At 41.4% G+C, this 121896-nt stretch overlaps 1 long non-coding RNA gene across 1 annotated transcript; it reads right to left on the bottom strand.

The window, feature by feature from the left end:
• Window positions 1-10938: 10938 nt before the first annotated feature.
• Window positions 10939-91244, bottom strand: LOC142140448 (uncharacterized). The gene is made up of 3 exons (XR_012688487.1): window positions 91201-91244; window positions 12222-12928; window positions 10939-11067 (listed from the first exon to the last, which is right to left on the bottom strand). It is a non-coding gene; the product is annotated as an uncharacterized LOC142140448 (long non-coding RNA).
• Between the last annotated feature and the right edge of the window lie 30652 nt (window positions 91245-121896).

Genomic DNA, 121896 nt, shown 5'->3' with positions numbered 1-121896 from the left:
TATTACAGTGTGATGACATATGAACAGCCAGCTTCTACACTATTTCCCCAAAATATTACTTTAGTGTGTGATGAAAATGGCAAAAAGGTGGCAGGGATTGGAGGACTGTGACGAGATGAGTGTCACAAACTTACCTGCTCCCACACCTGTGCTCCTGACTCCCTCTGTCTCTGTGTTAGATCAGCACTTCCTGGTTTGGGCAGTCACATAATTGTGGCTGGGAGGCGGCGTATTCTTCAGTGTATATTAAGCTCACTCTCACACTCTGACAGTGTCAGAGCAACAGGTTTCCGTACCCAGACTGACTCCCTGTTATACTGTATTGCTGCTGACCTTTGTTTTCCTTGTGAATCCTTCATGGAAAGTGCTTCTGACTGTGAACCCCTTGTGTACCAGTCCTTGCTTGTTTTGACCTCTCTTTCTCGGATCCTGATTTTGTACTGCACTACTGCCCATCTACCAAATTCCAGCCTGTTGTCAGACTTCCCTTCTGCACACTGATTTTGTACCTCGGTACCGCCAGTGTACCAGTCCTCGGCTAGCTGACTTGCTTTTGGAATTTAATTTCTCTCCATTGTGTTACGCCTAGTGACTGTTCAGGGCCACGACCTGCGTGTTCCCAGCAGCTAAAGTCCACCCGGATTTGCAGCGGGTCTTGGTGAAGCCCAGGGACCCATTAGATTCCGCGCCTCTGTTCGTCCAGCCCTAAACCAGGCTAACATGTGTATCCATCACTCCAGGGCTCTCTGCATTCAGACAATGAGACAATCGTTACAATGAGAAACTTGAAGAAGGATTGTTTAGCAAGGGAGAGGGCTGAACTGTAGGACAAGAGGATGATCTTGAAATGAAGGAAGTCTGCCAAGGAATGAAATTTACTCCAGTGGTGTTTGACAGTACTTGTGCATTTTTGAAGGAACCGGGTAAATTTGGAATGCCAAGTTTAGGGTTTAGAGCAGCGAAGGAGGACAGAAGAGATGGCAACTGCAGAGTCAAGAGCGGTGGTGAGGGTATGGTTGTAAATGGAGGCCACTGGTTGGGGCAGGCCAGAGAGGAAAGAGGGGAGTGAAGAGTTTCAAACGAAGAGGCACAAATAGCAGGATCAAGATTGCGTCTAGTAAGGATAGATTGGGTTTTGGGTGTGGGGAGGGGAGGGGTGCAGGAAATCAGGAGAGAGTGAAGGAGAGGATTTGGTGGTCAGAGAATGGGAAGACCCTTATTAGAGGCCTTTCAGCTTGATATGATCTTCAACTGCTTTCTAGTAAGCTTAAGATTACAATTAATGATTGTCATTTATCAGAAAGTTAAACATCAGATAAGTATATTGCAGTCAGCATGAACTGTTTCATTGTTTCTGAGCAAAATTCAGAGGCAGCCACATCTGTGGACAATTTATTGCAAACAGAGATTTTAAAATAGTAAGGCAATTTAATAATTTAAGAGTGCATGGAAAATGAATTGTTAAAATGAACATAATAATAATTACATTATTATAATAAGTTTATTAATGCCCCTTTTATGCTAAGGCTAGTTATATCTAGAGATGTTCACTGACCCCCGTGTTCTGGTTTTTCATTTTGGATCTGGATTAACTTCGTGTTTTGGTTTTGGTTTTGGCAAAACCGCCCTTGTGTGTTTTGGTTTTGGATCTGTATTTTTTTTAAAAATAGCTAAACTATGCTAAAATCACATAATTTTGCTAGTTTTCTGTTCCTACATTAATATTAACCGCAATAACATTAATTTCAAATCATTTGCAGTCAATTTTGACCACCTCACAGGTCACAATATCATTTTCATACACTTTCAAACAAAGACTGCAGCAGTTCTTGCCAGTGATAAGAAGGCCATTGTCATGCCTGGGCATAAGACCAAAAAATCCACCTCTTATGTGTGGAATTATTTTTACCCAAATTCTGACAACAGTTGTCAAGCCATTTGTAGCATTGTAAAGCCACAGTCAGTAGAGGTAGGGACCTTAACCATCTAGGATCCTCATCTATGTTACGCCATTTGAAGCGAGTTCATGGAAAGCTCTTGGGAAAATCAGAAACTTATGCTAAAAAAATAACAACAAGCAGTCCAGCATCAGCTACCTCCCTTCTCTCATCTAGATCGCAGCACCTACAATCTACACCCACAACACCTTCATCAATATCCTCACAAGTGATCGTAGTTAGTCCTGCATCCAAGTTGCTAATGTGAGATGACTCCTCCCCTATCCAGGACTCCTCAGAAGAATCCTTGAGTGTTAGGCCCACTCCTGCTGCTCCGGGTGGATCTTCAACCCAGAAGCAGACCAAGAAGAAGACTACTAGTAGTATACAACAATTGACTGTTAAACAACCCTTAGCAAGTATGAAATCTGTCACCCAGTCGCAAAGCGGATCACAGACGCCATGGCGTCTATGCTAGTATTAGATCTGAGTCCAATATCCACTATTAATGCAGCTGGTTTTAGACAATTACTTGAGGTCTTGTGTCCCCGTTACCAAATTCCATCACAACACCATTTTACTACAAAAGCTATTCCTCACCTCTACCAGAAGGTTCGTAAAAATGTAAATATTGGGCTACAAAATGCCATTCTACCCACTGTGCACTTAACCACAGATATGTGGACAAGCGGAACTGGGCAAACTAAAGATAATATGACTGTGACAGCCCACTGGGTTGGTGATTCACCTTCACCAGCAGGAACAGCAGCAGCATGTACCCAAGTACATCAGATTTTTCAGAGGCAGGCTACTCTGTGTATCATCTGCTTCACTAAGAGGCTTATTATTATTATTAGTAGTAGTAGTAGTAGTATTAGTATTATTATTGTTATTATCATAGATTTGTAAGACACCACAGTGCTCCACAGTGCCGTACAGTAGGGAAGACAAGGACATACATAAAACAAGACATACGTAAAACAAGTACAGACAAGGCAGACAAAATGAATGGAGACATGAAAACAAAGGGTATGGAGGACCCTGCTCATTAGAGAGCTTACATTCTAAAGGGAAGAGGGCACAGCTGAAACAAGAGGAGCGAGTGTGGCTCATAGTGGAGATTGGGATAGTTGTGAGGGTGCATTAGTGTGAATAGAGTTATCGAGGATAAGGTCACCTCTAAAAAAGAGATGGGTTTTCAAAGAGCATCTAAAGATTTGAAGGCTGTGGGAAAGTCTGATTGAGGGAATCCCATAAGTGGGGAGCAGCACGGGAGTAGTCTTGAAGGCGGGAGTGAGAGGTGGGTATCAGAGACGAGACAAGGCGCAGGTCAGAGGTAATACCGCTGACAACCTGTTTGAAAAACAAAGGGATGTCATTGGAACATGGCTTATCCTGCTTGGACTCTCCTGGGGATATGTTATTTTCTATAACGCCACCAATATTGTTAGAGCATTACAGTGGGGGGAATTCCATCACTTTTCCTGTTTTGCTCACACAATCAACTTGGTGGTACAGAACTTTTGAAAAAATGACAATGACATGCAGGTGATGCTGTCTGTGTCCCGAAATATTTAGAGTCATTTTCGGGATTCTGCAACAGCATGTAGGAGAATGCAGCAGCTGCAAGAAGAATAGAATTTAGGGGGAATGTACTTTAGTCCAGCGCAGTGAAGAATTCTTTCCGTGTTGTGCAAGGTGCTGAAACCACTCGAAGTAGTCACCTGTGAAGAGAGTGCAGACACTGTTAGCTTGAGTCAAGTGATTCCCCTAATTAGACTTTTTGAAAAGCAGCAAGAGAAATTAAAGGAGGAAATGAAACAAAGCTATTCTGCTAATTATGTTGGACTTGTTGAATAAGTACTTTATTCGCTTCGCCAGGATCCAAGAGTTATCAACATCATTACATTTTGGCAACTGTGCTTGATCCTCGGTTTAAGAGCTATGTCTTTTCTTTCTTTCCAACTGAACCAGATCACAAGAGATGCAATGAGCTCCTGGTCAGCAAGCTGAAGCTCAAGTGGTACATGACACAATGACGTCTCCTCCTTCATTTTCTCTGGAAATTGCTGCTAGGAAAAAGCTTAGCTTACCAAGACACCGAGGGGGGGGGGATGCAGATGAGTCTGCACAACATTCTGACATTTGGTCTGGTCTTAAAGAATTGCCCAAAAATCGTGACAGCTCTTCCATAAAATGAACTACAAATTCCATGACTAAGGCCATTACCGGCAATTACATCAAAGTACACAGACTTCTGTGATGGTGGATTCCAGCGGGGGTGAATTAGTATTGTTTGAGGATGATGTACACACTGATGAGGGTAAATGTGATGACAGTGTAGATTGCAGGTGCTGAGATCTAGCTGAGAGAAGGGAGCTAGCGGATGCTGGTATTCTTGGTAATATTTTGGGTAGAATGGCATGTTGGCAATTTTATGTTTTTCTACAGTAAACTTTCACCTTTATTAGAGAGGTGTTTTCTTCTTTAAAAAGGTACAAGCTTTTTATTTAAATTTTTGTTTCCCAGACTTAAAACCACTATGCACTTGAACATAGACTTTACCACATGAGGTAGAGGGATTAGTATCATCATGACTGAGACTGGAGCGTGATAAGAACAATACCACCCCTCCTGTTTCTGTATGAGCTATGGCAAAGTAGAATGTCATTGGAGACTTTTAAGAACACTGCCAGCCCTATTATTACAATCTGTTTCAGCAGTGAACCCTGCCCCCTCTTGTGTTTCTGAGTGAGCTATGGTACAGTAAAATGTAATTGCAGATTTAGACCAAGACTGCCAGCCCTATTATTTCTATTTCAGCAAAGACAATTAGCAATGGAGCTCTCCTCTTTGTGTGTAACCTATACAACATCGTACAATTTGACTGCAAAATTCAGAAGACCAAGCCTGCCAGCCCTAGTATTTCTATTTCAGCAATGACAATTAGCAATGGAGCTCTCCTGAATGTCACTGGAGACTTTGAAGAACACTGCTACCCCCTCCTCTTTCTATTCTACCTATGTTGCCGTCCAACTGCTGTACAGACTGTGCTACCCCTTCTGTGTCCCTCTGTGAAATGGCGCTAGATCGCAGTGGAGGGGGGTACTTATAGATTCCAAAACTCTCGAGATCCGAGATCCGACGACGTAACGATGACGTTTCGCTTCGTTTTCAATTCCGAAAAAGTGCAAAAGTACTCAGATCTGTTAAGTTCGGGTATGTTCGGTTCTCGGGAAACCGAGCCTGAGCATCTCTAGTTATATCTAAAAAGGGGTGGTGGGTGATTGATTATATGTTCATCGATAACTGAGAAAAAAGGCAAGAAAAAACCTGACAGGGAATATTGCAGATAAAAATAGACATTGCTAGAAATACACTGTGGGCCTGATTGATTGAAGGAACGTAAATCCCAATGCGTACTGTATGTTTTGTAAAATTGCTCTGCAGATGCTCAGAAATGGACTATATGCCTGGGAGCGCAAGTGTATCTTCAAACGCAAAGCACACATATGACAGCCTACGATTTGAAGGGCAGAATGGTGGAGGGAAGAGGCGTATGCATGTAGGCAATGTACAGTAAGGGCGTGCAAAGGTTGAGCACACGCACATCCCAAGCTCTGGGCATCTCTCAGGTAAGTAATTTTCAGCACCAGCTACTGGGCAGGAGTAAGTGCTGATTGATAGTGATGATGGCTGAGTACGTATGCCAGAACATGTGTTTGCAATTAAGTTCAACTGTAAAAATGCATTTTATGTACAGTAGACAAAAAGAACATCCTACTATTTTAATTTAATGTAAAATTAAATAAAAAAATTTGTTTTCAATTTATTTTTTATTAATGTTTATATTATTAACAGGTGTTGATGTATTTAAAAATAGTTTTTTTTAATCTGTGCATTCTAGTGTGACTATAAATATACAAATGCATTGTGCGTATCCTGCAGTGTATTCTGTCTGTGTGCATATGGCAAGTGCCGTATAGGCAGAGCGTACTTACATGTGTTTTTAACTACAAGTGTTTCCTGATATACTCTTGAACTTTCATGCGTACCTGTAAAAAAAATGCATTCCTTGGTGAATCAGGCCTTGTATGTGATGTTCTAACCTTACATCTAAAATCTCATAGTTCCTTTCATGTGAACATTGATAATCAGATTTACTAGGTAGACAGTTATGAAACGACTTTTAGAGCAGAGAGTTGGATATTATATCCAACTACTGCATAAGGAAGTCACTTCCAAAGACCAAGGGATACATTTATCAAGCTGAGGATTTGAAAAAGTGGAGTTGTCACCTATAGCAACCAATCAGATTCTAGTTATCATTTATTTATACATTCTATAAAATGATAGCTAGAATCTGATTGGTTGCTATAGGCAACATCTCCACTTTTCAAACACCCCAGGACTCCGGTATGCAAGGCGTGCAGGAATTTCCTGTAGACTGTTGTGTAAGTGTATCCACCTGACAAAACATCACACTCAGCACAATGACAGCTGAAAAATGTTGTGATAAGACCTTGTTCTCATCTCTGTCCTCCTTAGCAACCGCATTTGCCACCTACAGCTCTAAACAAGAAATCCTAGAAATATCACTGACATTAAATGGCTGCAGGAGATTCTATCTTCTATTAATAGTGAGGGTATAAGCTGTCCATACAGCTCTTAATGTTTCGTTCTCTGGTCACTGAATCAGAGACATAAACAGACCATGACAAGACTGTCGCAGGGCAGAAATAGCCCCGTCGCTCACGTTATTTTAGTATTTTTAAAGAGTATTGATGTTACTTAAGAGGAAAGGTTCTTATGAAAATAAAAAAACTAAATGAAACTCTACAGTTTCCCAGGCCTGGAGTTGGAAAATAAGTCTCTTAAGAGTAGGAAAGGATCTTGTAGCACACAGGAAGTCTCCAAAGATCTGAGTCACTTACTGTCTCTAAGGAAAGATGTTTGGTAAATAACAAGAATGTGGTATCACAAGGTCACTTTTTTTTTATAAGTACGCAGTAGTGAAGCCTTCGTTATCAACCATGGACATAACTGAGCTTCTTCTCAACAAATAATCAGCTATTTTTAGTCATAAAGTTTGCTCTAAATTGCCTGGGTGAAATTATGTATTTTCAGGATAGATATAAATATGATTATTAATTAAATTGTTAAATACTCCATATTTTGAAAGCAGAGTATAAACGTACAATCAAGTCAATTATCAGTATAAAATACACGTGATACCTATGAAGTATACACTTTTAATTTTAGCCATACACTATTAATCACAGAAGTCTGCAGACCCTTATAGCTCCAAAATTATCCAATCTCTAAAGAGCAGTGTTCTATCATTACTTATCAAAGAGATATAAGACCTCTAATATATGTCCTCTCATATTCAGTTACTCTGAATGTATTATTCAGATGGTTATTTTCCTAATTGTCAAAGACAGTTATCCAGTCAACCAGTTACAAAGTATCCTCAATTAAAAAAAATCCATAGATGATAGAATGGCTGAACTGTGAATTTCCTAGAACAAGCTTTCCTCTAAAACTGTTTCTTTGTGAGGAGGAGACTTCTTAGGGAGGCCACCAAGAAGTCAATGGCACCTCTGACAGAGATAAAGGGCCTGACCCAGAGTTGGACGTATGCTAGTTTGCGTAGCATATCTTGCATGATTTCTCAATGCACATGCCCACAAAAATGAGCATTTGCAATTTTGCAGAATTCATACTACAATGCACCTGAAACTTACGACCCCCTATGACTCGACAGGCAGAACAGGGATGGGAAGGTATGGACTAACGTAGGCCATGTTCAGTAATGGCATGTTAACGCAGATGTGGCTTAGACATTTGCATAAGTACGAATGTTTTCAGCTGTGTGTTTTGCACCTGCTACAGTGCAGATGTAATTCCCAGATTGTTCATTCATTAACCACAACTTTAAAATATGATTGAACAAATGCTTCCTTGTGCCAAGGATTTCAGTTGTGAAGGCATGCAAATGTTGTTTACGTTGTGTTTGTGGAATTTGTCTAGCAAAGTGAATGTATGCAATTATCTGCTATTTACAATGAAGCTATGTTGTGCTCACCTTATGCTTAGTCTGCAGCTATGGACTTTGCAAGTAGTTTTTTTAAGCACAACGTTCAACTGTTTCAAAAGAAAAAAAAATTCAAGACTTTTTTTTAGCTAATTGAACAATTGAAAATATTATTTTCTGAATATAAAAGGCATGTGTCACGCACCGGATTCTTAGGTCCTGCTACTTACCACTCCGCTGTCTTTCTTGGCTGTCCCTGTGGGCCACAGGCTCTGCTGGTCTCAGATCTCTCTGCAGGATGCTGCCCAGTCTGTCTGCACTCCAGAGTTCCCTCCAAAACCAGTGCATGGGCACTGCCATTTTGGATTTGGTCACCTGCTTCCTCTCAGTCAGAGTGCTGATTTGGCTCAGCTGACTGTAGCCTCCAATCAGGAGACAGCAGTCTCCACTTCAGAGTTCCCTCCAAAACCAGTGTCTGGGCGCCATCTTGAATCCAGTTGCCTGATTCCTCACAGCCAGTCACAGTGCTGCTTCAGCTCAGCTGACTGCAGCCTCCAATCAGGGGATAGCAGTTACTATAAAAAGACTTCATGGAGCCCTAACCTGTTACCAGTGCAATGTTGATTCTTCAGTCACCAACCTGGTTTCTAGCAGTCTGCAGTCTACTCAGTTGTTTCTGCCCAGATAGCGCAGCCTGCATTTCGATTCCAGTCCGGTCCAGCCTGGTCCCCACTGCTAAATCTGATCACCATCTTGCTATTCCTAACTTCTTAACATAGGTAAAGAGAGGGAAAGAAATGATCAGTTGGGGCACTCAAAATGGACATATCATATATTGCATATATTATAAATTCTGTTAAATACTCTTTTATTAGTTTATTTTAAAACATTCAAATAGCGAAATATAAAAAGTGAAATAATAAGTGAAATTGAAAAGTGTTTAACTGATAAAAAGGACAAAATGAATTGTCCTGCCGCGATACTACTCCAGGAAACTAAACTGTTTTATTGGACCATGAATATTGTCATAACGTTAGTTCCATAGATTATTCATTCCCCTGGATACTTATTGTTTGGACCATGCTTTACACTTAACCTCTTATATTTTGAAGGTGTAATGTGACTTCACTCCCAATGGAACCAGTGCCATAAGCCTATCAAGACACAGTGGGTTTGATTCTAATGAGCCCGCTTGTTAGAATATTAGGAGCCCCAATGTAATAAAAGTATAAGCCCTTTGGTTAGTTGCAGGCATGCGCTGACTGCACTTAAGGCTTAATTAACAGGCTACATTTATATGAAGCCTTGCCAATTAGGTCCATAATGCCCTTCATATGAACGTGATCGATACTGCTAGTCCTCTTATGGTATCAGGACAAAGAGCTAAACTATACTCTAAAATTCACTTATAATACTGTGATTATTGGCAGTATGTTTCTTTGGGCTGCTAACATATGCCCTTGACCATCCGTTTATGGGTTAATTCCCTATGAGCGGCACTTGTGAGAAATGAATACGTAAAAAATTTACATTCACACAACGCTATTATTGCCCTATTCAATTGGTGGGCAAGCTGCATCGGAGGAGTCAATATCATAGAGGAGTAGCAAAGGCGGACGCCGCGTTTGCTACTCCTCTATGATATTATCCTCTGGCAGTTTAATTTAGGCAGTATGTGCTAATCCACAGTTGATAATTATAAATATTGACTCCTCCGATGCATATAATATATGCAATATATGATATGTCCATTTTGAGTGCCCCAACTGATCATTTCTTTCCCTCTATTTACCTATGTTCTAAAGTTACTTAATGATCGGGTGCACCTATCCTCATGATGTGCAGTTAAGCTAATGGAGCTAGATTGATACATATATCAATGAGGAAGTGTATGGATTACCTGGTGCGGTTTTTCTCTTCCTTACAGTTGTAATCAAGTTATTCCTAACTTCTTGCCTGTCTCCAGTCTCCAAGTCTGAGGGGTTAGGTGCTTCATGTCACGTCCACAAACATCATAAAATTTGTCCCCTGTTTTTAGATCAGGGCCAGATCCTTCCCTGTTTAACCCCTTGCAATACTTTGTGATGTCACAGTGGCTTCAGCTGATCCAAGCTTCCTGTGACAACCTCCCTTCTGGGACACATGTAGTACTGGATCTGTCCACCGGGTGAAATTTAGTAACAGTACAAAGGAACCGATATCTTTGGTTGGGCCTACTCGTGATAGACTGGGTTGATTTGATTTTATCCCAATGGGACCCAGTCTCGTCACAGTGCCCATGATTCAATTGTTAGACGGCAACCAGGCTTATTACAGAAATTAGCGCAGCAGCAGGCTGGAAACACGTGACTACTAGTTAAGAATGTTTATCCAAATGATGTCTAATGATTTCAGCTATGCCTTGCAACAGTTCAGATCGCTGATGCCATATATTTTTGCTTTAGGGGACAGCGCTTATATTTTAGGCCCTTGGCTACTCACTCCTAAATTACACCCAACCACAGAGCAAGAACTTGCATACAATACCGTGCATTTCTCCACAAGGTCAGTCAAAATATGGATATTTGGGCTTCTTAAAGTCCAATTATGTTGACTTGACCAGTCTGTAGGAGGGCTTTATGTATGTGTCGGATGTAATATGCAAGATTATTGCTATGAGTTCAATATTTCATAACATCACCATCAGGAGTAGATAAACTTTGGGTGAGGATGCTGAGGTTGCTGTCCAGGAGGATTAAGACGTTGCAATGCAATCTGTAGATTCTCAAAATTAGGGCATATTCTGGGAGATTGTGATACGGCTGTATTTCAGCTGAAAGTGCTATAATATATATGGCAAATATTGTATTATTTTCTATAGCCTGATTGAAGCTATATTGCTACAAGTACATATATACAGCATGTCATTACTTGTATCAGTGTCAGCTTTAAAAAAAAAACAAACCCTTTATTACATCATTTTTTTTTAATTTATTACTCTATTGCCCCTTGGTACTGGTGTCCGTGGTCTTTCCACATACAATCTCCTCCGTATCCTCCTCTGATAGAGGATTCTCATGGTGCTCTTCTCTGTGGTAGCTGTTTGGTTGCCAGCTAAGGGTAGAGAATATAATATTTAGAATATCCACACAATGAAATGTTTCTTTTTTTTTAACATTTATTAAAATATTGTAAACTATTTTTCGCTATGGCTAAAAAAAAATGAATAGATAGGGATCTGGAAACCATTTCCAAATCATGCCCATATAACAACTACAGCTGTCATTCACATGCCACGTTAGTCTCTGGGACGTAAAATTACATTATACTAGCACTGGAATAATAATAAACAGGCATCATAAAGTACAACATAGCTATTCATAGAAAAAGGGAAAGATGAGAACGTGCATACTTCCCACATTCAAAATAGTAGATAAAATGTTGGCCTGGGGATATAAATACACTGCTATCAAATTATATTTTGATAAAATATTGCTTGGTCATGAAAACAATACTATTTTTAACTCCACTGTACACAAACACAATTTGAAGCAGGGGTTTATTGCACTGTAGCACATGATTGTTCACTGTCCTAGCCTTGATGTATTTAATTTATTAGTGCTTAATGATGCACGGTGGCTAAGTGGTTAGCACTTCTGCCTCACAGCGCTGGGGTCGTGAGTTCAATTCTCGACCATGGCCTTATCTGTGTGGATACAAACAAAAATATAAGGCGCTGCAAGACCCTTGATTATTAACACTATGCGGCAGCTCTCTATGGACAGAAACTGGAACTGTCACAAATAGAAACAAATGAACCAAAAGAAAAAGAGAGCGCAAGCATAGAGTGATATTAATAAAAATATATAATTTAATAATCTAATAATAATATCAAAATAGCACATATAAACATGCATCTCATAGTATAATAAACAATCTCAATATTAGCCTAGGTAGGGTTCCTAAAGTATGCCAATATGGGATCCAAAATGTCAATTATGAGCCGGCAACATACAAAAAATATTGATAAATCCGAAATAGATCCCAAAAAATTCCAAATATGGAGCAAACAACGTCCAGAGAAGTATGGGTAAAGTAAGCACTGGAGACCAATGTAAATAGATACGTTCCTTTCCAGGACTCAAAAGATATGTACAACAACAGCCACAAGGAAGGTGTCCAGTATAAAATCACCAATAATTGGACAAATCAGTCAACATAGACCAATAAACCTGTTGCAGAACAACAGCAAAATATACTTTACTTACAGCTCCACTAGGAGGTAGGTCATCTGTGTGGACCACATCAGAAGGAGAACTACTGTCCGTATACAGGCTGCAGGTGGACTGACGTGTAATTTCATTTTCACAGATGAAGTGCAGAAGGTCAACAGAGCCGGAGCCCTAACCTGTTGCCAGTGCAATGTTGATTCTTCAGTCACCAACCTGGTTTCTAGCAGTCTGCAGTCTACTCAGTTGTTTCTGCCCAGATAGCGCAGCCTGCATTTCGATTCCAGTCCGGTCCAGCAATCTCGTTCCAGCCTGGTTCCCACTGATAAATCTGATCACCATCTTGCTATTCCTGACTTCTTGCCTGTCTCCAGTCTCCAAGTCTGAGGGGTTAGGTGCTTCATGTCATTTCCACAAACATCATAAAAGTCATCCCTTGTATTTAGATCAGGGGCCAGCTTTGGCACATAAACATCATCTGCACCTGCCCCTGATTTTTTACAGGCCTCAACCTTATTTGTTCTTTCTTGTATACAGTCTAGAGGTTGTGTATTTTGCACTTTGTCCATTCCACATTTGCTCCAGGGTAATGTGGCAGCTTTCACAAGTTCTCGTATAGCCAGATTATGTAACATTCTGTTACAATATCTCTTTGAGTTTATCTTCCACAAACGGGTGCGTCCTATATGTCTCAATGAAATCCTTCATGAGCTCCACATTGCAGTCATATGACATTTTCAGATTCTCTTTACAAATAAAAATAAAAAGTCATGTTAATCTTTTGTCCACTGTTGATATCAAAGAAACTGTACAATATATTGTAATAGATTTATCAAATATTTTAACTACTATTTTAGCCTTTGTGTGTATCATAAATAATACTAATAAGTATAACAAAAGTAATTTGCATATATACATATTAACATTCACAAAATATATATTTACGCAATTGTTCTGTTAAGCACAATGGTGCAAGAAAACATTCATAATCCTTTCATAAACAATTTACCTTGTATGGCAATGGATGTAAGGTATAAAGCGCTTGTAGTATCCGTTCATATTTCTCGGATCACTAGGGATTAAGTATATTGATATATTCGCCAAACACAAGGTTATCATACACGAATGGTCTTCACCCATAATGCACCATTCTGTACAGGTACCACTGCTGATTGGTCCACAACTGAAACAAACGCCCATGTCTGAGTGTATAAAATGACAGAGGAGCCTGTCTGGTGCCGAGGGACATGAGAAGATGGCAGATGAGGAGCAGGTGTCGGTGGGGGTGTGAGAAGAAGATAAAAAATTTGTAGAAGTAGTGTGGGGGGGTGGAGAAGAAGAAGAAATATAAATAAACGGGCGTTAAAAGAGCAAAGGCAATGAGCCCGAGAGAGGTGGAGATGATGGTACAAGTACTGGACCAGTATGACTACGACTGCCAAAAGAGAAAATACTGAAGAGTTAATACCAGAAAGGAACTAATAATGCATAAATTACTGAAACAAATTAAGGAGAAACATGGAAAGAAAATATATAAATTTCAAGTGCAGAAGTGTTGGACAGACCTAAAAAATAAAGAACAACGGAGACTGATGCGAATCCGTAGAAACATTAAAAAAAGTGAGTTTGACATGTTGTCCAACTGTTTGATGGACTTGTTAGTGAATTTGTAGATAAACGACTGACAATATTATATAGTATATTGAAAATGTTGTATTATTTCTAAAAAGAAAAATGCACGATGACATGTGCTGCGTAGGTACCGAAAATGTTAAAGCTGAACACGTACTTGTTAAAGTAGAAAAAAGAGATACCGAATTAGAAAAAAAAGATGTATTAAAAGAACGTATTTTGAAGTCACATGAGGAGGCTGTAAATTTTTTGGGGGAGAAACGTATAATGTTATAATTACCAAAATGGTGCCTGTTTGACAGAACCTAAGGAGGTAAAGGGCATCTTTGCAGAGATGCAACAAGAGGGACCACAACATAAATTTATTACGAGGAGTGTAGAAAGTGAGCACATTGGGACTTTACTTAGTGTTAGAAAAGAACTTAACTTTATTACAGATATAGAAGTTAAATGCTAAACTTTTTTTTTTCCTTTTCTCGTAGATACCATTGTCATATCGGACGAAAGTTCTGAGAAAGAAAAGAATGTGGATAGTTCTTTGCAGGGTGTGGTAGAGAAGAGGAGAAAGCTTGACAAATATTTAAAAGAATTAAGGGCAAACATCAGTGATGTAAGAAAAGAAAAATCAAAAAACTAGAAAAAAACTTTATGGAGATCTTTCAGTTTTTTTCAGAATGTTATGTCACAATGCACTAGCCAGGTTATCCATTAAAAAGACCAATGTTATAGTACTACTACTAATATAAATATGTTGAAACTTTTTATTTTTCAACAGTTAATTTTTGCAGCATAATTCAAAAATAAATTGCTTGGATTAACAATGTGTGGTTTATTCGGTGTATTTTACAAATATATGCATTAACAAGTAAATAAAGGTTTGATTATAAAACACGTTGAATGCACATGTAAAGGGTTATAGAGCACAGGTGCAAGATGCCATTTACACTACACTGACAAAGGTTTATAATTAAAATAGCAGACATATGCTATTTACATTAATGCAATATACATCTGCTATTGCTTTACCGCTAGAACCACCTAAATGAGTGACATACGGACATCACACCACGTGGGACTGGTACAGGCATCAGAAATTAACATACACACGCCCCCAGTCGTATCTCGAGAAATTATCGGCAGTTGCTCGTGGATTGATCGGAAACTTATACACACTACATGATCGTTAGGTGGATTGGTCGGAAAATATTGACAGTGAGACCCACCAAATGAGCCGACAATCAACACTTTGGAAGGACTTTCAACCATCGTGTCACTATACACACTTACCCGACTTCCGACCAAACAGCCGTATGTCGACTGATTTGTCTGATTATTGGACGAAAACACTCTAGTGTGTACCTAGCCTAAAGCTGCTATGTTGCTGCTAGAGCGCACTCAGGCATTGGAGAGGATGCATATTAGAGTCTAGTGTTCGCTGCCTGTTTTATTTGGAGATGGCTCATGTTGAGTTTATGAATTTGGCGAAGTGCATATATTTGATACACGGTATGTACTTGCGCTCAAAAGGAGTTATGTGGAGGCGCTACAATGAATTTAAAAATAAAAAAACAAACAAAAACGAAACAAGACTGGGTTACATGTGAGTGACTGGGCTGTAAGGTTGTTAGTGTGGTTGAAAGTGATGCAGCTTCTGGTATGCTTGATGGATGTGCCATGGGGCAGTGACAAATTTCTGGAAGACAGGGTTTGTCTTAAGCTGCCTTGTTAGTGGGAATGTTCAGGTTAGTTCTAATGACCCAAGGGATTCCGCTGATAGTTCAGGGGAATGTTTCCAAAAAAGTGATTTTGGGTAGGATGTGTGTCCCCTGTATTGCACCTCCGTTACAAGGTTTATGATATTATTGCCTGTGTGAGTAGTACCCAAACAAAGAGCTGGGAATTTTTTCAATTTATACAACATTTGTCCCATCCTCCTGGTACAGAGCCCGATTTATACATTTTATATAGGGCAGATGGGTGGCACTGGACTGATGTGTCGCTTATTTTGTTGAGCAGTTTTTTTTTGTTTCTCTTGTTGGGCGTTGAGAGGTCACTTTGGTGACAGACTTAGGTTCCTGGGGTGGGGGAACCTAGCTGTGGGGGAAAGCAGTCCAATCAGCGGCCATAATGATACATTCTGGGGGCATGTTGGGCACTATCCCATAACAGGGATCTTCAATTAGTTTACTACCCTCAGGATAGTTGGGAGGTACCGTTTGGTCAGGCGGGCCTCAGCTATTGAGCCAAATGGGGTAGAGTTGGGGTCCCCCGCCTAAAAGTGTTCAAATATTTAGTTCAAGAAGTTTATGGTTTATGGATATGGCTGACCGCTGATTTGTCTTGCTATTTACTGGCCACCTTTCTGATTAAAATTTATTCTTCAATAAAGTGTGTGACCTTTCATATGCCAAACACGTGTCTTGTGTCTTTATTTCATGGTAATAAGATAAATCTTGGTAAGCGAAATAATGTAAAAGGTAAAGTTATCAACCGCTAGACGTATTAGTCCAGAGGCCACTGCAGAAGAATGTAAATGTCTGTCTACATTTCTACTGTTCTCTGTCTTTTGTTTCTAAGTGTAGACATAGCACTGTATTAATGTTCTGAGATAATATAGAGGCATAGACAAATGCTGATAGTATGTCGGTGTTTACATTAATTGTGTTGTATGAAGTGATTATGTCAGTCTCCCCCCAGCACCATCTGTATGTGCCTACAAAGTGTAATCTTATGGTAACAATACTGTTAAAACTATTATTAATATTAAGTAATCTAGCACCTGGAAACTCTGTTAAGCTTAAGAAACGTGTCAAAACATAGTAATAACATAGAGACAAAGCTGTAAGAGTGCTGTCAAAAGTATGGCCAAAATAGTGGAAATTTATGTATGATACACGTAATAATTGCTTGAATTTTAAATATGGAATTAATTTTTCCCCCATCTGTGCCAAAGCAAGAGCCCCCTGCTGCAAGGCATGCTTGTGTCCATCCATATGTTAGCAGGGAGGAGGGGGAAATTAAATGTTCTGGCAAAGTCTCACAATTCAAAATTAGTTTCTAATGAAAGGTCTAATATGAATTAATAGTTAATAGCCAACAGTGTGTTTTGGCCAAGAGGGTAATTGAACATTTATGCATATGCTCTGAATTCTGTGTAAATAATCTGTAGCTCTAAATTTTGACTTCCACCTGCACGTGTGTCTCTGCATACAGATAGAAGTACACTCTGTTTACACTGAATGGAACTGTGCAATATCTCCACATGTATGCGGAGGCAAACACATCTTCTGAAGATAAGTTCGCTCTGAATACGATTGGAGTTACATCATAGTTGTGTGCTTTTTCTTTTAAACAGAACTTGTGTTTATTTTGCATCCAACTTTGAATCAGGCCCAAAGTCTTCCATGGCAGGAGTGAGATAAACTGCCATGAGACAGCAATAGTCCAGTAATAGTCCTGGCACTTCACTAATCAGCTCTTTAAATCTTTGTTGAAATAAACTCAAATGAAATCTCACACAGAGTTTACCAGAAAACATAAGGGAAACATACTACATGCCAATTGGAGGAAGACTCTATGGTTTGGTGAGAAATTTAACTTATTGGCCTCAGCGTTAGGTGCTGTTTGGGGGGCAAATACATGGCAAAATAGATAGACAATGACAGCAAAAGCTATTTTTGCTTCAATCTGGAAAAACATCAATGTCCTCCAGAAAGCCAGACAAAGACCAGACCACAATTATGTTCAGAACCTGTAAAATGATTTGAAACTGGAGCAATATTTCAAAGCAGAATGGATGAAATGTACATTGTTTAGATATGCAAAGCTGGTAGAGACTCACCCAACTTGACCCCCTGCTGCAAATGCAGCTAAGTATTAGGACAAGGAATGTGAATAGTTATGTAATTTGTATTTGCAATTCATTAAGAAAAGTGTTTATAGGGATTTTTCTTTTATTTGACATTGCAAAGTATTTTCTATTGGATTCCCTTTTCCTAGTAGAGCTTTCAGTACCTTATACACATGTCTACTATTATGGATATCAATATAATTCTGGTATATACCACCCCAAACCATCTAATCAGTCAGTTGAACCTGTGTGATTTGAAGTTATCAGTTACTAAATGTTTTTATAACCTGTACTTGGTTAGTTTTGAGACTTGTGTTGAAAATCAACTCACTTTTTCCAATATTCACTGGATCAATCACAGTCAAAAGAAGAACTCCAGGACACTGGATCTTGGACAAGTTAAATAAGCCAAAACATAAAATGTGGTTGCATGAAAGGGAAATTTACAAGGGTGGGTCATCAACAATACTTGGTACTGAAATAGATCAGCATTTGCAGTATACATAAAACCTCTGTCTTTTAGCTTAACATAGTGAATACTTGTAAAAGGTTTTCTAGAGTGATTATGGGGTTTTAATCTCCTTAATAATCTGGCAAATGTTTGGATGACCATTTAATACCGTTAATTATGCAACTAACTCCTCGCAAAGGTACTTCTGATTTAACCTAAGCAATATCATTCTTATTTTTCCTTAAATCCACAGGACCAGTGTTCATATAATAGTTTTTGCTCATATCTTCAAGAAAAACTACACACAAAATATAGTTTAATTTAAAATATGTTGTATTATTAACATTCTAATTGTAAATTTTATGTATATATTATAAAACAGTGAACAGCGTAACAATATTTTACACAAAGTATAGATTTTGGTGCAATACATTACATTTATTGCCTGTTATATAAATATACAAGTCATTGTTTCTGTGTAAGTGTATGTGTGTGAGTCAAGCTTTACCTATTGTTCCAAGTGTGTGAATGCATTGTGTGTGTGTAGGTGGAGGGGGGGGGGGGGGGCAGACCTGTGGGGGTGGAAGAACACACAGACAATCAAGCACACATTTTAACCTTCCAAATATTTTCACATTATCTCAAAATTTCTACCATTTATCCATCTATCCATTTATAATTTCACTTATCTCATTGTCCAACCGCCTTTATTCACTATTCACATTCCCTTCACATGAAGCCATTTTACAAGCTTGCCAGCTTCTAGATCTATTTTCTCTATTGTCTGAATCAGCCTGCTCTGAACACATGTTATTTCACCTTACTGCCATATTAACTACACCAACATTTCCAGCAATAAACCACATTATTTCAGAGATTCAGAGCTACAAACTACCCTTTAAACCAACAGTATAACAAAACGTTATATTTAACAATCTGACCACTTCCTAAACAATCCAACCACTTGCTATGCATCTAAATCCACATTTCAGCCACACTTTTCAACAGCAGCATAGCAGACTTTCCAATACCACCTACACGGTTTCTTCACTTTCCCATGAAATACTTTTCCAACACCACCATTCTATCGAACAAACAAACTATGCACAACCATTTCCATACACTTCTATTGTACAGCATTGCAATACTATTACAAGGCATGCATTTATGCATCACCATCCATACCAAACCAAAGTCTTCACTAAATCCATTTTATCTGAACTCAGACAATTCCATTCAAATAACCTAACAAAACGCCATTACAATATTAAACCGACACAGAACCACACAGACACAGAACTATGTAAATATCTATTAAAAACTCCATTTACAAACCATAGCTATGTTTCCAGACTCACTTACCTTTAATTTATTCTATTCAAAAACTCCATTTTAACATTTACCCTGCTAGCCAGGGCATTGTAAGGCCCTCTGGCAACTTACTTTCCTGCATGTCCAGCTAGAAGCTCTGTCTGCATGACTTATCAGGCTGGGAGCAGGGCAGGAAAAGACCTTTGTGCTCTTTGCTACATAACATGATACCTTTCTTCTGGGCGGAGTTTACCTTTCCACAGGAACTGCTCACAGCATTCATATGCTAATAACTGACCAACTGAACAGACGTGCACAAACATTCACAAACCATATGTTTCCAGCGGGATGGTTTAGACCAACTTCTGCCTCAATTATAAATTGAAATATAAAATAATAGATTATTTATATACTCTTCATCAATACCATTCACAACTAAATGTTAAGTTTTCTTTTTAAGTTTTGTATGGAGTTCTTTAAGTTCAGTCGTATTAGATTCCCTGCTAACTTGAAATGTTTTTGTAAACCTTCATCTTTTAGGTGTATGGTTTGACAATGGGATCTGGATTTATAGGCAGTTAACATGTTACATTACAGTAGAAAATGACTTAATATGTAGACAGCTGAGCCTACTGTATTGAGGACATGAGCACCAGTAGTACATATGAACGCTCTGATATCATAGCCTAAAACAGAATTTGCTGTGCTATACCAGTACCTAATTAAACAGTAACCATACTTGGAGAAGCAAATCTGTACATATAAACCAATAAACAAAATGATTTCTATATTTTGTCAATGCAGACATCAGCAGGGCACCAGGACAGGTGTTGTCTGTAGCTGACTAATATAAGTAACTATAAACATGATACACTATATAGGAAACACGAGCAATCCACATCTTCAAATGTGCTTAGCAACATTCAGAATTTCAGTTGTGGAGCTGCTAATATATTAGCAATGTGTAAGAGAAACTATTTACGTTTTTAAGAGTAAATTTATTAAATGAAACGTGTAAAAATTTGTTCTTTATTGATATATATTTTTAAATCAATTTAGTATATTACTCAGTTTCTGTCTGGTGCCTACCTATTGACTGAAATACGTAACAACATATCTTGACATAAGAGAAAAGGAAATTCAAGCTCACAAGGTAATTTTTTACATCAAGTGCAGTAATCTCACCTTGCACTGTAGGGTCTTATTAAGCGTTTGTGCAACCCTAGGCCTTTGTGAAAAATACCCTGCTGTCTTACATTTTGCTGTGGTCTTTAATAGACATAAGGAGGGGTTATAGAGTAACAGACTGAGATTCAATTAAGCAATCTGCAGTGAAATAATTTTCCCAACCACACATAACCATCTACTTACAGGGTTACACCCACTGGCCTCCGCTTCATTACTTTGCTTCCATAACGACAATCACTACTTCCTCTTCCTTCTTCCTATCATGGTCTCAAAATAGATTCTCACTATTTCCCTTAATCACTCCTCACCTCCAATCCATTTTTCCTTCTCAGTATCCACCATTGCCTGTCTCCCGCATCTTGTTTTTCCTTGTCACTATGGTACACCCTTTTGTACTTTCAATAAGCATGAGGTCACTATAACCTCTTGGTCTGCTCTATCTCAGACCTTTCACGCATTAACTCTAACAGATTAGTTATATATAAATATATACACCATCTGGAACTCTTCTTGACAACTCCCATTAATTATTTTGACTTAGTTCTAACTGATCTTCACAGACATTAGTTCTGGTGATTATTTCCTACATGTTACATAATGCTTTATAAGCTTATATGTAAAATCACATTTACATTACATCATCCCATCAACAAATTGTACCTCTTTATTAATATAGGCTCTGAGCTGTTGTCCCTCTGTAATTACCAGCTGTGTGACTTCAAAAAACAGTTATGTCTCCATGGAGGCTTTTGTCCCCTAGTTTTTGTTTGTTTTCTTCAACTGAGCCGTGTAACTTTCCTCATTTGGGGTGTTCTTGGTAGAATCATGGAGAACAAAGATTATTGTAATACTATTAAACATCTACAACTAAAAAAGTCATCAAGAATTTCATTGACCATTAAAGGTATAAAAAGTCTGAGATTATAAATGACCATTGCATGTTATGTAGTAGTAGTAGTAGGGTTAAAACACTTGTTTAAGGAGAGGTGGGCTGTGAGCTACCCACCATATACTGATGGGCTGATCAAAATATAGATACAACTATTTAAATTGATGTATTTGCTATTTGAATCAATTAACAGAGCTAGACAGGTTGTATTGTTCTTTCTTTGGGGTCTGTGTTGTATTTCATTCTATTGTTGTGTCCAGTTACCATTTGATTTATTGTTGCTGTTAGCATACTTCCTGTGGTTATAGTGTTGCTGTTAGCGCGCTTCGTGTGGTTATAGTGGTGTTGTTAGTATGCTTCTTGTGGTTATAGTGTTGCTGTTAGTATGCTTCTTGTGGTTATAGTGTTGCTGTTAGTATGCTTCTTGTGGTTATAGTGTTGCTGTTAGTATGCTTCCTGTGGTTATAGTGTTGCTGTTAGTATGCTTCCTGTGGTTATAGTGGTGCTGTTAGTATGCTTCCTGTGGTTATAGTGGTGTTGTTAGTATGCTTCTTGTGGTTATAGTGGTGTTGTTAGTATGCTTCTTGTGGTTATAGTGTTGCTGTTAGTATGCTTCCTGTGGTTATAGTGGTGCTGTTAGTATGCTTTTTGTGGTTATAGTGTTGCTGTAGCACGCTTCCTGTGGTTATAGTGGTGTTGTTAGTATGCTTCTTGTGGTTATAGTGTTGCTGTTAGTATGCTTCTTGTGGCTATAGTGTTGCTGTTAGTATGCTTCCTGTGGTTATAGTGGTGCTGTTAGTATGCTTTTTGTGGTTATAGTGTTGCTGTAGCACGCTTCCTGTGGTTATAGTGGTGTTTTTAGTATGCTTTGCTTCTTCTATTGTTGTCTTCTTTGGTTTAATATTTTGGCTTGACAGTGATGTTGAGAATGATATCTCCTTTGTCTATGTATTTGTTTATATTTTTTTTCTGTGTGGAGGCTGTGATATGTTGCTTGATTATCCATGTTGTTCTATTACTGCTTTTAGACATGTGCATTTTTCCCTTTGAAGGCTGTTTTCTACGTGATATATTTTCATGCTACTCTTTTCAAATCTAATCACATGGACATGAAGAGGAGGCGGAGTGGGATACCCATAGTGAGTCCTCAGTCTACAGCTAACTCAAGATGACAAGCACTTGAGGACAAAAAAGTTCTTCATACACTCTACTAGTGTAGATACCGAACGGTTGAAGATAGTGGTTATATTTGCAAAGTAGACTCTTAGGAAATTAATAAATGTTGGAAGAATTTATATGACTCTTTTTCATTTCATATTTCAAGATTTCAAAAGTAGTCTGCAATAAAGGGAGTGCACAATGTAACGCCGGGATAATGAGCTGCCTCCTGGCCGTAATACTCCTGCTATCGAAACCCCTAGCCAGCAAAGAGTAAGTATATACATTCTTGGGACTTGCAGGAAAAGAACTGTTGAGTTGTTCCCCTATTATCCTGCAGCACCAGTGTAGAGCCTCTTTTCAGTAGGGTGCCAGAAAAAACAGTGTGTCCTCAACCAGAGACTAACAGCTTCGTATTGAAAAACACTGGGGCTCTTCCCGGCATTCATGGCTGTGAGTATCAAGGTAATGAGAAATATTGGGAACCCTGGAGTGGTAAACTTACGATAGTGCCAGTATAATGTTAATGGGTACATGTCCATTATATAAATATAGTGTAAATATCAATAAAACACACACTTAAAAAATAAAGTTTAATTACAACACTCTATAACTGTCACGAATCTGTAGAATATTTAGTGGATCCCTGTTCTCTGTAAATGAATTGTACTCATTCAGGAGCGCGGAGTCTAACGGGTAGAAGGTTTTCACCAGTGACCCCCGCAAGGAGATATGGGCTTTGCTGCTCCTATCCCGCAGGTCGCGGTCTCCCAAATGAGTGACAGAGAAGTGGTGGAGCACGAAACTACAGGTTTAGATAATTCAAGGTATCGGCACTGGTACAGCAACGGCAGAAGAATCATGATACAGCAGCAGCTCAAATAGTCAATGAGGATGACAGATGTAACTAGCTGGCTTGCAATTGGTAACTCAGGGTAATAGCAAAGAAATCACTGATACAGCTGAAGTTCAAACAGGGGCAGACGTGGAATAGAACTTTAGCTGATCCATACATGATAATTGTAACTACAGGTGAGTTACTGGTTACAGCGACAGTTCAATATGCACATAATAAGGAAGGAGAACTTAGCTGATCTGTAAATGGTGATTCCAATAACAAGTGAATTACTTGTACAACGGCAGTCCCAGCGTAGAGGCAGCGATGGTGTTGAGCTGGCTGATCTGTGGATAGCGATTCTGGCAGCAGGTGAGTTTGCTTGTTACAGCGGCAGGCCCAGCGTGGAAACAGTAGTAGGATTGAGCTGGCTGATCTGTGGATAACGATTCTGGCAGCAGGTGAGTTTGCTTGTTACAGCGGCAGGCCCAGCGTGGAAGTAGTAGCGGAGTAGAGCTGGCTGATCCAAACAAACGAAGCAAGACACAACGGAGGGGATAAGCCAACAGGAGCCTAATCCCATAGGAAGAGGATGTAACTCAAAGAACAGTCAATCAACAGAGGGACCATGGGAGGTTTAAATAATCAAAGAGAAATTCTTTGCAATAAACACTCCACTGAAATTCCCCCTCCTCCCTGACTGCCTCTGATTTCGCCTCCTTCTTCTCCTCTAAAATCGAGGCCATCCGACTTGAAATCTCCTCCTCCACTCTCTCTTCCACCCTTCTGTCCTCCCCCCCAACCACCTTCCCCTCCACTCCTTCCGTCCCACCACCGGCGAGGAAGTCCACTCTCTCATTTTATCCTCCCCCCCACTACCTGCCCCCTGGATCCCATCCCCTCCCACCTTCTTCGCTCCCTTTCCCCCACCACCTGCTCCCACCTCGCTCACCTCTTTAATCTCTCCCTCTCTACTGGCATCTTCCCCTCCTCCTTCAAACATGCTCTCGTATCCCCCATTCTTAAGAAACCTAATCTCGACCCCACTTCTCTCTCGAACTATCGCCCCATATCTCTTCTCCCTTTTGCCTCCAAAATTCTTGAGAGGCTCGTCTGCAGCCGTCTCACCTCCTACCTTTCTGAATATTCCCTCCTTGATCCTCTCCAGTCTGGTTTCCGCCCCCTCCACTCCACTGAAACTGCCCTGGCTAAAGTCACCAATGACCTCCTCTCTGCAAAAGCCAGGGGCCACTTCTCCCTTCTCATCCTCCTTGACCTCTCTGCAGCCTTTGACACCGTTGACCACCCCCTCCTCCTTCACACCCTCCAGTCTTTCGGCCTCTCTGGCCCAGTCCTGTCCTGGTTCACCTCTTACCTTACTCACCGTTCCTTCTCTGTCACCACCTCTGGGTCTCTCTCCCCCCCATCCACCCTTCCAGTCGGGGACCCTCAGGGCTCTGTTCTGGGACCCTTACTCTTCTCTCTATACACCTCCTCCCTGGGTGAACTCATCAGCTCCTTCGGCTTCAGCTACCACCTTTACGCTGACGACACTCAACTATACCTCTCCTCTCCTGATCTCTCTCCCTCCCTCCTCTCTAGGGTGTCCGCCTGCCTCTCTGCCATCTCCTCCTGGATGTCCTCTCAATTCCTCAAACTTAACCTTGCCAAAACTGAGCTCATAGTTTTTCCTCCCTCTCATACCCCATCCCCTTCTGACCTCTCCATCACTGTCGACAACACCTCTATCTCCCCTGTCCCCCAACTTCGCTGCCTTGGTGTCATCCTCGACTCCTCTCTCTCCTTTGGCCCCCACATCCTCTCTCTTGCTAAATCCTGCCGCTTCCAGCTGCGCAACATCGCTCGCATCCGGCCCTTTGTCACGGGCACTAGGAGTCTTTACCCAGGGATCACCAGGTGATAGGCTTACCAGAGCAGTATAGGTGGTAATATGGTACTCTGGTAGCAGGGTGATCACGGAACAGGAAATAGCAGATGATGAGATGCTCAGGAAAGTCTATGACTAGCAGCACTGGCAATATGGAGGTAGTAATACACGAGGAACTGTATGGACAAAGGACACGTGAAGGTAGTCAGTGGTCTGCGGTAGCAAGTTGTACCACTGCTATAGTGAGGAGGAATGTCCAACAGAAACGAGGAGGTGATGAGAGTCAGCGGTCTGCGGATAGCAAGTTGTACCGCTGTCTGAGTGAAGGAATGGAATCCAAGTGGAGGTATCCGGGGAGTCAGTGGTCTGCGTTAGCAAGTTGTACCACTGCTATGTGAGAGGATACTGGAACAGGTGAAACTGTAAACAGGAGTCAGTGGTCTGCCACTAGCAAGTTGTACTACTGAATATATATGTGAGGAGGTGCACGGGGAGAGACTGCAACACAATATATACACGGGCACCTTGACTTTGATCCACAGTAATATGCACAATATAAATGTATAAATGACTGAACAACACTGCCAATATAGAAAGTCTCTTGAAGTAATCCGGCATGAGATAACACAGTCAATGGTGGCAGTAGAGTCAGCAGATAGTACACTCCAGAGGAGAACCAACACAGTCAATGATGGCAATAGACTCAGCGGATAGTACACTCCAGAGGAGAACCAACACAGTCCAGCAAGGTATGCAATACACAGCACAGTCAATGGGAAGTATGCATACCGTGGTTCAGGAGAAGGCAGTCAGACAGGAGTGCAGAGATACCTGAAGGGCAGGAGGCCAGCAGGATACAAGTCCCTGGATGGGTGAAGCAGGAGTCTAGCAGGTGCAGCGCACAGGTAGGTAGACCAGCAGGGAACACAGGAAGGCGTGGAGAGCGGATCAGCAGTAGATGGATGAGTAGCGCTGAGAAGTAACAGCAGCGGGTCTCTGCGGGAACACGGAGGTAACCAATAGCAACCAGCAGGTGCAGTAACGATGGGACACCGGAGCAGAGTTGAACTGGAACAGATGATCACGGAGAGTAGCGGGTAGCAATAGTGGCGGCAGACTCAAGGAAACACGGTAGAGTAGACAAGGACTGAAGACTGAAGCGCACAGAGGCAGCGGATAGGAATCAGCTAAACAGTCACGATGAAACACAGACGGGTTGCAGGTTGAAGACTGTAGTGCACGGAGGCAGCGGGTAGGAATCAGCTAGCAGTCACGATGATGAAACACAGACGAGTTGCAGGTTGAAGACTGTAGTGCACGGAGGCAGCGGATAGGCATCAGCCAAACAGTCACGATGATGAAACACAGACGAGTTGCAGGTTGAAGCCTGTAGTGCACGGAGGCAGCGGATAGGAATCAGCTGGCAGTCATAATCATGAACAGGTGAGTGGATGTGGTTGAAGCCTGTAATGCACGGAGGCAGCGGATAGGCATCAGCTAACAGTCCCAATGATACATGGTAGAGTTGAAGTGATTAGAAGACTGTAGTGCACGGAGGCAGCGGATAGGAATCAGCTCACAGTCACGATGATACAGTAGATGGTAGAAGTGGTATGGGAACCACAGTAGCAGAAGTGGTTTGGAAACCACAGAGGTAGAAGTGGTTTGGAAACCACAGGAATCAGCAGGGCTGAATAAACAAGGAAACACAGGAACACCTTCAGAGACTCATGGGGAATGAGACTCCAAGATCAGGCAATGTGGTGATGACCACAGGTGCTTAATATAGGGAGGTTGCCTGATCTGCCAATTAAGTTAAAGGAACATACACTGGAGGTATAGAAAGGGCTGCGCATGCGCAGTCCCTCAGGATGGAGGACGGCCACGGTTCCTAAATGTCCGGGAAGAAGCACTCACAGTCCGGTGAGTGACAGTACCCCCCCTTTTAAAGGTGGGCACAGAACGCCTGGAACCGGGCTTGTCCGGATTTTTGGAATAAAACTTCTTCAGAAGGGCAGGAGCATTAAGATCTTCAGCTTTGATCCATGAACGCTCTTCAGGACCAAAGCCCTTCCAATGAACGAGGAAACGGAGGACTCCTCGCGAAATTTTTGCATCCAATACCTCAGTAATCTCGAAATCCTCCTCCTGATGAACTTGAACTGGCTGCGGTGCTGAGGAAGGAGTCGAGAAACGGTTGATGATGAGAGGTTTGAGCAAGGACACATGGAAGGCATTGGAGATCCGAAGATTCTTAGGAAGAAGAAGTTTAACACATACTGGATTGATAACTTGAATGATCCTATATGGACCAATAAAACGAGGGGCGAATTTCATAGATGGAACCTTCAAACGAATATTTTTGGTAGATAACCAGACACGATCTCCAATTTTTAGTGGTGGAATAGCCCGCCTCTTCTTATCTGCGAAAGACTTATATTTGTTAGATGTCTTCTTTAAACAGGTTTTGACCTGAGACCAGATATTTTTGAAGGTCTGACAAGCAGTCTCCACAGCAGGAACTTGGGTGGGCGGGAGGGCAGGAAATTCCGGAAAAGACGGATGGTGACCGTAGACCACAAAGAATGGAGTTTTGGATGATGACTCATGGTACATGTTGTTATGGGCGAATTCAGCCCAAGGGAGCAATTCTACCCAGTTGTCTTGGTTGGCTGAAGAGAACATCCTAATAAAAGTCTCAAGATCTTGATTGACTCGTTCCGTTTGTCCGTTAGATTGCGGATGGTAAGACGATGAGAGTGCTAATCGTATGCCCAAGGTTTTACAAAGGGCCCGCCAGAATCTGGAAACGAATTGTACTCCTCTATCTGACACAATCTCAGACGGACATCCATGGATGCGGAAGATTTCTTTAATGAAATGTTCAGCCAGAGTAGACGAGGAAGGTAAACCGGACAGAGGGACGAAATGAGCCATCTTCGAAAATCTGTCTACCACTACCCAAATAGTATTGTGATTCTTACTTGGTGGCAAATCAGTAACGAAATCCATACTAATATGGGTCCAAGGCTTGGACGGAATGGGTAGTGGTCGCAGCAACCCTGCTGGAGTTCTGCGGGAGGATTTGAACTGAGAACATAAATCACAGGAAGCAATAAACTCTTTGACGTCTCTCCTCATTGAAGGCCACCAGTAACTACGAGAGAGAATCTCAAAGGTCTTATGTTCACCGGCGTGTCCAGAAAAACGAGAGGCATGGAACCACGAAAGGATTTTCTTCCTCAGAGTAGGAGGCACGAGGGTCTTCCCAAATGGTAGCATTTTGGTGGATGAAGCAGCCAGAGAAATACATTTGGGGTCTAGAATAGCATGGTTGGGAACCTCTTCTACATCAGAGGACGTCACAAAAGCTCGAGATAGAGCGTCAGCTTTCTTGTTCTTAGCAGCTGGTTTGAAGGTTATAATTAATTCAAAACGGGAAAAGAAAAGAGACCATCTTGCTTGACGAGGGTTCAAGCATTGAGCAGATTGCAAATATGACAAGTTCTTATGATCCGTGAAGATCGTCACCGGATGGCGAGCTCCTTCCAACAAGTATCTCCATTCCTCTAATGCAGCTTTGATGGCCAGCAACTCCTTGTCCCCGATAGTATAGTTTTTCTCTGCGGGCAGAAGACCCCGAGAGTAGAAGGCACAAGGATGTAATTTTTGTTGCTCCGAGCGTTGGGAGAGAATAGCTCCTAAGCCCACATTAGAGGCATCTACTTCTAGGAAGAAGGGGAGTGTCACATCAGGTTGTCGCAGAATAGGAGCAGACGAGAAGGACTCTTTGAGGATTTGAAAGGCTTGGAGAGCCTCAGATGACCATTGCTTAGTATTAGCCCCTTTCCGAGTTAAGGCCACAATGGGAGATGCAATGGATGAGAAGTCTTGAATGAAGCGTCTATAGTAATTGGCAAAACCTAAAAAACGCTGGATGGCACGAAGAGTAGTTGGCTGAGGCCAATGTAGTACAGCATTTACTTTGTCTGGATCCATCTTCAGGCCAACTCCGGAAACTATATACCCCAAGAATGGAATCTGGGGTAACTCGAATGAACATTTTTCCAATTTACAGAACAATGAGTTTTTCCGTAGTCTGGAGAGGACCTCTGCCACATGTTGGTGATGAGAAGGCAGGTCCTGTGAGAAGATCAATATGTCGTCCAGGTAGACAACGACACATACATATAATAAGTCCCGAAAGATCTCATTGATGAAACCCTGGAAAACCGCGGGGGCATTACACAGCCCGAAGGGCATTACTAAATATTCGTAATGCCCATCTCTGGTGTTAAACGCGGTCTTCCATTCGTCACCGGAACGGATTCTAATTAAATTGTAGGCACCACGAAGATCCAACTTAGTAAATATCCGAGCTCCCTTGATGCGATCAAATAGCTCAGTGATCAGCGGAATGGGATACCGATTCTTGATAGTAATGGCGTTGAGTCCACGAAAATCTATACAAGGGCGTAATGATCCATCCTTCTTTTTGACGAAGAAGAACCCAGCTCCAGCGGGAGAGGTGGAAGGTCGAATGAACCCACGCTGGAGATTCTCCTGTATGTACTCAGATGTGGCTTGAGTTTCAGGTAACGAGAGAGGATAGACCCGACCCCTGGGAGGAGTCTTGCCAGGTAGAAGGTCGATCGGACAATCCCAAGAACGATGAGGAGGAAGACGTTCAGACTGAGCTTTATCAAACACATCGGCAAATGAAGCATACTGAGGAGGGAGTCCCGGGGAGGAAGATGAGATGGAAGATTGCTGTACTTTAAGAGGAATAACTTGAGAGAGACAACGATGGTGACATTCAGGCCCCCAAGACGTAACTTGAGGGGTGCGCCAGTCAATCTGGGGAGAGTGACATTGAAGCCATGGAAGGCCTAAGACAATCGGACTTGTCGTAACAGGAAGAATTAAAAACGAAATTTCTTCATGGTGTAGTACACCAATCTGAAGGGTTACTGGAGACGTACTCTGGGTGATGAGACCATTGATGAGACGTGATCCATCTATAGCCGTCACAGTAATGGGTGTTTTTAAAGTGATCACTGGTAGGGACCATTGATTCACTAGTGATTTAGAAATGAAATTTCCTGCTGCTCCGGAATCAATCAATGCCTGTGACTCAAAGGATTTGGTAGCAAAGGAAATCGTAACATCGAAAGCGCAGACTTTAGATTTCATAGACAATGGAGAGGACTCCAGGGACCCTAACTTCACCTCTCCAGAACTAGTTAGGGCCTGGCATTTCCCGATTTCTTAGGGCAAGAACTGAGCATATGTGTGGAATCAGCACAATAGATACAGAGTCTATTCTTTACTCTTCGTTTCCTCTCTTCTAAAGATAATTTGGAACGTCCTATCTCCATGGGAATCACAGAAGGTGACACTGGACGAAATTGAGGGTTTAAACGAAGAGGTGCTTTAGCAGAAGTTGTTTTCTCAGATTCTCTTTCACGAAATCTCATGTCTACACGATGGCAAAGAGAGATCAAATCTTCTAGTGACGAAGGAAGCTCTTGGGTAGTCAGTGCATCTTTAATTTTATCGGAGAGCCCCTGCCAGAAGGCGGCAACTAATGCTTCAGTGTTCCACTGAAGTTCAGAGGCTAAGATCCTAAATTGAATGACATACTGTCCTACTGTATGGGAGCCTTGTCGCAAACGAAGAATGCTGGAAGCAGCGGAGGTCACACGACCTGGTTCATCGAACACACTTCGGAACGTGGAAATGAATTTGGCACTATCTTGTAGAATTGGATCGTTTCTTTCCCACAGAGGGGAGGCCCAAGCCAGGGCTTGTTCAGAAAACAATGAGATAAGATAGGCCACTCTGGAACGATGGGTAGAAAAATTTTGAGGTTGGAGTTCAAAATGGACTGAACATTGGTTAAGGAAACCTCTACAAGTTTTGGGGTCCCCGTCATATTTTGACGGAGTAGGCAGGTGAAGCGTAGGAGCTGTAGACACCTGGGATGGCACTGGGGAAACGGAGGAAAGCACAGGAGCTTCAATACTAGCTGTAACAGTCTGTCCAGATGTTCCTTGGGAGGTTAACGATTGGTAACATTGAAGTAACAGCTGTTGGCGAGCATCCTGTTGCTCCACACGGCTGACCAGATGCTGCAGCATCTCTTTAGCAGTAGGTTCCGTATCTGGGTCTGTCATGGCCTGATCTTACTGTCACGGGCACTAGGAGTCTTTACCCAGGGATCACCAGGTGATAGGCTTACCAGAGCAGTATAGGTGGTAATATGGTACTCTGGTAGCAGGGTGATCACGGAACAGGAAATAGCAGATGATGAGATGCTCAGGAAAGTCTATGACTAGCAGCACTGGCAATATGGAGGTAGTAATACACGAGGAACTGTATGGACAAAGGACACGTGAAGGTAGTCAATGGTCTGCGGTAGCAAGTTGTACCACTGCTATAGTGAGGAGGAATGTCCAACAGAAACGAGGAGGTGATGAGAGTCAGCGGTCTGCGGATAGCAAGTTGTACCGCTGTCTGAGTGAAGGAATGGAATCCAAGTGGAGGTATCCGGGGAGTCAGTGGTCTGCGTTAGCAAGTTGTACCACTGCTATGTGAGAGGATACTGGAACAGGTGAAACTGTAAACAGGAGTCAGTGGTCTGCCACTAGCAAGTTGTACTACTGAATATATATGTGAGGAGGTGCACGGGGAGAGACTGCAACACAATATATACACGGGCACCTTGACTTTGATCCACAGTAATATGCACAATATAAATGTATAAATGACTGAACAACACTGCCAATATAGAAAGTCTCTTGAAGTAATCCGGCATGAGATAACACAGTCAATGGTGGCAGTAGAGTCAGCAGATAGTACACTCCAGAGGAGAACCAACACAGTCAATGATGGCAATAGACTCAGCGGATAGTACACTCCAGAGGAGAACCAACACAGTCCAGCAAGGTATGCAATACACAGCACAGTCAATGGGAAGTATGCATACCGTGGTTCAGGAGAAGGCAGTCAGACAGGAGTGCAGAGATACCTGAAGGGCAGGAGGCCAGCAGGATACAAGTCCCTGGATGGGTGAAGCAGGAGTCTAGCAGGTGCAGCGCACAGGTAGGTAGACCAGCAGGGAACACAGGAAGGCGTGGAGAGCGGATCAGCAGTAGATGGATGAGTAGCGCTGAGAAGTAACAGCAGCGGGTCTCTGCGGGAACACGGAGGTAACCAATAGCAACCAGCAGGTGCAGTAACGATGGGACACCGGAGCAGAGTTGAACTGGAACAGATGATCACGGAGAGTAGCGGGTAGCAATAGTGGCGGCAGACTCAAGGAAACACGGTAGAGTAGACAAGGACTGAAGACTGAAGCGCACAGAGGCAGCGGATAGGAATCAGCTAAACAGTCACGATGAAACACAGACGGGTTGCAGGTTGAAGACTGTAGTGCACGGAGGCAGCGGGTAGGAATCAGCTAGCAGTCACGATGATGAAACACAGACGAGTTGCAGGTTGAAGACTGTAGTGCACGGAGGCAGCGGATAGGCATCAGCCAAACAGTCACGATGATGAAACACAGACGAGTTGCAGGTTGAAGCCTGTAGTGCACGGAGGCAGCGGATAGGAATCAGCTGGCAGTCATAATCATGAACAGGTGAGTGGATGTGGTTGAAGCCTGTAATGCACGGAGGCAGCGGATAGGCATCAGCTAACAGTCCCAATGATACATGGTAGAGTTGAAGTGATTAGAAGACTGTAGTGCACGGAGGCAGCGGATAGGAATCAGCTTACAGTCACGATGATACAGTAGATGGTAGAAGTGGTATGGGAACCACAGTAGCAGAAGTGGTTTGGAAACCACAGAGGTAGAAGTGGTTTGGAAACCACAGGAATCAGCAGGGCTGAATAAACAAGGAAACACAGGAACACCTTCAGAGACTCATGGGGAATGAGACTCCAAGATCAGGCAATGTGGTGATGACCACAGGTGCTTAATATAGGGAGGTTGCCTGATCTGCCAATTAAGTTAAAGGAACATACACTGGAGGTATAGAAAGGGCTGCGCATGCGCAGTCCCTCAGGATGGAGGACGGCCACGGTTCCTAAATGTCCGGGAAGAAGCACTCACAGTCCGGTGAGTGACACCCTTCCTCTCCCAAGATGCCACCAAATGCCTTATCCACTCTCTGATCATCTCCCGCCTGGACTACTGCAACCTCCTCCTCACTGGCCTCCCCCACTCTCATCTCGATCCCCTTCGATCCGTCCTTAACGCTGCAGCTAGGCTTATTTTCCTCTCTCGCCGCTCCTCTTTTGTCTCCCCCCTCTACCTAGCCCTTCACTGGCTCCCATTCCCCTTCAGAATCCTCTTTAAGCTCCTCACACTCACCTACAAGGCCCTCGCCAACTCCACTGCGCCCTACATCTCCACCCTCCTCTCTATTCATGCTCCATCCCGCCCTCTCCGTTCTGCCTCTGACCGTCGCCTCTCTTCCCCCCTTATAACCTCCTCCCACGCGCGTATCCAAGACTTCGCCCGCACTGCCCCCCTCCACTGGAACAAGCTCCCTCCCTCCATCAGAACTTCCCCTAATCTGTCCAGCTTCAAACGGGCCCTAAAAACCCACCTTTTTCTTAAAGCCTTTCTGTCTCCCACTTAACTTCCTACCTTATCTTCTGCCTCTGTCCCCCTACTCTCCCTCTCTCCCCTGCGTCTCTCTGTCTGTCCACCCCTCCCCTTAGATTGTACGCTCCTCTGAGCAGGGCCATCTCTCCTCCTGTTTCCACCACTTCTAACTCTGCTCTCCAGCTACTTAGCCCTCCTCCTCAAAGGTCCTCCACCCCACGTCCACTTTCGCTCCCTCCTCCCCCCTGGGGGTCTCCCTGTCTTCCGCGCCCCCCTTCTTGGGCCCCGTCATTTTCAGAACCTCCCTCCCCCTTCCCCGCCCTCTCTAGCTGTGCAATGAGAGTACTGAGTTGCTGTGTTTACTGTACTGTGCTGTCTCCCATTGTATTGTGATTTTGTTTGTCTCTGTACGGCGCTGCGGATGCCTTGTAGTGCCTTATAAATAAATATTAATAATAATAATAATAATAAAAGAGAAATTCAAACAAGATCTTAATCAAAACAAATCCAATCCATTGGAAAATGTCCTTCATTTGTTAATCAAATGGAAATGTCCTTAATTTGTAATAAAAAGGCAAAGTTATTAAAATAAAATGTCATTCTTATTTTACCTGCACATTATTATAGTGACTAAAAATGTTGGCAAAGATAAAAAAATAATAATATCAGTTTACAACAATTACTAATAAAAACAGACACCTTATAGACTGAGCATATGTTAGGTTTATCACATTGAGAAACATTTTACAGTGCTGAATAAATTTATTTTTAGTTTAACCTCAGTAATTTCTTATTTCTTGTTTATCACTCTGAAGAAATGTAGTTTATCTAATGACTGATTATTATTTTCTGCTGAATTTATGTATAATACTGTATTTACTGTATTACAGCTTACGTAAGTAGCGTAGCGCATGCGCAATGAGCTACGTTACTTGCATAAGCTCTATGTACAGTATTAGGTGATTCCCCCAATAGCGTGGGAAAATCACATAATACAGTAGTTAGAGCTTGCGCAATGAACTAGGTAGGAGGTGTTAGCATCGGGACCACACTTTTTTTATTTTTCTGCAATCAAGATTAAAGATTCGGGATGTACAAATATGGGGCCCTCCTGGCCGAAGCAAAGAAGACTTCAATCAACAAGGGGCCCCTTCTGGGCGAAGTGAAGAAGATATTATCCAAGCATGGACATTTTGGAAGTATAATTATTATGGGACTGGGGCAAGCACGGACCTTTTGAAGAAGAAAGAAGACATCTTTTGTGAGTATTTGGGGTGTTTTTATTTTTAATAAATAGATGTGGTTTAAATGAGGGTGGTTAGTGTGTTTATTGTGGGGTTTTTATTTTTAATAAATGTATGTGGTTTTTACTAGGGTGTTGTTGTTTATTTAACTTTTTTTTTGTGGAACTACAGGTCCCAGCAAGCCAGGGATGTCAGGGCATGTTGGCACTTGTGGTTCTCCAAGTGCCAACATGCCCTGGCTGCCGTGGGTATGCTGGTGCTTGTAGTTATACAAGCAGCAGCATGGCCACACTGTTTTTGGCAACCTGGCTGGCTGGGACTTGTAGTTCCACAAAACAAAATGGCGTCCGATTATTATTTTTACTCACTTTTGCCGTTATTACCCTACTAACCACAGCCCAGGGGTAGTAGGAAGTGCCCTAGTGCTATCAGCACTGGGCTGGTTCTTTCTAGGGGGGAAGCCCGCTCGTTTTTTTCGGCGGACCCCACTCCCTAGGGAATCCAGCCCAGGGCTGAACAGTCTAGGGTTGGTTAGTCATTATGGCAGGGGGACCCCTGCCATGTGTCCCACTGCTATAGTGCCGCCAACCCTGGCTGGTTTGGCTAGTGCTGATAAAGTGAAAATCGGGGGGACCCCATGCTAATTTTTTCCCCGATTTTCACGGGACCAGCACTAGTCAGGCAGCACTAGGGTTAAGCCTGAATAGAGGGGGGACCCCACGCTTTTTTTTTTTTAAAACTTTTATCTGTTCTTTAACATTTTGACATTTTTGAGCTCCGGCAGCTGTATGACAGGGGCAGTGTAACAGTGATGTGTTTACAACTCACTGTTACAACACAGGAGAGTTTTGCAAACACAGTAGAGTTAGCTAATCTCGGGAGTGTTTACATCGCCCAAAATCGCCAGAGATGACCAGCCATTTTGAACATCAGTGTCAAAATCGCAGCTTGATACATTTCAAGTTTTTTTTTCAAAACTTGCAGGTAAAAACCCGCGATTTGCCGCGATTTAAACACGCTGGCAAACTCGCACTTTGATACATTTGCCCCCAGGTCTTAACTAGTAAGTAGTGACTCTGATTTTATTTTCTACTTTATTTTCCGAAACTCGTTTCTGCAACATATTGTATGTCTTGTTATTAATTTTTGTAAATAATCCTTAGAAACATTTTTCAGATTACATAAATTTAATCTAGTGTATTTTTTGTGATTCTTTGTGAACTTACAAAGTCCAAGGAGGCTCATGCTACATGTGTATGTGATTTAAGTGTGAAACATTAATAAGTGGTTCTGGTGAACGTAAGGACACCATAATAAAACCTTTGTCGTGGCAGAAAAGGTGCATTCATTGCTAAGTGACTAAGGTGACGCCAGTCACGGCCGGCTGTTCAGATTGCTGTATCTGGGACAGGCTGGGCATTTGTGACACACTCCACTTGCTGTTTAGTTATATTCTGCATGATTTACCAGATCAATTCAACCAGAATAGGAAGCAGGTTATCTATTACAGGCATTTACTCTTTACATATAATTTATCTTTTTTTCCTGTCATGATTTGATTAATTGTGCTAATTAATTTATTTTAACGTTTCTGTATGCAGAAGAACTGAGTGAATCTCTCTGAGGACAGCAACAGGTGGGGAGTGTCACCGGGACAATATTCCTGTCAGATCGTAACGGCGGGATCCTAAGACACGCTTTACAAATCTCCCATGGAGCAGAAGGCCTACGGTCCTCAAATTTGAAGGACCATCACTATTTTCTGGTCCGGAAATAGGTGGAGCTTTTACGTTTGGGTAGTTTCCGCCAACTGAGGTTGTCGATTGGGTCAGAAACTTAGTGCATTAGGCATGGACAATTTTGGTCTGATTATGTGTCCTGCAATGCTGGCAGCTTAATCTATATTGCAGTGTGTAACCAGTAAACTCAAAATATATAATGTCATTTATTGTACACACCATATTATACATAGGCTAGCCTTGCCTCTTCCCTCCCTTATTGTGAAATGCTTCAGAGAGACATATCCCATAGCAGAAGCCTTCAACTGTCAACATAATGCTGACAAAGTCTAACAGAGAGGGCGATTTGTTATATTGGGGGCCCTCAACTGCAGCCACTGACTTCACCAAAGTGCTGCACATTCCCTTTTTCTCAAAAATATATAAGGAAATAAAAAAGATTATATTTATTAATGTTATGTCTAGGTGCAGTGGGACGCTAAGGCCTTGTTATACAAGAGGCTTTAGAGTTACTCCTATTGATTTAAAGCTTGTTCTTAAAGCAATTTCAATGTTGCCTGCACTGTTCACAAGCGTTAATGCTCAATAGAATACAATGGTGTCCATTAAGTACATAGTACACTATACTGCAGAGAATCTTATGCTTATATGGTTCTGTAAAACCCCTCTGGTCTGCTGTTATGCTCTTACTTGTGTTCCCCTGCTTTTGGATGCAGGGATTTAAACACTGGGGTGCTGTGGAGAAATATTGGGCGTCAGGTCATCTCAGTTCAAAACACAAAATACATTTTATTTTTTTCCTCTTTCTCCAGAACATTAAGCATAATCACTGTAAAGAATTGTACATATTCAAAACGCCTTCTCCTCCTACACATTCTTAAGGAGATGGTAATGCTTTTCCTTATCTCACCTCATACTTAGAAACGAACAGCAAATTAATTACCAACCGGTCACACCGGCTGCTGCTGCTGGGAGCAGTGGTTCCACAAGCACATACCACAAAGTGCTGTGGTTCAACCCCGGAGGTATGTTGGACCAACAGGGAGCGAAGGCCATGGTATGGTACGAGTGCTGTGGTTCAGCCTCGGAGGTATGTTGGGCCAACAAGGAGATATGGCCAAAGGTATGGGTACCCCAGTGGTATTAAAGGCCAGCAAAGAAATGTAGCCATGGCATAGTACAGGCTGTGGTTCAGCCCTGGATGTACTTGGTGCCACATGATGAGACTTGGTATGGTACAGGTGTTGTAGTTCAGCCCCGGAGGTAACAAGAGATGCTTGGTGAGCATGAAAACAGAATGGTCTGCCATCTAATGCCTGGTGTAGCCTTTAATGTGGCAGGTGATCACTATACAGGATAAGCAAAGTGGGTAAGCACACATTTATGGTAGTCAGGCGTTTGGAACCTGGGCCCTTCGAGGAGTCAGCTTAGGTTCGGTGCAAGTACAGCTCATTTGGGCTGACTTGCGGTGCATTATGATTAGCCCAGAGGGATGCAGTTCCAGGATGCCCGGGGATGGATGTCCCATTAAGCTTAAGAAACAGTGTGCGCTTATTGGATGGACAAGGTCGAGCACAATGTTCTCCCGCTACCATAGCAGCTACGGTTTTATTTAAATAAATAAGAGTTATTTGCCAACAAGTTGGTGTGGTGTCTTTTATTATATTACTTAGAAGGTAAGGATAAGACTAAGGTCTTAACCAATGTTCTGCTTTCTTTAAATTTCCCACGAAATAACAACAATAGAGTAGTTACACACATAGAATTAACCCTTTTTTCTCAATTAAATTGTAACAGCAGAATTTTCATGAATCATGCCACACGAAATAAAATGCTAAAAAAGTCATCAGAAAAAAAACATAACTGTTGAATGATCACCTGAAGCTACACTGTATATTTCCATATACAGCAAAATGTCAGAGGGAAATATGAAAATAAGTTTTTTTACTGCAGTATTTGGATATGTGTCCTTTCTATTAATGTTAAATAACACTGTATGTAAATTAAAGTGGATGGAAGGGGCGGGTGTGAGCTAATTGGATGCGATCCATCAGTTTGATTAGATAGGAAACATTTAGATTATTTACCTGGAGACGTCTGCCTCCTTGATTCACAGGCAGGGCCGTCAAGAGGAAATTTGGGCACTGGTACAGCAACCTTTTAGGACCTCCTCATTAGTCTGCAATGACAGAGACTTCTGCGTGAAAAAGCAGTAGCCACCCCCCCCCCCCCCCCCTTTGGCAGTAATTCATATTATGCCACACCCTAGTACCTGGAGTTCATATCATGCCACATAGTATTACATTATGCCATGCAGTAGTGCCCTCTGTTCATATTATGAAACACAATAGTGCCCCCAAATCATATTATGCCACGAGAGTGCCCCAATTCATATTATGCCACACAGTTTTACCCTCAATTCATATTATGTCATGCAGTAGTGTCCCCAGTTCATATAATACAACATAATAGTGCCCTCAATGGATATTATGCCACTATAGTGCTCCCAAATCATTTTATGCCACTTAGTATTACCCTCTATACATATTATGCCATGCAGTTGTACCCTCAGTTCATATTATCATCATCATCAGCTGTTTATATAGCGCTACTAATTCCGCAGCACTGTACATTGGAGCTTACAGTCTAAATTCCCCAACATATACACACACACACACACACACACACACACAGAATTCCCACGCAAACACAGAGAGTACATACAAACTTCACATAGATAAGGCCATGGCCGGGAATCAAACTCATGGACCCAGTGAGGCAGAAGTGCTAGCCACTAAGCCACCGTGCTTATGCAACACAATAGTGTCCCCAACTGAAATTATGCCACTCTAGTGCCCCCAAATCATATTATGCCAAACAGTAGTGCCCCCAGTTCAAGAAAGGATGGTTAAAAAGTCATTAAAAATACATTGCACACAAGAAATTATTAACACACCTGATTATGGCACCCTGCGTTCTGTTCTACTACTGCGAGTGCCAGGCGAGGAAGGATCCACAACGGTCAGCTCAGAGAGGCAATTGGGAGCAGGGTCAGAGGGAAGATGGAGATGAAGATAATGAAAAGGGGGAGAGGGCGGATGCAGGAAGCCAGTAAGTGTCGGGGCCAGCCATTACTAGGCTACTGCCGGCCCTATTAGCTGTCAGGTCCAAGGTAAGATGTAATGGCCAGTCTGCAGTGCCCATCGAGCCATCGGTGCTTCTGCCACCTGTCAGATGGCCAGTCCGCCTGTGGCCACAGGTATATATACTGCACCTGCTGCATTGTGTCTTATGATTTCGCCACCATCGGTAACATTGATGCCAATGAAAATAAACTTTCACCGTACAGCATAGATAGGGTAACACATCAGATGGCTTAAAGTTAAAATCCCATTACTGGGTTCAAATACTCATATGCAAAACACAAGAAGTAATGTATCCCAATATTTTATTTTCCCACAAAACACTTGCACATACTAGTACATACTATGGATAAATTTACATTGCTTCAGAATAGAGTTTAGTTTAAACCCTAATATTGAAAAACGTGTTTGTATCAGTTTAAATATTACAGACATAACTGTTTAGATAAACAGATGCTGATGTCACTGACTTTGATCATGAATAGCTATTGTGACATCACACAGCTTAGCATAGCATTAAGTGCTGGCAGCCTGGAATCACTGTTTGGATTGTCAGACTGATCGCAGCAGAGTATCTGTGCTCAGTCTGCCTTTTTACTTAATTTATGAGTAAACCCAGACAGCTCAATGGTATCGAGAGAGTGAGTGTCGGCGGACACAAACTTTGTGTAGTGAGAAAGTGGTCCAGGCCTTGTACCCGGGCTATCCCGCAGCCTCCCCGTTGACCTAGCCTTAGAAATGGGAGACAACGGCAACTAGTGCCGCATTATACCCAGCCTTTGCCCACGTTGCCCTTGCAGATTATGGGGGTCCAGAAAAACAATGTATCTCTGCGCAAAATGTTTTGCGGATTTCCAGAAGAAACAGTCAGAGGCTGACTCCGCCCCCAGTACAAGCAACTGCCAACCCCCGCAGAGCAGTACTCCCAAACAACAGCTTTTGGCAGACCCGACTGTAGCTTCAACTCATGTCTTCCTAACCACTTCATCAAAAAGATCCTGTGATATATATTCTCATTCTCCTATTAAACAGCCTCATCTACTAGATAGTGGGAAAGGGCCCGACAGTAGCCAATCCAAACAGAAGTCCCAATGCCGTTGCTCCCTCTGCCAAATAAGACTGAAGTTGGTACAACAAGAGTTGGGGTCCGGTCGCTAGGGGGCCAAGGATGCAAAGAGGCCATTATGAAAATAGTGAAGTTTGATCGGAAAGTGGACAGGTCCATTTAACGCATTAGCTAGCAGAGTTTCCATTTTGAAATTCCAAATTTTCTGGTCTCGACCTGTGTTCTCCTGGTCAGAATTTACTTAAAAATCCATGGTACATGTATAAACTGATACATTGAACAGAAATGCTAAGAAAACTAAGTTTCCTGTGTTATTTCCTTTGTTCTTTCAGTCTGCAAATAAGGTATAAGGTATAGTGAGACTGCTGCACGTGCTGTTTGAGGCCTCTCTCCATCCCCTCCCCTTACTCATTCCCTCACCTTACTGTGGATAATATAACAAGACGACACACATACACATACCAGAAAAAAAACACTTTACTAATAGCCATTTATTAAATGGCCAGGTAACCAAAAGGCTTAATAAATAATGAGTGACGTTAAAGGATTTGACAAGAATTGGCTGAGATAACGGTAACAATGAAATGTAAATAACATGTGACATAACAATAGTACAATTTTAGATTAAAAGATTAGCTGAACAATTGCACAATGGTATTGACATTCAATAATGGCATTTGGTAGTATTATGCAACAGGTCAATCAGCAATGGCAGTAATCTCAATGACATAAATTAGAAATAACCCTAGTAATCAATTAAAGCTCTTTACAAATAGGCTGATTATGTTAAATATCTCACTCTTTGTTTAAACCAATCATTTTTGGGTGTGGATTGAATGTGGGCAGTGTTCACATTTAGACCTACAGGTACACACACTAGTTGGCTAAAGTCACTCTCAGGAGACATGGATCAAATTTAACCTTAGAACTGGGATAATTAAACTCTGGGTCTAAACCTGTTCTCTGAGTAAGAACAAGATAAGTTAGCAAATCATGTTGAGGGTCACTGCAATAACAGTAACTTTGTAGACAATAATTGAAGAACAAAACTGGGTCTCTTTATAATGAGAACAATGAAGAATATGACTCTGATGATGATGATGATGATGGAAGTTGTAGACCAAACAAAATAAAATTTATGACTAGTAGTAAGAAGTATAAGTTAAGACACAATAATGGGGATAAAAACCCCTTGAACAAGAACAAGCACAGATAAATGCAATAGATGAGTGGAGTTCAAGGCCTCTAGCTCAGGCAGGCCACAGAACTGGTACTGTGATGTATGTAGTGGGTTATACCATGAACAATTATTCTGTAAACCTGATGGAGTAAGGAGATACAGATCAAAGGCCTGGATTGTTCTCCAATGTCTTTCCTCAACAGTCCATAAAATAGAAGTAGTAAGAACAACAGCCAACTGGAACAAATCAGGATACTTTGAAAACAACTGGAAAGGTTCAGGATTCCCTCCGGACCTCTGTACTGAATCTGTATACCCTCTGGACATATGTCAATTTTATTATTATTATTATTATTACTATTAGTCTTTATAGAGCGCCACAAAATTTCCGCAGCGCCATTCAGAAAACAGACAGAGTACCATACAGGGTAATACAAGACAGAACAGTGAACAAAAATAGCAGTACTTCAAAAGCTCCAAACATAGCTAGCATAGTGGAGTTGGAGGAGAAGAAAAAGGTAGAGAGACAGGAGGGAACAGGGCCCTGCTCATAAGAGCTTACATCCTAAAGGGAGAGAAACAGACGGGAGTCAGAGAAAAGATGAGCGAGTAGCGGAACAGGGGATGAGAGGGGAGGAGATCAGGAGTGAGGGTGGTATGCTTTGAGGAACAGTATGAACCTGTACTACCTTGTACTGGACCTAAACTGCCTCTAGAATGGACCAGGGCTCCATCTTGATATCTGGAACACACCTTGGCTCCCTCTCTGACTGCTTACTCTGTGGCAATGGCAGATTCCCTTTGGGATTGGCAGTTCCCTATGTGGTTCTGGCAGCCCTATCTAGTAACCTGGGGCACTCCTTGTTAGTTTGGCAGCTCTTTGGATAAGATTGACAACTTTCCCTCTATAACACTTGCAGCTCTCTCTGGTAGACAGCATTCTCTAATGGGTTTGCAGCTCTTCTTATCGCTTTTATTATCACTGTAAGGCTGCATTCTTAGCAATTGGTCTGCTTAACTTCACCTTAGTCATACAGTTGCACTGCCTCCTTTACTCTGGAGCTACTATCTCTTCCCGCTTATTCACTTCTCATGCTCGCTGGGAAGTCTAGTTTTCAGTGCGAGAGGAAGCATTGCTCTGCCCCTGCCAGCGGCTTCTCCTCCCCTGTCTCTGCATTCCTGGGGCTCGGCCTCTCTATACAGGTGAGTTCCGGGTCCAGATATTAGATTAGATAATACTGTTTTAACACATTTCATAAATTTATGACCCACTACATGGACACACTTCACACCCCACAGCAGAGCAACTCCAGATCTCTGAACTCTTAGGACTTTAACTCTTCCATCCGTAACGAAAACCTTGGTGTTATTACTTTAGCTTATTTTAATGATGCATTCACCCCCCCCCCCCCCCTGTACAAATTTCTTGATGTAACAGCTCTTAAATGTTGTGCCTTTTCCTCAGTCATTCATTTGTAAACCTGCCTGATGAAGGGGCCTCCGTGCTCTGAAAGCTAGCAAATATATTCTTTTTTTTTTTGGTTAGCCAATAAAGGTATCACTCCTATAATACTTTTGTCTTTTTTGACACAAAAGTATTTAACATCACATAGATTTTTCTGGCTAACACGGTACTGCAATAATAATCATTTAAAAAAATGTTTTTTTTTTGCTACATATACTCTGAAAACAGATGAACCCCCATTATAGCTGATAGCACAATATACATATATATATGAAAGTCACCTCATGCAGGCTCCTTTTTATTAATGTCCGCATTTTTAACATGAACCCTTTGAACCCTTATCACAAAGATAAGGCTTGAAAGTTTGTGTGTATTTATTAAAAAACTTCAATAGGAACAGCAGTCACGAAAACCTGTGAAGACCCCTCTCCTACCTTTTCTATGGTCACTATCGCAAAGTTACCACCTTTGCGATAGTGGCCGGAGGGGAGAGCAGTAAGATGCGGTGAGGGATCAGTAGATCCCTCTACTGTAATGCTCTCCCCATAGAGCAGAGCTGAAAAATGACACATACGGTAATGTGCGCCAGCCTGAGCAGATGTACAATACTGATGGGGATGGGACTACTCCAGTTGCATCATGAAAATTTCGTATTTCTTTTGATTTTCTTTGAACCCAATCATATTTTTTGTCTGGGATCTTTTTCTGTGAAGGTTCATCACGTGTAGAAAAAGTGATGGTGGATCTCAGGCAATGCAGGCAGCTGTTGCTCCAACCTGTGGAAGGCAGCGTTCCTTCAAATCTTCCTGCACTCTGTTTCTCTTAAAATGGTGATTGGACATTTCACTGAGTGCTACAATAGTTGTGCCAGGGTAGCATTAGATGTCCGAGATGTAGGTGTCTGTTCCTCATGGTTTACAGATATTCAGGAGAATGTATAAGGTTATTACTAATTTCTGAGTGTGAAATTCTCTGCAAGATATACTATTACATTATGGGGCCTATGCACATAGCAATAAACTATCTTCACAGTGTAGGCTATTTGGAAGGGATCAAAATGGTGGTCTGCATAATTTCTGGTGCAAAAAAGTATATCTGCATTATTCGCCTATTTAAAAAAGCATGTTGTTGTAATGCATTACCCTAATACCATTTCTTCAGCTATACTTTGACTATTTTCAACCTATCTAAGAAGTATTCATGTTATTTTAATAGAACCCTTTCAACTACATTTGATCTCGAAAAATGTAAGTTTCCTTAGATCAAGAATTACCTTTTACATTTCATAGGGAACATACATAGTTAAAGAAAGAGGTGTCAATGATGGAGTCATTTTCAATGGAGAATGGATATTTTTATTCACAGGTTCCTTTATGGATGTTTGTTTTTGGATTTTTTTTTCTTTATTTTAAGTTTTACCTTACTCAGAAGTGGAAAAATGCAAAAAAAATAAATTCAAAAAGATAAGGAAAGTGCCTCCTCACCTTTTGTTTGTTTTTCTTTTAAATATTTTTTTTCTTTACACCAATAATCCTTTTATTTTGTGACCAAATGGTTGCTACTAACTGATCTTTGCTGAGGCATTTCATGCACAATGTGAAAGTTTGAGGGTTGCAAAGTTTTCCTCAAATGTCACCTCCATTTTTTACCCTCAACACAATTAAAATTCTGCTATATGATACGTTATTTATGATACTAGATCACAATGTAACCATTATTCTATTGATAATTTCACTAGGTGCCATATTATTAAATACGAACTTGAAAAATGAGGGTCTGTAATGGAACAGACATACATAAACATATAGGTTACACTCATGCCTGCAATAAGACCCACAGAGTCTAAGATGGTTAAGTGTTCCACCCACTCATTAGTGTCAGTTTTGACCACTGTCAAGAGCTGTTGTAATGTGCAGGAAACTTTGTACTGGGAAGCTGAAAAAAATAACAGCTTCTCAGTTATTTTAAGGAAGAGGAGATGATTAAAAAGCACTCAGGGAGAGAGAATGAGAAGAAGAAGAGCCAGGGAATGTAGTGTTCACACGCCTGATTAGATAAACATTGGAAGTCAGGGAAGGTTCTACATCCATGGAAAACCTGAGTTGTGTGATATGTCTGTTAACACTATGGGTGCTGGGGGGTGCTGACTTAGGGAGGGGACAACAAATGACTCCATCACACAGCACTCTCATCCAAATATGGATAAAGTGAGATATATCAATATACTTATAGGGGCTGATTCACCTGACGCCCCCACTCCCGTCCCACCCGTCTAGGCACAGACGGACACAATTGAGCAGTATACATAGGTGCGTATGCATGCACCCAATTACATGTGGACAATCGTGCCACAATCGCAGCAGTCTGCATAGGTACATGTGCATGTACAAAATAATGTGCACAATCGTGCAGTCTGCATAGGTGCATATGCATGTACCTAATAACATGTGGACAAACGTGCAGTCTGCATAGGTACATGTGCATGTACCCAATAACATGTGGACAATCGTGCAGTCTGCATAGGTGCATATGCATGAACCTAATAACATGTGGACAAACGTGCAGTCTGCATAGGTACATGTGCATGTACCCAATAACATGTGGACAATCGTGCAGTCTGCATAGGTACATGTGCATGTACAAAATAATGTGCACAATCGTGCAGTCTGCATAGGTGCATATGCATGAACCTAATAACATGTGGACAAACGTGCAGTCTGCATAGGTACATGTGCATGTACCCAATAAACATGTGGACAATCGTGCAGTCTGCATAGGTACATGTGCATGTACCCAATAACATGTGGACAAACGTGCAGTCTGCATAGGTGCATGTGCATGTACCCAATAACATGTGGACAATCGTGCAGTCTGCATAGGTACATGTGCATGTACCCAATAACATGTGGACAATCGTGCAGTCTGCATAGGTGCATGTGCATGTACCCAATAACATGTGGACAATCGTGCAGTCTGCATAGGTACATGTGCATGTACCCAATAACATGTGGACAATCGTGCAGTCTGCATAGGTACATGTGCATGTACCCAATAACATGTGGACAAACGTGCAGTCTGCATAGGTGCATGTGCATGTACCCAATAACATGTGGACAATCGTGCAGTCTGCATAGGTACATGTGCATGTACCCAATAACATGTGGACAATCGTGCAGTCTGCATAGGTACATGTGCATGTACCCAATAACATGTGGACAATCGTGCAGTCTGCATAGGTGCATATGCATGTACCCAATAACATGTGCAACAAGTTTAAGAAAAGATAATGATGCCACAATTGTGATTTACCAGTTGTAGCCCTTGATGAATAGTTTCTCAGCAGTTTAGTTGACACCTGGATTCAGTCTACTCTCTTCTGTAACTAGTGGCCTGTTACTAATGGGCATACCAAATGTGACAAAATAAAAATGTGTATCTATCTTCTCTGTCCGATATGTATATATCTGGATCAGCCCTATTGTTAGGAAAAGTAGCTTAATACCCTTTTAGATAAATCTCTGAAGTTGCATGTCATGAAGCTGCTGGCATGAAAAGTATAAATTCAAATTTAGAGCATAGACATTCGCAGCAGGTTTACAAACGCTCTTTAAAGCAGTACCCCTTCTCTTCAACAACGTAATTGGAGACCATGGAAAATACAGAACATCAATATTTTGTCCACTATGTGTTATTCATGCCCTCTGGTCTCAATGGGTCGTGGGACCAGATTACAAAAGAGAAAAACAGGCAATTTTGACTTGTGAAACATGGAATACTGGATGCAGTCTGTGCATTGAGGTGGAAAGGCATATTGTGACGTTGGAAGAAGATAGCCTAGAAGTTGAAAGAAAAGGTCAAATGAAGCAGTCTGCTAGTTCTAAGAAAGGGTGCTCCAAAATATGGTACTTTGACGCTAGCCAGACCTGCTGTCCAATCTTTTTAGGAGTAATCAGCCTGTATTTTATATTGTCATTGGGACATGTCCAGATGTGTCCAGATATCGTGAAGCTTTTAATGGAGATTTAAAACGGCCAGAAGAAAACATCCAGACGATGAAGAAAGAATGGGTTGTGGATGATAACCATAACTAGCAAACTAACCGTCTTTGTTGTGTAGAGTGATGTTAAGTGTTGTTATAGTAGGTAACAAATCTAGTCAACATTCTGCTGAAAATTCACATATGCTCTCATTGTTCCAGACATTGGTTCACCCATTCGACAAATGAGCGATTAACTGGATGCCCTTGTCTGACTATTCTTCATTTCTGGGCATCCATAAAAAAATCTGTGTTAACAACAAAAGTTGAGCCACCTGTACTGCGGGAAGCAATTTGTTCAGAGGAATAAAATGTGCTATTGTTGTGAATCAGACCAACACAAATAGCTCTGTAATAAAGTCCATCAAGAGAGTCCAGCTGGGACCCAGGGTAATGGCTTTAGAAGACCTCAACGGCGTACATGGGACATCTTTGTCTGTGCACAGATACATCATGCAGTGATATACAATGGATTGTCTGAGATAAGTTGGGGACCTGTAATGAGAAGCCAGATCAATAGTCCTGTTGGTATCTGAATAACTCGCCATTTATGCATTATGATGTTGTTGTAGCAGTTTATGTGGGGAAAAAATGAATGGGATTTCCAAATCAAACATCCAACAGGATGATTCTGGAGTTCAGGATCTCAGGTGTTTACCTTATGTTAGAAATTAGCTCAGTGGGTAGCTTGAGTTCCTCTGGTGTGGCTTGTTTGATATGAGAATCACAAGGTCTTTGCTGTTAACAAGCTATAATCATCATGAGAAGAAGGTGCTGCAGAGTTCTCAAATTGACAAGTAAGGCCGTCCACTTAGGCAGTTAGTGATCCCAGTCTGCAGGTAACAATAAAGTTGAATTTTGTAAATAAGAGGGAACTTCTGGCCTGAAGTAGATCAACCTCCATGCAGTCTTCAGAAATTCTAGAATAGGATCACTTGTATAAATAGTAATGGGTGTTTGGGCACCATCTAGTAGATTGCTAGGGTTCTGATCCTAATTTGTATCTGACCTACAGTACCTCTATGCTACCAGAGGGGCTGCTGTTGTAGGTTAGGACTCTGCTTCCAATTTGTATCTGGTCAGCGGTAAAATTCAATCGCATGCTCTTATGTTTACATTTGTATGTATGTGCTAATCCAGTTTGGTTTGGACTAGCTAAGAAAGACTTTCAGCAGCTTTAATATACTTAGGTGTTAGCCTGATTGATACCTGTGTGCATAATTATATTGTAATATTCTCAATACAGTTTCATGTATTTCCAGAAGTGACATGTGACTTTATATTTGATTGTAATTACTGTATGTAATTACTATTAGAATAAAATTACATATTATTCTATATTTATTTTACATATTATAAACAGTAACACCTGTATGTGTATGGAACGGTGTTAAAGTTATGGCTGTGTAGGAAGCAATTTATATAGATGTGTATTGCATGTCTCCTTGCATAATTATACACCCGTGCCTATCCTGTGTCGCACACAGAGCTGTGTGTTGTATAGATGTGCATTGCATATGTCTCCTTTTCCTAAATCTAATTTTGTTGGAGTTTTTGTGATGTTCAGCCATTTATTTAAATTTCTACGGCATATCGCTGCAGGGAACCCATATATTGCTTCAGTGTGTACAGAATTGCAACCTTTTGAGCCAGTGTTATGTCTAACCAAAATTGCTTCACTCCTGCAAAAATCTTTTAAAACATGTCTATTGTGTACACAAGAACCAACTGACCAATCGAAACTTAAGTCCAGGGGAGGGCTGGCCCGGGGGGCAGGGGGGCACCGCTCAGTTTCACCGCTGTTAGGGCCAGCCGGAAGGCCGTCCGGCCGCCCCTGGGATGGAAAATCAACTGATTTTGACCCTCATGACACGAGATGCGGCCGCATCGCGTGTCATGTGATGCGGCCGCCTGTGCACCCCCGGGCTGAAATATGCCAGCCTGCACCTGCTTAAGTCATAGGTAAAGTTATTGTAGATAACACATTGGTCGGAAATTTCTGTAGTGTGTACTCGGCCTAACGGTTTTAGCAGTTAAGTCTTAATAATCGACACATGGCTTGACCGAGAAACAAGAGCTCCTACGATTTATATTCCAAGAGTGCCTTTAATTTCTGACAGTGAGTTAATAAGCCCATATGGAATATTCACTTCTGGCAATATATCAGTTAGGGGGTTCAAATGCTTTATTTTGGAACAAGCAAAAAGATTGACCCACCTCCCACTGTATAGCCCACACATGCTCTGATGTTACTCACAATGACAGGTCATGATGGTCTGCTCAGGCACCACAGCTCCTGGCTTATGTACTATTACAATAGTATTATTATTTATTATTATTATTAATTTTTATTTATAGGGCGCCACAAAGTATCCGTAGCGCCATACAAGGACAAACAATGGCACAGTACAAGGTGAAACAGCACAGTACAAGTAACAGTAAGCACTATAACTCTGGGGGCTCAGGCACAGCATGAAAGAGAGGGAGGGAGGGGAAAAGTGAGTACAGGCAGGTAACTATGACCCAAGAGGGTGGGCACGGATGACAGGTTGAGAGTCACTGAGGGGAGCGGAGAGAAGCGAGAGGAGACAGAGGGCAGAGGGACTGAGAGGAGGTGAGCTGAGTAGCTGGAGAGCGCAGTTAAAAGTGATGGAAAAAGAAGGTAGGAGAGCCCTGCTCAAAGGAGCGAACAATCTAAAGGGAGGGGAAGACAGACAGACACATGGATGAGACAGAGAGACGGGAGGAAGGGGGAGAAGGGAAGAAGGGATGAGAAGAGAGGTAGCCGACCGGTGGGAGTTTAGGCATGAGACTGGAAGGCTTTAAGGAAAAGGTGGGTTTTTAATGTTCGTTTGAAAGAGGACAGATTAGGGGAAGTTCTGATGGAGCGGGGGAGCTTGTTCCAATGGAGGGGAGCGGCTCGGGAGAAGTCTTGGATATGTGCGTGAGAGGAGGTAATCAGAGGGGAAGAGAGGCGACGATCGTTGGACGATCGCAGTGAGCGGGAGGGAGTGGAATAGAGATAAGGTTAGAGATGTAGGGAGCAGTGGAGTTGGCGAGGGCCTTGTAAGTCAGAGTGAGGAGCTTGAAAAGGATTCTGTAGGGGAAGGGGAGCCAGTGAAGGGCTTGGTAGAGTGGGGATACAGAGGTGGAACGGCGAGAGAGGAAAATAAGCCTAGCAGCGGCGTTAAGTACAGATCTAAGGGGAGCGAGATGAGAGAGGGGGAGGCCGATAAGGAGAAGGTTGCAGTAGTCCAAGTGGGAGATAATCAGAGAGTGGACGAGAGATTTGGTGGCATCCTGGGAGAGGAAGGGCCGAATGCGGGCAATGTTGCGAAGCTGGAAATGGCAGGATTTGGCGAGAGAGTGAATGTGAGGGGCAAAGGAGAGAGAGGAGTCGAGGATGACACCTAGGCAGCGGAGTTGGGGAACAGGGGAGATAGATGAGTTGTCAACAGTGATGGAGAGGTCAGAGGGGAAGGAGGTACGAGAGGGAGGAAAGACAATGAGTTCAGTTTTAGCAAGATTGAGTTTAAGAAATCTAGAGGACATCCAGGAGGAGATGGCAGAGAGGCATGCGGATACCCTGGAAAGAAGGGAGGGAGAGAGATCAGGAGAGGAAAGATAGAGTTGAGTGTCATCAGCATAAAGGTGGTACTTGAGGCCAAAGGAGCTGATGAGTGCACCCAGAGAAGAGGTGTATAGTGAGAATAGTAAGGGTCCAAGGACAGAGCCCTGAGGGACCCCGATTGGAAGGGGGGAAGAAGGGGAGAGAGAATCAGAGGTGGAAACAGAGAAGGAACGGTCGGCAAGGTAAGAGGTGAACCAGGAGAGGACGGTACCGGAGAGGCCAATGGACTGAAGGGTGTAAAGCAGGAGGGGGTGGTCAACGGTGTCAAAGGCCGCTGAGAGGTCGAGGAGAATCAGGAGGGAGTAGTGGCCCATGGCTTTAGCCGAGAGGAGATCCTTCGTAACTTGAGCCAGGGCAGTTTCAGTGGAATGGAGGGGGCGGAAGCCTGATTGGAGAGGGTCAAGGAGGGAGTGTTCAGAGAGGTAGGTGGAGAGACGGTTGCAGACAAGTCTCTCGAGTATTTTGAAAGCAAATGGGAGAAGGGAAATGGGGCGGTAATTAGAGAGTGAGGTGGGGTCAAGATTGGGTTTCTTGAGAATGGGTGAGACGAGAGCATGTTTAAAGGCGGAGGGGAAGATGCCGGTGGAGAGGGACAGATTAAAGAGGTGAGCGAGTTGGGAGCAGGTGGAGGTGGAAAGGGAGCGAAGAAGGTGAGAAGGGATGGGGTCCTGGGGGCAGGTAGAAGGGGGGGAAGAAGAAATGAGAGAGTGGACTTCCTCACCCGAGGTGGGGCGGAAGGAGAGAAGAAGTTGGTGGCTGGGGGGAGAGGGGGGGGGGGGAGAGTGGAGGGGGGAGGAAGGGCGAGAGGGGGGTGGCGGAAGAGTGGGTGGAGGAGGAGATTTCAAGTCTGATGGCCGCGATTTTAGAGGAGAAAAAGGAGGTGAAGTCAGTGGCAGATAAGGAGGAAGGGAGGGGGGGAGGTGGGGGAGAAGTTTGTTGTATGAACATAACAGTAGATAACACTATGGCAACACCAGGCAATGCAACGTTGCTGATGTAATGTCCCCAGACCTGACAACTGTCACTTATGCTTATAGTGTGATGATAACCACTGTGAAAATAAGGAGCTAATGACAAGCTGTGCACTGTACTGAATGTAGTGAGCACAACATGACATTAGAGAAGAGATTGTGATCTATAGAGCGCACCTCAATATATATACATAATAAATGATGTAGCCCAACGTGCCAGGGGCGTCAGAGCCAAGAGGATCATCATACAAAGCTTCAACCGGTACACAAGAGTTCAGGCAGACTGGAACACAGGACCACTGGATTAAGGCACAAAACGCCAGAAGGCAGGGGATTGGCTACAACACAGCTGCTACTGTGTCTTGCCAGATAGCATTAGTATCTCCAAATCCACAAAACCTGGGGTCAAGCCCTGTGTAAGGCCATCTGCATTTTACTCTCTTCCGAATCCTAAAGTACTTCTTTCTATTTGACCAGTTTTGTGCCAGTCTGGTGAATGTCTGCAAATAATATCTCTTAGCAAAGCAGAGATATCTACTAGTTATAACCACACAGTAAATGATAAGAGATTTATGAAACATAGACCAAGGGGTCACCATAGAGAGGCAGACTGTGATATTGCACTAACAATGTCAAAGTAACCTAGCAGGTTACTAATAGAGCATGAAGTATGATATATATATATATATATATATATATATATATATATATATATATATATATATTCTTTATACAATGTGCTTAACATAGAAAGCACCCCAAGGCATCTGCATCCACGGTATTTATGACTGTGATAGAAAGCTATGTATTACAGTATGCTTAAAATAAACCCATATATGTCACAAAAACAGCATAAAATTGAAATCCATCTCTCATGAAGGGGTGAGCCACCTCCAGTCATTAAGAAATTAATACATGCAAACATGCAAATAAATTAAGTTCTCTGTGCAAAATGACTGATCCCCATGCATTTATATGTGTGTATCTAATGTTTAATCATAGCTTTGTGGTACAACAAGTAATAATATTCCAGGACCATTGAAATATATTGGGGTTATGTAGGAAGATGAATTAAAGAAAAATGTGGAGTAAAAAGGTTATATAACTACACATTATTATGTTACAACTGCATGATATTTTAAGTGCTCATCTTCCATAAAAATTACCTTAGAATGAGACTATTACATCAAAATGAATTAAAAGAAAGGCCTTGGAAACAGTTCCTGCCTTTGTGAGTCCACAAAATAACTAAGACATGCAGCGGTGCACTTAAGGGCCTGATTCATTAAGGGATGTATAATGAACGTAATGTGCATATATGCACATGAGTATATGCACATCCAAATTTAACAAGAAGTGGATCTGAAGCTATGTGTGGTGGTGAATACAGATGTAGGACTGCTCTGCTCCACTAGATAAGACACTGCAAGGTCCGTCCAATACCTGTGTGGAATATAAACTCACAAAAAAAACAACTATTCAATGAATGTGATCTATTAATAATAAAACATTAAATAATAAAAAAAAAGTGGTGACCCAAGCAGGCGGCACATTCACTTTGGATGCCTCCCCTGCAGGCAGAGAACTACATCTCCCAGCATGCAGTGGGGACGTGGAGCTGGTGAGGTAGCAGTTGAGAAATGGCAGATGGAATTCTGAGTTGGAGACATATAATCCTGAGGGAGTGAGGGAGTCGTCTGCAGCAAGACAGCTGGAGAGCTGAACAGAGGTCTGAGTGAGACCCCAGAGAGGGAGAGACGCTAGGGGAGAGTGGAAAAGGTTTCCCAGTGAGATAGCTGACTGGATATCCGAACACAGAGGAGCCATCTTGGATGCAATACTGGAGAAGAGTGGGGATAAATAACCCATGTTATCTTATTATTAATTTGTTTGGATTAAGTATTGTTACTTGTCAGTTAGAGAACAGGTGGGGGGACCTGAAGAACACTGTATAATACCCTGTTATATAATAACAAGGGTGAAGTGTAGGGACAGATAGTTAGGGGACAGAGAGTTTAAAACTGAGAAAACTGCACCAACCCCTTTGGTATTATCTGTTATCTGAGATAAAGCCAATAACTGTGTGCCGAGGAGCCAGCTTGTATTAAATGACTGTATGCTTATGGCTAAAGGAAGAGGGAGCAGCGGGGTGTAAATTGTATTCTGCATTTGTAATAAATTGGAGGAACTACGGACAAGACAGCATGTTTTATTAAATCACCAGGGAAAGAGAAGAAGTGATCTGTATAAACAAAGACTGCATGATTGTATATATATCGAATAGTAAACTGCATTTGTGTGATATGTTTTAGCAAAGATAAAGTAACTGATAGAGTTTAGTGCATACTTGCCTACTTTTGGCAAGTTGTATCCGGGAGAGGGGCATGTCTAGAGGGTGGGAGAGGGCAGGGTGCAGTGAATCGCATCATTTGGTCCCCCACCCCCGTGACAAAACTGCACATTTATTGCAGGGGGCGGGGCTAAAATGTCGCGATTCACAGCAAATCGCGTCATTTTAGCCCCGCAATTGCGGGATGCGGGAGATTTGCCAGCCAGATTTGCCAGAGTTAGCAAGTATGGTTTAGTGTATGTTATTAGTGATAGTTATCCTGTTTAGAGAGATATATATTTGATATAAAAAATCTGTAAAAATACTTTAGGAGTTCACGCCTCACTAATAAACGTGTGGCTTCTAAAGACCAATCTGGTGTGGTAATATATTATTTGTGTGTGTCTGGGGTCCAGAGTAGGGGGCGGAGGGTTCCTTGGTCTCCCTCTGATATTGCTACAGCTGAAAAACTACCCAACGAAGACCCTACGGTACCCAGACTAAGGTGGAGGCAGTGCGCAATATGGAATATGAGGTAAAAAAAAAAATATTTGCAGACAGGACACACAAACTGATACATACACCCTAGCCGGAAAAGGGTGTGTTACATATGTTTTCCATGAAATACATTTATTAGGGTGTTATAACTGTCTACTCTTCCACACCACGCCGCCAGTGGGCGTGACCAGCATGCATGGGGGCGTAGCTATACTTTTAGACTGTACTTGGCTGCTCTCTAACTTTTCCTATCCCCATAATATACATGGGCAATGCTGCGTGCACTGCTCTTAGGTGCACGCAGCTCTCCCTTTTCAAGCAGAGCTGTGTGAAGCGGGGGCAGGGTTTAGCCACCTCAATTGTACAGTGCCCCAGGCTTGAAGGGGGGTTTCCAGGCACTAGGAAACTCCCCATTGGTTTGCCTTTGCAGCCCTAGTACTTAGACTAGACCTGTAGCTGGATCAAGGCTGAAAAACAAGTAATTGAGATGCCCAGAGCTTGAATCTGACAGTGCTGCATGCACTTGAGTTACTGTACATAGACTACGGGCATACGCCCCTCCGCCAGAGCCGTAACGACGGCGGTGCGGGCGGTGCGACCGCCCCGGGCGCAAGCCCAAGGGGGCGCAGCTGCCCGATACCCAAGCAACAAACGATTCCTCAATACCTGGAATAGCTTGGCGCTTCTGCCCGCAGTGGAACGCATGTGCGTTCCACCGAAAGCAGGAAGTTCTGCATTCAAATGCGTTCCACTAACAGGAAGTCCGGCATTTGAATGCCGAACTTCCTGCTTGTTCCACTGCGGGCAGAAGCGCCAAGCTATTCCAGGTATGCTTTTGGCAAATTTTATATAGACACCGAGGATTTACCTCGTGAGCGCGGTCAGCGCTGTGCAATAGAACGGGGATCCCTGCATCGTTAATTAGATTAAGGACACCGCTGGACTCCAATCATACTGCTGGACTATTTGAGGTTGGTTTTTAATCTGCTATTGGACCCTATTTTTCCTCCAATATATAGCCACTTGTTTGGACCAAAAGGACATACTATCTTTACACAAGGTTATTTGCAGCAGCCTCTTATGCCCCGATACAATTGGACCCCCGGACTTTGTTGTGTGGAATATAAGCAATGGTTGCTATGTTTATGTTTTTGCACTATATTGAATGACCATTCCTTTTATTTATTTATTTGGATGTATTAATAAATGTTATTGTTTTAATCCATGTTACAATCGCAACATCATTACCATTTGAAGTCTTCAATATTTTTATTTACTACAAGATAATTGAGCGCAATTGCTTTACTTTTTTGTTACATATGACACCTACAGGATTATTTCAGTATCTTTTTGATGGCATAGTTAATTTTAACAAAATGGCAATTGGTCTCAGTTTCTAGATTCACTTTTGATTTGACCAAAATATATAGAGCCCAGATAAGCAGAAGTGTGCCGTAAAACATCACAACTGCTGTGGAGCAAGTCACGTAGCTTCTTAGGTTGGTTGGTTAAAATAGCAGCAATAACTGCAATATGCCCTGATATAGTCATGTGTGTGACCCCAAAATGAGCTTGATTTCCCCCATAATCACATAAAAGTCAATCTGCTCATTGTGTACATGTTAGTTCTTTGCTCGGCTAGTACCACATGGAGAGGTTTTAGGCTGCCTGAATGTCTAACTTACTAAACTAAAGCTAACATTTGATTTGATGCCAAAAGCACTAGTTAAAGAGAGGTGAATGTTGTGACTTCCTCAAAAGTTGACTATCCTTTAAAATTTGCTGCACTAACTTACCTAGGTACAAAGTACTATCCCTAATTTACAGAGACAATTCCAGATCTTGAACAAGTTTGTCCCTTAAGCAGCAAACATTGGCCAAATTTACAGTACAATTGCTGTTATTCTGCAATGCTAACCACTGTGCCACCCAGTAATGATAGTCTCTCTCTCTCTGTAAAGTGCTAGCCACACCCACACATTAGGTTGGCCACACCCACTTGTCAAATGCCACTCCCACTTAGATGGGGGGGGCGCCGGTGCCCTGTCTCGCTCAGGGCACCAAAATGTCTAGTTACGGCACTGCTCTCCGCAGCTCTGTTTCCTCCCTGAAATTGAGCTGTAGTAAGTGTCCTTTGCACTCAAAGATGAATTGAACCTTGCTGTGTTCTGTGGCGTATGGTCCGGGTCTGCCCATTTGCAAAGTAATTGTGCAGATTATACCCATAAAATCACCATTTAATGAATCAGGCCCAAATGTGTGCAATTCACAAAGCCACGTCTCATAATACAAAATACATGCACAGGTTTTGCAATGAATATGCTGTATAATTACTACTGGATTATCTAGCAAATGTGCTGCTTTCCATATTTTCATTGTGCATGGTATAGTGTTGCAAACATTGGGTGTATGCCAGGGTATGGTGTTACACTTACAGCAAAATCATATGTACCAACTGTCCTGATTAAGGCTGTCAGGCCTCGCTGTCCACACAGCAGATCAGTGGTGAACACGTGCCGTGTGCACCTTCCACTGGTAAGTGTAGCAATGAATGGGAGATTTTAGGGAAGGGGGAGGGAGTAAGGGGCAGCCTATCGCATCAGAAGTACTTGGCGTGTGTACTGCCATTATGTCATAGCCACATCCTAAAGAGACATGTACCAACCCCCATTGTGACATAGCTTTGCCCCCCTTTTAATAGTCACACAAGTTTATTCACTTCACTGGAGCAGTGGAGTAAATCTATGTCATTCATTGTAACACAAAATATCAGTCCAGAAACATGAGGAAAGTGGGTATTGACTGAGTGAAATTGGCTTCATTGAACACTGAATTTCTGCTGTGTACTTTAAAAATAGCTTTCATTTCATCTGCAAAGGCTTGCCTAGAGAACTGGATAGAATGCAAAAGATATTAACACTTTCTACAATGGCATGAGTACAAGTCCTCTCTTAACAGAACAGTTCAGAGAATAAAAATGTTATTACAATAACATTATTTTTAAAGACATGACAGATTGATTAAACCCTTCGGAACTGAGAATAGCATTACAAAGATTTTAATTCTATAAATATGTGTTCCTTTAGACCGTAGACTTTAATGCATATTTATAAACATGGGGTAAATATTCTGTAATCCACAGCCCCCACGCAGACATTTTCTTTAATCAGCCTATGCTACACTGGACTGTTAAAAACATCTGATTGGTTGTCGTAGATTACATCACTGTGTTGCTATTTGCCTGCTTTGAAATAAACATTGAGTGTATTCCAAGATTTTGACCATTGCTTAACCAATTAGTTCTAATTTATTTCCTGTGACTACATGCTTTATTATATACAAGTTGGAAGCATGAACTTCATTTCATTTAGAGGTGCGTTTAACACCCCAATTTTCCTGCGCTAGTTTAGCAAATGACAAGTGAAGGAAAGCTAGTATTGTTTGGAAAACTGGAGTTCAAAGTACCGATCTTACCTTAAACTTCCATTCACATCAAGAAAAAATAGTGCCATGAGATTGTTTCATCTGAACTAGAATAGGGTGAAATCAATTACAGTGCCCCCTCTTTATAACGCCATCTTAAACAAAGGCCAAAACTGTTATAGCAAGTTAGGTGTTATAAGGACAGCAACGGTTAGTGGAATTAATATATTTTCGTGCACTTTTGTACAGAGAATACACCTGGGTGGGAGTACTAAAAGAAGCGGTATGAAGAGGGAGCAATGGAATAAAAAAAAACAACAAGTTTTCTGAATAATTTTTGGTAGCACTTCTAGCGAGTAGAAAAAGTAAAAACATAGCAAAAAAACTATTATGTATTTTATAGTTGTGTGCTGACCCTCGTGTTTCGGTTTTGAAACCGTTGTGGGTTCTCAACCAACTTTGTGGTTCAGCTTAGCTACCGGTTTTGTCAAACAAATGCGAAAGGTTTGGGTTTTGGTTTTGGATCTTGATTTATTTAAAAATTGTGAAAAATAGGTAAATTAAATAAAAAATAATGCCATTTTGAGCTGTCTTTGCTCCTATGTTACAATGTATAGCTTTAACATTCATTTCCAGTAATTTCCAGTCTATTTTTTAATGATCCCTTCACAACGGTCCCAATTTTTGCCAATTTTGCCCAAAGTCTGCAGCAAACTGTCTTAATGAAGGATTTTGGAACTTTGCCATCATTGCATTTGCTTTTTCTGATTCAATTAAAAAAATAATAAACTGAATAGTGTTGATATCTCCCTTTCATCGCACCCAAACCTCCTTCGTATTATCAGACTTACTATTAATGTAATTGAATAAATAAATAACCACACAGACACCATGTAAATTTTGCAAAATTTCTTAGTTTTTATTCAAACAAAAATTGTGGCGGAGAGAGCAATATATATCAGTTAGCAACTAATAGCAAACCCAAACAGTGGAAGGTCAGATTGCTATTACACCACTGGTACCAGGATATAATCCTTTACAATGTTATGGCTTCCTAGTAACTGTCATAAGCTTTTAGAACTAGCAGGAGAGGTCTTCACCAATAGCAGCCGCCTTTCCCGTAGAGTTGCACGCACTACGCACTGACAGGCACTCGGGTGCCCCCTGGACTTAACTCATTGTACTAAAAGCTTATGAGAAGTTACCGGTAGCATTGAGATAAGAGGAATGGGGGCAAGAGTATGCCGCCCCACGTCCACTCAGGAGGCAACAATAATTTAATTACAGCCATGCGCCCCGGCTGCCTGCCACTAGCCAGGACGCAGCGGCAGAGTGAGGCGTCCCAGTTGCTCTGGCGTCAGAATGAGTACACACCTTCTTGGGGACCGCTTCTACTGCAATTCTCTGGCTGTCCCAATTACCCTGGAGTTGGACAAAACTTACCACAAGGCAAAAAAAATTCTGCCCTCCCTCCCACATAAATATTTACGAGTCTCCTGGTTTGATTCAGAGGAACAGCATTATGGCACAGAGCAGATAAAGAAAACAAGGTAGGAAAGCCCTGCTCTTGGCTACCGATGAAGGCTCTGGCAAAGAATTGTGCGCCTAATCTTTGAATTTTTGTGGTATGGGTGTAAGCCACCTTCGTCTATTTACTTTCCAAAATGTCTCGCACTATTCATTCATAACACTGCCATCCAATGACCTCTGCCTGTTAATTTAATTGCAGCAGCGTGAATTAGAATAGATTACAACATATAGCATTTTTTGGGGGTTGTGCAACTGCATGCTGACCCTCACAAACAGCCTTTTTTAAAAGTACATTTTACTGAATGTCCTTTCCAAAATAGAAAAGTATTGAAAAATAGTAGGATAGAAAAGATTAGAATATATAGCATTTTTTTGGAATGTGCAACTGTGTGCTGACCCTCGCAAACATACTTTTTTAAATATAGATTTCAATGAATGACCCTTCCAAAATAGACAAGTATTGAAAAACAGAAAAGATTAAAATATAATATAGCTTTTTTTTTGGGGTGTGCAACTGCTGCTGAATCTAAAAACAAACACCCAGTTTTTAAAAAATAAAAAATAAATAGTTGTCATTGCCTCACATAACATTACTTTCACTAGAAAGACTTTCAGTTTTAAAAGAAGGAAATCAGTTTTTTTTGGATTCTGCTGCTCATAGTCTGACAGTAAAAGCACACTGTTTATCTCAAATAAATATACTAGTTAGCTCAGAATGATATCTATCTATCTAGCTCAGTCTGTATATACTGTCTAGTCAGTGGCGCACGCAGGGGAGGTTTCTGAGTCTCCAGAAACCCCCCCCTGCGCTAACTAAGTGGCCGCTATAGCTGCACTGTCCAATACAGCAGCCGCGGCGCTGTCAAAGAAGCGTCCGCGGCGGTGCTGTAGTGTATACAGCACCGCCGCGGCCGCTTCTTAGACAGCGCCGCGGCTGCTTCTTAGACAGCGCCGCGGCTGCTGTATAGGACAGCGCTGAAGAAACGGAGCTGCTGCGCATGCGCAGCAGCTCTCGCGGGGGGTGTTTTTTTTTTGGGGGGTCGGGGGGAAACCCCCCCCCCCTCGACAATCCTCCGTTCGCCCCTGCTAGTACTATTATATATATGCAATGCATTAACAACCAGTAGCCATTAGTCCATGTAAAGTCTATTTAAGATTGAAATTAAAAGCAATTGATCAGCAAACTAATGTAGCTGAGTATTCTCTACAGAACTGCTTTACATCATACTTGCCACATTCCGGGAGACTCCCGAAATTCGGGTCAGTCTCAGATTCCCGGGAGAGCTGGCAAATCTCCCGGATACCGCTATAGCCACCTCTAAATCACGCGATTTGCGGTGAAGCGCATCATTTTGGCCCCGCCCACCGCTACAAAACGGAATTTCTGTCGCGGGAGCAGGGCCAAACTGACGCGCCCCGCCCCCTCCCACCCTCCAGTCACACCCCTCTCCCGGAAAAAGATTCTAGAAAGTGGGTAAGTATGCTTTACAATAATGACAGGATTCTACTGCTTTCCTATGTCATTGGTTCACCCTTAACGCTATTTCATCAGCAGAGCACCTCAGCTAACCTCCTCCTTACACGCTGTCTCTTCTAAAATGGCACGAGAATACGAGGAAAGACTATGTATACAAAAGATGGTGGTTCAAAACTCTCAAGAGCTTTGCAAAAAGAGAGATCACGGATATGACGTTTTGCTTCGTTTTGAGATCCTAGTTTGGCTGGAGAAACCGAGTCACGACTCGATTTCACTCGGATCCCCAACGTCGGATTTCAAGTAATCCGAACCACTCATCTCTAATTTTAATAAATATTCTGGTAATTGTTGTTACTCCAGAGTTTACCTCTGAAACACTTGTACTTAAACAAATACTTAAACAAGTATTTAAATAAATAGTCCCTTAAATGTATATGACTATCTATTAAAAAAAAAATGCAATAATTTCAATCACCAACATAATTTTTGACAGCGTAAATAACCATCCACAGCCTGAGCGTTTACAATTACAGCTTATTCATCTCATTTCAATGTATATGGAATGTCTTTGCTTGGAAATAGTCATACAGATGTTATTGGTAAGTAGTACAGGATGGTGAACATAATCCCACAGATAAACATATGCACCAGATTGCATTATTTCCATATATTTTGCTTTACATAGTTTAGGGTGTGTGCTAATGGAAATAAAGTACCTTGTTTTTATTCACAGTTTGATGTAATATTTAAATTAAATTTGTTTTGCCCCCGGGGACATGATTGATAGAATTAAATATGTCTGCTATAACAATATACTCTACTTATGTGTGTACTGTACTGTAATCTATATATAATGTAATATATTTTTTATAATATAATAACAGACTAAGAAAACAGATATAGGCTTAGACAGTAATGAACCAAACAACTCTACATTGGTGACTGTAACAAATGAGGTTCCTGTTCTCAAGTGAATTCAGTGTAATTGCTTTATTTCCGAGAAGTATTTTACAGGCTAGATGAGACCACCTGCTGACTGACCTTTGTGAACATGTATAAACAGTGCCATGGAACTATGTATAATATATCACGTACTTCTTCCTCTCCACTGCAGCAGCACGGTGATCCAGAAGGTCTTATCTTATATGTTTCACAAGATGTTTTTAAGCTTTGTCAGCACAAATCTTAGTTTCACTGGCAAACTATCAAACTACAGCATTAGCTTTGAATTTACAAGTAAAATTTCTCTTGTATGATGATATATATTTATTTTATATAACAATATATTTTTGATCATAAGTGACAGGGTGGATGTTTAAGAACGTGTGCATCCTACCTCTGAATAGTTTAAAGCTGTGAGTGACAAGTTACAGGTATATGGCACACTTGCCAACTCTCCCTGAATGTCAGGGAGACTCCCTGAAATAGGGGTGATTTCCCTCACTCCCTGAAGAGTCTGGCATTCTCCCTGATGCTGAGTCAGTACAAGACGTTGTTGGCTTCGCCATCTGTGGCATGATTACACAGTTCAGAAATTGTGTCCTATGTCCATGTATTGATGCCTATGGAGGTGGCCATTTTCATGGAGACCAAGATTTAATCAAAGACTGACAGATAAGACAAAATGACTTCAGTAATGGAGACAGAAATGTAAAAGACACTTCTGTCTCTAGAGATTCATTAGCTGCTTTTCTTTAACGCATAGTTGCCTACTCTCCAGGAATGTCCGGGAGACTCCTGCATTTCTGGGAGACCTCCTGGGTTCTCGTCTCCGCCTTAGATAAGTGGTGGGGGCGGGGCTTAATGCCACCGATATCAGACATCATCTTAGCCGCTAATGATGCGATTCTTCAAGCGCTGCCCCCCCCCACGCCCCACGCAGGTTGCCATTGCATGAATATCATTGTTGAATATAAATATAATCTGCTTTTGAATGTAAACCACATTGGTGTCAATAAACTATTGAAAAAGGATAGCTGTTAAAGCAAAAAAGAAAGTGTAAAATTATTTTTCCATTACTGCTGCTACTTCCATGGCCATTGCAACAAACCTGACTTACTGTTGCAGGTGGTATGTTTTTTATTTACAATTTTTGGTATGCAATATACAAATTTTCCGCAAGAACACAAGCGGGCAAACACAACTGATAACCATACTTACCGACTTTCTCAGGTCTGCGTCCGGGAGCTGCCTGGGGGAGATGGGCATTTTGGGTCAGGGCTATGCAAATCACGCCATTTTGGCCCCACACCATGACGTAATGACGTAATGACGTAATGTCGTAATTCTATGAGAATCGCTGCATTTTGGATCTAATTCTGCCCACTGCACTAGGAAGTGAGCAGATGCAGGAGGCTGCCATATTATCCCGGGAGTTTTTCAAGTTATCACCATACTTGCCAACTCTCTCAGAATGTGCAGAAGACTCCCGGATTCCAGGTAGGTCTCCCGGACATTCTGGGAGAGTCAGCAAGTATGGTGATAACTCGAAAATTACATAAGAAAATTACACCATTCATGGATGAAGAAAATGCATATATACAAACATGAACGTATGATACCAGCCTAGGGCAGATATACAACCTGGATGAGGCATACAATAGTATGCAATAGCTAAGTGGGGAAGAGGATGAAAGCACTACAGTACCTGAAGTCAATGACTAAATGGCTGCGGACAGGCCAAAAGGTTGAAACAGAAAAGCAGAACATTCATAGTAATTCCACTTTCATCTTTTTGGCTATGTCATGTGTGGGATTCCTCCAAACTACACAAGGCATTTTATTGCCAAGTGGACCGCAAGCCAATTGGTCAGAGCTTTAGGGTTATGTGTATTGCTGTGCAGCTTATTTACCATTCCAGACCAAACTAAGAAGAGCTCTTATAAACAAATATTTTAGTTATTTTATTTGCTTCTTAATACAGAGGTATTAATTTCCAGAATGAATTGAATTATTATTTAAAGTTAACAGTATACATAAGTTAAGTGTGTATTGTGTATTATTTATATAACTCCCCACTCAGCCTCAGGTTGGGGCAGTGATTCAAATTCACTCTGACACTCAGCACTATGAAACACAGTAAGCACAATATTAAAACATATCCATATTTTATTGTACAGAAGTGAAACTAGATTAAATAGTAGGGGAGTATTAGCAGTGTGGGAGTATTAGCAGTGTGGGAGTATTAGTGTAATACTGGATAGCGAACAGGTAGCCAAGGATTTAAAGGGAAACTAGAATACAATACACTAACCAAAAAGAAATATATATATAGATAGGTAAAGAAATGAAAAAGCAAAAAGGACTGAATAAACCAAAATATTGAGAAAAAACAAAAGCCTAGAAATGGATGGCCATAGCAATGTCCCAAAAGTCCCACACATTTTGGAATTTTTCAACTCATTGGCCAAAGGGGATGTAATGGCTTACATAGAAACATTTGAAAGCATTTGACGGCAGATAAGAACCACTTGGCCCATCTAGTCTGCCCATTTTTAAACCTATTGTAACCTCAAACCCTATTTGATCTTTAGTTCTTTGTACGGATATCCTTATGTCTATCCCAAGCATGCTTAAATTGCTCCACCTCTGATGGGAGACTATTCCACTTATCCACTACCCTTTCTATGAAGTAATTATTCCTCAAATTTCCTCATAACCTACTTCCCTCCAGTTTCACGGCATGTCCTCGTGTTCTAATACTTCTCTTCCTTTGAAGAATGTTTCCCTCCTGCACCTTGTTAAACCCCTTGATATATTTGAAAATGTCTATCATGTCCCCCCTTTCCCTTCTTTGCTCCAAACTATTCATATTAACATCTTTTATACTTGCCGGGTAAGTTTAGTGCTATAGGTCATGCAACATTTTAGTTGTCCTTCTTTGTATCATCATCATCAACATCATCATCAACATTTATTTATATAGCGCCAGCAAATTCCGTAGTGCTTTACAATTGGGAACAAACATTGATAAAACAATACTGGGTAATACATACAGACAGAGAGGTAAGAGAACCCTTCTCGCAAGCTTACAATCTATATGACAATGGGAGTTAGAAACACAAGGGCATGTGCTACATCATATGGCACAATGGACCAGCTAGAACGCAAAGGTAAAAGTATTGAGTGGGGGTGTGTGTTGCAGTGTTGGTCAGAGGGTTGTTGTCTTGCGTTAGCTGTGTAGAGGATGGTAATGGGGTTATCTAGGGAAATTAAGATGGTGGCTGAGGAATATCATAACCTTGTCTGAAGAGGTGGGTTTTCAGTGAACGCTTGAAGGTTTGAAGACTAAAGGAAAGTCTTACTGTGCGAGGGAGGGAATTCCACAATGTGGGTGCAACCCGGAAAAAATCCTGTAACCGAGAATGGGAGGATGTGATGAGAGTGGAGGAGAGATCTTGTGCAGAACGGAGGTGTCGAGTCGGGAGATATTTCGAGACCAATGAGGAAATGTATGTCGGTGCAATTTTGTTGATGGCCTTGTATGTTAGTAGAAGAATTTTATATTGGATTCGTTGAAATACAGGCAGCCAATGTAGAGACTGACAGAGTGGCTCAGCAGAGGAAAAACGGTAAGTAAGGAAAATCAATCTAGCCGCAGCATGCAAAATAGATTGTAGGGGTTCAAGTCTGACTTTGGGAAGACCAGTAAGGAGGGAATTGCAATAGTCGATGCGGGAGATGATGAGTGCATGAATTAATGTTTTTGCGGTGTCTTGTGTCAGATATGTGCGTATTCTGGAAATGTTCTTTAGGTGTATGTAACATGATTTAGATATAGAGTTGATGTGGGGGATAAATGACAGTTGTCAATCAAGGATTACACCTAGGCAACGAGCTTGCGGGGTGAGATTTATGGTCATGTTATCAACAGAAATTGAAATGTCAGGCAGGAAGCTTCTGTTTTTGGGTGGGAATATTATTAATTCAGTTTTTTGTACAGTCTGTAATGTATTTATATCCCTTTGGAGATATGGCCTCCAGAACTGAACACAGTATTCTAGATGAGGCTGTACCAATGACCAATACAGTAGTACTTTTTATTTCTTTCTGCTACTGATTCATCTCCCTATGCAACCAAGCATCTGACTTGCCTTTCTCATTGCTTTGTTACATGGATTTCACCCGCTAACGTATTTCATTCATGGATGGGAGAGCATGGTGGCACTACAAATATGGCCAAACTCTGGTGAGAGGGAAGTCAATATACCAGTGATGTACTGGATTAGATTTCTGACTTTAAACCAAAATGTTACCAGCTTGAGGCAGTGCCACCATGTATCTGCAAAGGTGCTAATCTGGACACACTGGTTGCAAAATAAGTTTAAGAACCTGGGAAGATTGCATGTATCCTGGAGAGGATCATATGCCACCTGTAGAATAGTCAGCCCATCTCATGTTCCCATTTATTTTCAAATAAAGATTTCTCAGACAGGGGTGGGGATTGAAATCTCTAAATAGGGTTAAAATGAGACCTTTAAGGGTGGTTTGGAATTAACAGTGATTCCAGTGTGGAACATGAGCAGGGAAAGAAGTTGCAATGTGTTTAGTAAAATAAGCAATAAATATTTAAGCCATTAAATTAATCAAAATGTGGAAATCCAGTTTAAATGTCTATCTAAAACTCTACTGTGTCGATTTGAGAAGATTGTGGAGCAGGTTTGAAGTTCAGCTACCAACAGCATGTTGGTCATGGAAACTACAGAAAAGGGTTGGGCACAGCGGGGTGTGTGCTGCACTCAGACAATCACTGTGTAACAGTCATTGTCATTATTCCTGTAAAAATAGATTATACTTATCAGCAATGTACAGTGTACATTTACCCAACACCAGCTAAACATATCATATTGAGACATTAAACGGTGAGTTGTGTGAGATGGACAGGCATAGAAAGAGAGAAAAACATTTCAAACAATTAAAAATTAGTTGCTTGTAAATTACAATAATCACATGTAACCAATTTTTATCTGTTTTATGAATTCAAAGTCCTATTACCATCACTGGCATTGTCATGTAAGACAAGCAGATTTTTCCTACATACATTAGTAATTCTGTAATTGTGTCTCCTCCTGCACTAGATACCATTTCAGACACATTATTACGGGGAGAGCAAGAGCTTTTTCCTGTTTGGTCACAGAAAACTGATCTCCATTATCTAAAAACATACCTTCATACTATAAATATTGCAGATTGGGACATACCCCCATCATGAGTCATGATGGGGGTAGGTCTAGCCCTAGGCCAGCCCAACCTCATTCCCTTCCCCTAAAACTCCCTTTATTGCTACTGGTAAGCACGGCACCCGTTCATCGCAGTGAGTGGGACACACAAACATTTCTGGCAATTAGGACAAAAGCCCTGACTGTCAACGGGGTGAGACAGTCCCCCATAATCATGACTGTCTCTCCATAGCCAAGCCAAGACAGGCTTGGGTCTGATGGAAGAGATAACCTGGGTCACTCCTTGGTCTGACCTCTGCTTTCAAGGTCAAAACCCGAAGGGCCTCAGACACTTATGGGAAAAAGTAAGAAGGTCTGAGCCATATTTATGTCTCCCCTACTGAGGGAGGCTAAAGGCTAAGGGCATTGAATATCAGCCACTGACTCGTTTAATTAAGAATCAAAATAATCTCAATCTCTCTCTCTCTTTCCATTTCTGTGTTTTTGTTTCTATTCTTCTCTATGGGGAGAATTCAATTGATCGCAGGTTTTTTATACACCGTGTTACGTAATTTTTTGTTTTTAGCTCAAAATTTTATTGCATAATAAAGTATGAATGACATAAACTTAGGACAACAAGCATTTTGATTGAAATAATCACAGAGCAGAGTAGATATCCAGCAATGTCATTCACAAAACAGTAAAATGTATTGCAATATAACAAAACGGTAATGGGTAAGGGGCGGGAGGGAAAGGAAGTGGGCATTGAAGGGGGTGTAGGGTAGGTAAGGGGGGGGAGGTGGCCGTCTTATGGGGTATACTAAGAAAAGCATATTCACCTTCAGAAAGGAGTGCTATCAGGTCTGCATGGGAGTATTTTAAAGGTGTTGCGTAATTTTAATGCGGTTTTCACTCATTTTAGAGCAGGTTAACTTTAGCCGATAATCAATTAAATTTTTAACGCAGCGGGTTTTTTTGCACAAATGGTCCTATCGTGGTCCAGTAGAAGATCCATTGAAAGTATAGGGAGGGAGGCAGAAAGAAGTGCTAAAAACTATTCAAAACTGTCAAATCTCCAGTTTTATCTCGCACCTCTCATGGCTGTGCAAAAAATTTAAAACATAAGAAAACTATTAGAAATCATGTAATAATGTAAAAGAAAAGATAAATTATGTTTATCACTAAAAAAAGTAAAATAAAAAATATAGTAAAAAAAAGTATTGTATGTAGATATTTTAAAAGAGCAAGGTTGTATAATGCAATACAAATGCAAGCCAATTTGTTTTTTTTATTGTACCTGACCGCGTTAAACCCTCCCCTTCACTCCCCCCAAAATTTCGCAAGCATGAATAAGTAACGCATGGGGACTGGCTTACCTGTTTTACAATTGAATTGCACAATGTTTTACGCGGCGGTAGCTAAAAATGGTCGCGTCAGCGGGTCAAAACCTGCGCGGGTATTTTTTTATTTTTAACCCGGTGGAAAAAAACACGGCAGCCAATTGAATTCCCCCCTATTTCTCTGAATCTTTTGCATATACTTGAAACCACAGATATATGATATAGATACAAACCTTCAAATGAGTTCCAATGTATCTTTGTTTTGTTTTTTTGTTTATTTTTATTTTTGAATAAAATATTTTGGTAAAACAGCTACCTAAAATTTCTATTTTGCCAAGTGATTTTGTGGATTTCTGCTATAGCATGGATTAGAGAGTTGTACTATTCCACTTTATATGTTAGTGGGGCTTGTTTAGAGTTACAGGTAAGTACATTTTTATAGTGTAAAGATTCATTTTGTATATAGCTGACGCACTGCATATGTGCACAAATTGCAACAATTGTACATAATGTAGAGTATGGCCATATAGACATACAGGTTAAACATGTCTCTTTTAGTCATCTTTTATTTGAGTTACACGCTACTCGAAACATGTTAACTACAAGACATACATTTTTCACATACATAAACAGAGTGTAAGTTGTGGAGTTGATAATTGTTGCATATTTGCTCCAGACACATCTATCTGCCAGATTTAAGTCTGCACCTATCTTAAGAGAAGAAAATGGAAAATTATTTAATTGAAAGGGCTTATTGTAGGTGACTGACCTCATAATAAATATCATTTCTATGGAAACAGCTAAGAAAAACTGTCTCTGAAATATGCTATTAATTGAAGTGCTTAAATTGTGTTTTCCTGAATGATGGGTAAGTTAGTTATGTTTTCGTTCCCCCTTGCAACATATTCCAGATTTGTGCAGATTGTCAGGATCATGCCAGGTGTGGGACTGATAATACACATGAGCTCACCACATAGGTGCTGAAAGGTGCAACTCACTATAATAACAGGAGCAGTGTGTAAAGTCGCAATAAAGCCTGTTTGAGTTGTTCCTCATTACATTGGCATGTTACCTCCTGCAGCCAACTGTACTTCAAAGTATTCATTATTCATTAACCCATTCAACCATGCAGGAGACTTGTGCTGATATTTACTATGCACAGGCAATCGGCCAGACCTTCAATTTTATCCTGACTTTCCATTGCAGCTTTGTTAAAAAAAAGAAAGTTTAATTGAGTATTTCTTCTCCTCCATCACAAGCAATAGCTACCACATCTCTAAGACTAGAGTCACGCAGTTGTGCTGATATAGGACAAAAAGCTCAAATAATAAAGCAGGGCATATGAGTCTGGGCTCGTGGATGTTATTTTTTTTTGTGGGGTATTTTTTTGCATATTCAAATATTAGCAACCTCTTATTGCCAAGGGTGTTTGAAAATCATAAATGTCACAAGTGCTTAAGGACCAACAAGCCCCAATTACTTTTACAAAGATAGGTCAATTAAATAAATTAGGAATATACAAAGGACAGGAAAATAAAATAAGATGGTAGGGTATTCTGGGCATGTTTCTGTCTTCTGACTTTCCATACTTGTTACCACTGTTTAAATTCGTAATATTGGATATGACGCAAGCCTAGAGCAACCCATTTGCCACTCAGGTGAAATATTTGGATATTCTGATGCTGGCAATGAAAGTGGTGAAGAGAACAAACAATAAAAAGATAGGGAAAGCAAATGGATAGTAAATGAGCAGGCAAAGTAAATAGGAGGACGGATCAGTACCTACAGGTTAAAAGGTAGCAGATTGAAAGCCATGAGGCCTGGGCAGGGACATATAAAAGGTAGGAGGACATTTGGCAATCAGAAACCAACTGGCAAACAAAGTCTTGCATCTAGATATCACTAAAGAGATATTAAGTAGGAGGAAATGTGCAAGCACTTGCATTAGAGCACGTCATATGGTATATTACCAAATTATTATGTGTGACAATTTGAATTTAAAAAGCAAGGCATGCCGGGGCTGGTGCAAGGTTACTTAGCATCCAAACTAAAGCTTCAGGGGTATATTTTCTAAACTGTGGGTTTGAAAAAGTGGAGATGTTGCCTATAGCAACCAATCAAATGCTAGCTGTCATTTTGTAGAATGCACTAAATAAATGAATGCTAGAATCTGATTGGTTATTAGTGGCAACATCTCCACTTTTTCAAACCCGCAGTTTAGGAAATATAACCCTCAATCTACAGATTCCCCTCTCCCCAATCTACCTCCCATCATTTTTAAAAATTGTAAAAACAGGGTGTATACTTTCCCCTATGAATTTGACAGTTTCTAGTAGTGTAGGTGGTAATAGAGATGGGGATGATCAGTGCGCTGGCACAGCAGGAAGAATAAGTCTAGTTTGCCCAGGCCCTGCAGGTGTATTTATGTGCAGCTAGATAGCCATGAACAGGTAGCTTGAAATTGGAAAGCAAGCTTCTGTCTGAACCTGCAATGACAGCTGAAGTAATGACAGTAAAAAAGGAGAGTCTGTCTCTCTGTGTTTTTTAGTGATCATTCATGTTATCTCATCACAGCATGTGAACAGCTGGGCACAACATATTTATGCCCAGACCATGCCGATTGTGTTCTTGGTTCATACTTGCTGGTTCAAAAAGTTTTCCAACAATCAATCAAACATAGCAATAACAATACAGTCCATCTGACATGTGAACTTTTCTCCAATTGTGTCACGTCATCTGCCAGAAGTCTAAATGTAACATTTTTATCCTATTAGTCATTAAATGTGTCACAGTTAAGTCTTTTTTTTTCTGTTTATTTTCTTATTGTAAGATTGTTCTGCCCTGTCATCTGTTCTGTGGTTAACAAGGTAATGCCTTTTTCTGACTCTTTCTATTGAATATATGCCATTGACTTTGTAGGAAATGTGGGATGAATTTGCCACATGCAAGCAGTTTCGACATGCTAACATTATGTTTTCTTACTTGGTTTAGGAAAACATTGACTCGTGTATATTTGAAGTCATTGCAGAATTATGCATGATTGGACAGGTTGTGGTGTATAACTGAAATTAATCCTGTTAACATAGTTGCATGTTCCACATTGATTTCATGGCATGTGCTTTCAGCAATCCTAAATTTGTAGGGCAACATAGGCACCGACTTAGAGCAGCAAAAGTGCAGGGGCGAGTCTCTGCTCACGTTGTACTCTAATATTTATATTTTTTCCTATTTATATTGATAATTGCATTTTACATATTATGAACTTCATTGACTGAATTAGGGCTGTATTACATTTGCCTAGTTACTTTAATGAGTAACGCGGTCAATGGACAAAACCATGTTACAATGCAAGGGGTGCAAATTTGTATTCTGTTTTGCACATAAGTTAAATACTGACTGCTTTTTCATGTAGCACACAAGTACTTGATAGCTTATTTGTACACTGAAATTGAAAGTTGATATTTGTGTGCTACATGAAAAAACAGTCAGTATTTAACTTATGTGCAAAACAGAATACTAATTTGCACCCCTTGCATTGTAACATGGTTTTGTCCAGGAGACTGAAATAAGAATCCTCTTCATTTAAGATCCTTAATGAATCAGGCCCATCATCACTAAAGCGTAAATTTAGGACAACATTAGAACCAACCACATGCATAGCCATTATTTCCCACTGCTCTGACCATCCAAGGTGTAGACACACATACATCTTTTCACAGATATCGCTCATGATTATGCCTGAAGAACTTTTCATCTCAATTAATGTAGGTGATGAATAAAACTCAGCAAAGGTTTTATGAGTTGATAGTGACACCCCGTGAGTCTAAACATTTGTAGAGCTTGTATAATTGCTTTTTTTCTTTATCTTTATTTACATACCTCATGTATTTTGGACACAGTGGTGTAATACTGATCTCAAGGTGACCCTGGGAGGCAGTAGAGAAAAAGCAAGCGAGGATGAGAAGCTGATGTCAGGCCAAGCCAACGGAGGATTTGAAGACAATATCAGGAAGTAAGAGGATATAGTAAGATGGAGGCCATGGCCTAGAAGCGGCAGGTGTAGAAGAAGCTGCACTGAGATAAGAATGAAGAAAAGAAAGAAAATAATGTGAACAGTGAGCAGTAAGTAAGAGAAAGGAAATGCCCAGAGAAAGGATAGCACCTAAAGAGATAGAGTTCACTAAACAACCAAGAAAACAAAGAGTACAAAGAAAAATAAGCAGTGAGAAGTAAAACTTGCTTCCAGTGCAGCAAGGACAAGAGGAGAACGTAGAGGAGTGGAACGGTCACCAGAAAACAATGTGCTGAGTGACATTGACAGCATAGATTGGCCGGGTAGAAGATATCAGTGATAGCAGTGCTTGATATTAGTGGTTGCTACCAGTAACTATACTGTATATACCTCAATGAGGTTTCTGAAAATTACAAGACCTTAGTGTCCTGTGAGTAGATGCTCCTGGGAAATGAACATATATGTGTTAATCCTGAATACTTTGAAGCCTTTTCTCAATTGAGAACCATATTCAGTCTTGGACACAGTGGGTTTGATTCATTAAGGAAAGTAAAGCAAAAAAAATAATAACTTTGCACCTTGGCAAAACCATGTTGTATTGTAGGGGGAGCTAAATTTAAAATGTGGGGACAGATTTATAGTTGGGGAAGGGCATGTCCTGGATCAACTTTAAATTTCAGTGTAAAAATAAAGCTATCAAGTATTTGTGTTCTACATTAAAAAATTGCCAGTATTTAATAATACATTTGCACCCCTTGCATTGTAACATGGTTTTGTCCAAGAGAAAACTTACTCATTTTTTGCCTTACTCTCCTTAATGAATCAGGCCCAGGATGATTAGAACCTCCCTGTGAACAGCCATTGTTCCAATATAAATAAACATAAACTCCTTGTTGTTCAGTAAAGTTATTTGAGCTATCAAGCACAGTCCTCTTAATGCCCACTTTGCCTTGACAAAGTGTCAAGATTCGGTGATCTGCTCTGCAGTTTGCTGTTCTGTTAAAGGAATCACTATGGTGTTTGTATGCACTGGTTTTGAACCTTGTTTGTCCTTATTTTGTAGATTGCCATCTGCCTTGTGACCTCTGCTTGTCTTTGGAAGTTCCTCTCTTTTGGTGTTTTATGGACATTGCTTTTGTAGTTTTGTGTTCCTGACTTGCACAGCCTGGGGGTAAATGTATCAAGCTGAGAGTTTTCCAGCGGGTTTGAAAAGTGGAGATGTTGCCTATAGCAACCAATCAGATTCTAGCTGTCATTTTGTAGAATATACTAAATAAATTATACCTAGAATCTGATTGGTTTTTCAAACCCGCCGAAAAACTCTCAGCTTGATACATTTACCCCCAGGTTTCTGCTATGTTCTGTTGTGTTTTTACTCTAGGTATAGACACATGCATTAATTAACCATTAATTAATTACTTACTTTCTTGAAAACCTTATTTTGTATGAAAAAAAAGCATTTTTCGGTTGTGTCACAGCTGGCCATTTCAACATAGCATAATTGGGAGGATTCTGAGTCCACTCCTTATTTATCATGCAGACGACCAGCACTGCTACTTACTCTCCCTTGGCTCTCATGATAGAGGAGCTATACTGGCTCACCTCGATGGGGCCAAAAAGATGGATTATTGGGTGGAATGGCATAAGGAATGGCTTGTTTATACATATAACTAGACAGGGGTGACACTAGAACTGTAGAGGCTCATTACAAAAATTTGAAGGGGTCCCTAAGGATTTTAGGACACCCTCCATTCACTTACCTTGCTGGGCACTCTGCAGCTCTGCTTTGGTCTTCATTTCTGGAACACCAGAGTTCACTAGCTTGCTGTGTTCGTTGTTACGCAGCAGGGGGCTCATTTAGCTCCATTCTGCAAAAGGTAGCAGGGCCCCGCAGCAGCATGGATAGAACTACACAGGGCCCGGTATTGAGGGGAGCCCTCAGATGCCAAGCCCACAAGCAGATGTTACCATAGTAGTTACACTTTGTCTCTAGGGACATCCATCCCATGCTACAGAGAGTAATCTGCTGAGAGAAGAACACTTGACAGCATAGACTGGCAGTGTAGAAGATGTGTTTGATATCAAGGACTGTAGTCAACAACACTACAATACAATTTTCACAAAGATACAATGTTCACAAGAAAAGAAAAGAAATAAGATAAATCTACTACTTTATCTAATGGTCAGTAACTCTGAACCCAAGAATAAAAATGTTCCAGAAATTGCTTCCAACTTAGCGTTGGGCCCTAAATCTTTTATTTAGAATCATTCTTTTGCTTTAGATAGTAGTTTCTTGTGATGCAAACACTCTCCTGATCACAAATACAGCAATCCATTTGTTTGGCAATATCAAATATTACATGTAATATGCTGAGTGAGTAAAGTGTCCCTGGAATATTTTTTATCTTGGCAACTGTACTTCTGGCAAGGAACCTGCAAAGCCTATTTGTGTTTAACGATTAACTCACTTCTCAGATTTCCTATATGACTGTGCTGTTCTGACAATGGACTCAGTTCAAGTTAGGTCAGAAAATGTATTAGAGAAAATGCTCTGACCTGTATGTGGAGGGTTTGTCTGTGGCGATTCTTCAGCCTTATAACACCTCATGCCAACTTGTCAAAAAAAAAATGTACTACTCAGCAATACAACTTTTGTAGAAGATACAAATTTTATGCAGCACTGCATAAAGGATTTAGTCACTATCATCAATTGCCCTTCACATTTTTTAAATTGGCGGGAAATTAAGGTGGTCTTGGGGTTGAGATGTGCCCATCTAAACCTTTGTCACCTCCTTTGTACTATGCAATATGTAAACCATTATCTGAATCATGAATTAGCAGACACCAATTAATCTGGCAGTGTATTCTGCTAGATTAGCCCTAGAAACCAATATGATTCTACAAACATAGGGCCTGATGTAAAGCTGGCTATAATTAATAAATGCAGCTCAAACGTAGGTGTAACTATGGCTGCAAAACTGCAGTTTTATATGTATTTTCAGTTGCATGTGTTTTACGTTATGGGCAGCTATAATACAACATTGAGATAACAGTGCAGCAAAAATACGTTGCAGCATAAAGATGTGGCCATGGTATAGATAAGGCAGTAGACATCATAGAATGCTACATCAACTTGCCTTGTCAGCAAGGCCTGATTAAGGGTTCTGGCCACTCTAGGCTAATACACCCATAGCGACCCAATGTAAAAAATAAATTTTACATGGTGCCGACGTTGCGCCCCCCCAAGTCCCAGCGCCCCAGGCTGCAGCCTGATCAGCCTATTGGTTGATCAGGCCCTGCTTGTCAGAATACAAAATTAATACTGACAAGCGAGATCTTAAACTTTTACATTCCGATGCTGGTCAAAGCACATTATCCCCTTAAGTGGTGGAGTTGCAAGCTTAAATATTTTGGAATATCTATTCTAAGCACTATTATTAATTGTTTTAAGCCAATAATCCTTCTCTTCGAACAAAAAAAAACAACAAAAAAACACCTTGAATTCATGGGACTTTGAAGCCAGACGTCAAAATTCCCCCCAAAAATGTTCTAACAATCCCCTTTGCCTTACAGAGGCAGGTACTCACAGATACTTGGTTGGCCCTAGGTCTTAAGCAAGTAGTAGTAAGAGCTTATTCCAGAACTTGAATATAATGTTCTAGTTCGCCTGCTCCTCCGGTTCTAATTGCCACTGATGGTGCAGCCGGCAGCCTGGGCCTGCTTTCCACGTGCTCCTCCCTGCTCCCTGGTTTGGATCCCTCTCCCTGCTTATTGCTCCTCCTCTGATACAGCTTCCCCTGCTGCACTCTCCTATAGGATCCTTTCCTTCACCGACACCGTCAGGCCTGGGGACAGTTCTGGGGTGGTGTGGGCTTCCTCCTTTTCCCCATGTGCAACTACCGTGTCATCCCTCCTGTGCCTGCCTATCAAGAATCGGAGTCTTAGTCCTGTTTACACCACTCGGCGGTACCATATCACTGCATACCCTTCATTCCTTTGGCCTTTCCGACACTGTCCTTTCTTGGTTTGACTCCTAACTCTCTGCTCTCTGACTACTCCTTCTCTGTCTCTTTCTCTGGCTCCTCCTCCGACTCTTCCCCACTTCTCGTAGGTGTCCCTCAGTGCTCCATCCTTGCTTTTTTTTGTTGTACATCTCTTCCCTGGGTGATCTTATCAGCTCCTTTGGCTTCCAGTACCATCTCTATGACCCCAAAATCTACCTTTCTGCTCCTTCCATCCTTGATACAGTGTCCTTTTGCCTCACTGCCATTTACTCCTTGATGGCCCAACATTTCCCTTAACTTAATATGGCCAAATCCGAACTTATCCTCCCCCCCCTCTAGTGACTCCTCCCCTTGCACCATCTCCATCACTATTGGTTCTACCATCATCTCCTCTTCACCCCAAGTTCCATGCCTGGGTGTCACCCTTGAATCCTTCCTCTCCTTCACCCCTCACATTCAGTCCTTTGCCCAATCCTGCCACTTCCATCTCCGCAACATAGCCCGGATTAGACCCTTCCTCTCCTCCGAGGCCACCAAGACCCTCATCCACTCTCTGATCATCTCCAGCCTGGATTACTGCAAACTCCTCCTTACTGGACTCCCCCGCACCCGTCTCGCTCCTCTTCAGTCTATATTCAATGGCTCCCCCTCCACTTCAGAATCCTCTTCAAACTCCTCATTCTGACTTTTAAAGCCCTCTCTAATTCCACTGTTCCATATCTCTCCAATCTCATCTCCACTCATACTAATTCTCGCCCACTGCGGTCATGCAATGACTGTCGCCTTATCACCCATCTGATCACAACCTCTCATTCCTGCATTCAAGACTTCTCCCGTGTTGCCCCCCTTCTCTGGATGGATCTCCCCGGTTCAAGTTGAGTGGCGGCCACAGGAGACCGGCGTGTTTTCCTTTGCCCTTAGCCCTCTGCCTCTTCTCTCCATTTCGTCACTTGACTCCTGTCCCCATCTTTTCTCTTCTCCAATGCCTCCCCTTCTCCATCTCTGCCCTGATCCTATAAGTGTTACCCACTCTATTGGGCACAGGGCACAGGCGCATCCCTTTATTCATTCCCCCACCTCTCTCCTTCTTATCTGTAGATTGGAATTCACTTTTACCTTTTAACCCTATGTACTTCTCTCTGCTAAATTGGTACTTTTTTATAGATATTGCTCTCTGTCTATACTTATTACACTTTGCTTACTGCACTTTGTTTTGTACTACCTAGTATGCCATGTATTGTCACCCTGTACTGTTTCGCCAAGCTCTATGTATGGTGCTGCGGACCCTTTGTGGCGCCTTACAAATAAAAGATAATAATAATATTTGATTGTGGGTTCAACACCTAGAAAATAATCATGGGTTAGTATATTCTGCCCATTCACACTTACATTCATACACATATTGACCCTGGCTCTTCCTAACATATATGTTAGAATCATGGGGGTCCTGGTAGCTTGTTTGGGTCTGGCCTGAGTTGGTAGGTCCCCATCCTCTCTCTTGACACCACGTCTAGTTGTTCAAACTCTCTCCTGTCACCAATTTCCATGGCAACACTTTTACAAGTGTCTTCTCCCTGCACTGGTATATGGCTGAAGACTTCCCTTCTAGTTCTCTCTTCCTCTCTAAGCTCCTCTACTAGACCTAGTGGGCCTCCTCTTCTTTTCCTTCACTTCAGGAACTTCTGTCAAAATTTGAGGTATATCATAGACCCTGTCAGGCGCCGTTCGGCGGCCGCCTGCCCGTCCGCATAGCGCGTCTGGTTGCCTAGCAAACAGACGCGTCACTTCCGCTCGGCCCGCCGGCTACAGACCTGGAAGCGTTCCCATTGCTAGGCATGAAGGTAGCGCTACGGCGCTAAAGTATGACAAGCGCTACGGCACTGGAACTATGACAGCACTACAGGTGCTGAGGCTATTGGCTAGCAGTACTATTTAAGCCTCTCTGGATCCCACCTCCTGTGCCAGAGTTTCAGGTCCTTTCCTGTCCTCCAGTGTTCCAGTGTTCCTGTGATTGTCTGTCTCCTGACCTTTTGCCTGTCTCCAGACTATTGCCATATTGCCTGTGACCATTGTGACCCGGATTGCCTTGACTACCCTTTTGGATCTCCCTTTTGTACCTCGCTGTCAGAACGTTACCGACCCGGCTTGACTCACCACCCCTTCGGATTCTCCTTGTGTACCTGCATTGCCCGCATCATTGCCGAACCGGCCTGTCTGACATTTCTCTCGTGCTTCGCTATCTGACTCGTGGAAGGACCGCGACCTGCGTGTTCCCTGCAGCTGAGTCCATACCTCCTTGCGGGGGTCCCTGGTGAACACCAGGGGCAAGTTAGACTCCGCACCTTCCTCCGAGTAGTGCCAACGATAGCAGGTACGCTATACTCAGTCGTGACAGACCCATTTATCTTCACTGTCCTCATCTCTTTGACTTTCCAAGACATTCTTTTGACTTTGCAGATGATGTAGCCTACTAGGTCTCCTCCAATCAGGTGATCTGGACCTATTCTCTTTATATTCACTTGAATACTGCACCTCTCTTCCAATGGGTAGGAGATGCTCTCAGTGATATATCTTTATAGGACCTGACAATGGATTAATTCCTGGAGCAATTGTAAGGGTGCACACGCTGGCTAATGCGTCTGCTCCAACGCACCTTCCTGCTATTGCTCAAAGTGCCCATCATGTTGATAGGGGTTGGATTAAATTGTTCCGGCTGTGGGCCCCCTGTGGCCCATTAGGCCACAGAATTAATTTGAAATTTCTTTAGGGGAGCCAGCATTTGGTCTCCTGGTCCCCTTATCCCATGGCCTGTCACGGCTTGGAGGGTATTGTGGCAGCTCTCGTTGATTCCACTAAAGAGGGGAATATCTTGCTAGCTGCCTTGGACAGTCACTCTCATGGCATATTTGGCCTTTTTGTCAATAATCTGTCCTTTTGTTCTTTTTGTTCATGTAGGTTCTTCATTAACTCTGCTTCTCTAGCACTGACTTCCAGTTTCAAGCTGACAGCCTTTGCTTTCTTCACCACTCTCTCTGGCTTCAATTTGTTAAGATAACTGGATACTTGTAAAGATAGCTATGGAGTCAGGAGTATGGTGAAATATAAACAGTTTTATTAAAGCAAAAAACACAGTCTAGATAATGCAGAGTACAAACAAACAAAAATCTGACTGAATAGCAGGTAAACTGAGGAAACCAAAATTCTGAAAAGCAGACTGTCCCAGGAAATGCAGGAAAAACATAGAAATAGGTAAACTTTTAACTCTGGGAAATGCATACAAACTGTGAGCTAGTATTGATGGTAATCAGCCAGGTCCAAGGACTGATGTAAACAGAACACTGATTAGCAGGATATCCAAGGCACAGGATTGTAAGATCAGAACGGCTGGAACATAATAGAATATTATTCAGGGAAAACAATCAATAAACAGCAAGGTGCATGGTGAGGGGCAGGAATAAATAGTCAATGATGCAGGGGCAGGTGACTAAACAGGGGAGTGATATTAACTCCTGCAGGTGTGGAGAAAATGTCAGAGTATAACAGAAACACCCCTGATAGCACAGAGGTACCGCAGGTCTGATTCAAAATAAGGACAGAGTCCTAACACGATTACAGCTTTTTCTTCTTAGATTTATTTCACTACTTTTGTAAGAGTGTGTGTACTGTTTCTATTGTAAGGCACCATAGTTTCTGCAACAGGAGGTCCTGGCTCAATGCCCCCCTCATCAATTGATTGATGTGGCCTCTATCCATTTCTGTCAGGCTCATGCCGCCTTTCTCCATGACCTGGTTTATTTTTTTGTCCAATTGGTACACATAACAGTATAACTTCTCCCTCAGATCTTGTTATGTGTGCCTGAAACAGTACAAAGGTAATATCTTCTTTAATCCCATAAACTCAGTCTAAGGCAGCCAAGTAGTCAAAGGACGTACCTTGCAGCTTACTCCTTCTGGTGGCTTTTACTATCTCCATTGCTGGTCCTCTTAATCGCTCCCGTAACTACTGACTTTTTTCTTGCTCTGAACAATGCCACTCCCCCAAGTACTGTGAGGCGGTTTCCGTCTACATCTTATATACATCTTCAGTAAACATCATCAATATGGACAGTGCTTATATCCAAGAGAGGCCTTAATCTCCTGCAGCATCCTTCAGGCTGCATGTTCCCCAATTGTTCAACTAGTTTGCTAATGGCGGTCAAGTACAACTCACTCTGGGTCTCAGGGGTTCTCTCTGGACTAGGAGGTGAATCCTTTCACTTCTAGGGTCTGATTCATTAAGGAACTTAAATAAGAAGTTTCTTATTTAAGTCTCCTGGACAAAACCATGTTACAATGCAAGGGGTAAGAATTAGTTTTCTGTTTTGCACATAAGATTAATACTGACTGTTTTTTCATTTAGCACACATACCAAGCGGCTGTGTCAGGCACTTTCGTGTCAACGCTGCTTGCCTCCTACCACTTAGAAATGCGGCCGTTGCACTCCTAGGCTACACCCACTGCTAACAAGGCCCACACCTCAGCACCAGCTCACCCTGCTGGTGACCCTCACCTGTAGTCACCCAGGGGAGTGGCCTAAACTCTCCAGAGGGGGCTTTACATATAGATGTGGGCGCCCCTTCCAATTTATCTGTTTGGCCATCTCAGCCACATCCATTGCTAATAGGTGAATAAAATAAAGAATACAACCATGCAATCTCCATAGTCAAACATTATCAGTACATTGGATCGTACTGAAGACCTCAGTCACTTTCAATGTGGCTCTATCATAGGATGACACCTTTCCAACAAGTCAGTTTGTCAAATTTCTGTCATGCTGGAGCTGCCCTAGTCCTCTGTAAGTGTGGTTATTGTGAACGGGAAACGTCTAGGAGCTACAGCAGCTCAGCCTTGACATGGTAGGCCATTTGCTGGCTGGCAAAGTGGTAATAGCCAGTATCGCTAGGGAGCTGAGTATCATTCAGCTGCCCCGGCAAAATTGTATTGTTAAGTTGGGAGAAAGACAATGTTCTATAACTGCAATAAGCATTGATAGAAAATCTTTCATATCACCTGTTATTGATAAATAGACCTCCTAGAAACTAAGGGAACATTTGAAGGATTTGAAGTTAAATAAATAAAGTACCGGAGTGAGGTCGAACAGGTGCAGCATGGGTAAAGGCATGAGGGCAAGCGTGAGCAGAGATTATGAGAAAAGAAGGGAAACAGGATGTCAGTGTTGCAGCACTAGTGAAATACAGGAGAGTTAGGAGTTTGCAGGCCAGCTCTGTGACTCCATACACGCTATAATCATTTACTTGCACTACAGTATAAGAAAAGTGACCTCAACACCCACCTAATTTCAGCTGTTCCTGTCATCATAATCTGAGAGTAGGATTTTGTAGATAGCAGAAATCCAAAAATTAGATTGTTAATGTTATTTTAGGAGCACGATCAAAGGGATGACCAAAGAAATTGCAGAGTAGTGGGTAATTGCTGGAACAATTTATAAAAAATTACTTTATTGTGCAGAAAATTGTTTTAATGAAATGACCACTGTCATTTTTCTCAGCAATATATAAAAGCATAGGCTGTACTTTCTTTCTGAAGTTTAATCATGAGAGGCACACAATGAATATGAAAGGTCATAGTAAGATAAGTAGGCACTATATTGGTATGAGCTATTGGAGCATTTCAGAATGATGGAATTATTGCAGTTTATTATTGCTTCATAAAAAAACTGATTTATTTAGGTATGATATGTATACACAAGTATGAAAATTGCCTCAGTCTTTTATGTCTTTCTGTCCTATAAATATCACACGATGTCTATTTTGTGTTGTATATGAAGGAACAATGTGGCATCTGTACTCCTGCATACTGTCATCTTTGGAAAACAGCACAGCTTTCCATTGTATGCATTGTGATTGGCCTGATTCTCATGGGGTGTTATCAGGGCCAACATCAGAAATCATGGGGCCCAGTACAAATGACGCGGGCCCCTCCCCCCCCCCCCCCGATGAGCAAACCACCCCCCCCCCAAACAGAAAAACCTGAAAAAAAATTCTTTAAAATATACTTACAGTTTGAGATGTTGCAGCTGCTGCTCGCTGCTCCCTCTTCTTCTGCGGCGGCGGGAACAGTGGTGTGACGTCAGGTCAGGTCTCAATCATGATTGGCAGCTGCCTGGCTGTCACAGGCAGATCACATGATTGCAGGGGAATGATTCCTCCACCCCTGCGATCGCATTCTGCTGCCTGGCTGTCATGCTGGTAAGTTTGTGTTGCGCTGCCGCCAGGCCTGCTGGTAAGCCTGAGCCCGGTACAACAGTACCCCCCGTTCCTTTCCTGATGGTGGCCCTGGGTGTTATTTAATTGACAAACTTTGGAGGAATCTAGACCTACTTACAAACACTTAAGTCATTTAAAACTGCCACCTCCCTAAAAACTTTCAAACCTTTAGTCACTCGGTTCTAAAATCATGTTGACGATTGTAATGGCTAACACCTTCGGTCTGTAACTAGGTCACAATTGTATTTGAGGTATCCGGCATATATTTGAAAATTAGGTTGATCCTGATAAAACACTTTATAAATGACTAAATAATACACCACTCAATCATAAATGTCCATTCATACAGACTGGTGTAGTTTACAATTAGTCTGGATGAGAGTAATTACACAAGGGCAATGTAGCATTCAGTTGCAGATTCTGCATCTTTTCTCTAAAGCAATGAATAATGCTGTAAAAGAGAGCTAATAACAATGCAAACACTTTAGAACCATTAAATAGCTAATTTAATTAATTAACCACTCACAAAAGGGGTTTCCAGTTACACAAGAGATATGATTTATTTTCTGCTCTGAAATAGCTTTGATTTAGATGCATGTATCACTATATATCATTCACATGCACAACTCAGCACACATCCTAGATGAAGCACTTCCACACAAATTCTGCTATATATTTAATCATATCAAATCATATATACTTTTACTGCGTTCACATTGTCGCACCGGCAATATCCCGGGTATATGAACCCAGGATATTGCCAGGTGACAAAGTCTCCCACTCCAGCAAATTCACGGTTTCGACCGGGTTCACAATGAACCCTGGTCTGCCCGGGTCTTCCTGGCAACATCACAAGAGGAGCTTTGATTGGCTCCTCTTGTTATGTTGATTTTTTTTAACATTCAATAGTTTTTGGTGAGATCTGGGTTTTTCAACCCAGGTCTCACCGTTCAGACTGGCATCTTCCTGGGTCGGACCTGGGAATAACCAAGCAAAAGACTCGGGTCTAATTCCCAGGTTATCTGACCCGGGTAGATGAAAGGGACCCGTTCACACTCAGCCTCGTCCCAGGTCGTCGGACCAAGCCCCGGCAATAACCCGGATTTTTGAGGCAGTGTTACGGGGTATTAGATACACATAACACATGACAAGGACAATGATACTTATATCAGGAAAGGTTACATAAAAATGTATAGCTTAATGTAAAATAGCATATTTTAATTAACATAATCTTCACTAACAACCTTACACATAATACAAATAGTTTGGCATAGATGGTACAATACATTATCGATTTTCCTTGACTCTGAATTCATTGCCTGTTTTATAGATGTTTATAATGTGTCGAATAATTGGATGAAGTCGTTCTAAATGAATAAATATCGATTGTAATAGTTTAATTGCGAAATCGGGCAGGTAAACAAAGCAAATACATTTACATTCACACCTACATTTGTAAATAGTTCACACTTAATAAAGTTCCAACTCACATTCTTTTATTATTATGAATTAGAGATTATTTACACAAATATAAACCTACATTAAAGGTATTTATGGTTCAGGTCCTAAGAAATATATGGTGTTTGGTTTTATATTCACATTTTACCAACAAGAATCCGGTATCATTGGAGAAGCGATCGCACATAGCGGTTGCTAGCTATGATTAGTTTAAGATTAATTCTCACAAGTACCCTATTGATGGGTTAGTTTAAACTAGATTTTTGGCAGTTCCCTGAGGCAAGACATTAATGCAGCTGTTGAAGTGAGTTGCCCCCATCTTTGGAGAAGAATCATTTGAACTGACCTATAACCAGCATTCTACTGTAACATCACAAGCCCTGAACCAATATGAACTCTTTTAGTTATCGTTGTGTACATTGTGACATCATCACTGTTTTTTTGTCAACTCAAACTGCATAAAAAGACACTGGACAGTATCACTCACTCTTTTTGACCACAGACTTCAGGATTGAATGACTGTTACTGGATCCAGTGCGCAAGCGTAATGTATTGGTTATACTTCTTGTATTTTGATATATTTTGCTATTAAATCTCTTGCGTTGGAACCACATAATCGCATTGGACAATTTTTATTGGTGACGGTAGAAACGGGCATAACAAATGTGTGCATAAGTACCTCATACTTGCTAACTTTGGAGATCAACCCTCCGGGAGATATCAAAAGTTGGTAGTGTATTGGAGGCGTGACCACGCTAATTGTGTCATTGGGCCAGCCCCCACCCCCGCAATACAATACCAATTTTGTCCTATTGTAGCAGGGGGTGGGGTCAGGATGATGAGATTAGCCCCACCCATTTTCACCAATGAAGCGGGCAGAATTCTGGAGGTTGCCCTGCTCTCCCAGGAGGTTCCCGGACATTCAGGGAGAGTAGGCAACTATGAAGTACCTTTCTCATGTATGTGCGTCTATGAGTGGGCCCAGTTATGCCCTTAATGCAGATCACCCTCTAGATGACCTAGGCACGCTAACCCAGAGACAGAGGTCTAGGTTGTCTAATGGGTGATCTAACCCTGACTACACTGCTTCCAGTATAAATCATTGTTTAATACAATTACTGGCAATTATCACCTACACATAGTCCATTTTTACCACAAATGCAAAGTCCATTATTTACTACTCTCTATCTATACCACTTCTCTTGGAAAACTAATAAGCTCCTTTGGATTTCAGTATCATCTCTATGCGGATGATACACAAATCTATCTATCCTCTCCTGATCTTTCACCATCTGTGTTGTCTCGCGTTACTGACTGTCTTTCTGCCATTTCATCTTGGATGTCTTCTCGACAACTCAAACTCAATCTTTCAAAAACTGAATTAATAATATTCCCATCCAAAAACAGAAGCTTCCTGTCTGACATTTCTATTTCTGTTGATAACATGACCATAAATCCCACCCCGCAAGCTTGTTGCCTAGGTGTAATCCTTGACTCACAACGGTCGTTTATTCCCCACATCAACTCTATATCTAAATCATATTACATACACCTAAAGAACATTTCCAGAATATGCACATATCTCACACAAGACACCGCAAAAACCTTAATTCATGCACTCATCATCTCCCGCATTGATTATGCAATTCCCTTCTTACTGGTCTTCCCAAAGTCAGACTTGAACCCCTACAATCTATTTTGCACGCAGCGGCTAGATTGATTTTTTTTGCAAACCATTCTTCCTCTGCTGAGCCACTCTGTCAGTCTCTACATTGGTTGCCTGTATTTCAACGAATCCAATATAAATGTCTTCTACTAACATACAAGGCCGTCAACAAAATTGCACCCGACATACATTTCCTCACTTTTCTCAAAATATCTCTCAACTCGACACCTCCGTTCTGCACAAGATCTACGTCTCTCTTCCACTCTCGTCACATCCTCCCATTCTCGGTTACAGGACATTTTTTGGGCTGCACCCACTTTGTGGAATTCCCTTCCTCGTACAGTAAGACTTTCCTCTAGTCTTCAAGCCTTCAAGCTTTCTCTGAAAACCCACCTCTTCAGACAAGCTTATGATATTCCTCAACTACCATCTTAATCTCCCTAGATTACCCTATTACCACCCACTACACAAGACAACAACCCTCTGACCAACATTGCCACACACGCAGCCCACTCAATACTTTTACCTTTGCATTCTTGCTGGTCCATTGTGCAATCTGATCTAGCACATGCCCTTGTGTTTCAAACTCCCATTGTCCTATAGATTGTAAGCTTGTGAGCAGGGTTCTCTTACCTCTCTGTCTGTATGTATTACCCAGTATTGTCTTATTAATGTTTGTTCCTAATTGTAAAGCACTACGGAATTTGCTGGCGCTATATAAATAAATGTTGATGATGATGATGATGATGATGATTATGATGATACATTCTCCTTAAGCACCACCTATGCAAACTCTGTTATTTCCTCTTATGTACCACAAACGTCACATGTCCCCCAAGTGTATTTTGTGCATCTGAATCCAAGAATAAGAGAAGAGCTATAAGGCCTGGCCTTATAAAGCCCACCTGCACCCCAAGCATCCTTAGCACACACATGTATAAAATACAAAGGCACATTAGCAGTGTGGCAGCTATGATTTTAGCACTAGAATGCTCTTCAAACCCACCAGAAGCAGTTGGCAGACTGTCCTGCTCTCTCCTGTTTATGCAGTTTTCACTACCTGCTGGTGTCTTAAGCTACATAGCTAACATCAAGTCAAGGCACCCACTTCTACTACTTAGGCCTTCCTGCAACCAGCCCAAACATTAAATTAATAGCATTCAAATTTAATAAAACTATATCCCCCAAATTGACCCAACATTAAGTTAATAGAATTCACATTTAATGAAAAGACTTATTTTCCCCCAACCTGACCCAACATTAAATTAATATCATTCATATTAAATCAGTATAGGTATTAGGCCACCCTCATACAGAAAAAAAAACCTGCATTGTTGTGCAAACCATTGGCACAAGGGTGCAGTTCCCGCTCACCGGAGTGTGACATATGTCCCAGCACTCCTGACTTTCAAGACATCTAGCACCATAGTGCAGTATATAAAGAATGCAGTGTGTACATAAAGAGTTCACAGTCTTGGCCTGCCTCTTACATTGAGCAGAACACTCACCAAAAATTGAAATTGTACCACTAGAATCAAAACATTTAACAGACTGTCCTGCTCTCTCCTACCTGTTCTTCTCACTTTCACCACCTGTGGCTGCTGGTTTCTTTAGTTGCGGCTTGTCTGGATCCTGGAAGGTTGGGGGCCCTATTTGAAAAAAAAGGTATACATTTAGAAAATTCTAACCAACCCCGACGTTAAATCAATAGCACCTACGAGTAATAATTAAGCCTTAATCCAGCCCCTACATTAAAATAATTGTATTCCCATTTAACAAATAAACCTATTTCCCTCCCTGCAAACAGCCCCAGGAATAAATTAATAGTATTTACATTTCATATATATTTCCCGCAACCATCACTGCCATTAAATAATTCATAGTCACATTTGATAGAGACCACATTCTCCCCAAACCTACCCCCACATTCAATAGCACCCAAACCACCCCATCTTAAATTAATAGTCCCCACTATTAAATTGCCCCACCATCACCCCACAAACAAAATAGCGCCCATTAATTAGACAACACCTACCTCACACATACTACATTGCCACAAGCCCCCTGTGCCATCACACACACATTACTGTGCCCCTTCATCATCACCACTCTGTGCCTCCTTATGATCATACTGTGGCTTCTTTCCTTTCATCTCTTCTGCCTTCTCTGTCTGAGTCCTCTCTGCGACGCTCCAACATTCAGTACGAACGGAGCAGAGATGAGTTGTTTTTTTTTTCAAATAGCCTGCTCTGCCTACAAACAAAGGGGACGGAGTCACCCAATACACCCTACCACACCCCCCCATCCCCCCCGGTAAAGAATAATATAAAAAAAGAAAAAATATAACACATTTTAGGTTAAAAAACTGAAAAAACAATGGTTGGCAGTGAGGGCCAGGGACGGGGCCCCTGCAGATTTTTCCATTGAAAACCCCTTCCTCCCACACACACTTACATTAAAAGCCACCTCCCTCACCCTTCCGCTCACACTTACATTAAAAGCCACACAAACACACACACACACACACGCTTACATTCTTCCAGTTGTTGCAGTATCTTGCTGCCGGCCTTGTCTCTTCTGCCTGCTCATGTGTAGCATGCTGTCAGTTGGGGAGAAAGGGGTCGGCACACAGAGCAGGAGGAAGGGAGGGAACGGACCAGATGCCCAGGCCAGGAGGGTTTCTGGCCAACTAGAAAATCTGCTTACGAGCACGCTGGACTGTCATAGGAGTGAGGGGTCGCTCCTTCACAATAATCCTGATACCTCCTCCTTCACTTGCATTACAGTAAAATGTTGCATATTTCTGTTTTTAAACAGCAATATGATCAATACATGAAAGACATAAAATATATTGTGAGCTGTTACTGCAGTGTAACTATTGCACTATCAACTTTGTCACATATGGCAAAATACTTTAGTATTTGAGTGAAAAACAGGAATTAATGTTTGTGAGCTCAGTGATGCAAAGAGCACAGACAATGGACTGCCAATCACTGAATGAGCGCGATATGTTCAGATGATCGACTTTCACCATGTTGTCAACAAATGGATGAGAGCACGTGTGCAGCCAACCTAAAAAAATACGACATCCCTGAGTGCTTGTTTCCAGCAGTAAAGTGTTGTAATGCTTCTGTGATGTTGTGGGGCTCATTTTCCTGGCAAGATTTGTATGCAGTTATCATTCTCTTAGAAGGTAAGGTCAATGCTAATTGCTACTTAATGGTACTGAATATCCATCTACATTTTATGTTGCATTATTTATTTTCTGACAGAAAGGGACTGTCTACCAGGAAGACAATTTCCCCATCCACAGAGCTTGTTTGGTCACCCAATGGTTTGATGAGTATAACATTGATGCGATCCACATGTGAAAGTTTTTTCAGTTAATTAAGCAATTATGGCATATTCTGGAACAACACCTGAGACAATGGCTTCCACCACCATCAACCAGGCATCTGTTGAGTGACTTTCTTGTGGAACAATTGTTTCTGCATCCCTCCTGGACAATTACAGATATGGGAAGACTTACTCCCATTACACATACAGGTCATACTGGCCTGACGTGGTGGCCCAAAGCATTATTAACTGACTATATATTGGTGTTTCCATTTTGTGTGTCCACTATCTGCATGTGTGTGCAGCAGTGAATGTGATTCATAGGTATAGATGTGTAGGACGCCAAATGTAGAGCATCATCACATGACCATACCCACATAAAAGTAGCATGTAGCCAGTTTCATACTCATTCTTCCTCTTTGTAGGATAGTTGGCGTCCACATTTGTAAAAGAAGTTTCACTATTCTACAAAGAGGAAGAATGAGTATGATACTGGCTACATGCTACTTTAATATGGGTATGGTCATGTGATGGTGTCTGCTGCACGATGCTTGTTTCTTCTACATTTGGTTGACAGGTATAGCTCATACTTTATCCTCCGAATCACCTCTGAATCGGGGATAATTAGGAAATGTATTTGTTGGACCCGAATTTCATCATACACATTTAATCTTTTAATGGATTCATTCGCTTACCTCTATTTATGACTTGATTGACAAACTGACAAACTGTTGTTTTAAAAGTAAATCAAAATAGCACATAAGAATGTAAGATATACTGTATATTGTATGTAGGAAAATACATTGCAGAGGACAAAATATGAATATGTTTTTGTTATTGGGACATAGAATTACTTGTATCCATATAGATAGAAGGATGAATAAAGCGTATTTCTCATCCCTGAAATATAGTTAGAGTTGAACTAGCCTCGACAGGTACAGTGTGTGGACTCTTGTGGTGTGATTCCACTTTTATGTAAGCTATGCAAAAGCTGTGTATTGAGCATTGTGGGGAAAGAGTACACAAGTCACTTATACTGAGAGCAGGGCCGCCGAGAGGGGGGGGGGGGCGGGTACTAATTACCCGGGCCCTAGCACTGACGATTTTTTTTTTGAAAACTACATTTTTTTAAAAAAAAATTATTCTTTTTTTGCGGCGGGGGGGGGGGGGGCCTCGGCCGTTGGTGGGGATGAGCAGAGTAGTTAAAAAAAAACAACAAAACATACTCACGTGATCGCGGCGCCGGCGTCCCTCCTCTCTGCTGCTCTGTGCTCCATTGGTCCAGACTGACTGAATGCCGGGTGTGACGTCATCATGTCACGCCCAGCATTCAGTCAGTCTGGAGCAATGGAGCACAGAGCAACAGAGAGGACCATGAAAGAAGAGAGAAGAAAAGGTAAGTTAAGGAAGGAAAGGGGGGGGGCAGCTTTACACAGAGGGGTTAAAAAACGGGGGGGGGGCAGTTTTACACAGAGGGGTTAAAAAATGGGGGGGGGCAGCTTTACACAGAGGGGTTAAAAAATGGGGGAGGGGGGGCAGCTTTACACAGGGGTTAAAAAACGGGGGGTGGGCAGCTTTACACAGAGGGGTTAAAAAACGGGGGGGCAGCTTTACACAGAGGGGTTAAAAAACACGGGGGGCAGCTTTACACAGAGGAGTTAAAAAACAGGGGGGGCAGCTTTACACAGAGGGGTTAAAAAACGGGGGGGGGGGCAGCTATACACAGAGGGGTTAAAAAATGGGGGGGCAGCTTTACACAGGGGTTAAAAAATGGGGGGGGGGGCAGCTTGACACAGAGGGGTTAAAGAAAAGATGGACAAAAGCAACATGGCACAGAGGGGTTAAAGAGAAGAGGAACAAGAGCAGCATGGCACAGAGGGGTTAAAGAGAAGAGGGGCAAGAGCAGTATGGCACAGGGGGTTAAAGAAAGGAAGGAGAAACGTAGAGAGGCACAGGGGGTTAAAGAAAGGAGGGACAAGCAGCATGGCATGGGGGTTAAAGAAAGGGGAACAAAGGCATGGCACAGGGGGATGATGAAAGGAGGGGGGAAAAGGCAGCATGGCACAGGGGGATGAAGAAAGGGGCAAAGGCAGCATGGAGGGTACAGTGTGATCATAAGGGGGCATAGCGTGGTGATGATAAAGGGGCACAGTAATGTGTGTGTGATGGCACGGAGCTTTTGGCAATGTAGTGTGTGTGAGGTAGAGGGGTTAAAAAACGGGTGTGACACACACACACACGGACTGCATATAAAGAGAGAACTGTACACACACACACACACACACACACACAGAGAGAGGGGGACTGCATACAAAGAGATCTGTATATATAATTAATGGTTGCTATTGTGTTTGCGGGGTAATGGGAATACTATTTTAATGTTGGGGCTGGAGGAAGGCCTAATTATTATTCATGGATGCTATTGATTTAACGGTGGGGCTGGCTGTAATTTTCTAAACGTAGCCATTTTTTTTCCAAATAGGTCCTCCAACATTCCAGGATCCGGACAAGCCACAACTAAAGAAACCAGCAGCCACATGTGGTAAAAGTGAGAAGAACAGGTAGGACAGAGCAGCATAGTTGTGAAATGTTGTGATTCCAGTAGGGACAATGGCAATGTTTGGTGAGTGTTTGGTGAGCGCAGGCCAAGACTGAACTCTTTCTGTACACACTGCATTCTTCCTATACTACACAAGGGTGCTAGATGGCCTGAAAGTCAGGAGTGCTTGTACAAATGTCACGGTCCAGTGAATTCAGGACCTAGTGATTTTGATGTGCTAGCCACACCCCAATGGTGCATAGCCACACCCCCAATCGTGTCATCATACCCATGAAAAATTTTGCGCCGCTCAACTATAAGGGGGGCCCCATGAATTTTTTGTACCGGGGCCCTGAATTCCTCTTGGCAGCCCTGACTGAGAGTGTGTACGTGACATAATTCATCTGCATATACCCTTAGCCAGATGGAAACAAATCCTACTTAACAAAAGGGAGTATTTTTTCCATCTCAACAGCACTACAGACTTAATAAAAGCTATTTTTGTGCAGAGTTAATAATGAAACAGTTTGTGTAAACCACATTTTATTTAAAGGCATCCAAAAAAAACAGAAGAGATTTTTCAAAGAAAAGAAATAGTAATTCATGGCCATAAGAAGAGATGAACAGACCCTCCATAGGTTAGATAGCAGAAACATTCAACTGGATCCAAGAAAAAACTCAGACGTCGGAAAAACATTTGGATAAACCTCTCTGCTGGTTCACAAAGTAGCCCACTGATTTGAAAGTGAATGTCAATGCTTCATAAGTGGCTGGTAAATAATTATCACTGCTCGTTAAATACAGAAAGAGAGAAAGGCATTAAAAAGGAAAACAATGATCAAATCAATTTTACAAGTAATGATGAAAATGATGGTGCATTATCCATAGTTGGCTATTCTCCCGGAATGTCCAGGAGACTCCTAGGGGTTATTACGGTAGATCAGTGCTAGCTCCCACATATTGTGGGTGGGGGCAGAGCTTAATGATTTGACTCACAGCCAATCACATCATCCTGCACCTGCCCCCCCCCCCCCCCTCTGTATTATACATCAAATTGTGGTATTGAGCAGCGGACGACATGGCAGCGATGTTGTGTTTCGTGTGGACACGCACCCCGCACTCAGCATCAGGATCTCACCTCCAGAATCTTCACATTTTAAAATATTCTAGCACCTTTTCAGTAGATCTGACTCTTAACCCATATTTAGCATCTGCATGTGCTGTGTTTCTATGTTCTCTGCCAGACAAAGGCAGCACTGAAAACACTTTTTATACACATACATGGAGCATAAGGTACTATGTAAAATTTAATTTTACTCAAAAGGGGACATCTTCTCTTTAAAGGTCATATTCTAGCTGTTCTTAGGAAATCCATCCAAAAACATTTCTATGTACAAAAACATTTTTTGTTAAGGATTTAAAATATCTAAAATCTATATATAACAGAACTAGAAAAACCTTGATTTCTTTGTGTAGTAAGGAATACATTTTATTCTGTACTGTAAACACAAACACTGGTTTATTGTTGTTGAAAGGAATGATATATGATATTGCCATAGTTGTGGATGCACACTTTGCTCCTCCTCAAACGCTTCCATCTTTCTACATAAATCTACCGAAATGTGTCTTGGTGGAAATCTAGGTGCACTTCTACAAACTGAGGTTTTGCTCCGCAGAGTGGACATTATTGGTGATCATTGGACTTTTTACATGATCACCAATAAGCGACATCGTGCACAGTTTGAGCCTGATTCAAGTCGGAACACAAAATGTATATCATCTACTTGATTTACAACTGTAAGTAATTAAACATATAAGAATCACTGCGTATATAAAACAGTACATGAACTGCAGCTAAGGACATATGCTTAAAAAAAATTTATTTTTTAATACTGTTGCCTTATTATCTTTTAGCACATATATATTTTTTTTAAGCATATGTCCTTAGCTGCAGTTCATGTACTGTTTTATATACGCAGTGATTCTTATATGTTTAATATGTTTTATTCATCATTTGTGTTTAAACAACATTTTATCTGCATTATCTTACTGTGCAAGTAATGATCACTATGGCACCCTGACCTAAAATGGCCACTGTAGACTCTACTTGATGACAATCTATGTTAGATGCCCTTATCCAAGATGGCCGCCGCACTCGGTTTCATCAACCTTTTCCTGGACCTTTTAACTTATATAGGACACTAGACTTGATCCACTTGGGCCCAGAGACTCTGCCCCACATGTCTATAGATACCTTTAGAGTATCATCCATCCTGTAGCACCCGCGTAGTCGCGGGTGTCCCGCGCATGCGCAGTAGCACCTGCGCACTGCGCATGCGCAGTAGAGTCCGCGCACTGCGCATGCGCAAAATGGCCACCATACATGGTATTTAAACAAGCCCTGAGAGTGGGCACTTGTTTTTCCTCCTGAAGAAGTCTGTCAAGACGAAACGCGTTGAGGCCCCATCACTTAGTTATAAGCTTGTGTAGGTCACACTACTACCCTGGACATCTATTGGGTATACCCTGATACTTCTGTGTGGAGATCGTTGGTAATACCTGTAAAGCTCTCCAGGGATCCATACTGGTACAAGCTGACCTACTGCCTAATTACAGATAAGCTTACTATTATCTTGTTAAATGTGAGTGTGCATTTATATGATTTCTGAATAAATTTTGTGTACATAAATTACTACACTATATGGCTCCTCTATCTCTACTATTACGGTTAATTGGAGACTGTGAGCGGTGACTGTATGGGGACGGCTGCCTGAGGCTAAGAACTACTGTATACTGCAGTTGCTGTTTTGCCTGTTCCTGACACACCAGACGGAGCTGAGATTTCCTGTCGGAGACCCTGATACAGATAAGCTGGTTTTATTTTACTTTCTGGTACGCTCCCACCTATTTGATTTGTTATCTGGTGAACTGTATCATTACACGCAATTCCACGTATTTCTGTCTATCTGTTGAATCGCAAACAGTATTACTTCTGTTCAACGAGCTCCATATGGTTAGCTAGCACACCTCATACTGTGGCATTAGAAATTGACTATCTTTACATCAGTGACTGTCATGCTTGAACATTCTGTCTAGCATTTGGATTTGTGAACTGGTTCAACTACATTATTGTTGGATACCAACCCAGAGATTTGTATCACATCCTTATGCCAACCTATTCTGTACCCACCTTGTTCAGTATAATCTGTTAACATCACTATTGCGCCCTCCTTCTGTTGCACCTACCACATATATATATATATATATATATATATATATATATATATATATATATATATATATATAAAGAGAAATAGTGATTAGACCAAACGGCACTTAATGAATATCACCAATAAAGTGCTTAAACAAACAGTAGGCTGCTTCACTTCCAAAAGCACCAAATTGCAGATGCAGATAACCTAGATAAAAAAGTCAGAAGAGAAGCGCCAAACATAGTGTGATACCATATTATAGTAATATATATTTTTTCGTAATATATATATATATACTTTAGCACATGAAAAAATATATATTACTATAATATGGTATCACACTATGTTTGGCGCTTCTCTTCTTACTTTTTTATCTATATATATATATATATATATATATATATATATATATATGTGTGTGTATATTTTTATCTCATCTATTATGTTAATAGAACTAGCTAAATAACTCTTAAATGTGTACTGTGCATAAAATGCGTATTGAAATTAAATCTTCAATACGCAAACAAACTTTGAAGGATCGAAGGGGAAATGCCATGTTGGTCATCACTATTATCTGACATTTATACCTGCACCACAGCTGGTGCAATAAATATGTCTGGAAACACAGGATTTGATTTAGCCGCATCTGCGTAAACACGTCCTCACTGTGTATGGCCTACGCTTAGTCCACCCCTTCCCTCCCTCGTTCCACCTCTCAAGTCATAAGTGTCAGATGTGTGCAGATATGAATTTGGGGCAGTTGCGTGCAATTACAAGTTTAATTTTTGGGCATGTGCAGTGCAAATTTTCACATTTCACATTTCATCACGTTAAGCAAACAGGCGTACGCCCGGCCTTAAATCAAGTCCTAAATGTCTAATTTGAGGGGAGATACATTTTTTAACTATGTGTTTGAATATGTGCAATGTATAGTATACTAATTGTTGCTATTACTTTTTATTACTTTTCATTAATTTTTTTGTATATTAAATCTATCATTTGATAATTCCTGTCCTTATTGCTCCAAACAAATTCACTGCCTGTTTATGAGAGGTTGATTGTTTGGCTGTGTTAACCCTTTAAATACCCATGTGGGAAGTATTAACTATTTTCGGAAAAAATGTGCTCAATTGGGTAAATAAGTCATAGGAATTCTACGGGACTTATATGTAGATGGTGGCAAATGGGCAGACTTGTGGTTGTGTGCGCCTGTGTTGGGGAAGGGACAAGTTAGATCTGTAACCTAAGGGATAGGTGAGTGCAAAATTTAGGCTGGAATCCTGGGTGTCACATTACAGTAAACTTCCAAGTCACGGGTGCGCAGAGTGCGGGTTGTGACTGGTAAAGGTAGTTAGGAGCGGTTTCCTGACAAAATAGAGGTGATATATTATTTGGCTGTTTGATTATTTGATTATCAGATCAGGGAGCCGACAGAGGCAGGTCTCATTGACAGTATCTATTACTCCAACTAGATCAGCGATCCTATGCCTTCTCACCAGGTGGCTAAACACAGTTTTAGCAGCAAAGGACTTTGGGTGCTTCACATATGCAATGTATGTTCTGATCAATGCTTTCTATCAGAATGCATAGTAGTGGCACACAGCTCACACTGGCATTTTGCACTAATAAGTAGATTACTTACCCCAAACTCTATGTCTTGAACTATAGCCTGGGAAATTCAATTGCATAAAATCCCTTGCAAAATATGCCATTGCATCACCCATATCTTCAAAAATACAGAAACTTTTGACACTTTGAGGTTTCACCCAGAGATATCACACCTATCAGAGTTAAGTTCTGGTCGTGCTAATGTTCTGGCAGGAAATGATAAAGCTGAATAGAAAGGTGACATCACCCTAGAGACTTTTTATAAGCATACATTTTTCAGCTCACATAAACACGTTGAGTTCGAAGATCGTGTGCACCCCTGGTAGCATTTGACAACATGCCATATAACATTGATAGGTTGCAAAGAGGTAAAATTTTGTTATTAAACAAATGTCACTTTTATGTTCAAAAGCAAAGAATATGATAAATAAAACCTGGAACCAGTGTTTTCTAAATATGCATCAGGTGCACTAAAAATAAACATACACATAAACATGCCCTAGAAATATATTTAGTTGTATTTTACTAGTTAGTTGTAGTAGATATAGACATTTGGGGGCAGTGCTGCAACTTAAAAAAGATATTTCAACTTATATTGTTATCATCTTTCAAATGATGCAAGTGTATCCTTGTTTTATTCTTACTGTAAGAACATTACTAGTTATATTTTAGGGTTAATTAATCCCTTTTATTTCATTTAAAAAATATTGAAAACAGCTACTTATGTTATATTGCGTTAGTTGTCTTGAATGTTCCCTAGTTGTGTAAACATCATTCTATTAGGAATAACATTTTGCATTAGTGTAACCTTGAATAGGTATTACTATAATTAGTTAAATGAAGGTGCTAATTATAATACATTTATGTTAGGAAGAAATACTTGGATGTCATTTAAATAAAATATTAGTTAACTTGTTACATAGAGGGCGGTTGAGGAATTTGATAAGCTTTCCTGAAGAGGTGGCGTTTCAGAGAACACTTGAAGGTTTGTAGATTTGCAGAGGAAAGTCTTTATGTGTAAGGGAGGGAATTCCACAAAGCAGGTGCAGCCGAAAAAGTCCTGTAACCAAATAGAAGCATATAATGAGTGTTCATGAGAGACAAAGATCTTGTGCAGAATGGAGGTGTCAAGTTTGGAGCTATATGGAGACTAGTGATGAGATTTATGTTGGTGCAGTTTTGTTGATATCTTTCAGTATGAGAGTGCACTATTGTGCTTGGTTGATGTGGGTGGTGATGTGTGTGTGCTGCAGAAACGGTTCCTCCACCTAGTAGATATAAAAAAAAATTATACCAATCTATACGTAGCCGCAGATTGCTGTCTGTAACGGGTTGCTGTGGTGTTGTTGGCTGTGGTCCGTAGGGGATAGGTGTGGTGGTGGTAATGTGGTACATTGATCTGGTTTGTTCTTTGTTTGCTAAGCTAGGGGTAAGAGGGATGATACTGTGTGTTGAAAGATAGCTTGTTATAAGAGCTCAGAGAACCAAGGTAGGTGGTTAGAACAGGCTGTCGGGTTAGAAAGTGTGTAGGTGATATGAAGCAGTAGTAGTGTAAGTGGGGAGAAGCTTTGTAGAATGGTAGATCAGAAGGAGTGGGTAGTGTTATTAGAGAAGTTACAACAGACTGAGACCAGTGGGTATATTTACTAAACTGCGGGGTTTGAAAAAGTGGAGATGTTGCCTATAGCAACCAATCAGATTCTAGTTGTCTTTTTGTATAATGTACTAAATAAATGATAACGAGAATCTGATTGGTTGCTATAAGCAACATCTCCACTTTTTCAAACTCTCAGTTTAGTAAATGTTGTTTGAGTAACTACGCTGGAGGGAGAGCAGGTGGCGCTGATACTAAAGGTGTTATCACTCTGTATTATAGAAATGTTGTACAGGTATGTTCTAGTAATGTTGTTGTTCATGTAAGACCTGTCATGTATGTTTGCTAATAACTAAACAGTTTATTATAAATAGTTATACCAGTTATACTAGTGTGTGCCTATTGACATTTTATGAAAGAACCATAATCCACTAGAAGGTTATGGGCCCAGTTTACAATTAACCCAGGCACCAGAAGCCCAGTTACCAGAAAACGCAGATTACAATTAACCCAGGCACAAGTACAAGACCCAAACAAAAATTACCACAGAACCCATTTACTAGAAACCCAATTACAAGGATATAAGCACAAGAAACATCTCTGAGAGAAAATCTGTACAGCAACTGTGAGCAACCCTATATTATACCTCAGAGGGAATAAAGGTATAAAAAAGGGACAAAAATGGTAAGCAGTACAGATTTTAGACTAGCAGTAACCAAGCTGTTAACTATCAACTGTGGAGATTCAAAGTTGAAATGCTGCTAGGCACAGTGGCCTAGTGGTTAGCACTTCTGCCTCACAGCACTGGGGTCATGAGTTCAATTCCCGATCATGGCCTTATCTGTGTGTAGTTTGTATGTTCTCCCTGTGCTTGCGTGGGTTTCCTCCGGGTGCTTCAGTTTCCTCCTACACTCCAAAAACATACTGGTAGGCTAATTGGCTGCATTCAAAAAATTTACCCTAGTCTCTCTGTGTGTGTATGTTAGGGAATATAGACTGTAAGCTTCAATGGGGCAGGGACTGATGTGAGTTTGTTCTCTGTACAGTGCTGCAGAATCAGTGGTGCTATATAAATAAATGGTGATGATGATGATGATGTCTAAAGATAACTTGTGGAAAGTTATAATCATAGACAGACAGAGTAGAGATTAAGAATCAAGAATGAGACAACAAAAACAGGCAGGCTTGTGTAACCATAAGCTTATTAGTTGATTAGCTAATTCATATAAGACATGATAATACTCCTAAGGGTATGTGGCATGCACTACAGAAACTGCATTAAAGATCCAGTTTAAACAGCAAATTATTCCCGCCAAATGAGAAAAAGAAAAGACAATGGAAGAGCTTATAAATGGATTGGTGTAAATTATACCATAGCTCAGGAGAAGATACAGAATGCAACCACATAGTAGCCATACTCCTGTGCACTTGACACATACAATGTACTGATAAATGCCCTGGAAACAAGGCCTGAAGCAGAACTCACACTAGATTTTGTGAAAACCAGACTAACAGATGAATAAAGTGCAGAAAAGTGACACAGGATAATTCAGTGACTTTAAAAAAAAACAACCTCTACACCATTTACAGATGGACTGGACCTGGACATGAAATATCACATAGTGAGTCTGAGATATCATTAATACAGGATATGGTTGATGGCAGAATAATTGACAGGGGAGGCAGACATCTTCCAGTATTTGTCTAAAGCCTTGTTCTTTGTCAAATTAAGCCTCTTACAGTTAGAGCATAGCAGCAAACAGATCTAACAGTCAAGCTTTCATTTTCATTTTAAAAGTGTCATTACAAGAGAACTCACATCTGCGAATTTCAGCCCTTAGGTCTCTTGGGAGCTGCAGCTGCTGCCTGCGGAGATCGCTCGAGTGCCCCTGGAGCTGCACCACAGAACGCCTAAGGTGCAGCTTGAGCCGTATGCATCTGTGCACCGAATAATAAGCACAAAGCTTATCTTAGTTAGTAATGTACTGGCCCCTAGGCCGGTATAGGTTGTCCATGGTGGCTGTTAAAATGCGCAGCTCTGCTCTGACAAATGTGGAGAGCACTCATGTTAGCAAGTAAATGACTCTCTGCACTGCGATTGGTTCTTACTGCACGTATGGGCATACTCACATCACTAGCGGATCCCTTCAATACTGTCTGTAAGATGTCTGCCTCACCTGTCAATTATTGTCAGTGTCCAAGCAATTAGGAGGCGTTCCCGTCCCCTAGCTAATCATACACCGGTATTCACAAGTGAATGTACCTGAATTAAATCACATGAAGATGCACCTGCATGGCCTATATAAGGACTGAGAGGTAGTGATTCAGCAAAGCCATTTTGTGACTTCAGGAGCTCAGATATTTGTGAAATTTCAGACATTTGTGAGATTGTTTTCCTCTTCAATATTATTGGTGAGTACAATGGCCTATGTCAGACCACGAATTTGACACTAAACTCATAACTATTAATTTCACACTCAGACAGCCACAACATGTTTTCATGTTTACTCTCCTTCCCCATTATCCAAATAATTATGCCAGCCGTCAGACTGATTTACCCACATCAGACCCCCTCTGGCCCATCATGCACCATTTTCCCCTCTTTAAAGTCCCCACTTTTCACCTGCTGCTTCACTACCCTCTCCAACTCAAACCCATCTTTCTGTCCCAAAATCATGTCGGCTCCAGCACCCAATACCCAGCCACTCTCTGCTGACCCAATGACCTCTGCTTTTTCTACACAACCTTCTTCATCACGGGTATCCAGAAGCCAGGTGCAAAAGCAAACCACACAGCCGTGGAGCAAGCGGAAAAGAAAATGACTATAATTTTATTTAATTTTTTATTATATGATGTGTGGTTTGTGGTATTTGTTTGCTATTAATTCTAATACACTTCTTTGATTATCCACCAAACCAAGTCTCAGTTTTTGTAACAATTACTTACATGAAAATTAGGTGGATATCACATACTGCCTGAAACAGGCTTCAGCCATTGTATTTTGTGTATACAAAGGTACAAGTGGCATCATCAGGCTCATTCTGTTTGAAGGGGGGGGGGAAAAATCTATGTTGCAAGCCTTGGATAAATATACACAAAAAAAATGAATTAATGTCACATGGTATAATAAAGGCATTAATGATGAAACAGTTTATTTTTTTAACATGAAATACATTGATTAAAATGTTGTTAATTTCTGCTGAACATAGAAATAAATTTTACAGTTGCTCACGATTGCAAATTCATCTTACAGCATGCATACAAGACTGTTATCATTACTGATCTGGACTTAGACTAGCCCCAGAGCTGGTGCAATAGATAAGACAGAAAAACAAGTTACTTTCACGGCCTTAGAGTCGTGGCTGCGTGCGTCTGAGTTTGGCACACCCCTTTTGGCAGTGAATATGGCAACATGCCCCTTCCCTGTCCACTTTACTCCCCGAAATCGTACGCTGTCATAAGTGCCTCTTACACTCACTTTCGCATGGACATTGCTTGCGTACATGCCCGTATTTCTTTGTACCTCGCTGCAACACTCTGTTCTGGTCATGTTGCTTTTAAGCGTACAGTACGCTCAAAAGCAACAGATGTGGGCACTAATGAATCAGGCCCTATATAGCAATAAACATATAAAAACAAATAATAATTAATACAAATGGCCAGGGAATAGTATATTTGAAAACCAAATAAGGAGACTGTTCCAATGCCTTTAAGTAAATGCGGATCCTGATTCCAAGTAAACATCAATAAAATCCTATTTTCGTAATAATGAAGCCCATGATGTTTATATCCTCTATAATAGTGCTTGTAGCAGGTTCCAATATTAGCTCACTTGGATGCTTTTAACAACGACCACCAGGAGCTGGACGATGTTCCAAGGTAATACTATTCAGTAATAGGAGCTGCCAATGAAATCAATTAACAGAATGTTAGTGGTTATAATTACCAGACAATGGCCTCTGTAAAATAGGGATCAAAAGGCACTTTTTGCAGTCATTCACAAGCTGTATAAATAATAGTTGTTTTTCCTTGAAACTCAGTTAAACGTTCTCAAAGACTTTCTCAATATCGCCAGCCTCAAACCACCCCGTTGTGTGCCATATTTTGTGTGAAATTGTTGGCGACTCCTGATAGATTTCCTGTTTTGACCTTGGCTTTGTTTTGGACCCGTGTGAACTCTGATTGCCCCGACCTCTGCTTGCTATTTGGATACCCCTGCTTGCTGCTAGCCCTGACCTATTGGCTTGTCTTTGACTACTCCGTTTGCTTCAGACCCCTATCCTTGGCTTTTTTGACAACCCGTTATCATCTGGATTCCCTCCTCTGGCCTTGCCGCTGCGGTTTTGTTAATAAACTTGCACTACAATAGAGTTAAGACCAGGGGGCCTCAGAGTACATATGAGCACATCAAGCTTTATGGGAAAGGCGGCTGCTATAGTAGAAGACCTCTACCACTAAGTTCTGTAAGTTTATTAGGAGGCCGGTCAGCTTAGCATAATAACCGGCCCAAAAAATTACAAGGAGGAACTCACCTGGATGGATGAGAGTGGGACCAACCCAACTCCAGCCCAGGTTCTGGCTGGTCAAATTCAGACCCTATCCCAGATGGTTCAGGGATTATCGAATCGGCTATCTGCACAGGAAGAAGCCTCCAGGACTTTACAAGTCACTCTGGCACCTGCGGACTAACCCAGACTAAATTTGCCAGACCGGTTTTCTGGGGACAGAGCTTTGTTCCGGAATTTCTAGGAGAACTGCAAGCTCTATTTACACCTGAGACCCCGGTCTTCTGGCTCAGAACAGGGTCGGTATCATCATCATCTCCCTCCTCCAGGGTGATCCTCGGTCATGAGCCTTTAGTCTGACTCCAACGAGTCCAACATTGCAGTCAGTGGATGATTTCTTTAATGCCTTGGGTCTACTCTATGATGATCTGGATTGAGTGGCCTCGGCTGAGGCTCATCTCAGGGCTTTGAAGGAAGGCTGGCACTCTGCTGAGGAGTACTGTGCAGAATTTAGGCGATGGTCTATTGACAGCGAATGGAATGATCCGGCGTTATGCAGCCAATTAGGGTTGTCAGAACAGATCAAAGACACTCTTGTGCAGTATCCTTCTCCAACATCTCTGGAAATCATGATGCAGCTCGCCATCAAAATTGACAAAAGAATCAAGAAGAGTTTGTTCCGGCATCAATGGACACAGAAGAGCCCTTGCAATTAGGAGCATACCGTCTTTGTTCAGAGGAAAAGAATAGAAGACGGACCCAAGGTCTTTGTCTATGCTTTGGTCACTTTTCCCACTCCTGTCCTAACAAATCGGGAAAAGAGCAAGCCTTGGGAATAAGGGGGAAATTCGCCTAGGTCTGCAAATCATCTCCTCCAAAAATGCAGTCTTAGTTCCTGCATGCATCACTCATGGTGCTTGTTTTGTCGCTGTCTCAGCCTTCATAGATAGTGGTGCCACTGACAACTTTCTGGACATCGGATTTGCTCAGTATTCTGGGATCCCTCCTGTGAAGCTTGATTCTGCTATCACTGTCTGTGGCTTGGATGGAGGTCCATTGTCTGGTTGCAAAATTGCTTATGAAACACCTCCACTGCAGTTAACTGTGGGGACTCTTCACTCAGAAACCCTGTCATTCTACCTCATTAATTGTCCAGCTGTTCCATTAATATTAGGCCATCCTTGGCTCTCCCTCCACAACCCTGTAGTGGATAGGGCTGAAGGGGAGATTACACAATGTAGTTCCCATTGTTCGCAGTCCTTTGACCTTGCCTCTCCGGATTCTGCAACCTGTCTCTAAACAGCTTCCTCCTCAATACCACAAATACTCTAAAAAAGTGTCTGACTCTCTGCCTCCACATTGCGAGTTTGAATGTGCCATTGATTTAATTCCAGGTTCCTGATTACCCAAAGGGAGGTTGAATTCACTATCTGGTCCCGAGACCAAGGCCATGGAAGAGTATGTAGAAGAAAATCTGGAAAATCTCTGTCATTTGACCAATTAAAAACTGCTACCATCTTTACCAAGATTGATCTCTGCGGAGCATATAACCTTATCCGCATTAGAGAGCGGGACAAATGGAAATCGGCATTCAACACACATTCTGGCCATTACGAATACCTGGTCATGCCATTCGGTGTTTGTAATGCGCTCACAGTGTTTCAGGATCTCCTTAATGAAGTGCTCCACAAATTTCTTGGCCAATTCGTTGTCTTGTATTTGGATGATATCCTGATATATTCACGGTCTTTGTAGCTACATAGGACCCATGTTAAACAGGTCCTCCAAAAACTTTGTGATCACCATTTGTTTGCCAAGCTGGAGAAGTGCAAATTCGAAGTACAGAAGGTATCATTCTTGGGGTGCATAATTTCATCTGCTGGTTTCTCTATGGATCCAACTAAAGTCCAAGCCATCCTAGATTGGGTACAACCCAATAATCTCAAAGCTATCCAGAGGTTCCGGGGCTTTGCAAATTATTTATTTAATTATTATAGAAAATTTATTCGTGGATTCTCAGATTTAGTGGGCCCTATTGTCGCTCTTACCCGTAAGGGAATGGGTCCCAGTAATTGGTCCTTTCAAGCGATAACCACGTTTGAAGCCCTCAAAAGGGCATTCATTTCTGCTTCTGTCCTTAGACACCCTAATCCAGATGTACCCTTTGTTCTAGCGGTAGATTACTGATGTAGGAGCTGGTGCTATTCTCTCCCAGAAAGACCCTCATGCTCACTGTCTGCATCCTTATGCATTTTTTCCCCGGAAATTTTCTGTCACTGAGGCCAATTATGATGTAGGCAATCGGAAACTTTTGGCCATCAAATGTGCCTTTGAAGAATGGCGTCATTGTCTTGAAGAAGCCATTCATGTAATTTCCGTTATAACTGATCATAAAAGCCTTCAGTACATCGGGTCTGCCAACAGGTTGAATCCCAGACAAGCCCGCTGGGTGCTCTTTTACCCATTCATTATTACCTACAGACCCGGATCCAAAAATATCAAGTCGGATGCATTATCAAGAAGTTCCATTTCACATCATGTACCTGTCTCTGAACCACTGCCCATTATTCTACCTTTTATAATTCATGCTGGATTAACTCAGGACTTGGGGGTAACTCTTCGTAGATTTCAAAAAATAGCCTCCGCAGGAACTCTGGTGAACCATTTATTTGTTCCAGTCCACTTAAGAAAAGCGGTTCTCTCTGAAGCTCATGACAGCCGGGTCACCGGGCATCCTGGTATCTCCAAGACAGTGGAAATTCTTTCACGTTCTGTGTGGTGGCCCTCATTGTCCTCAGATGTCATGATGTCAGGATGTTCTCCATTCTATTGCAATTTTGGGTTTCATCCCAGATCCAATTCTTTCTTTTCGCTCAGCTCATCTGGTCTCCCGGATATACGTTCCACAGCTTCTAATCTCAAGACCAATTGGAAAAAAGTTCAGTCTTTCTTGAGGCGGGCCTCATTTCACTCTAAAATGTTTGCTGACCGTCACCGTACTACCTGTTCTTTTAGAGTAGGTCAGAAGGTTTGGCTCTCTACTTGTAGCATCAAGCTCAGATAACCCTGTAAAAAACTCGGACCTAAGTTCATTGAACCCTTCACTATCATCAAACAAGTTAAACATGTGGCCTTCAGGTTAATACTTCCTTGCTACCTGAGAATTCCGAACACTTTTCATTGGTCCCTTCTCAAACTGGTGTTCTACTCAAGTCAGTTTTGATGTCTTCAGCCTCTGAGAATTCGGTCACTTAATTTTGATGAACATCAGGAATTTGTGATTGAAAGCAATTCTCGATTCTAAAAAGTCCATTTTTAAGTTCAATGGAAAAATTGGGGTCTGGAGGAACGATCCTGGGTCCCATGGAAGCGCCTACACGCTGACAAACTTATCAGGACGTTCTTCAAACAATTTCCCAGGAAACCAGGTTGTTGGGGTTCCTTAACCCCTCCTCAAAGTGGCGGTACTAATACGAACGGCGGTTCTCCGCTTGTTCCTACCTGCGTCCTGGCTGTCATAACAACAACCGGGATGCCACTTCCGGTTCCTGTGTCCGGACCGTTGTCAGGGAAACGGCCAGGACTCTGTTTTAGTCAGTGCCGGCAATGCTGGACAGCCGGGCGCGTGCGCTCTAGTCCAAAATATCAGTGGCTAAATAAATGAATAAAACATCTGCTGGGGCTCATTTACTCTCCCACTTCTCTCCTTCCTGATTGGTCTCTTTGAGTATTTTAGGCAGGGAAGGCTTAGCCTCCCTGCCGGTTGTAGGGTTATTCTCTGTGGATAGCTGACCTGCTGTGTGCTGTGTTGCTGACTCCTGATAGATTTCCTGTTTTGAACTTGGCTTTGTTTTGGACCTGCGTGAACTCTGATTGCCCCGACCTCTGCTTGTTATTTGGATAACCCTGCTTGCTGCCATCCCTGACCTATGACCTGTCTTTGACTACTCTGTTTGCTTCAGGCCCCTGACCTTGGCTTACGTCTGACCACCTGTTATCATCTGGATTTTCTCCTCCGGCATTGCCGCTGTGGTTTTGTTAATAAACTTGCACTACAATAGAGTTAATACCTGGGTGCATCCCAATACCTGTGAGCACATCAAGCTTTACGGGAAAGCGGCTGCTATAGGCGATGACCTCTAATGCTAATTTCTGTAAGTTTATTACGAGACCGGTCAGCCTAACAGAAGAATGCTATTAATTGAATATCAGGTTTGGTAGGGGGAAGGAAGACTATTTATTAAATGTACTATACAGGAGCCTAACAGTCCATGGTTCGGGAAAGCAGCTACAGAGCTTAACACCCCAGCTGCAGATAGTCAAGGCTTTAAGAACAGGTGGGAGGAAGCAACACAGTCTGCCAACTGTCCTATGTCTGGCGGGTCAGTCACGATTTTACATGCAGCCCGTGGCCATTGACAATGTTAATTCACTATAGTGCAACGCTATGACGTTCATTCATCCAGAGATGCTCCAGGTTGAATCACACTCGGGCTACATCTCCTCTGCATGTTGGCCACACCCTCTGTATTCTGTCCATGCCCATTCCAATGGCGTGCTTTACCGGAAATTGGCACAGTAGAATGTGCTCATTCCAGACCCTATGGAAAACCACTTCCAAGGAGAAAGTAGACTGTTCGACAGTCTCGGTCCAGATGACAGATTGCCCTATCTGACTTCCTATTAATTGAATCTCCTACCATTAAATTCCATTAGCAACTTTTGGACTTCACTACACTCCTGTTTCCATCTGTACTGGAGCAAACATTCCCTTGGTTGGTAGAAGAAAGATCCTGCTGCAGCAATGCTACACCTGAACTAACATCCTTAATATCAGCCAATCTGACATATTTAATGGTGTGTGTCAGATGAGTATTAACCTTCCTGATAGCCCTGTTCTGTGACACAGCTAGCGCCCCATTACTCTCCCATTAAATCATTTGGTGAAATGAGGTGACAGGGTGGAGTGCACATTGGATCCCTGTTTGCGGATAACAGATTTCCTCAGCAATCTGATTTCTTCTTCCAGAAGTGGTACCCCCACACACAGTGTACACAGTGTGTGTGTGTGTGTGTGTGTGTGTGTGTGTGTGTGTGTGTGTGTGTGTATATGTGTGTGTGTGTGTGTGTGTGTGTGTGTGTGTGTGTACACAGTGTGTGTGTGTGTGTGTGTGTGTGTGTACACAATAAACAGACAGAGAAAGCTTATAGTCTATGTACATGTATTTCATTAGCATGAGAACGCTTCAGAACACAGTGCCTACAAAGAGGGAGAGGGGTTTCCATAGGTAGTTAACCCTGGGTGAAATACTTTCTTTAACCTCTTGTATATCACCTTCACATTTTATTTGTAAATAAATTAATTAGAATTAAATGTGTTTGTCAACTTTAAATAAACGAGTAAACAATAACTCTTCAAATACACAGCCATTTGGCACATGCAAGTTCAGGGAAATCAATCTTGGAACAGTCAAGAGATTAGGTCATAGAATGCATTTTCCTGTTCCCTGGACTTAAAATAAAGAATGTAAGAATCGGATCCTTTGGAAACTGCAGTAATCTCCCCTAAGTCATTTTTCACTTGCTTGATTGGACATGGATAAAAGTGATATTGCTAGGCTGCAAGCACATCTTGTGCATCTTGTCTTTCTGGACATCCTGTGCCAAAATCTTCAGACATGATATTTTTATTGATTTCCCTGGAAAAGTACTTATCTGTTTTGTAAAGAAAGAAAAAGCCAAATCTTTTGTAATGGCTGAAATGATATCCCAGGAGCTCCTTCCACAGAAAGCCAACCTCTGGGGTGCATTTTTATTTTTGTAAATAAGTCAGAATATTTGTCATATATTCTGCTCTACATTGGTGACTTCATTTATTGCAAAACAGTACCATCCTGTGGCTAGATTAACAGTTATTTATAAATTGCCTTCATATTACAAAGCACCTGTCAGAGAATGTTTAATCAGTTACATCAGTCCCTGCCGAGAGAGAGAGAGGGAAAGTAAGCGTCCCACAGAGACTTCACCTGGGGCCCCTGGCCAAACGCCGAGCCATACAGTCATCTAGAGCCGCGTAGCCCAGCCCACCCACTGCTCTGATGGTGCCTGGTCAAGCCCCCTTGTTTGCTTATTGAGCCCTCCCCTGATTCGACTAAAATGTATTGCTCAGATCATTCCAACAATACCCTTCTAGTTGATTCAAGATACAGGTACTTTCACTTTCAATATTGACAGGTAATTTTCTACCTGGTGCAATAAACTATAATATTCTTTTGCTGACTTCATTGAAGTAACTCTTTTGAGAGTACATGAGAGAGGAAGGGAAGTAGGAGAAGATAGAAAGAGAACACAGGAGGGCCAGATCACTACACCATGGCATAGCTCATACTTGGCTGGTCCTGGGAAAGAAGCAGTGGCAGACAAAGTCCTATTTAGGTCAGGGTTGGTCTTTGGCCCCAGGTCCCACACACCAGGGGCTGGCTGGGCTGGGGGACAGAGTGGCATCTGCCTCCCGGGCCGGTCCCATAATGGGCTACCTTGGGCTGGGTCACTGGGCCACCTACATTTTATTTCCTTTAAAACAGGCTGCTGAGGAGAGTTTTGCCCCCGGACTAAAATTTGCCAGCCCTCCCTTGCTACACACCCATTCTCCTTCCTATACCTAGGAATCTGGGGCCCTACCCAGACAGAGTAAGTGCCTCAATATAATATAAAAAAAAATAATAAATCGTTAAGATGAGAATGGTTCACCTGCATAAATTACTTTGGGAATGGAAGTAGTGATCTCTTGATGGTAGGAGTAAGATGAGGCTGCTGCTTTTTGAGGGTGCACTACCACTCTTGTGATCGCGCCTTGCAGCAAACATCAATCCTAATACTAACAGTGATGAGCTCATCAATAGGAGCCGGAACACTGTGGCCTGCCAACCCTTCCTTGATTGTGTCAGAAAATCCTTGTGAGACGGTGGTAAGCAGAGCCTCATAGTTCCCCCTGAGATTAGAGGAATCTAATTGCATACTGACCAACAATACAGTAACCTTCACCAAGGTGTAGCACACTTGGGGGTAAATGTATGATACTCCGGTTTCTTCAACTCCCGCGAGTTCGGCGAGATGACAGCTAAAATTTAAAGCGGCGCTGCCTTGTAAAGGGAAACTTGCCTTTACAAGGCAGCGCTGCTTTAAATTTTAGCTGTCATCTCGTTGAACTCGCGGGAGTTGAAGAAACCGGAGTATCATACATTTACCCCTTGGTGAAGGTTAGTCCAAACCAGGCTCACCAAATACTTTACAGAAAGATGAAATGAATGTAGCTGAGTTGTAAATAATAGGATAATTAGTTTCCCAGAGGGCTGAGGTCCATGCTAGAGTGTCACTAGAAAGAAAAATGATATAGTCCACCTTGGCATGTTCAGAGATTAAGTTCCCTAGCTGCAGATCAAATGGAATCTTACACTGGTAAAAAAAAATCCCTACTGCCTTAAGAATCCCCATTGTAATAAGGAGGAGAGGGAATGTGCAGGTTAGAAAAAGGTTACACAGGTATGAAAACACTGCCAGTGCAGGAATTTAATTGGCACTTGAAACTGCAATTCTATTAGCAATGATTGCCTGTAATTCCTAATGGGTAGACAGACCATGCAGGAACTAAATGATGTGGCCTTTCCCTTCTCCACTCACACTATCCCATAACTCTTAGATTGAAAGCTCATTTGAACAGAGCAATCTTTTTCTTTTGTTTCATGATGTATGTAATTTGTGTGGATCATGATCCCATTTATGTGTATCACTGTATTGACCTTTTGGCAACATACGTATGTACGTACGTACGTACGTACATACCATAGACACATAGGTCACTTTGAAGCGCTGTTCTGCTGCTGTGCATGACTGGCATTTTATTTGCTAAATAAATTGGCAATTTGAAGTATGCTGAGAAACAGAAAAATATAATAACAATAGGAAAACAGAAATAACAGGAATGCAAACAATACATAGAATTGGTGTCTTCACTTTAACTGAACAAAACAAAAACCTGCATCTTTATATTTCTATGATTTTGTCCGAGTTACTTATCAAATCAAGTTGAGTAATATAATTTATCTTAGGATGACTGAATCTATGGTCTTTGAGGCAGTGCTCTGAATGGACATAGGAAATGCTAAACCTGTTGAATGAAGAACATAATTAACATGGAAACAGGATGTAGAGTCTATGACAACATAGACACCAAGGAGTAGGTTTTGTATTCAGCAAAATATTTAGTAAAAAAAACAAAAAAAAAACTGAGTGGGGCATTGTGCTCAAATGCACACTCAATATCATTCTTCATGTTTAATAATATCATTCTAAGCTGCATTTCAATGAACATGAAACCAGCAAATAGGACTTTATAACAAAGCTCCGGAGACCTGCAATGGTATCACTTCCCTGACCAGAACACAAGATCATTTTATTATTGTACATAGTGTATGGTTTCCTTTTATAATGAAGAAATAAAAGACCGACATTAAAAGGGAAGCTTTGTTCTTACAGAGTTTAACTTTTACTTGCCAACAGAAAGCAGTGCATGTATTTCCAAACATAACAGCTTTTTCTGTTGACTTAGCTAGGATGCTATCTACATGGGATTGTGTCTGGAGTCTAATTATTATTATGATTTATTATTTCTAAAGCTACAAAATATCCTCTAGCACTGTACAGTTATGAAGATTATGCAGAGATACATACAAATTAAAATTGGCTTTAATCCACATACTGGTACCAATATTAAGATCCCTGCTAGTTACACTCTAAAAAGGTAGAAAAGCATATTGGACACGGAGACTAATTATTAGAGATGCTCACTGACCCCCGTGTTTTGGTTTTGGTTTTGGTTTTGGATCTGGATTAGCGTCGTGTTTTGGTTTTGCCAAACCGCCCTTGCGTGTTTTGGTTTTGTTTTGGTTTTGTTTGGTTTTGTTTTGCAATTATGTTTAAAAATCAATGTTTTTGGGCATAAAATAACCTAATTTAGTGCTCCACCTGTTTCTTGGATAAGTAAGGTCATTCTAAAGCTAATAAATTAGGAAGAAAACAGTTTAATCCCTGGTAGGCCGTCCTTAATTCTACACACAAACCTGATTGTCTTCCTCTTCATCTTAGCCTATTGGCAATGCAGCATCGTCTTTGGGTGTATATTACACCCTACACTTATAGTTAAATATATAAAGAAATGGACAAAGGCAGTTTGGTTTCTGTCTCTCTAGGCCCCCCTCTACTTGTAGAAAATACTAAAAAATTCAGCCGTTATAGACTGTACAATATAAATTGAAATGGACAAAGGCAGTTTGGTTTCTGTCTCTATAGCCCCCACCCCCTCCACTTGTAGTTGAATAGAAAAAAAGCAGCTGGCATAGACTGAACAATATAAAAAAATAAATGGACCAAGGTAGTTTGGTGGCTGTCTATGACCCCACCCCCCCCCCCCCCACCCACCCCTCCACTTGTAGTTGAATAGAAAAAAGCAGCCTGCATAGACTGTAGAATTAGAATATAAAAATAAATGGACCAAGGTAGTTTGATGGCTGTCTATGAACCCCCCCCCCCCCCCGCCCTACACTTGTAGTTGAATAGAAAAAAAGCAGCCTGCATAGACTGTAGAATTAGAAAGTAAAAATAAATGGACCAAGGTAGTTTGGTATCTGTCTGCATCAGACCCCCTCTCCACTAGGAGTAAAATAGAAAACTATTCAGCCGTTATAGAGTCTAGAATATAAATAGAAATTGAGAAAGGCAATTTGGTATCTGTCTGCATCATAATCATCAACGTCATCATTAGTGCCCTCATCGGCTACCCAAATCTCCCCCTCATCCTCTTCTAATTCCAAAGTGTCATCCTCACTTGGTGTATCACCGGCTACACTAGGGCTGTTCAGGCACACATCAGCAGAACTGCTGAAAGGGCCCTTCTTTATGGGTACACTAACAGAATGCTCACGATTAGACATCCCACTGGTGGATGGACTCTCCACAGGGATTGGTGTCATTTCTGATTCAGAGCAAACATTATCCTCTAATGCCTTACTGTTATCTTGCAGTTCGGCTTTGACGCGTAACAGTAGTTGTGCACCACTTGTAGGCTCGGTAACATTTTTGGATCTGCTACTAATAGAGAAAGGTGAAGGCCTCATTCTCTCTTTGCCACTGCGTGTGTAGAATGGCATGTTGGCAATTTTTTTTTTATCGGCACTTAACTTTTCCTCAGTTACACTTCTTTTGCGCTTCAACACAGTAAATTTTTTGGAGGGGTGTGTTTTTTTGACTGATTTCAAAATACTGTGTAGTTTGACATCGCCTTTCCCAGATGACGTACTGGGAACACTACCATCAGGACTGGTGACAGAACCTGGTTGCTGATTCTGCTCATATGTGGACTGCTTTGAATCCATTATGAGGCCAAAGCACTTGTAGTGCTACAAATTGTTTTAGAAACTGCTGACAAATATGACTTTTGACAGCCAGAAAAATTAATGCAAAAGAATGGGGACACCCCAAAAGCACTTGGGAGTGCTAAATATTATTTTTTGAGACTGCTGACAAACAGGACTTTTGACAGCCAGAAAAATTAATGAAAAAGAATAAGGACACCTCAAAAGCACTTGTAGTGCCAAATATTGAAAAAAAAAAAAAAAAGACTCCTCTATCCTCCTCTCTTCTCTATCAATTGTTATCAGAATTGTAATCAGAATTGTTATCACAATTGTTATTACAATTGTTATCAGAATTGGATGAAGAATAAGGTATATTCTCTGTCCCTGCTCTAATCAGCCTGTGACTACACCCTGCTCTGTTCCTCTGTCAAATGGCGATGGATTGCTATGGAGGCAGGTATTTAAATTTTTCAATTATCGCGAGAACCGAGCCCCGAGATCCGACGACGTCACAATGACGTTTGGCTTTGATTTGGAATCCGAGGGGGCGGGAGAGTACCGAGCCTGCTCGGCTCGGTACTCGGATAGGCAAAGTTCGGGTGGGTTTGGTTCTCGGGGAACCAAGCCTGCCCATCTCTACTAATTATGGACAGTGGATTATGACATTGGTCTTACAGGGAAATTATTTAGGACCAGGGGGAATAGGCCTCCCCATATAGGTGCGCTTTGAATTAATGATTAAAGGAAGGAGAAGAGTTTTGTAGATGCAGCCTGTGCAGTGATAATTAAATGTGAGACACACAGTATGGGGCCTGATTCAATAAGGTATCCAAAACGAACATACTTTGCGTTTCTTTAATGTATTTCAGGCATATGCACTTCTGTATTCAACTACGAGTGGTTCAGAAGATATGTCTCTTGCTGAATATGGATGTAGGTACGCTATGGCTATACGGCACTTGCCTTATTGAGACAGACATAACACAGAATACAAACAATACATATGTGGAATATAAAGTCCCCAAAAAAATGCACAGAAACAAAAAAAAGTATTAATTTACTGTTACCTGTTAACAATATTTTCATTAATAAAAGACATGAGGGGGAAAAAGTTATATTTTTATTACTTTTTTTGCATCCAACACATTTATCAGGATGTTCTCAATGCGTACTGTAAATAAAATGATTTTTGCAGTTGCTTCTAACAGCAAACACATGTTGTGGCATGCATACTGTCACATTTCTGTGCTAATAGCTGGAATTAGTAATGACAGCTATCGAGCCCCGAGTATGATGAAAAACATAACAGTTTTATTAAACAAACTTAATCCAAAATAATGCAGGAAAGGTACGAATGAAACACGTATGAAACATGGATATCCGGATGTGGCTGGAAACAGGTAAGTAGCAGACAATACAGCAGGTACAGGTGAACTAGCTGATTGAGATGAATAGCCAGGATCAGGGATGACAGCTAGCAACTTGCAGGAAGTCAAAGGGAGCAAGAACAGTAACAACAATACCCAGCAAGGTGAACTGTGGAAAGCAGGTATAAATAGGCAGACAAAGGTGCAGCAATTAACGAAAAGCAGAAGGCAGGAGCTGCAGAGGCAAAGCAACACCCAGGGGCGATGTTGCAGTGCAGGCAGAGATAGATCCGGACACACGGTCATCATTAAAATCAATTGACACTTAAACCTGGCACCTGTCCTGTAGTTGGTGCAAATGATACGACTGAAAAACACGTACCTTAGAGACACCCAGAGCTTGAAACGGACACTGCTGCATGAGCCCCAACTGTGCATTGCTTACGTTAGTTTTCCAATTCCCCTCCCCGTTCCGCCCTTCAAGTCGCAGGCAGTTCGGAGTATCATTTATGTGCAAACATTAATATGCAAAATACGACACATAAATGGACTTGCATTCCTTAATGAATCAGGCTCATTGTGCACAAACATGGGGCTCGGACCAATATATGAACCTCAGTTGACTAATCTACTACTAAGGAGCATATATCTGCAGAAACCTTTTTGTCTGCAAGAAAATAAATCTGCTAGGGTGCTTAGTAGTTCAACTTGCACCCATGGGACTAATTCAGTGAGTGTGTAGGATTTACTCCCTATATTTTCTAGAGTGTGTTGATTTCACATCACTTGTCATCTGGGGTTATATATATTATGTAGGTAAAGGAAGAATGTTAAAGCACTGTAAATGCTTAAAAGGGACCTATTGCTAGACCAAGGAACAAGATGGTCTTAATCAGCCATTTAGCATGGGTAGAAGTCATCATCATCATTAACTATTTATATAGCGCCACTAATTCCGCAGCGCTGCAAAGAGAACACACTCAGATCAGTCCCTGCCCCATTGGAGCTTACAATCTAAATTCCCTAACATACACAGACAGAGAGAGAGAGAGAGAGAGACTAGGCTAAAGTTAAAAGCAGCCAATTAACCTACTAATATGCTTTTGGGGTGTGGGAGGAAACCGGAAAACCTGGAGGAAACCCACGCAAACACACAGATAAGGCCATGGTTGGGAATCAAACTCATGACGCCAGTGATGTGAGACAGAAGTGCTAAGCACTAAGCCACCGTGCTGCCCAGTCTTGAAAGATTTTGTAAGTTTGTTTTGCTGATTACATAGGGGCAAGTTGTGCATCCATTTAGTCTCCTTTGAGTGTGGTTCCTAAGAAGGAACTAAATATGAATGTGCCATCTATCCAATTCTAAAGAAGTCTCTGTTAGCAATGGAATTTGTAAAGTGGACTCCTCAGTGTCTTTTGTTATACTTGACATGCTGATGTTTGGGGTAAGAGAACAAGTGTTGGTGCATTGTTGACAACTCTAATATGAAATCTGCTTTCCAGCTGTTGCCTATTCCTTATTATTGTTTTTGTTAGTTTAAAGGTTCTTTGCATTGTAACAGGTGTCTTCTGATGGGTTGAATTGTTGTTTCCCATTATTTAAGGCTTTTAGTTTTTCCCTATTTGGGTAGTTCACTGATAGATTATACTTTTTGCTGAGTCAGGAGTGATTTACATCTATTCTTCAATGGCTCAGTTGCTATTCTAGTGGATTTGGTGTTCTGGTGACACCACATCCCTCAAATCTCCCTTAACAGTACCACAAGTTCCTCAGTTTCACTGGCAATCCTGTCACCTTCACCTACACAGCATTGCTAGAATACATCCTTTTCTTACCCAAGATCCAACTAAAACGCTTATCTAGTCTCTCTTCATCTCCTACCTCGACTACGCTAGCTTCCTCCTATCTGGTATTCCACTTATCCATGTGACCCCACTTTAATCCATCCTAAATACAACAGCTTGTCTGCCACACCACTCTGCAAATTTCTACACCGCCTCCCCATATATTACAAAATCCAATTCAAATTACTCATCCTTCACTAAAAAGACTTCAACACCACACCAATATATATCTCATACCTCAGCTCAAAACACTCTTATTAATGCCCTCTAAGATCTGCCTCTGACCTGTACCTCACCTCCTCTCTTATACTCACCTCTCACTCCTGAGTACAAGTCATCTCCTATGGTACCACCCATGTATGAAACCTCCTACCAAGCCCGATCAGACCTCCCCCAGCCTTCAAATCTTTAAACACTATTTGAAAACCCACCTTTGTACTCTCGTTGCTGTTACAATCTCCACTCTAAGCTACACTCTCTCTTCTTGTCTCTGCTTTGCCCTTTTACGACTAGATTGTAAGGTCTCTTAAAAGCTCTTGGGAATCACTAATGCTTCTCATCACCATAGCAACCCCATTCCATCAGATGGCTTTGTAACGTCCACTGTTGCTATGCCTTTGTCTTTTACAGGATGAGATGGCTAACCTAAGTCAACATATCAATTCTTGGTTTACAGGAACAATATAATGCATCTGCCACATCCATATAAGGTTGATTGACATGGAGGTTTATGGTTTTGGTTTTAATTGCTACTTTCCACCTAGGGATTGAAGAAATTGTTATTTTTTTTTTTAGGAATACTAGGCTTAAAGTGATTATCAAGTTGTTTCATAATGGTTTCAGTAGCAATTTAATTATATATGGAAAATTTAATGCACCATCCCACATATAAGTTGTTTTTTCTTTCATTTAAATAGCAAGTTAAATACCTTTCAAGCATGCAATATTCTTAGCTGGTCTTCTAAAATTCATTATCTCCTTTTTAAAATATCTCTTGATGTTACCAGTTACACAGACACATGCTCACAGCTTTCAGCATGTACACAGAGCAGACAGAGCTCAGAAGGGCGTTCCAAAGCCTCTCTGCTCACTACATCCTGAGCCATGTGGCTGTGGTTTCCATGGTAGTTAATGACACTGCAGAATTATAAATCATTAATAACTTTTTTTTTTGCTATTAATCACCTCTTCTTCTTTGCCTGTGACTTTATGTTATTTTGTGAATAATGTTGCTGATACTCTTTCTTATTTTCATTTACAGAAACTAATAGAGCTGGTCGATGAGACTGATTCAGTGGAAGTACAGCACTAAGGTTCCTTTCCATGATATCGGAAAGGAGTTTATGAGTCTGGTTTGTTTTTCAGCCACAGTTAATTATGGGGAGGATTGTTTTTTGCTTGACTGTAACTTTTGATTATCTCATTAAATATTGTTTGAAAAGGTTTTGTAGCTTGGTATCACAAGTGTTATTTCTGAGTTGGCCTTTCTCTTAAAGTTTTTTGGTTTGTTTGATTTTTTTTGTCAAGTGAAAGGGACTATAGCATCTAGTTTCTTTCTGGTTGTTCCAGCATCTGCTTGTTACTTTAGGTCAGATATCTTTAACAGCATTTGAGTAAAAGGTGTGCATGCTATAGAATACAGAAATTGCTCCTGTCTGCATGCTATCTTTCCTGCTTCCAGTGATCGATGTTGGAGGGGTTGCGGACTGCGGGGTACCCCGTTGCACGTTTGTTGGAGCTGCCCTAGACTGCAATCTTACTGCCAGCAAATTCATAAGCTGATTGAATCTGTGACACAGGTCAGGATGCCTGATTCCCCTCTTTACTCCCTCCTTCCCAGACGGGTCCCTGACATCACCCGGCCCACACAAAAACTCATTGGACATATGGTAAATGCAGCTAAATGTTGGATTGCCACTCACTGGAAAAATACTGCCCCCTTCCCCCTCGCTCTCAACTACCATTAGCAAAATTTGGTCAATTTACAGAATGGAAAGCATTACAGCTGTTCTTAAAGATAAACCAGAGAATTTCCAAAATACATGGTCTTCTTGGACGAGCCATTTCAATGCTGAACCCCCATTAACAACCGTCTAACACTCACCCATTCCCATAAACTATGATTATTAGAGGCCTGGAACATCTTACACTTTTAAATGGTAGTCATAGACAGTCTGATTACACCTCCTTATAGCCAAATATGTCACTATTTTTCTTCTTTACCACCTGGTACAGTGAACAGTGATAAACTCCCCCCCCCCTCTTTTTCTTCTCCAAATCCCCCTTCCTCCATTGTTTGTCTCCCCCCTTCCCCCCAAACAACAAAAATAAGAAAAACAACACTCTCGTTTAACATGCCAATGTACTATGTACTGTTTCCAGTTCTTTTATGTGCATTTATGTTACTTAAAGTGAATTGTTTCACATATATGTTATATGATGTCTCACTTTCACACCTATGTTGTTTTGAAAAACTTTAATAAAAATGTACTTTTCAAAAAAAAAGAATAAAGAAATTGAAGAATTATTGTTGGGTGTCTGCTATCTTTATAGGCTTATTCATGCTCAATGTATCCAATATCTAAGTAATTTTGTCTACAGGTTTCTGGTAAATATTTTCATTCTCATTTGGATGGTTTACTTTTGTCTAAATTTATATTTTTAAGACATAACAGATCAAGTAAAGAGACCATACTTGCATTCCATTAATTTGCACCTTCTTAAGTCCTCTAATAACTATCATCCAGATATATAAGAGTTAGCAAATACTCCTCAACAGACAACAGAATGCAAAGGACGTCTTTCACATACCTATATCCACTGTGGACACCAATGCATTAGATCCTCTTGACATAAGAATGTTTCTAATAGTGTATCAGCAAGAGCTGTAAAACTGTATGCTAAGTTTATTTATTTCAGCCAAAAGAAAAATATAACATTCACATATCAGGCACATAAAACATTGGCCAAGAGCCAACTGTTTTCCCAAATAACATTTGCATCACCGGGGGGCTCAGAGATTGAGTTACTTTTAGTGTACAATTAATTTTTATAACCCCACAGTTTCTGTAGTACAGCACATTCCGAATGCAATAACAGTCCGGGTGGCAGTGTAAGACTTCTGTCAACAATTTATTAATCAGAAATAATAAAACCTCATGGAACATAACTCACTATATATAAAACATCACTGATATATCTGGGATCTTATAGACTTTGGAGGAAAACCTTATATGTCCCCTTTAAATAATCAACAGTTAATTGTTCTGGGATTAGTCATACTGTTTTCTTTGAGGCGAACACTAAGGGATAGATTTATTAAGCGTCAATTATGTGAGTGGTTTTGAAACCGGCGCCTATTGCAGCACAATGCTGATGCTTTTCACCTCCAAGTCGCAGGTTTTACTATCCTGTAGTTTGGAGGGTAAAACCAAAAACTGCAGGCGATGTGCAGCAATGTGTGGCAGGTTCAATCCCGTTAAATTGCATGCGCTTTAGCCTGGACTGCATGCGGTTTAGGGAAAACTGCCTGGTAAAAGAAAAAAGATAGAACCTATCCGGTTTTACCCTATATTGTGTAAGAGGCCACGCTACTCAGCTTCGACCTGGTCCTCTAGCCAAAAAAACATGCCCCTACACGTAGTGATGCCCGGACAAAGCTAGGTGACATTGCGCCCGTCTTGGTGCCCCTGACTAGTGGTAAAAAATAGTAAAACTGGTAAAATGCCTTAAAAACATAAAGCATAGTGACCCAATTACTAAATAAATCTCTAATTGTGTTTCCATTATAGAACACATAAATGGGTTTGAGCTATCTCGCTTCTCACATCCAACTTTTTTCTCCAGCGGGATCTCCAACGGGTTTTCCAACAGTTTTGCAAAGTAGACCTTGATAAATTTAGCGCTTTGTATTATTACTATGCAAAAAATCCAGACAGCGATCTGTAATGTGGAGGTTCGTAAAAATTATTTTTCTGCAGTTTTTCGACGACTTTGAAACCTTACGGTTTGAATACCACAAGAAAAAGCACAGAAAAAACTGCAGCTTCAATAAACCGAATTTTAGTAAATGTCCCCTTGAGAGGTTTCCAGAAATGTTGAATTGAAAGAATAATTATAGGTTTTTTTTCCATTTAAGCAGATGTCTGCAATGTAGGAACATTGAATGGATTCTTTTCACTTTTATGTCTTTCAAAACCTTTTTAATAATCTTGAGAACATGAGAAAAAGAATTCATTTGTCACCATAGATGGAGCTGTGAAGTCCTTTGTTCAGGTGTTAGCAGATTATACTCTGTCACATTTTGTGTACACCAGCAGTGATTACCAGGCACTGGAGTGTACTTGAGTTTGTGATTCTTGTAACTCAAGTACCACTTATGTATTTCTAATGTATTTGAATTATTTAGCAGATCCAGGGAAGTGTCCATGTATTTATTTATGTATTCATTTATCACATTGTACAGTGTAAAAAGTTGTTTTGTAGCGATGGTATTCTGCCAATGTTAACTATTGTTAACAGAAAACTGTAGCGTGTGACAGGTATTGAAATATTGGATTTACGCACGTTATTTGTGTTCTTTAAGAAACTTTTTTTAGAATCTTTGGTTACATATCTGAAACATGTGAGAACATAACATTTAATTGCATTCCTGGTCTTTGAAGTGTGTTGCACAGGGCAAAAAAGGTAGTTCTATGAACACTAAAATGAAAAAAATGAATTATTTAAATTCATCTGGCCATAAGTTCAGTATACTGTATGTGAATTGATAGTGTCATTTTATTGGTTAGTGGAAGGAGGTAACAAACAGGATAAGGGCTAGGAGACAGAACATGGTCAGGAAA

The sequence above is a fragment of the Mixophyes fleayi genome, chromosome 2 (assembly GCF_038048845.1).
Source record: "Mixophyes fleayi isolate aMixFle1 chromosome 2, aMixFle1.hap1, whole genome shotgun sequence".
In the NCBI taxonomy this organism is placed as follows: Eukaryota; Metazoa; Chordata; class Amphibia; order Anura; family Limnodynastidae; genus Mixophyes; species Mixophyes fleayi.
This window is presented reverse-complemented; position numbering and strand designations above follow the sequence as displayed.